The sequence below is a fragment of the Periplaneta americana genome, chromosome 1 (genome assembly GCF_040183065.1).
Source record: "Periplaneta americana isolate PAMFEO1 chromosome 1, P.americana_PAMFEO1_priV1, whole genome shotgun sequence".
NCBI lineage: Eukaryota > Metazoa > Arthropoda > Insecta > Blattodea > Blattidae > Periplaneta > Periplaneta americana.
In genome coordinates, this window is record NC_091117.1 from 210,115,650 (window position 1) to 210,217,762 (window position 102,113).

At 35.4% G+C, this 102,113-nt stretch overlaps 2 protein-coding genes and 1 long non-coding RNA gene across 8 annotated transcripts; 1 reads left to right on the top strand and 2 right to left on the bottom strand.

The window, feature by feature from the left end:
• Window positions 1–6,873: 6,873 nt before the first annotated feature.
• On the bottom strand, window positions 6,874–18,807 carry Polr1H (RNA polymerase I subunit RpI12). The gene is made up of 3 exons (XM_069836683.1): window positions 18,592–18,807; window positions 11,752–11,962; window positions 6,874–7,029 (listed from the first exon to the last, which is right to left on the bottom strand). Exons 1-3 carry the CDS (start codon window positions 18,707–18,709, stop codon window positions 7,005–7,007), a joined length of 354 nt encoding a protein of 117 aa, XP_069692784.1. The 5' UTR covers window positions 18,710–18,807; the 3' UTR covers window positions 6,874–7,004.
• Window positions 18,808–26,914: 8,107 nt separating this feature from the next.
• LOC138707420 (uncharacterized) lies at window positions 26,915–35,134 on the top strand. Its single transcript, XR_011334231.1, has 2 exons — window positions 26,915–27,148; window positions 27,298–35,134. It is a non-coding gene; the product is annotated as an uncharacterized lncRNA (long non-coding RNA).
• Window positions 34,993–92,430, bottom strand: LOC138707389 (cathepsin B-like). Of its 6 annotated transcripts, none has more exons than XM_069836750.1 (9): window positions 89,267–89,930; window positions 85,719–85,868; window positions 82,479–82,688; window positions 76,257–76,457; window positions 50,352–50,561; window positions 44,246–44,449; window positions 38,871–39,012; window positions 36,862–36,978; window positions 34,993–35,427 (listed from the first exon to the last, which is right to left on the bottom strand). In XM_069836750.1, exons 2-9 carry the CDS (start codon window positions 85,854–85,856, stop codon window positions 35,222–35,224), a joined length of 1,428 nt encoding a protein of 475 aa, XP_069692851.1. In that variant the 5' UTR covers window positions 85,857–85,868; window positions 89,267–89,930; the 3' UTR covers window positions 34,993–35,221. The 6 variants fall into 6 exon arrangements, with proteins under 6 accessions (XP_069692851.1, XP_069692860.1, XP_069692870.1 ...); XM_069836759.1 differs by lacking the exon at window positions 89,267–89,930 and adding an exon at window positions 86,167–89,220; XM_069836769.1 differs by lacking the exons at window positions 85,719–85,868; window positions 89,267–89,930 and having other exon boundaries at window positions 76,257–76,408; window positions 82,479–84,426.
• Window positions 92,431–102,113: the final 9,683 nt, after the last annotated feature.

Genomic DNA, 102,113 nt, shown 5'->3' on the forward strand with positions numbered 1-102,113 from the left:
AACAAAAACACAAACAGTACCATAACATGAATGCGAACACAAAACGTTGTCACATTAAGAGGTACACAAATGCATTACGAACAAGGTGATTAGTAAAAAAAAAAAAAAATCATAAAAATGAACAATTCTTAGACCATGGACAGTGTTTAAAAAGAAGCAAAATAATAAAACAAATACCAATACACATTAATTATCTGGCGATTTCTAAACAATAAAATTCTATAAAATATACGGATATTAGAAGCTCCGACATGTCACGTTTCAGTAAAACAAATATTAAAAAAAATCCAAATCCATGGTACTACAGCCCATGAAGGGCCAAGACCGACCAGCCGGCTGCTGGCCTCACGTCCACATGCCGAAGCAGAGGTGGACGATCATCCATCCAGAATGGAGGTATCGTGTTGTTAGCACGATGATCCCCCCCAGCCGTTATAGCTGGTTTGCGAAACCGGATTTTTGCTACCTATTTTAGCTACCCAAGTGCATTACGATGCTGGGTGGGCACCAGTCCTATACACTGGCCAAAATTTCATGAGAAAATTTCTTTCCCCATGGGGATTCGAACCAGCACGCACTCCGTAACGCGAGTCCTAGGCAGAGTGCCTTAGACCACGACGCCATGGCATGGGACAGTAAAATAAATATAAAATAACAAAAGTAACCTCCGGATGTAAAGGGTCTGGAACATAAGCAACAACGAGTCAATAAAATCTAAATCCCCTTGTCAAGTCCTGTACTAGATAAAAATTTCAGAACTGCATTTGAGCAAATAAATTCATTTCCAAGATCGTCACAAAGTGTCGGCCAAATTGAATATTGACGACGAACAAGGTCATATTTTCTACAATGCAGTAGAATATGTTCAATCATACCCTGTGCATGGTTCTAGCATGCCAACAATTTTTTCCCCAATGCTGCCTGAAATGACTCTCCTCCAGTTTTATACATTTCTACATGAAATGTAATATGCAAACTATGTCAATATCACTACAACAGAAAGACATTATGTATGTTCAGTAATTTGAAAATGCGATTCTTTCATTTTGATAAATTATTAATTCTTGCTGAAGGGTAAGAAAATAAAGATGTTTGTTCTCATTTTCAGCCTATAATTTATAACTTCTTTTCCAGGCACCTTGAAAGTGATCAAGAACAGACATCAAGGAATCTATTACTTCTCTGATTTATTAATTTTTAGTATAATAACAGATAAATATGACTATAATAACCAGCATTATGTCAACAAAAGGCATGTGTAAGCTTATTTTCTTTCTTTTATGCCAGGGCTGGGCATCGGGAGCGCATCCAGACTCCAAACGGGGACGCTTAATATTCATCCGTCACTGAATCAACGCTGCTGTTCGGCAGGGAAGAAAGGGGATGAAGAGAAATCATATGGCTCTCCGTGAGAGAGTAGAATCCGCTCTTGCTGCCCAGCCCTGTTTTATGCCTAGCTACAGACATTACCTAGGAAAGTAAATGTTAAATATGTTAAGGATAGGCCTACATGCTACTGAATTTTGACGAAACATGTCAATTTTAAACAGGAGTGACATCTTCACAGAAGCTGCCTTGAGTTGTTCCTCTTAAGAGCAAGATACAAGTTGGAGTGATCAGCAGTGCTGAGAAAGGACAACTCACTACTGTTATCGGATGCTGTAGTGCTACCGGTCACCCTCTGCCTCCAGGTTTAATATTTTCACACCTCATGAGAAACAGTTTTTAGTGGATGAAATTATTCATGTCCATATCCCATTACGTCTCCCATCTTATCATCCAGACCTTTCACCTACTGAAATGGTTTGGGGGGACATTAAGGGCCAAGTTGCAGAGCAGTCAATCGGCGGTTCTTTAAAAGAAACAGAGGAGTTGTCTCGGAAACTTTTCCAGGAATACACTGTCAAAAAGCGGAGAAAATGTTATCAGCATGTGTATGAAAATGAGCAGAAAAACTTGCATCATGACAATAGTATTGACAGAATTATTATAGTTTGAGTTCGAGTGACAATGATGACACTTCAGAAGACAAAGATGACAGCAGCAATGAGTAGCGGTGGGAGAATGGAGGGGGAACAAGCTGACAGCCAATTCAGGCAACTTCCAATATTTTTTTTCTAAGTGGTAGACCTATAGTTTCAAAAATTAACTAAAAATACACTTTTCCAATTCAGATTCCCTTCAATTATAAGCCCTTTTCTCTGCAACAGTTTTGTAAATTATATATAATCTCCTTCTCCATTTTTGTTCACAAACACTGAGCTCTCTTGATCATCAGATGAATTTATTATCATAGCCTTTTTATTGTGGTTTTTATTTAAACTTCTTTTTTATTATTATATTCCGTTTGTTGTATTCTTCCTTACGTTTTCCCTGTTAATTATTTGTACTAATTGAGTTGCTTATTGTATATGCCAGTCTTTGGGTGAGTGAAAACTCGTATTGTAGTCCTGAACCACCAGACTTGTATTATGGATTTTACTATTGTTCAGTATTTGATGACAGGTATATAGTTTGTAACTGGTAAGTAATTTTGTTTTTATTTCTTTACTATCACAAATCATGCATCGAAAATTGTAACTAAGTTATTTCTTCTGCTATCTTTATTTCTTTTTTGCTGCTGTCTATTGCCTCACTGTTTGTAATTAAGGTATTCATATATAAACATAGCAACTGAGTATCATTTCTGTATTCTTTCCTATTGTTTATTGTTACTACCTATATATTAGGTGTTTAATTTGTAACTAAGCCAATTTTGTGCATTATCTCTTTACTATTGCTTAAAATTATGTATAAAATCGCAAATTTATGTCATATTCTTGCAATCTCTCTACACCTTCGATTATAATTTCTAATTTTATTTAATTTTCTTTTAACTGAATGTAATTATTGCATAATGTATTTAGTATTGTTTACTGTCTATTAATTAATGTATTTATATTGTAACTATGACTCATGCCTACTACTACTTCTTTAAAATTGTGTATTATCTTTACATAATGTATTTCACATGTAACAAACTACAAACCTAATATACCAAAGGGTAAAATAGGGTTCAATATTTGGATAACAATAATAATAATAATAATAATAATAATAATAATAATAATAATATATGCCAGTCTTTAAATCTGTATTTTACTTTTTTTTTTCTTCCCATTAGCCTATAGTATTATTTTCATTTTGTACAATGTCAACTCTTATATTATTTTCTGTAATATGTTAGTATTTTGTTCTTTCATTTTTTGTTAAATTTCACTGCTCGTGTACTTTGTAACCTGGTAGAGTGTAAGAAGACCCTATGGCCTTAACTCTGCCAGTATAAATAAATAAAATAAAATAAATAGAAAAGATATGTTTGACAAGAATTATGTAACATGTTTATGATGGTATCAATGTAATGTTGACCTGTCTGAAATTTCTAAAACCAATGCTTGCTGATTTTGAAAGGATAAATCCAATATTCCAGACAAAAGAAGCAGATCATGCCAGAATTTTAATAGAGCTGCAAGACTTTGCTCTGTTACAGCTCAGGCATACACTGCACACAGAACATGTCAGGCTTTATGTAAACTTAGATTGTTCCAACATACCTATCAACTGAGAAAATGGATTTTGGGATATGAATATTTACATTCTTGCTCCAAGCAAAACTTAAATGCAAACAGGTTTCTGAAAAAAAAATTCCATTGGTATTTATCAGTGGTGTCAAAACTTTCTCCAAAAGGTAACTCAAGATCTCCTGAAATGTGTTCCTGGAAATATAAAAATTTTTCTGAATGTTGTACTGAGGGGGAATCTGATTTGAACAATTTCATAAAGAAAGTCGAGAAACATCAATCATCGAAACAACATTTACTACAGTCTACACAGCGAGTCGTTTCATCTCCTAGGATCAATTTGCATAGAGCATGCTTTTTCAGAATCTGCCTGCCTTCAAACAATGAAACACAATGAAGAAGTTTCGTCCAATAGACGTATTTTAGCACGACTTATTCAGACAATAATATTTCTGTCAAAACAAGAACTGCACTCTGGGGTCATAGAGAAAATGAAAGTAGTGGCAACAAAGGGAATTATTGCTCAAAATGAGTTATTAATTCGAGACCATCTGCAATCAAATTCTCTTTTCAAAGGAACATCTCCAGATATACAGAATGATTTGACTTAAGTGATAACTTCGTATTAAATGAGAAAATTAAAATTGAAGAAAGTTCTTTCATTTCTGTTCAAGCAGATGAAACCTTAGATGTATCGTGTAAAAACCAAAGAGCATCATATTTCGCTATTGTATTGAAGACCACATGGAAAAGCAATTCATTGGCTTCTTTGATGTATCCGGAGACAAGATGGTTTCGGGATTGTCCGAAATTTTACACAAGCTTTTATCAGAGTGACAGATTGTAGGAAATAAAGTTTTAAATCAGACATATGATGGCACAATGGTGATGTCTGGTAGAGAAGGAGGAATGCAGAAACTAGTGGGACAATTTTGTCTATACGCTATTTTTATCCACTGTTATGCACACCAGCTAAATTTAGTGCTTTTGCATGGTGCAAACTATGAAACATCTTCGTTTATTTATATCAGCTCTAACTGCATTTCACAGCTTTTCAGTAAATCTTCCAAGCAACAGTTCTATTAACTGAAAAGAGGTTCAAATTGCCACAAGCATGTCACAACTCAGTGGAACTTTCATTCGAGGGCAATTTCAACAATTCTAAAACATTTCACTGACTTGTACCTTGTATTTGACGCTTGTATGATATAAAGAGTCTGTTATGTATCCTACAAAAAGTAACAAGCATCAGAGAAATGAAAAGAATAGTTATTAAAAATGACACAAGAGGCCATAGAGTGGTCAAGGTAAAGATGGAGCCTTATTACAGATGATGATAGTGAAATTTGAAGGGCATGTCAGCATCAATGGCTATTTGGCTTATTACAGAAAAAAAAAAAAAAAAAAGGAAGTTGTTGATCAGAGTAAGAGCAAAGGTAGAAGGAAGAGGTTCAACATTGTGGCAAGAAAGCATTTCTGCAGAGGAATTACAGCAAATGTCTTCACTTTCCTCTTCAAAGAATAAAACTGTTCCTTCAACTTTCAAGGGCAGAAAGAACAGACCAAGAAAGAAGAAGCTGGAATCTGACAGTGAAAGTGAAGCTGGGGAGTCTGAAATTTCTTATGCCTCTCAGTCCTGTCTGAATATTTCTGAGGAACTAATTGATGATGTTCCATTGAATGGCCATGACTACATCCCAAAACCAGGTGACTTCGTAGCAGTTGAATATGAAGGCGTGTCTTGGCCGAGAAGAGTCAAGTTCACCAAGAACGATGGAGCATATGTCAACTGTATGGCACGCTGTGGACTGTCTTGGAAGTGGTCAGAGAAAGAAGATTGTATCTTCTACCCAAACAAGGACATTAAATTCTCAATAAGTCCTCCATCAAAAATGAGTACAAAGAGGGCTTTTTATTGTGTGCCAGAATTAGAAGATAGTTGGCATAAACCATTGCAGTAAAAATATCAGTAGAAACTTTCATTTAATTGTTTCACAATATTTATGATTTATCTGTTTTTTTTTTAAGCTTGACCAGTGTTTTTTTCTTTTAATGTTTGTCTGTTTGATAAGTTCCTAAATTGTATTCTTTTTAAAGAAAACTTACAATTTGTTTGCATTAAACTGTGTTTTTTTTACCAAGACTTGTGAGGCTGTCATGTACTTATGTTATTATTAAATAAATAAATAAATAGTCAACTATAGTCCAGTATTGGTTTAGTATGGACCAAATTTGTGAACATCATATACCACAATGGTCCAATGTTTAATAAAAAATATATTCTTATCTTACACTTTTCATGATTAATATGCTTTAAAAAGAACCTGCACTACCTAGATACACAAACAAAAGGCTGCTGAAAAATATCCTACTTCAAATAGATAAGTTGTAAGTTAAAGTCATAAATGTGGGCCATAGTTGCATAGTTTTACGGTAGTTAGTCATTGTGGTATACCTGAAAATGAGAGTTAATAACTTTGCAAAACAGGCAACATATTTGCAATCAAGACCTCTTCAAGATATCTCTATCCAGCGCCTTTGCTTCAGTAAACTCTCATTTTACAAACCTATGGATCAACAATTGGCTCGCTTCTGACAAAGGAAAATTTTTACAATCCATACAAAAGAAACCAAATGACCTGAAAATGTACAAAAAAAAATTACCCAGACATGTTCATACATTTTTAACAAGAACCAGAACAGGTTGACATTGTCACACGATTGTATCTACACCGATTTCACCTTTCACTCCTACTTGTCTGTGGTGTAATAATCATGAGGAGTGAGTGAGTGGGGTTTAAAAAGGATGCATTAGCTACTATGGCTATTTGCGCCCATATCTAAAATTCTGCACAAAACAGAAACACGATACAATAATCAGAATGTTAAAACGAACTAAAAAGAGTTGTCACAGTTAAACTGAGGTACGCAAATGCAGTATCCACCAGGTGATTTGTACAGAATCATAAAAGTGAGCAGTTCTCAGACCCCACGTAATATTCGAAACAAACCAATAAAATAATAAAACTAATCCTGTTAACTTTTCAGTGTCAGCCAACATTTATAGTTACAATCTTGATGTTGGGCTACATAAATGTCTGTCTATAAAGTGAGGCATAGATTTTGCTGCCTCTTCATTAGAGACAACTACACTTCTCTTCCCAAGAAAACTACGTTAATGGCATTTATTTTATCTAAAAAAATCCACTGTCTATTGTTTGAAACTTACAGACTTCAGGGATCATGGTAACTGTTATAAATAAAAGACATTGAACAACTTCAGAAGCATAATACTACAATAGTAAAGAAGCTATTTATACCAGACAGTATGCTTTATTTAACTTATTTTGTACAAAAAAATCACAATAATCAACACATTATTTTATTGCCATGTAGATATTTTGAAGCAGAAATTCGGAATTCTTGCAGATCATGCATGAGACATCATGAATTTTCTGTTTCTTTAAACCTGTAACACAAAAATATTTTTATTAAAGACCTAGTAAAATATGAATATAAGACTACAACATTCACTCATAATGGTACTCATAATGCATAGAAATGTTAAATGTTATGTTTTATTTAACGACGCTCGCAACTGCAGAGGTTATATCAGCGTCGCCGGATGTGCCGGAATTTTGTCCCGCAGGAGTTCTTTTACATGCCAGTAAATCTACTGACATGAGCCTGTCGCATTTAAGCACACTTAAATGCCATCAACCTGGCTCGGGATCGAACCCACAATCTTGGGCATAGAAGGCCAGTGCTATACCAACTCGCCAACCAGGTCGACCATAATGCATAGATGTCACACACTGTACAACATACCAACGAGTGACATAAGGTATTACTTTACGTTTAGAGCTGTAGAATCAAGATGACTCCAGCCACTTCAGGACCCTTGTCCTCTAATTAAAAAAAATACAGACATCTTTACATCATTGACGTTTATTTTTCTGGATTTCAAGAAATCCTTTTGGTCATCTGATTAACTTTCTTTTATATCAGCCCAAGTGGGAATCAAACCCAAGCCCGAGAGGAACTTTAGATTAGCAGGCAGGCACACTACCACCCGAGCTACCCTGTGGCTTGGTTCTAAGGAGTGAGTCGATACTGCTATTGGACTAGCAGTGAGTGAATTTAATTCTGGCACTACAGGAAGTGTAAATGAAACTCAGTTGCTGACTACCTGGTTGGGTTTTTTCTGAGGTTTTTCCCAACTGTAAACAGTATCGACATGTTGTGAAGTTAGCCAGACTTAGAGCAGAGAAGGCAGCCAAGCTCCAGGAAGGACCTATATATGAAGCTGGGTGTTTCTGATACTATATGTATGAAGTAATTATTCAGTGTATATGTATCCAGCTGCTTTTTCTTTAATTGCAGTCACAATTTCCCAAAATTCTTTGAGACGACACTGTACTCTGAAATACATCTACCAAATATCTTCTGCAACAACAAATTGAAACTCTAGTGGCCAGTTTGTCCAAGTAATGTTTAATTTTGCTTAACAAATGTTAAATTAATAGTCTGTTTATTTTTAACGCTTTGTTAATGTATTTTCCATTTGTTCAACATAATTTTGTTTAAGATAACCAACATTTAACTATAACGTCTGTTAGCACTATTTTAACTACTCAACAGCAGTTTGTAATAATTCTACACATGTAAGACAATTTTTGATTGGCTAAAATTAATCTTTAAATTCTATATTATAGAGTGAGTCATGAAACTTGTTATAGTAGGCCACACTCCATAAACAAACAGTTGACAAATGAAAGTTGTAGGTGACGTGCTGAATAATAATTACAAAGTAAGGTTATATTTCCTCATTGCTATTATGGATACGAAATACGAAAGAAATAAAATAACACTGATGTATTTAAACAGTCCAAAGTATTTTTTAAATGTTATATTACCAGTCATACGCTAAACATTCCTTACAGAGAGACACAAAATATTAATTTCTCAACTTCTGTTCGAACAGCTGTGGAGACATCGGCCATATTTAACTAACTGTTAAACGAGTTAACTGCCCGAAATCCTACATTTAATTAACAAACTGTTAACAACCTGTTAAATCAAACTGGTGTTGAAAACATACAATTTTATTAATTAACAAACTGTTTAGAGTTTAACAGTTGTTAAATTTTCTAACAATACTTGGAAAAACCGGCCATTGGTATCCTATTTGTCACAAAAATGTCTCATCTTTTCATGCCTACTCGTGGCTCCAGCTCTGGTTTCTATTTGGTAACACATTATTTTTTTAAATCCATGCAATCCCTTAAGACCCATTCACAATGAAAATTAAACATAAACATATGGAACAAACATAAGAAGTCAGACATCATTCACAATGCAGTTTTAACATTAACATAAAGATACAAACATGTGTGGGAATAAGGATACTGGATGAACAAAACATAAATAAAAAAAAAAAAAACATTAAACAGAGACTTGCACAATGATGACCAATGATGTAGCTGTTCAATTTAAGGCTTCATTATATGACTTTCGATACTCAAAATCAGAGAAACATAGATGTAAACGATGGTGAATTCATATATTGAATCAGAGGAAAATTCAACAGGAGACTTTTATAACCTCTTACAGGAAATGTAAGTTGAAGATTTTTATGATGTACAAAGATTTTTAGGAAGGTGGGTTGTGATGCTGGATTAACTTTGCCCATAATAAGGTTCGATGAAGGAATTATGTTAGGTTGGTAATGAACCTGTAAGTTTCTTTAAAATCCATTAGTTAGTTTAACTATGCAACAATAGCAAACATTTCTTCTTCCCATCAAAAGATGTAGGACTTTATTTATTTTATTTAATACTGAAACAATACAAACTGCAGCCACATAGCCTACTAGCATATGAAATACCAATATTTTAGGCTATAAATGTTAGCAATAAAGTTATTTAAATGATATCTACTTTCAGAATTTATTTCATGTTATCTTTATATAGTTCATGTTTCTTGTAATGCAGCCACGAGTTTTCTTGACACAAAATAAGCCATTTCTCGTCAAAGAATTCCATATTGCATGTGCATACTCCGTGTCAGACCAGCAAGTTACTGCAGGCTTTATGGGAATAACAAACCCTCACACCACAGCCACAGCCAAACAATCAGTAATAGTAATTGTCCAGGAGTGTGGGGGAAGGGAAGTACGGCAGAGCGTACTGGCTCCTTGTGTATACTATCCATTATAAAAATATGTTTTCTTTTACATTACGCACACAATTTAACTAATGTGAATTAAATAATAAAATTAGTGTAACACCACAAATCAGGAAGAGGAGTGACTTCTAAATTGGCAGTGTGTTTTTCCTGTAAAATGAATGCATAAGACGCCTTATTGCAGTCTGAGTTATTGAGTCATATTTCTGCATTCTCGTCTTTTGAATGCCTGGGCTTTTTCACGGGTGTTGAAAGTTTCCCCTTCAATTTAAACTCCTTTCTTATTGTTAGCACTAGTTTGTAAGAAAATGTTTGCGATTAACGCCGCATGTTTAGGAGCTTCAGTTACAGTGAATAAAAAGGCAGTACGAAAGTACAAATTACACGTTTAAAACCATAGTTCTTTCATCGGAACTCAATATTCTTTTCCGGGTTCGCAATTTTTTAAGCATTCTGGCGACTTCTCCATTGTTTCAGTACGACAAGAAAGAATAAACTGATTGAAGGTACTACACTGACTTATTCTTACACAGCTATTTGAAGATGAACTAAACTAAACTAAACTTAAAACTATTTGTATACAAAAAAAACACGCAATATTTAAACAAACTACAACAGCGGATAGATTGGCAATTGACACTTTCAAACAGGATAGTAATAAGTTTGCACGAGCCCAGCGACAAGAGGTAACTGTCAATCAAGACGCGGTGGTGGTTTTAGCTTACAATTCTATACCTGCTGAGTTGCAAAATACAAAGGTCCTTTAAATATTTCTTCCAAGAGCTATTGTTAAATGAGTGAAATAGTTCCCTATTCCAAATGCACAGTAACTTGTTGGTCTGACATGGAGTGTAGTTATCGTCATAGCCAGCAGATCGAAATATAGTTTGTAGGCAAAGTATATTGAACAATCAAAATACGCTCTCTGATTGTGTTGTTTCTAAATCACATAAGCATAATGTCTGATGGTAATGTTAATGTCAGTGTTTATGTGAATCATTGTGAATGATCCCATTTGGTAACCTGAGTGCAAACTTCTGTGTTATTGTAGGTTTTCTTTGTGAATGGACCTTTACAGTTTCGTAAGTCAGAGTCCCTACGTCTTTTACGAATCTTTCTTCTCCATTGAAGAAACAAACATAATTTATATATGATTCTCTTGTGTTCAGCCACCTACTCAGGTAGCCGCTGCTCTGTTTTATTAATGCTAACACAGAAATCGTACCTCAACATGGGGATAGTTGAGATGCTGATAAACTGCAAGGTTGGATCATGCTCGAGATGAACGACTTTATTAATAAGAAAAGCAAATGTGGCTCAGAAATAGTTAGTTTTAAGATGCTGTTCGCTATTAATACCACCCATGGTTTGGGAAGTGATGTCTGTCTTCGGACTTAATTTACTTTGTAGAAGGGAACAATAAGACAGGATCAGTACACAAAAGTTCTGCAAGAACAGTCCATACAGAAATCTAGTTTTGTGATGGAAAATTCATCCTTATGCATGATGGACATCTTGCCACAAGTTTAAAACTGTATCAAAATTCCTAAAGAACAAGAATTTTATTATTCTTTCATGAACTTAATTGAAAATCTGTGGAGTTTTAGAGTTTTATTAATAAAATGCTGAATGAAAGACCAAACAATTGACTGTGGAAATGAATCATTTATAGTACAGTACTTATTATATTTACTTCAGACAAATGTCAATACTGTGAAAATCATGCCAGCAATACTGAAAAAAAAAAAAAAAAAAAAAAAAAAAAAAAAAAGTGACTCCGTCTTATACAATATTAAATTTAGATGTGACAACGATTTTTCATGTAATATTGTGGTAAAAATAGAATTCACAAGAAAAAATGTTGAGTCTAAAATAAATTTGAATACATCTGCATTTTTATTAAATAATTTACTAGAGATCATCTTACAGTTTAGCATTAGCATAAAACAATGGGTATAATATAATATAATGTACACAACATAAAACACTAATACACTGGACTTACTTGCATTTGGTGCATGTGTAAAATATTGTTTGGCCTTCATCTGCAGATCTCAGTTGCAAAGTCGTATAAGACATCTTATCATTGTTACATTTTGGACACCTCCTTTCTAAGACAGGCCCCTCAAGACTACTTTCATTCTTCTTCAGTGAGCCATCATACATATCAGGGTAATTAAACTGTATGACATAGTGAAACTCCAAGCCAGAAAATACTGCAATAAAAAGTGTTCATGCTGTAGGTTCATAGATAATATATATATTATACATTAACTGAAAAATTCATATTACAAGTCAATATTACTCAAATTTTACTACGACTATATTTCACATTATAGTTGGTTTTTAAATTCATGTATGTATGTATGTATGTATGTATTTATTCACACTGCAGATCGGTATATACCTGGTGGCAATGGTAACTAATGTGCCATTTGTTTTCCAGCACCCTGTACTTCCTGTATTCTATTTTTTATTTTCCATTATTTTCTTGACTAGTTTCTTTTATTTTTTATTTTCTTTCATAGTTGGCATTCCTTTATACGCCATTTTCTGTCTAACTTTGTCTAATTTCTTTCTCCATATCTAGAGCGAGTTTATTAGTTGAGCGATTCGGCTTTCGATTGGTGGCCCTTGTTTTCTTGCTTGTGATTGGTGGATTTGATTACAAAATTTTTCTGTTACATTGGGCCTTCCGGATGTTCGGGATGAGGAGCGACTTGGCAGCCAGTCATGGGCGCTTGAGACAGGAAGTTGGCATTGAGCCTGCTCGGAGTCGATTTGCAGCTGCGAGTTTGTGCGCTGCTGGGTACAACGACCTGGAGTTGTAACTTCGATATGGGCAGACGGGGTCTGGTCCAGGGAATTGGAGTTGATTCAACTACTGCCTGACAGCAAGGGTTTTTTCACCTCGCCGAGTCGAACAGACGATACGACAGAAGGAACTTGTATCATGGCGGGGCCGGAAACTCCTCAGCGAAAAGATTATAGTGATAGGCAATATTACTACAAAGAAGTAGAAGTTCCGAAAAGTACCACCAGAGGTCAAGTATTTTCATAAACTACAGTACATATGAAGCTACATGAAGCATCTCTTTGTTTGAGGCAGGAGTAGGGAAATTTGTTAAGTTGTGTACAGAAAGAATCTGTTTCATATACAAAACATTCTTTACTAATAATTTTATTGTGTTTTCAATTTTATTTAAATTAAGGCTTGAAATACAGTGTTAAAGTTACATTTATTATCACACGTGTTTTAGAACTATGTTCCTTACTGGTTTAAAATTTTTTATGTTTTCCAATAATGGACATTCCATGTCCATCATTCGATTTTATTAAATCTTTGTCACATGGCTAGATATTGGAACTCCACATTATACTTATGATGTCAACAGAATTATACAGAAAAATAAGCATAACATTCAGTAGTGGGCAGGAGGTCTCCATTATAGGCATTATGAATGTCCCTTATTCGATAAAAATACATGTTATAGGTATTGCAATTAGAAATTTTATACAGTATTTTAGATTTATTTTAGACCAGCCTCATGGTCTAGTGGTCAGAGCTTCTGGCTACAGTTCATGAGGTCCCGGGTTCGATTCAAGGTTAGAGCACAGGAATTTTTTCTTAAAGGGGATTATTCCTGTGTTTGTCCATGGTCTGGAATTTAGCTTAAGTTTAGATTTAAGACCTCTCCTGGCACCTCCTCTCCTATCACATCGTTGGGGTAATGTAACTCCGCCTTCCAGGCGCCCCAACCTCAGAAGTGGGTTACAACTAAGCCACGGCCAGGAGAGAAGACCAGAAATGTCGAAAAGACAACCTGGTGGCATTGGATAAAAAAAAAAAATTAAATATAAAGAAGAGGACACAGAGGAGGCAACTGAGGTTGTGAACAAGAAGGAAATGTCTTTTGTTGGTGCCAGTAAAGCTTTCAGTGTGCCTTGTGTGAAACTCACGCGAAAGGTGAAAGAAGGTAAAAGCACCAAGAGAAAAATGGATTCATCAACTGTACTATCTGAAAGGGAAGGAAGTCGACTGGTACAGTGGATAGGTGAGATGGAAAGCTTGGCTTCCTTCTTATTAAAGAAGATCATCTGTATTTTTTTTTTAAATTTATTTATTTAACCTGGTAGAGATAAGGCCGTCAGGCCTTCTCTGCCCCTCTACCAGGAGATTCCAACTACAATATCAACAATAAAATTACAATTAGTATTAAATTTACAATTACAATAAAATCAAAGTACGAAAAGATTACCTGAATAATTAAAGCTAGATAATTTATCATAGAGAAACAAAGAATATTTTATATTTACTGAATAACAAATTAAATCTAGAATAACAAAATTGTATAGTGATGAAATTACTGGATATTGAAATATTTTGTGATAGATTAAAGAAACTATTTACAAGTAATCAATTACTGACCAAGTGCCTAGTAAGTTTTCGTTTGAATTCAATTTTATTTCGACAGTCCCTGATGCTAGCAGGTAGCGAATTCCAGAGTCTTGGCAGGGCTATTGTGAAAGAAGATGAGTATGAGGAGGTGCGATGGGATGGTATTGTTAGTATTGTTTCATGACGAGAGCGTGTGTTCAGATTATGGTGGGAAGAAAGGTAAGTGAAGCGAGACGACAGGTACGAAGGAATAGAAGAGTTCAGATTTCGAAGAGAAAGAGAAGTGAATGTAAATTTCTTTTCTTATCTAGTTTAAGCCAACCTATTGCTTCCAGGGATGGGGTAATATGATCATATTTACGAACATTGCTTACAAAACGTACACACAAATTATGAGCACGTTGAAGTGTACAATGAAAAGAATAATGGATAATACGCAAAGAGTTAATCCCTTTAAGGATGGAAAACCAGGCAAGAAATGATTTGATGCATTTCTTAATCATCATACAGAACTCAAAGAATGAGTTGCAGAGCAACTTACAGCTAGCATGACCTGTGTAACAAAAAAACAGATCAGACACTGGTTTGCAGAGGCGAAATCTTTTTTCCTAGAAAACAATTATGATCTCCTTTTGGATCCAACACGTATATTTAATTATGATAAATCCACGTCTAATCTATGTACAAAGTCGGGATATTGTTAAGCATAAAAGGTGAGAAAAATATTTATGAAGTGATTAATTACTCTGGAAAAGACTCATTAACAATATATATATATATATATATATATATATATATATATATATATATATATATATTTAATCCAATGCCACCAGGTTGTCTTTCGACATTTCTCGTCTTCTCTCCTGGCCGTGGCTTAGTTGTAACCCACTTCTGAGGTTGGGGCGCCTGGAAGGCGAAGTTACATTACACCAATGATGTGATAGGATGATTATGATAATGTGGTGCCAGGAGAGGTCTTAAATCTAAACTTAACCTAAATTCCAGACCATGGACGAAAACAGGAATAATCCCCTTTAAGGAAAAATTCCTGTGCTCTAACTGGGAATCGAACCCGGGACCTCATGAACTATAGCCAGAAGCTCTGACCACTAGACCATGAGGCTGGTCTCATTAACAATATTAATTACAGTTCCAGCAGATGGTTTAATGGTGCATCCGTTCATTCTTTATCCATATAGCTATATCCCAGCTGATGTAATTAATAGTGTTCCTGACAACTGGACTATTGGGAAAAATGAGTCAGCATAGATAACAAGTGAGACTTTCTAATAATATATTATTTGTAATGTGAATGTTCGTGAGGGAGAAGGTGAAACAACTTGTTGTTCTGTTTATGGAAGGACATAAATCCCATCTTAGTGTGCACATAAATTATATTCGCCCTCAAAAACAAATCATCTTCATTGCTTTGTATCCAAATACAATTCACATTCTACAACCATGTGATGTTAGTACTTTTAGACCAATGAAGTTTCATGGAAAAATGTCGTCCATAAATGGCAGTCACAAAACAAAACTTTGCACAGATATTCAGCAGTGTAATGTCATCAGTGTGGCATTTACTTTTCCCACCACGTTTATTTCTCTAGGTTTTCCTCTTTCTTTCACTCCTTTTCCTTTTCGTTTTTATTTAATTTGTTAATGGTTACTGCTTTTTCTTTCACTAGAGCACGGTATTTCCGCTATCTGTACTTGTTCGATACTAACTGCAAGGAGTTTTCTCATCATCATCATCACCAACATATTTTTAGCCTTTAGCAGAGTATGAAATAACATAGTAGAAGGTGTAGGCTGCATACACAGATGAAACTTGTTCGAAATCTTTAGCCTGCTTCTACATTGAATTACCTAAATATATTTCAAACCTTTCTAATAGAATCTAATTCCTTTTTCAAGAAATGGGACCCAAGAAAACATACAGATGGCAAAATATCCAGGTAAATGGGAAGAACATTTGCACAAGGAGAGGAATCGTGACAAACTCAGACACCAAAAAATTAAAGAAAGAATGAAGGGAAATGTGTGGATGACTGAAGAATATAGAAGGAAGATCAGGGAAAGAGTTCGAGAACAGAGAAATAAAATTAATGTTTCAAAAACAAATATCCTCAAACAACATGAATCTCCAACAGGATTATTAAAGTGTCGTCAATCTTTAGAATATGTTCTGAATAGGGTAAAAAGACTCTCCTAAAAGTGTCCATGTAAAACAGCTATGCTAAAAATGTTTTTGACAAGTAACTGGACTGCATAGCCTAATAATATCAGTGACAGTAGCTGAAAAATATTTTTAAAATCTTTATCAAATGAAGATATTATGTCAATTGAAAGTTTCTATTGTCGTGATGACATAAGCTGAAGCCGACAAAAGCCCGGTTCAGACGGTGCGTGTTTCTGTGATGGATTCCAAGGTGGCTGCACGGATGGGTTGCCTGCATTGCATGGTCACTCGCTGGAAGTAATGTGTTCTGGTGGCTCCGTGGATGGCTAGCTTGCTGGATTTCGAGGGTAGGTTCCTTGCTATTTTTCGTGATGGTTTACAGGCTGGAAACCAAAGATGATTATATAATATCACCTGTGAAACCATGTCACCATGTTCGTTGTTTTCCAACTAAACTTGTTTTTTCTATATTCTTTAGTTTCTAAGAAACAACAACTATATTGGACTTTAGCACTTATGGTTTAATTACTTTATTACGACATTTACTACTGTTAATGTAGGACTTTAGTTGTTTTTCATTCACGATTTAGTTTCTTTTTGACAACAACTATATCGGACTTTAGCTGTTTTGCACTTATGACTTAATTACTTTATTACGACATTTACTACTGTTAATGTAGGACTTCAGTTGTTTTTCACTCATGGTTTAGTTTCTTTTTGACCATGAGTGTTCGCAACAGATAAAACAGCAAATGATTTTCCAATTTGAACTGTGAAAAGAGCCAGCTCCGTGTGAACAACTACCATCACTGTAGCCAACACGGGAGCCAGCAAGTGACCACGTAGGGCAGTCATCAGCGTAGCCACCTTGGAATCCATCACAGAAACTTGTACCATCTGAACCAGGCTAAAGGCCAGGAAAGCAGGATGTCAAATATGTGAGAAGTCCACATACCAATAAAAGAGAACCGATTAAAAAATGACACATGGTCTTAACAATAAGGGAAGCATACCAAGAATTAAAAGAATGCTACCCTAATATTGAAGTAGGTAAATCTAAATTGTACTCTTTGTGTCCACAGTATGTTCTACGAAGGAGGTAGAGAGAGGGAAAAAAAAAAAAACAAATTTCTCCTCCTAACGACACCACACTCCAATGTCATGTCCTTATGTTGGCGACATTGTGTATGTGGTTAAATTTGGTCGTAACTGTTACGGCACATTCAAAGCTACCATAGCAAATTCTCCAGTTCAGCGCAGAAATGATTTCAATTTACATTTTACGAACGATAGGCATATAGGTTATTAGTGTTTTATTACTTCAAAATATCACATTGACAATTCAACAGTACGAATGAAGACAGAGAATTTGGCTATAACCTATATGGTAAGTACTAAAATAACATATTATGTAGATATTTTGTGTGTTAATGCTTCCTCTACATACAAAGACTATATCCATTGCGCTTATAATACAGGTGGGGGTTTATAGCGGGAAGCAAGCTCCCCTCTAACCCCCAATATACATAAATCTTCGCCATAACCCTTCTATATTATGCCTATATCGTCAAAAACCAACAACGCATACGAGTATCAGGGGGGACCTAATGCCTACAAGGTGTAAGAGTAGTTCGAAAGTGGCGACTTCTACGCAATTTATCATACGGCCGCTCTAGTATTGTGCACTTAAGCCAACTTTAATATATTTTCACACTACAAACAGATTTATTTTAAAAGACTTAAAAAAAAAAAAAAAAAGCATAGGCCTATTTATCTGTGTTTGTCGGATACACATAATTACACTAGAAAAGGCATAGGCACTTTCTAGTGCCAACGATTTATTTTATGTGCACAAGGTAAGGATTTTGAGGGTACAGGAGGAGAAGAAAGGACATCATTAACTGAAGTTTAGCCATGAAATCCGTCGTATTTGCGCGTCTGTACTGAACAGACATTGATAGTAATACCGATTGCTTTGAGTTGCTAAAATATTTATGCATAAAGTCAGTATTATGAACTTATTATTGCTGATCAGTATATTTACTGGGATAAATTCCAGAACATGGATTGCATAAGAGAAAAAATGCTCAGTTCCTGTACACAGAAACAAACCTAACCTATCCGGTTAGCGTGAGTGAGTTTTCTACACTCCGTACTCAAGAATGGGCCGTAAAAAGGAACAAAATAACTTACGAACTTGAAATGATAAAAATGTGAAAACTACTGTATTAGCAAGAATAGTATTTCCCAAATTATACTACCTTCTGCCCCAAAATTCTGCTTGCAGTTGTAACAATTAACACTACTTCTGGCACCCAACACGGGCAAAATTGTTCCACACTTCGGACAAAAGCCTGGTTCATTCACTATACTCTCCATTACCAATTTTCCTCCCTTAAATTACTTATATACTCCCAGTCGGCAAGGCAACCACAGTTCACTTTTATTATATTGCGGTTCTTCACGGCCAACATGATACTCGCTTCCTAGTCAGTGTTGCCAACTCGATTCTTAAAAATTCGCTGTGAAGCCGTGCAGAAACCGCTAAATTACTATATTGTCAATGTAAAATTATATTATTTTGCCGCTGTGAGTGCTAAAAAATACCCGCTAAATCCCTGTATCAGCAATACAAATTTAATAAATTTTACCCGCTAAACTAACGCCGAAAAACGCTAGATATAGCGGGAAAACCGCTGAATTGGCAACACTATTCCCAGTTCCATTCTTTATACGCCCTTTATACTAGCGCCAGTGACTAGCAGTATTGCCAACACATAAATTGTATCCCCGTCAGTCTAATACAAGGGGCCCGTTTCACAATCCTTACAATTTACAAATAAACAATTTACAAATAACAAGTGAAAGATTACAAATGCTTGTAAATTGTGTTTCACAATGCTAACAACCATATTACTTTTATTTGAGATTCATTGATGACTTATTAAATATTAGTATGCAGATTTTCAGCATCATTTAATGGAATTTACAATTTTGTTTCCCGAAAGTCTGAATTTGTGCAATTAAAAATCTTGCTTCCAAATTACATTGTTCATCTGGTTCATTTACTTTACAGTTCCGTGTTTTTCCTTCAATTTCGTTCCCTCTAATTTGTTATAATTGCTGAAAGTGAACTACCGGTGTCTTCTACTTTCAGACATTATTGTTATTGTTATTATTATTATTATTATTATTATTATTATTATTATTATTATTATTATTATTATTATTAAACTAGTATAGTTCTTAGTTTGTCTTGACTTAAGACAATCAGTAGCGATATTCGAGGAAAAGAATATGATTTACCATCATCATTTATAGTGGCGAAATATTCCACGACAATGGTTAATTATTACTGCCGAATATTGACACATATACGATTTGCATTATTTAGGATACAACATACAGCGCGATTTTAATGTTGAGCATGCCAAGCATAGGCGGTGAGAGAACTGTTTCCTTGTGGGGGGTGGGGGGCAAAGCGAAACTATAGAATCCCAATATAACGAGGTTACGGGGGATATCATTTACTTACTCCCCTGTTATAGCTTGACCGTGACCGTGGTACAGTATATCGGAATATGATTATTTAATAAGAGTATTTTTGGGGTGCATGTTTCTTATAGTGTTACATTCATATCCACGATGTTTCGGACCGAGTTGTATAGGACTTCAACTGTAAGTCTACTACAAATTATAATAGGGCATAACCATAGACAGAGTTATGAGAGGGTATGTGGGAGCACTGCCCTCCCCCCAAATTTGTCTCAACTCTTTTTTTTCTTCTATTAACATTACAAAATATTGAATTCAAAAGACTTTTCTTGCTTTTGTTTATGAATGGGATATTATTTGTAAATGCTACCATCGTACCATCTTCCTGGAAAATGGCTGTTTTCACAAAAAAATCTTTGGGCTATGGTTGTTTTATGAAAACTACTGAACATTTTCACTCCTTTAATATGGCATTATGGTGTTTTTTTCACTAACACCTAATTCAGTAGTTGGCCACTGCAGACTTCTAACACAGGAGTATAGGCTGTTCCAAAAGAAACATTACAGTGCTTCCATTCCTCAAACGAGGTGTAGAAATTCTTATAAATTCAGAAATTTAAAATAAATATTATAATTTAGACACATGATCGTCAATTTAAGCACAGAAACTTAATCATAAACAAAAGCAAGAAAAGTCTTTTGCAGTCAATATTTTCTAATGTTAATAGAAAAAAAAAAAAAGGAGTTCAGACAAGTTGGAGGGGCAGTGCCCCCCAGGTCTCCCCCCCCCCATAACTCTGCCTTTGATGCCGAGTTTAGTGTAACGTACTCCCCTCATCCTCCAAGCCAAATCAAATATTATTACATTACGATAAATAAATAATTACTACAATTATTCCTTGTGCATTGTGTACCGAAGATTTTACTTCATGACGACAGAAAACAGCTCAGGGGAACGAGATGCAGACATTACTAGAAATGAAATAGGGATCGGTGAGAGCAGATGCGCATGTGCCTATGGGCGGCAAAATTCTAAAAAAAAATCTTCCCTGAGATATTTATGTTTTGGAAAATGGTCAAATTCGAAAACCATTTCTAATCACATATATATATTGCAGACTAACTTCCTAATTAATTTAATTCTAACTCCTAATTTAAAAACTGCTTACACACACTAAAATATCATAGCATTTGCTATTACTATCCACTACAGGTTAATCAGCAGGCCTATTAGATATTTATTTCACCACTGTAAGGTGTGCAAGAAAAATCGCACAATTGTACTAATCATGTATTGTGACTGCTGTTCGTATTAGTAAAAATCATAACACTTCAACGTCAATATATTTTGAAAGAAGAAAGGGATAAGTTAGGCCCACTTACAAATGATTAAATTATGAAGTCGGGGAAATGGAAGGTAATACAGTACCTTAATTCATTGGAATAATAATAATAATAATAATAATAATAATAATAATAATAATAATAAATATGTGAAAAGGGTAGACTATAGCGTTCATGTAAAATATATTAAGTTTCTTTCATTATTTCCGAAAAGGTCCGGTGTATGAATTAAACAACAGGAAGGTAGTACCTTAGTTTATAATACGTAATATCTTTTAATATCAAGACTGACAGCCATTCATTTTAATATAATTGAGACGTAGAAGTTTTGAAATTACGTCTAATGACCATAAATTATTGTACGAAGCATTTAATAAGCAACGGGGAGTCCTTTAAAATGCCCCAAATGTCAGTGTCATTTAAGTGTTCTGCTATGAATACCTAGGACCGAACAACGCTCCCAGCGGCGAAATTGGCATTACGAGGGAATCTCTTTAGACCTGTATTACAAGCCCTATGCGCCAGCTTGTGTAATCTCGTAGGGCCCTATTCATAGACATTCTTAGAGCGGGCTTTCGGTGGATGATCAGCGAACTAACGTTTTTCGTATTCATAAACCAGTGTTAGCGATATGATATGAAACCTGTTTAGCACGCTCGTAGCGCGGGTTAACGAAATGTCTATGAATAGCACCCGTAACGATTACTTAAATGACCAAAGTTAGCGCCAAATTAAGTCAAATCAAAAACCTGCCTCAAATTTAACTCTATTAACAACATCAACTTTAGAGGAGCCTGTACAACCAACCTCAGCATATTATTTATGGGATATTCCATAATTTAACAGTGGTCTGTATAGCAAGTTTGCTGGTCGACCGAAAATAAATTTAAAAAAAAACATCAACTACTCTGTGGGCACTTTTGCACACTGATATCTTAGTAATTCCGTGCTTATCTGCTAACGCACGGAACTGACAGCTATATGCAATCAATGCAAAACAATATAGTTCTCGCTTTGAAGTTAGAGCACCACTTTTCCCTTTTGGATGTTGGATTAATGATATCTTGTAGGAGAGATTCCAGCGAAACGGGAATCAAAACGACTTCAGAATACCGCGTAAGTAGTGTCGTTATTGCATTATTGAATTATTTATTTTTGGTGCAGGGAACTTCGGTAATTATGCAGAACTACAGAAGCGATTTTGTTATTTTTGGTGGTTTGGTAGTGTTTAGTATTGAATTTCGTTTATTAGTACGTGTATATTATGCACAGGTCAGTTACGGTGAGGTAGAGTAGATTTTTTTAAATAGGAAGAAGAATTGAACTTGGTTTTTTTCTCGTGTTTAGAAGACTATGTTATTGAGTGCATAATTTTTAATGTATTGTGATTTGATTGGCTGAAGTGTTGTGTGTTCTTATTGGGGGATGTGTCTTCCGGTATGATTGGATGGTTGTGGTTGTCATAAAGTGTTGTGTGTTGTTATTGGCTGATGATTTTTCCGGTATGATTGGATGGTTGTGTTTAAGTGATAGCTGTATGTTACGAGCTAGAGTTTCTCTAAGTCGTTGGCTGTGTGATTGTAGTTTGTTGTTGATGCGTGTATTATTCTCCTCTTGTAGGTGGTCTATCGCTGTGAGTTGTAATGGATGTAGAATTTCGTTTTTTATCTGTATAGAGTTGAGAGAGGAGGATATTGTAGACCATTTCGTGAATCACGGTAAACTTAAGGATTTCACAATTTGCGAAGTGCGTTGCCATGAGTTGAGACTAAATAAGACGGATTTGAACTTCAATTGTGGGACATTATACCGGAAGTATGCGAAACGGAAGAAAGTTGGTCGTTGTGGAACCTTTCTGGCACGTAGTAAACTTAGTGTTGTGGACGTTTTTCGTTTGGTTGCGTCATTGGATATTTGGGAGAATATATGTTAAAGTGTAAATATCTAATGGAAGAGAGAATGTGTGCATTCTTTAGAGCAGCTGCAGCCCTGTATCCTCCGAATTATTAAGGTAAGGTTCATCATGTTTGACATTGTTTGAAGAATTTGTGAAATTGATTCAATCTTTGTGTGGCTATTTTGGTTACGTTATTGCTACTGATATTATTTGTCCTCTTGAAAAAGGAGTGAAAATTAAGGTTTTTGATAAAAAAAAATATTACATTAAGTTTTTGCGGTTTACGTTATGTTCCTACTTTTGTTTGTAAGTTTTTTTTAAAGGGGGTTAAAAATGTAGGGTTTTGGGAAAGAATAAAATTTAAAATCGCTTCTGTAGCTGTTATGCATAATTACCGGAACGTCTTTATTAAGTGCGAGTATTTATTAAATACAGTCCTTCGTATATAAATACTTATGCGGTATTCTGAAGTATAGCGCGGGACTCGGGAGATAATGGGGTAGGGTCGCCAGTTCCTTTCTCCCTCCATTGCATACATCGCCAAATATAGCTACATATAGCCTACAATAGTCAGACTTCAGATGCATACAAACAATTGTTCTTCCTCTGACACATATCGTCAGTGAGATCTAACTGCCTGCTAATAGATGTACATATCAGCCAGAACCTCAATCAGAGGATATACATTATCGGTATATAAGCAAATTTTAACACAACTTACCAATCTTGATTAAAATATTAATTAGTCAACCTCTGACTTGATTAAAAGGAAATCTGAAACAGGGGTTCTTTAACATGGAATAGCACAGGCAGGGCTGTTCAAAGAAAAAGTAAAAATGCCATTGACCTGGGCCAGGATCGAACCCGCAACCTCGAGAATATAAGGCCAGCGTTATACCAACTACGCTATCAAGGCCGACCCTCACATGTTAATTCGTGGTTGGATTAAGTTACTGTATTTATTAGCCATTAGTATTATAAATCATTTTATCAATTTTATTTCGTCTGTCATATATAACAACACTGAAGGTTAAATATGCCGTTCATATAAAATAACTCTGCAAATAGCTGTAATCACGCAAATTAAATTTGCAACCGCCATTTTGCAATGAAGCAAAGCACTCTTTTTATCTCGTCAATTGGCACAGCGAAAGTGCTTTACTACAACGCTTTTCAAACATACTTGGTTTCACTTTCGAAGTACCTTCTAAAATCGACTCAATCTATCCAAGTTTTAAATCTACCGCCACAAATCTGTACTCGGATTAATCGAGTAATGACGTCACAGCACCTGCTTTGAACCAAACTGCTCCACCCCCAATCCTACTTCAGAGGGTAACCGTACCAAAGACTTCTAACAGGACGCACATCTTTGCGAAATATTGAGCGACATGAACAACAATGCCTCTAGTGGCTTGACCTTGTGGAGAGTCAACTGTGTGCTCTGTCTGAGCCATTGTGTCATTAAGATTCAGCTACTGCGTAATTAATTTCAATTTATTCATAGTGTTTATGGTAATGTATACAAAGAAAATCCGAAGTATGTCTATAAAGTATTACGCAGTATACAGTTGCAATAATCAGGAAATACAGAATGATACCCGATCTTTCTTTCGATTTCTGAAGAACAAGCCACAGTATAAGTATCTTGCTGCTTTTGTAACGATTTTAAATAATATAATAATTATTACAATGAAAATAAATATAACATTTATATTTAGTCCTACAGTTTCCCTGTAACTCTGTAATTTCCCCATTTAGTTAACTTTTTCTGCTAATTTAGATCTTCCCTGTAGTAAAAAATAAATAAAGTTTACTTATATGCATTATAGGTACCACCAGCCTATTTGATAATATCGATTCATATTCTTATCTGGAAATACATTTTATTTTTTTTTATGTTCGTGAAACACAATCATATTATTACTAATCTCGTAAAAGACGAGTATTCCCCCAGACCAAAAATAGGATACAAATAGAGTACTGCAACTTCCATTCACCTATTTTTAGGAGATATATAATTGGCAGTACCTACAATACATCTGTTCCAAAAAGTTAATGTTTTGTTATTTTCCCACCTATGCTATAATGCGTTGGCAAACAGAGTGAAATGCAGCAAGTCACAACACTCATATTTTCTATAAGGAGTACTGTACTGGAAATATGTACTTCCCAAACACCAATGCTGTTACACTGTACAGTGTAATTTCAGGAGTGTATAATTCACAGTTTCTTGAGTTTTTAGAGAGCAACAGGAATAATGTAAAAGCCAAATTGAAACAATGCTTCCAAATTCCTACATGTGTAAATGTACCAAATCAAAAGTCACTGAAAAAGGAAATGGAAGAAAGAACACAAAAAAAGTGCATCAAAGCTAAAAAAGTAATGCATGATTAATGTTATGCATTAGAATCAATAAAGTGAAGAACAATTGCGTAACTTTTGTTTTTTTAATAATAATTTTTTCCTTCAAAATTATTTTCCTCTTACATTTAACCTAAATACTGAACAAAATATGGATCTTAAGCACTCTAATTTCCTCCCTATTATATTGTGCATAATACTGCAAGATGTCCGTCTTGTTAGTATAAAGTCTTTGATAGTACAAAGAAGCAGAAGTAAAACATGCCTACCAACACAAGTCAGGCTAAATGTCCAAAGTGTGTAAAGGAAATATATAACAATGACCAACCAATAGGCTGCGAAGGGAACTGCAAAGATTGGTTCCATAAAGACTGCATTGGTCTTACTGAAGCGGAGGCAAAAGCATTGAGAGGCAAAAAAAGAAACTTGTTATGGATGTGTTCCAAATGCCGCACACTGCTGGAAGCGTTCAGAGTCAACACTCAACCTCCGGAAATCAGATGCACAACAGCTGAAAATGGAGAAACTTGCAACCAGATCAAACAAGAGCTGGAAGACATTACTCCACTAAAGTCACTCTTGCAGCAGATTGACCATCTTCGAAAAGGACATGCCCACGAGGAAGCCAGAATAAATACAACAGACAAACCACCCATCCTCAATCATGAAGCAGACCAAAACGCCAAAAACAAAACTGAAAGAGTTACAAACGATGAAAGTAAAATAAGACTTGCTTGCCAACAAGTTGTAGATGAAGGTAGATCAATTAGAGACGTAGCTAAAGAGATGGATATTTCAAAATCTACTCGTTAGGCATGTCAGTGCATTGAAATTCTTACCAGCAGGGACAGAATATTCATACTGTACGGCAAGTGTTAACTAAGGAGCAGGAAGCTCAGTTAACACAATATGGTTTGACAACAATACAAACCAGAAAAGTGGCATATCAATATGATGTTGCACTGAACAATAAATTTCCAGATAAGTGGGAGTGGTAGGGAGGAAGTGGCTATTCGGATTTTTAAGGTGAAATAATGATTCCGACTCTCATAACTAGGAGCACTTATTTGCAGCATAATCATAATCATTTATTACATCATATACATGATATGGGACATGTCATATTTACAAACTAATAATTAATTACATAATATACATAAAAGCAATAACTATAATTAAATGCAACACAAACACAAATATAAAAAACTTGGAACTTGATTGAAGAAAACCACAGGTCGTCGATTTCGGCTATGAGTCCCGTTTGCAGTGTTGTCATTACTTATTGAATGCTCTAGTATTTCATAATGTACATGTAATATAAGTATTAGATTTTCGCCTGACCCTTCGCATCTCTTTCAAGCATTAGTATGTTCTTTGAAGTCAAAATGAGCAAACACGTGAAAACAACTTTACTTCATATGCACAGACAATAATTATACTAAATGTGATATTTGCAGTAAGCAATGTTCATATACAAAGGTGTGAAAATTATTAGACTCAAAAGCAATTCTTTTGTTAATTTCTAGTTTTCGTTACTATAGAATCCTTTCTCCATTAGATATTGGAGTCTGTACTTGATTAGATGTTGTTCAGCGCTTTTAAGAATTTCAGCACCATAGAGAATTTGGCAATCCTGTTATAAAAATAGTTGGTAGCACTGCTTACGCAGTCAGCTGTTTATCTAGTATTCTTATGAACTTTTCTGTTGTGGTTTTACAGTGAGTTTAATTAATCTAAAAGATTATTTAAGCAAGTTGTAACTATCATTTATTATTAAACTGTGTCTTAGAAGTATTCATGTTTGCATTTTAATGTTGAAATAATGTTATTTGAATTATATATTATGAATAATTTTGTAACCTTACAGATTTTTGAGGTTATGGGCAAGAAAACTGATCTTTCATCAAGAAAAGTTGCTTCACGAAGGTGTTGCTAGAATAAAAATAGTATTAACAGCAAGAAATAGCAAAAAGGCTTTGAATTTCACAAAAATATGTCAGCCAAGTAAGCCAGGTTTTAAAAAATGAGCAAAATTATACTCCTGCTCATCATGGGAAGTATGGACACAACAGCAAACTGAGCAAAAACCGAACTGAAACTTGTTCAGATAGCATAAAACAACAGGAGGGCTACCGCTCAAGATTTAAAGGTACTTATATTGTAGAACACACAATGAACCAACATCAATACAGGAACATGTTGGAAACAAGGCTTCTGCTCCAGTTTAAGGATTGGTTTCCTGATGGAAATTTCATATCCATGCACGATGGTGCATCTTGTCATAAAGCCAAGTCCATTATAAATTTCTTGACTGAAAGGAATGTAAAAACAACTGCCATGGACTGGAAATAGTCCAAACATGAACCCCATAGAAAATCTCTAGGCAATTGTCAAATAGAAATTAAGGAAAATCAACATCACTACAAAGGTCCAAATAATTGAGCAGCTAATCAAAATATGCTATCATGATGAACATATAAAAAAATTCATGGTCAAAACTTGTAGAAAGTATGCCTAGGCATATTGAATAGCTTGTAAAGAAGAAAGGGATACACACAAAATACTAATGTGCTGTTCACTTTGCGAATAGCCTAAATAGTTTTCGAACACAAAATGCATACTCATTACAAAGAAGTCTAATAATTTTCACATCTTCGTAAATATACATCCAACCTCTTCATGATAGGGATGCTGGACCACCTGCAACATCTTCGAGTTCTGCTGATATCTTGGCAACTGCTGGAAAAGCAGGGCCTGCAACATCAGCTTCTACTTCAACCATACGAACTGAAACAGCAGCTTCTACCTCAACTGTGGACCCAGAGCAGTAAAACAAGCCTGCATAAGCAAATATCAATTACTGCCTACATCGACAAAAGAATTAATATTGTTCAGAAAAAAATAATTGATAATTATCTTCTGGGGCTGTTTACTTTTTAATTAAAGATTTGTACGTTTTGTTCACATTTTAAATCCGACTTATGAACTCCCTAACAGGAAAGTTATTCCTAACACTATGTTGCCAGCTACATATGAACAGTGCTTGAATGAAAGTAACTTGGGTGCAGAGAGTTTGCTGAACAAAATACTGTTGGACTTCCTGCAACAATGAAAGTTACATGGCAGTAACTGCTCATAATTTGATGCAGCATTTTAATTTAGGGTAATTTCATAGAAGACGGGCACTTGGTTGAATATAGTAAGTATTACCAACTTTTTTTATTTCAGAGTTAAATGTTAGTGATCTTTTAGTGACTTTTACATGTTCTAGGATTTTATACTAGGTGTCGCCGTGATTTTCTTTTAATTTTATTGGTTATAGTTGTCATTTGTTCTAGAATTTTCGTTAATTTTGAATGGATAATGACGTTATCAGTTGTTCTTAGTTGTTTGACGTGAGTGGTGTTATGTTGTGTCTAATGGCTAAAGCTATTGAAAGTTTGTCATTTTATGATTTTTGTGGTTTTCTTTCGATTTGATTGGTTATAGTTGTAATTTATTCTAGAATTTTCATTAATTTTGAATGGATAATGACGTTGTCAGTTGTTCTTGGTTGTTTGATGTGAGTGGTGTTACATTGTAGATTTGTCTGCATTTGTCGAATGCGCATCGTCATGCTTACGAAAAGGCACTTCTCAGTGTCAATAATTTATTTTGTGTGCACGAGGTTGGAATTTTGAAGTAAGAGGGAAAGGAAGGAATCTGTATTCTGAAATTATTTATTAAATCTTGTGTCGATTTTGGTTTAGTTCTTTCGCTGGTGAATAACGATTGTGTTGAATGTTGAGGAGAACACTGTTTTCCTGTGGTTTAAAGGAATTATTTACTGAATTTTCTGTAGATGTTAAGGTGTAATAAGTGTTCGAAGAGAATTTCATTTAGTGTAAAGACGTGGTTTATTTATGCAAAGTTGACTGTATGACAAAGTGTTGGTTTAGTTCTTTGTTAGCTGAATGGTTTAAGGTTAGATTGCCTTAAAGCCTGTGTCATTTATACTGTGAAGACGTCAATGAGAATTGAATTTTATTTGATAAGTTGATAAATTATTATGTTTTGTGTTTTGGTGATTTTTGGGGGTAAAGTGCGGACGAAAACTGCCAGAAAAGTACTACCAACTATGAAGTTCGAATGCCACTAAACGCCAAACAAATCAAAGGCGAAAAATTAAATATATTTTAATTTTTTTGAAGGGCTTGTTCTTCTTTAAAAATATGAACGTATATTTGATTTTTCATCTTTGATTTTGCGATGTTTGGTGACATTTGGACTTCATAGTTGGCAGAACGTTTTTGGTAGTTTTCGTCAGCCATGTTTGATTTTGCCCGTCTTCTAGGAAATTACCTAATTTAGAATCTGTCCTGTTGGAGTGTGTGTCTATGGAATTTGCCCACACAAGCAAAAATCTCGTAACAGAACTAAGATGTGTGACTAACAAATTTAATTTATCACAGAAAGTGTTAGTTCTTGTGTCTGTGAATGCTGCAAATGTGAAAGGTGCTGTGACGTCAGAGCTTAAGTGGAAATATTTAGGTTCTCCTATGCACATGCTAAATTTAATTGTGCAGAATGCCTTGAAAACAGTGAAATCCGACCAGGACCTTTCAGGAAACTAGCACATGATCCAACATGAAGCATATTAAGCCTGTTACCGGCATTCCCATCTGCATATACTCCTTTAACCTCTTCATTGTGCCAACTTTTTTTTTTCATTTAGTCCTCCCTTCCTAAAATTCCTCTTGTCAATTCTAAAATAAATCCTATTTCTCTCTCCTTTAATCGTAACTTCTCCCTCTCCATTTCTTCCCCCCCCCTTTCTCCCTTTCTTCATATAACTGAAGTTTTTTTTAATGGAAGTAGTTGCTCATTTCCTCATACGCTTGGGTCCTGATGATAATGGTATCTTCATCTTCCATCATACTGATGTGACAACAACACTGAAACGTTCTCTCACAAAAAATTAAGTGAGGTCATCTCAGCTGGAAGTTGAAAGTATTATTTACTTATTATTTGTACCAACTATTCATATTAAACAGAGGCCCACTGTTGCAAAAGTACCTAAAACAGAGATAGCAAAAAAGTAGGCCGAAAAGTTAGTGCAGTAGAGATCAGTAGAGGCTCAGTGATAACATTTTCTAGTATAAATATTTGTACTTTTAATATTTATCAACAAAAGAACTGTTATGCATGTAAAATCAATGTATTACTATAAGGAAAGTTTGATGTTAATATAATGTAGAGATTACTAATGGTTCAGGATTAATATTTTCAAATGAAAGAAATTGTAATATGACAGAGTAGATTGCTGCTTCATTGAATCCTATTTCCGGGGGCGGCTCGTCCATAAGAGCTGCGGAGCTGCAGCACTCCCTGCTTTGACAGGAAAATAAAAATAATATTTATTTTAATTTTTAGAAGAATTGTTACAGCTTTTATTGGTAAATTGCTTTATATTTCATCTGGCCGGGAATATGTACTATTATCTTATGCATTATCTTTTTGCGCGTCGACTGTATTGGAATTGACACTGCATTCAAAGTCGTCCTGGGATCTGCAGGGTGGGCAGCTCATAGAGAGTGTGTCTTGCATGGTCAGGGGGTTGAGAGGTGAAGGGAAGCAGAGAGGAACTGCCATTGTTTAAAACCCGTATCTCGCTGCAGTGGCTTGCAGAGCCAGGCCACAAGGGATCTTTCCTCTCTTCCCACACCGCTATTATAATGCTGCATCAAATGGATTCTCTATTCCCTTGAAACTTAATGACAAAATTTTTATTTTCTTTTCACATACTTATTGTTGTAGAATCTTATCTAGTTAATATAACGAAATTAATATTCTCTTTTGCCTTATTATTACGTATATATCCAGCCTCCAGCAGAACCTAATATTTGCCTAACTCAAAATGATTGCACGAGTAGAATCCTTTTGATATAGCACGTAAAATACGAAAGAGACTTCTTTTCCAGTTTTAGAAAATTGTTGACCATCAGTATATCTGAGTGTTGCTTTGGTGTGACGTCTTAATACCGTAACTTAACCAGTGCAAATTTGCAAGCATGAGTGTGAGTGAATTACAGAATATTAATTTTATTTTTCTCAACTTTCCCTTGCAGAGAATATTGATGTAATGAAGTGAAATTAAAGGGTCGTCCATTACCCGACTTCAATCTTACTTAAGCTTCATCCAGCCGAAATAGTGCATATATGTGAGGAAGTATAACAATGAAATTTACGTTAAGCATTTGTGGTTACACGGATGTGAACAAAAAAAAAAAATCTGTATTTTGTTTTCCTTGCGTCCTCTTTGGTGGTGATGCTGCATGGACTAGGAGTGGTGTGACAGATTTAGGACATTTGCCCCTAAAAAGCAAAATGCACGAATCTTCGCAGTCTCACCTGAAAAATTTTGTTTCATTGGCTATGTTACGCTGTACAATTAAGTGAAACGAACAGAACAAACGTTCTCAAACATAATCAAGAAGTGAGAAAAAATCGTGAAATTATTTAAAAAAAAATATTGTATCAAATTTTGTGGCCAATATGAACTTCCCCTTAGGGGACATGATGAAAAAACGATTCGAAGAACCCTGTTGTGTTTTGTGGGTTGCTACAGTTTGTGAGTAATCTAAACAAGCCTCTCAAACATCATTTGGAACATGCCACTGTTTAAGGTTATTCTAAGACAATTCAGGATGAACTGGTAGATTGTAAGTTGAGTGTCTGCCGATCTGAAATTCAGACTGAAATCGATGGTATTAGTTTTTCTTAGGGATTAGCAAATGGTCCCACAGACATCTCCCAACTAAGCCAGGAAGTTTTGTTTTTCGATATGTAGTGCATTTATTTTTGTCCTATACTTATTAGTAATGGTATCAAGAAGTGAAATTTGTATGTACCGAAATCTACTGCAGCTCTCCCAATCCACAAGTTCACGAGCCGCCACTGCCCATTTCACCATCATGATAAGTAAATACGACCCTCTCTATCTATTTGTGATCCTATGTCCATTTACCATATATGCTAAGTTTTCTCTTCTCCATTTCAAACTACTCTTTCCTGACTAGTGCTGCTAGTTACTTTTAATATGAAGCACTCCCACATTGTTGTTTCAATTCATGAATTTTGTTATGCAAATAAAGATCAATAGTACAAATAAATGTAATAAAGGTCCAATTTAAAGATATTTTTGGTCCAATTTTTATAAAACGGCAAATTTCATTTCTTTGGAGACAAAATAAAACTTAAAAAAGAAATGGATTTCTGTAACTCTGTGAAAGGGTATTTTGCATTATAAATATTCATAAAAGAACTGCTTATTTGGCAGCCTTTATTTAAATATCTTACAACAGTGGTAACAATAATAACATAACAATTTTTTAAACACAACTTAAACTATGTACCAAATTTACATGACTGCCAACTGCATAATACAATACTAGATGATCGAAATTCGTAGTTCAGAAATTGGATACTAGAAAATGACAGGTACTTAGGTAACTTGAAAATGAGATCGGTCGAATTTGCATGACAGTCATATTTCATGTATGATTTGAGGCTTTCTTGGCGTTGGTTCGCTAATATGTTTTCGCGGGATATCAGCCGAGTTAAGATTTTGGAATGCTCCAATGCTTCACATACTGCTCTCCCCTAAAGTTCATATCAGAAACTGCCCGGCTTCCTCAAGGGCCACAGTGCATGTTGTACCAAGAGCCGACTACATGGTTCGTCAATAGAAGATTTTGTGTCATTATCTAGCAAAAAATTGAATGGCTATGGCTGCTATAACATATCTGGGACAGTACGAATGACACAAGTGTTCTTAGAACTAATTGTAGTCTCTAACAATTTTCACTTAGAGAATGGATAAGTATTTAAGTACAAAATTTCTGACTTCTTAACACTGACAGCAATACAGCAAGGATTAGGAAATACCACAGTCTACTATATACAGTCACGAAGCTTGGGGTGATTTTTTGCAAATCTCGCGATAGTTGCTAGCCGCTTGGAGCGCTGTGCGTACTAGGAACAATGGACTGTGCCACAGCCATCGTGATCTAATACAGGCCATAAGGCAGACCATTAACTCGCTTAACCTGATCATGAAGGGCGGCGTTTCAACCATATAAACAGTTAACATATGTTTCTCTAAAATGTAGTGTACTTCCATTAATAAAATTTAAAACAATGATTATGAGACACTTCAGACATAATTCACATGCGAGTTAAGATGTAACATTATTTATGGTGTGAAAATTACGTTGTTCGTATGTGTAATACCTGCCTTTATTTCGATTAAATATTGCGAAATTCTTGTACATTCATTTACGCACGATTCAATAATTTTCAATTGCACCGCACGGATATTTAGATATGTTGAAATTATAGGTTATGTTTACTGTACCAGTTGCCCCTTTCTGTCTAAATTTAGTGATCTCCAATGCCTTGCCATTCATATGAAAATTATAGGTTATGTTTACTATATTTAACTTATATTCCTAAATTCGCAATCATACATTATAATTAAGCATAATGTCATGTATGACACCCCGGACATTCAATTTGTATGTATTTTAATACTGCAATTGCGTACTGAATTATTGTATTTATCTACTACTTAAGAGACGAAGTAACACAATTGTATGTACACTAATTTCATAGGAGTGGTATGGTAAATGTTTTGTCTAAAATTAAGGAATGTAGATGTGCTAAACTGAAATCACAATATAAATTCTTTTTTTATTAAACCTCAAAATAGCTTCCATTCTAAACTTGAAATGTTGACGCGAACAGATTATGTTAACATGTAAAATTCTCTTCACATTAAAATAACACAGTTTTGTAATTATTTCTGCAACATATTGTGCAACAAGAAGTAAATGGAATTTATGGACACATTACACTAAATAAAGCTTAGCAATGATAAGCAATAAAGTTATAATATAATATTTCACTGAGCTCCATACACTGAAATAGAAAACCCGAACAAACATTATGGCCTGGTCTAGATCGAAAAAGCATTGACTGTGCCTTATTTCGCATTTTTGTGAAAAGCTATGTAAACTGTGAAATGTTCGTTATCAGTTGTAATAAATGTAAATGGCTAAAATACAATAATTTGAATAATAATATGGGACAAGGAGACGTTTGTAGTACTATAAATTGTAAGAAAAATAGGTTAGAATTATCCTTCTTCCGAAAGATCCAGGAAGGTGAGTTTATAGAATATGATATATGTTTTATGAAAATAATATATAAACCTTATGATTTTTCATATTTCAATAGTGGAAGGTGTTAATTTTTTAAAAAGAACACTATAACGAAAGTACAATACATTTTATGGTCTGTTAGGGAAAGAGTTTGTAATGAGGCGATAGTAGCGATCCTGGTGGTGAGCAACTATCTATGGATGCATATTTCAACCGTTTATGTTTGCATATTTAGTAAGTATTAAGCTTCGTGACTGTATATACTAGAGTGTGGGAATACTGTAATGGTACAAATGACCTAAATGAGGAAAGAAAGAAACTGTGTGGGGGAAATTGCAATAAATAAATAAATAAGGATGATATTAGGAGAGAAAGAAATACATTCATTTTATTCATTCCTCCATTGAAAACAATACCAGATAAAACATATATCAGTTACCTGTACATAATTCATATCTTAAATTGTTACACAAAGTAGTCCATTGATAAATTTGAGAGGCAATATATTTCTGATATTTCAAGGACCCGTCATGTGCATACCTTGAACTTCCCAAAATGTCATACGCAAAACAGACTCTTATATGCCTGATGTCAGAGTTTTGGAATGCCAGCAGTTACATCATCTTCAATTCCACATTCGCTTCTTCCTCGGAAGACTTTAAAATATCCTTTATCACCCCAATCATCATTCCAGGAGTTTGCAAGCAACCAGTATGGTGTACCATTTTCCACTCCCCATCCTAGTAGTTTTATCGCATGATAACCATAAAATCCTCCTTCGAGATGTTGGTAAACTCCTTCAAAAAAGAAATATAAAATTATTTTTATATAAATCCTATTCTAATCCAAACTTGCAATACTGTAATAGATTTGCAATATGATGTAGATTTAATTAAAATACTAGCCGTACCCGTGCGCTCCGCTGCACCCGTTAGAAATAAATATAAAATAATTACATAATTAAAATAGGACATTTGATCCAGGGAACATTCGTGTTTGATATAAGGATAAATCGTTTATTATGTTACTTAATTTAAATTGTATTTGCATAATTAAAATGCGATCATTTAGATCCAGAGACCACTCATTTGGTCATAAAAATTATTTTAAGAAATACAGGAAACGAATGTACAGAATAGTCTATCAAGTTTTCTGTGCATAAGAATCTATTTTAATCTTACCTGTCCTCAATTCACTCACAAGTTATTGTAATAACATTATAGCATTATGTCCATCTAGAGAAACTACACTTTCCAATGGTGAAATAATAATTAATTATACAAATCGGTTAATTTAGCTTCTGATATTACTTCATACAAACACAGAAACATTATCTGTAGGCTATCTTAGAAACATTATCTGTAGGCTATCTTTCATAGCTTTCGATTGTTGCTGTCCAATGCCCCTTATAGACGAAGTCATTTGTTTTTTAATTCATTACACGGCCTTAGATGGCAGTTATTTTAATTTTAAAACTCATTTATCTCATTAAATATCAGTCCTATCAAAATTTTTCAAGGAATAAAACTTATCGGAAATTATTTTTAAAGAAACTTTTGTTATGTAACATTTTTCACAAAAATCAATAATAAGCGAGATATTTCGATTTATTTAATTCAGGCCCCCTTATAACCCCCCTTTTAAATAATGTATTTTGAATGCCATATAGCCTAAAATCTAAGTTACAACGAACTTAATTTATATTACAATTTTCATCGAAATCCGTTCAGCCATTATCGCGTGAAAAGGTAACAAACATACAGATAAGATTAGATTAGATAGTGAAATTTGAAGGGCGCGTCAGCATCAATGGCTATTTGCACCCATGCCTATTGTTTTTTTTTTTTTTTTTGTGAACAACAAACATACAGACAGACAAAAATTTCAAAAAAGCGATTTTCGGTTTCAGGGTGGTTAATTGTATATGTTAGGACCAATTATTTTTGGAAAATCGAAAATTACCAGAAAAATTTCGGCTACAGATTTATTATTAGTATAGATTACAATCAAATTTAGTTGGGAGACCAAGGGAAAAAGACCTTTGGAGAGGCTGAGACATAGATGGAAGGAAAATATTAAACTTAATTCGAGGCAGGTGGGATATGATGCTAGGGACAGGATTAATCTTGCTCAAGATAGGGACAGAAGACAGGCTTATGTGAGGGCAGCAGTGAACCTCCGGGTTCTCTAAAAGCCATTTTGGGTGTGTGTATTACAATTAAATAAGTTACCTGATCGATAAACCAGAAAATCTGTATGTAAGGCCATTATTGCTTCAACAGGACCATTCAGCATTAGCTCTTTCTGAATCTCTTGAACATCGTGTGCCACGCGATAGGCTTTTTCTCCTGTAAAATATAAAGATAACAGAGTTATTTACATTCACTGTTTGGTTTGTTATTGGAACTCATTCCGAGACTCGCTTGAAAAACTGCAAAAAATATTAATTTGTTGTACATAACAGATAAATAGTATAGAAATACAGTAAAATCCCTCGTAACAGGCAATACCAAACCAACGGCACTTTTGACTGGGCCAAAAAAAGGGTTACGAGTTAGAAGAGAGATCTTTCTTCTAACTCGTTGGTTAGCATTATATTTATGTTGTCAGTATGAAACAGTCTTCTGTATTGAAATAGTGTTTACGTTCAAAGTATCTATTAGCCAAGAGGAAAGGTACAGAAGATCTAAGTGAGAGACACTTGAAAATAAGGTCTTGTTTAGATGAAAATAACATCGAGTATTCATTTCAATGATGCAACCAATATTAGATGGAGCATTTATGATGCATGGAAAAAAGAACTACCCACATTACCAAAGGATATTAACAAAGTGCACTCAGGTATAGATCACATAACACAACTTACGAAAGCAGGTGAAAGTTTTGTATTTTTAATGACTCCAATGAAAATATGGTAATTTTTGGTACTCCAAAAAACTTTAATTTTTAGCAATGAGCAATACTTTATACACAGACGGAACATTCGATTATTGACAGAAATATTTCCTAGAGTTATTCATGCTGCATGGGTTATTCAGCAGACATTATATAGCTTTGATTCACTGATTATTGAAAGACAAACAACAAGTAATATTCATATGACATTTCCGTGCAGTAATTCTGCATTACCATATGATGAAGGATGGGTGGAGTGGAGAAAAATTCTTATATGTACTTCGGTACAGCACAATAATATGTGCGTAAATAATCACTTAGTGATTTAAGACTGCATTCATTCAGTCGGATCCTGGCTACTTAGTCACTCGTAATGAGTGCACCTCTGCACATAGTGTGTTGGACATTGTGCCACTGTCACACATCTGTGACAGTGCATGAGGGTTGGCCACTAAATGAAAACTAAGAGGTGGAACTAAACTCAGAGGATTCAATCCGACATCGGAACTGGAATCCAGTGTGGCTTAGTGGATAAAGCGTTAGCACGTAAAGCTGAAAACCCGGGTTCGAGTCCCAGTACCAGAGAGAATTTTTCTCCCCGCCTCTCAGTCTTCATCATATGATAATGCAGAATTTCTGCACAGAAATATCACATGTACTTCAGTACATTACAATAATATGATATGCATAAATAATCACTTAGTGATTTAAGACGGCGCTCATTCTGTCAGATCCCAGCCACTTAGTCACTCGTAATGAGTGCACAAAGTCTTGGACATTGTGCCCCTGTCACACATCTGTGACTCGGTGCATGAGGGTTGGCGACTAAAGGACAACTAAGAAGTAGAACTTAAACTGAGAGGATTCAATCTGCCATTGGAACTCGAATTCAGTATGGCTTAGTGGATAAAGCATCAGCATGGAGAGCTGAAAACCCGGGTTCGAGTCCCGGTGCTGGAGAGAATTTTTCTCCACTCTACTCATCCTTCATCATAATTATACTAACTTCAACATATTTCACGACATGAAAAACGCTTTCTTTTGTAGGTTAGTGTTCTTCTTGCATGTCGTTATGGTAAGTTCCCACCTCTGAACCATATATCGATATCTTTATTTTACCAACTTCATTTGCGATGTATAATCTAGCCATTTAGCTTTTTATAATATAACCTACTTAATTACAAATTTGCAGCTTTAATCTTAATAACAAACATCCTAAAAATATTTAATTTCAACTATTAGAAATGACTGTTCATTAATTAAAAACACAATTTCAGTCCTCTTGTCTGAATTATGTCTTACAGCTAAAACTTTCCACATACAGAGGGACTGCCTTGAAACTTACCATAACTGCGGTCATTTTCATAAGAAACGTTATAACCACTTTCACACTTATGTAGGCATTTTGGAGTGGGATCATCTGAGCAGGGCTTTCTTGAGCCATTCACATGATGTTCACAGGGTTCAATCAGATACGGCTGACACCCCTAAAACAAAACAGAAAAGTGAGTATCGCGATGATGGTACAAATGTGCACTACCTTCACATATTTTGTACAATACAATAACATTTATTCATATTCCTGACGTAACAAATGATATTACGTTTACATTTTATTTCCTTGAACATATATTGAAAAGATATTAATAACTCTTATTTATTATATCAGTGAGAGTAAGTAAAAGTAGATTCAATAATTACGAGAGTTTTTCTTATTGTATTAAATCCATTTGCGCGAGAGTATAAAAAAAATATCCAAAACCTCTTAATAAATCGTTATAAACGATATAATAATTTTATATTTCTGGTCACTTGCTATCGAATTTGTGTTAACTATCCAGTACTTTTCTTAATAAATTGTTATAAAAAATAAATAACATAATAATTTTATATTACTTCTTTTTAACTTTCTATCAACGATTAAGTCATTTAGGACCGGTGGCAGCGAGATGTATTTCACAAGATGAGGCAGAATATTTTCCGTGGTATTACCTGATACTTGCTTTGCAGTTGGGTAAAAACTCGGATAAAAACCAAACGAGTTATTTAGTACAAGAGAAATTCGGAAGTACTGCAGAACACAGATGTGGGTCAGCAGGCTAACACATCCACCATCTGAGCAAAGCTGGCATTTAATTTTATTGAATGTTAAATTTATAAATATCATATAACAAAGCTCAGTATAATAAGCTGGTTGCTATGGTTTCATATGTGACTATCAATCAATATCCCGAATTTGAAAGAAAACTTACAAATTAAACCAAACCCTTTAACTCTATTAAATATAGAATATAATCTAAATTTAACAGAAGAAATACTGAAATCAGAAGTAAACACTGAAATACTGAAACAATTGTCTTTAGAGACAATTAATATTAGGTACCCTCCACAAAACTGGCTTCATTTATACACCGACGGATCCTTGATCTCCAGAGAACAAGGTGCCGGTGCAGGTGTTATGTGCTGTCTCTTCTCACTTTATAGATCTCTTGGATATGGAACAACAAGTTTTGATGGTGAAATCATTGCAATAAGTGAAAGTCTCAGGAATCTTTTATGCCACATCAATAAATTTAGGAATGCAGCTATATTGTCAGACTCCAAAGCAGCTATTCTATCAATTGTCTCTAAACACACACCTTCATCTCAAACAGCAGAAATAACTAAAATGCTCTCTCAATTAATATCACTCAATAAAAGAATTGTTTTCCAATGGATACCATCCCATTGTGGAATCCTGGGAAACGAGAATGTGGATGCTTTAGCAAAGAAGGGCAGCACTGCTACTTACAGACCTGTTACTAAATCTATGTATTACTCTGTGAAGAGATTTATTAAATCTACATACTTAGACTTCAACAAACAAAATTTGATAGCACAATCCCAAGGGAAAAAATGGAACTCTCTGCATCAAAATCCACAGTTAATTCCCGATTTACCACGAAAATCGTCTGTAGCTGCATTTAGATTGGCAACAGGCCATGATTGTTTGGCCAAACACCTGCATAGAATTGGAATATATCAGTCCCCTAACTGCCCATTGTGCAACTGAAACCAAGAAATGGATTTGGAACACCTCAAAATTTGTGCTTCAGTGGCTGGTCATGATAATATCTTTGAAAAATATTGGAGTGCAAGAGGTCAAATGACTTTATTGTCAAACGCCTGGCATTAGAAAACAACAACATATGTGACTATCATTCACAAATTGTGTGTACATTTTTCCATTCTTGTTTTTGTAATCTTTTATTCACTCGTTGCAAGTAAAAGTAACATGAATGTGAAGGATAAAATAGCAACGGGATATTTTATTAGGAAATATTGCATAAATCAAACTATTTAGTACACGCAAATTAAGAAGATAAACTTAACATTCATTTCGGTGCTCATGAAACACTCTCTTTATAGTTTCTGAATGTTAACTTTTCTGAAATGCATTTGTAATGTGGTTTAATTTAATTCAGCATTTACAGAGTGAAAGTGAAATAGCCTTGCAGATTTCCAGAGCAAATAGCTCATGTTACATGTACGGTAACAAAAATAGCTGGAATTGATATTTGTTTACTTAATTTGCAAAAGCAAATATATTGAAACAATTGAAATAAAAGGCAGCATGGAATAAATACATGTGAATCAATAAAGTGATTGTACAAGCAAATATATTAACAAACACGTGCATTTAGTATCCACTAAGAGCAGGGCTGGACATCGAGAGCAAATCCAAACTCTAAACGGGGACGCTTAATATTCATCCGTCACTGAATCAACGCTGCGCGGTGTTAGGCGAGGAAGAAGGGGGATGAAGAGAAATCATATGGCTCCCCGTGAGAGAGTAGAATCCGCTCTTGCTGCCCAGCCTTGACTAAGAGACTACCTCACTGCTCTGTACATCCTGATAGGCAGGGCACTTCCCCATTGAAGGCCAAGCTGGAGTTCCGTTTACTTCACCCAGGGTAATTGTGAAACTATATTCTTTGTTTATAGTGAGATTCTAAGCATATTTGTTTCTAGAGGGAGAGTGAGTAGTAGGGTTTAAGAAGGGCGCGTCAGCTACTATGGTTATTTGCGCCCTTATCTAAAATTCTTAATATAGCAAAGACATAAATAATATAATAATCAGAGTGCTAAAAAACTAAAAAGCGTTGTCACGGTAAAACGAGGCACACAAATGCAGTATACATAAGGTGATTTCTACAGAATCATAAAAGTGAGCAATTCTACCACACTAGGTGGTATTCAAAACGAACAAATAAAACAATAAAACTTAGGCCACCAGAGATAACTTGTGAATCATATTTTAAAACCATAAAATTTTATAAAATATTCGGATGTATAAAGTCCGAAATGTCAACAATGTAAAATCAAATATAAAACAACAAATGTAACCTCCGGATGTAAAGGGTCCGGAGGATAAGTAAAACGGATCAATAAAAAACTAAATCATCTTATCCAAACCTGTATTTGATAAAAATCTCAGAACTGCATTTGTACAATTAAAAGCATTTCCAAGAGCGTCACGTAATGTCGGCGGAATTCCATATTGCCTCCGTGCATGGTCATATTTCCTGCAACGCAATAAAAAGTGTTCCACCGTAAGTGGAACATGGCACATATCGCACTCCGGCTGAGGTTTGCCACGTAGGAGATGGCCGTGTGTCAGATGACAATGGCCAATCCTCAACCGGGTGAGTAAAACCTCCTCGTGTCGCGACGCTCTTGTAGACGAATCTCAAACTCGAACAGTATTCTTTATATTTCGTAATTTATTTCCCTCTTGTGCAGACCATTCTACTTCCCATTGCCACCATATTTTATATTTCAAGTAGTTTCGAATGTCCTGCCACCTCTCGCGCCAATATACCAGAGAGCCATTCAGTGTGCCAGCCCTATTTGTTTCTATATTGAGCAATATTACTGTCCTGCATATTCATCTTCCTATCACTAACTGAGTCTTTGTAGATTCATCAACACATAAGAAGAACTTTACAACTACCGATCACTAATTTTTAAGATATGAGAAACCTTTCCTACCTGTATATTCCTATGCTCGAAAACGGAATTTCGCTACATGGAGTAGAAATAAATCTCAACGTAACAATGAAATTAATAACTACTGAAGCTTTCCTGGCGACGTGGTAACTCAAAATTTTCTCGGGCTTCCAGCCAGGCCATAAATTGGTGATCCACCGACGTTTCGAGGATGTTCATCTTCCTCATCTTCAGGGTTAAATTATATCTAAGGGTACCCAGCTCCTTAATTTATAGTGCCAGAGGGAGGAGTCAGCCGAGGATCTGTGCGCTGACTGGGGGCAGAATGCGGTAACCTGAATCGGGACTCCAACTAAGTGTGGCGTGGGCACTGGCTATTAAATTTCTCAATGCCCAGATAACGGGCCGTCATCAGCAGAGGACACATGAACTAGTCTGCCGAGCCCACCGTGAGACCCGCGGTCAATCAGCCGAAGAGCACAAAGCAAGACGACACATCAGCTGCGTTCACGCTGCAGTCCGCACTAATAAGAGCCAATCAGCGCACAGCTCCTCGGCTGACTCCTCCCTCTGGCACTATAAATTAAGAAGCTGGGTACCCTTAGATATCATTTAACCCTGAAGATGAGGAAGATGAACATCCTCGAAACGTCGGTGGATCACCAACTTATGACCTGGCTGGAAGCCTGAGAAAATTTTGAATGAAATTAATATCACTTACGTAATTAATTTTTATTCCATGTTGAAGTAACGTTTCATTTGTCATTTAATTGTATATAATAAATCACCGAATGGAAAAAAAAAACTACATATATTTTATTCGGACTAAATCACTATTGTGTGTTTTAATCATTAAAAATGTCACACTAAATTTTATTTCAAAACAATGATAGTAAAGTTCAAGAAAGCATGTACCAATAAATTGACTTAAGGAATACTTAACCAACAAAATTCGGTTAAGAGTTAATAAAAACAGCTGTAGTACACAAATATACTATCAGCAAGCCTGAAACCACTTTCTCACTATAGGGATCGTGAGAACTTGTGTTTTGTAGATCTCCAAATATATCTTTTTTTCAAAATCGCAAGTTTCTCATTAACATACGCTTCGCATAATATTCGCTCTACCAAATTACAGTCAGAGTATCAAATTTTACTAAAAAACAGATTTGTTCATGACTACACATAGAAATGAGGAAACTAACAACATCCATGTCAACAGTAAAAGAAATAACCGACATTCAAAACCAGATCATTGTAGTAACCTTCAACAAGATCATCATCATCAACATCACGGGTTGAGCCGGTAGGCCCGTTCCGTCCCCATTAGATTTGTTCTCTCCAACGAAACCTAGGGCGACCAACATTTCTCCTTCCTCTTGGAGCATACTGGAAAGCTTTCTTGGGAATTCGGTGATCCTCCATCCTTTCTAGATGTTCCATCCACCTATTTCGGTGATTTGTTAACTTTTGTGTTATTCCCTCTATCCCTCATTCTTTTCTGATATCTTCATTCCTCTTGTGTTGTAATAAAGAATATCCCGCCACTGATCTTAGGAATTTCATTTCTGAGGCTTCAACAAGATACTTCTACCAATAACCCCATATAAATAAAGAAGACAGTTTAAGAGAGCGAAATAAAGGGAATGTTGGGGAATGCTGAGTGGGAATATTGGAGAATGCTGAAAGTTTCAGTGAAGAGCAGAAAAACATGAATGAATGAATCAATACCTGGTGAGAGCCATACGGGCCCCCACTCACAATTCCAGTTGACACCCAGTAATCCCAGGCTGCAGCAGGATCCCCTCCATTACAGCCATTTCCACAAAATTCGCCGCAACACGTCACCAGGTCCTCAGCTGAAACGCGGAAGTGTATTCGCCCGCCTGAACGGATGCATATTCTGTCAGACATGGCTTCCACGGCTCCAAAGGCCTGGAAATGTTCATACAAAGTTGTCTGCTGTAACGATTTCACCAGTTCCTGACTTATTATGTTTTTACAAAAGATTATTAACGTATAAGCAACAGAATCTTACATACAGAGTGAACAATATGTATGGAATATTGCTTAATAACTTCTTAAAATCTTAATTTTACCAAAAAAAAAAAAAAAAAAAAAAAAAAAAAAAAAAAAAAAAAGAGGAGGTTAATTATCCATGCATACAAGGTGTGACAATAAACTTTATTTTTTTAAATGGCACCCTGTATTAAAATTTACATATTCTGAATCTCCATTAAATTTTACGTATGAACGCATAGACATTTTACCCATTCACCTGTTTAATGTCTTTTAACTACTGGTATTTATTAAAGTTGTTTGAATAACTTCAAACTTCAAACTTGTAAATCAAGCTTTCAGGTATAACTTCCTGTAAAGTTGATTTGAATAATTTCGAGGGAAAAATTGTTCCGGGGCCGGGCATCGAACCCGGGACCTTTGGTTTAACGTACCAACGCTCTACCAACTGAGCTACCCGGGAACTCTACCAGACACCGATCAACTTTACAGGAAGTTATACCTGAAAGCTTGATTTGCATAATATACATCACTGTTCGTTAACAGAAAACCACAATTTAAGTCACACAGAGTTAGTGTGCACTCAATGTTGGTAGCTTGACTGTTGTCAGCCCACTTTGAGGTTGTGGATATAGAGGGAAAAGTTGAATCGGTGTCTGGTAGAGTTCCCGGGTAGCTCAGTTGGTAGAGCGTTGGTACGTTAAACCAAAGGTTCGATGCCCGGCCCCGGAACAATTTTTCCCTCGAAATTATTCAAATCAACTTTACAGGAAGTTATACCTGAAAGCTTGATTTGCATAATATACGTCACTGTTCGTTAACAGAAAACCACAATTTAAGTCACACAGAGTTAGTGTGCACTCAATGTTGGTAGCTTGACTGTTGTCAGCCCACTTTGAGGTTGTGGATATAGAGGGAAAAGTTGGATCGGTGTCTGGTAGAGTTCCCGGGTAGCTCAGTTGGTAGAGCGTTGGTACATTAAACCAAAGGTTCTATGCCCGGCCCCGGAACAATTTTTCCCTCGAAATTATTCAAATCAACTTTACAGGAAGTTATACCTGAAAGCTTGATTTGCATAATATACGTCACTGTTCGTTAACAGAAAACCACAATTTAAGTCACACAGAGTTAGTGTGCACTCAATGTTGGTAGCTTGACTGTTGTCAGCCCACTTTGAGGTCTGTGGATATAGAGGGAAAAATTGGATCGGTGTCTGGTAGAGTTCCCGGGTAGCTCAGTTGGTAGAGCGTTGGTACGTTAAACCAAAGGTTCGATGCCCGGCCCCGGAACAATTTTTCCCTCGAAATTATTCAAATCAACTTTACAGGAAGTTATACCTGAAAGCTTGATTTGCATAATATACGTCGCTGTTCGTTAACAGAAAACCACAATTTAAGTCACACAGAGTTAGTGTGCACTCAATGTTGGTTGCTTGACGGTTGTCAGCCCACTTTGAGGTCTGTGGATATAGAGGGAAAAGTTGGATCGGTGTCTGGTAGGGTTCCCGGGTAGCTCAGTTGGTACGTTAAACCAAAGGTCCCGGGTTCGATGTCCGGCCCCGGAACAATTTTTCCCTCGAAATTATTCAACTTCAAACTTTAAACAAATAAGTAAAAATAATGTTGAGTAGACTATAAATCTAAACAAAACACTTTCACTAACCAAACTTGACAAAAGATACTCAAAATGAGAATCATTCACAGCCAATGTCCCAGTCTATCATGGAAATAGTCCATTGTCTTTCTCACAGTTATATTACTGATCAGTTACATCTCATATCTACAATGGATTATTTTCATACATAGAGTAAATGCAAGAAGAGCTTGCCACGGAAAGCTGTGCGAACTTTCGGAAACGTTCGGGTGCACTCGACCTCGCTTCGATTCGATTGGCAAACTGTCGTCAGTTCTCAGTCGTCTGCTGGCTTGATGTTTCGAGTGAGATTTATCACAGCACATGTAACGTAACCTAAACCTAGTTGCAGAGTAACTAATAACATAACATTGTTGAAAATACAGAAGCACGATTTCTTTTACATATAAAATCACTGAATTAAATTACAAAGATGTTACAAGAAATATGTGATCGTGTAATAATTTATATTTGACATTGTAATAAAATATTAATAACTAATACTATGAGATTTTATTAAAGTGTTCCGATAACTAGCGCGGTACTATGGTCGATTTATTTTAATCTGTATATATTCCTTACGTTACGAGTGGAACCTGTTTCGTTTTTCATATATTTATAAACATTATAAATAATTCCCTAGTTTGACTGTGTAACGTTTCATTAGCACTTGTAATTGTAGAATGTTATACAGAACTCTGTTATTTTACAAACACACTTTGAACTCTATAAAAATCCTAATATGAGGGATAAAACGCAGAATATGTAACGCATACGCTGGCTTCAACCCGCTCTGCACAATACATTTCACGGTACGAACAGCTCAAGACCGCGCTGTCGGATGCGCCCTGTAATCAGCATTACGTGATTCATAGCAGCCCTGTAACGAGCATGATGGTACGAGGACCAAATATCGTTCTCTGCGCATCAGTCAAATGGGCAAGCCTTCTTTGTGCTTCCTCTACATAGGAACATTTTAAAATAATAAATGGGCAAGCTTTCTTTGCACTTCCTCTACATAGGAACAATTTTTAAATAATAAGTTCACAGAAGACATCATGTGGTTGAACTACAAATTTCTTTTGATTTTTATGACAGACTAGCCGTACCCGTGTGCTCCGCTGCACCTGTTAGAAGTAAATATAAAGTAATTACATAATTAAAATAGGACGTTTGATCCAGGGAACATTCGTGTTTGATAGAAGGATAAATCGTTTAATACGTTACTTAATTTAAATTGTATTTAAATTATTAAAATGGGATCATTTTCGTCCAGAGAGCACTCATTTGATGCAATGACAATTCCTTTATGTTTCTTATTTGTTATTACATGCAACCATAGTTTAATGAATGTACAAAATAGCCTATTACGTTTTCTGTGTATAAGAAGTTATTTTAATCTTACCTGTCCTCGATTCACTCAGAAGTTACTGTAATAACATTATAGCATTATGTCCATCTAGAGAAACTACAATTTCCAATGGTGAAATAACAATTAATTATACAAATCGGTTAATTTAACATCCTTTATTACTTCATACAAAGACAGAAACATTATCTGTAGGCTATCTTTCATAGCTTTCGATTGTTGCTGTCCAAGGCCACTTATAGACGAAGTCATTTGTTTTTTAATTCATTACACGGCCTTAGATGGCAGTTATTTTAATTTTAAAACTCATTTATCTCATTAAATATCAGTCCTATCAAAATTTTTCAAGGAATAAAACTTATCGGAAATTATTTTTAAAGAAACTTTTGTTATGTAACATTTTTCACAAAAATCAATAATAAGCGAGATATTTCGATTTATTTAATTCAGGCCCCCTTATAACCCCCCTTTTAAATAATGTATTTTGAATGTCATAATATAGCCTAAAATCTAAGTTACAACGAACTTAATTTATAATCCAATTTTCATCGATATCCGTTCAGCCATTATCGCGTGAAAAGGTAACAAACATACAGACAGACAGACAGACAGACATACAAATAAAAATTTCAAAAAAGCGATTTTCGGTTTCAGGGTTGTTAATTATATATATGTTAGGACCAATTATTTTTGGAAAATCGAAAATTACCAGAAAAATTTCGGCTACAGATTTATTATTAGTATAGATATTCATTAAATTTAGTCATTGCTAAAAGCATAAAATTCGGAATGGATCATATTTGTTGGATAATACAATCATTTTGTAGTCTGAAGGGCGCCATGTCCACAAAAACTAGGCATAGCGTATGATATAACGAAAAGTTTTTAAAACAAATTGTTTATTAATTTATTTCTCTTCTCCATGTCCTTGGCAATGTTCACATTACGTTTCGTGTTCGTGCGATCACTCATTTTTCACATAGAGACGATTAATTAGGAAAAGTTTAATTACAAGCACCCGGTATTATCATAAGAGTAATTACGGCCTCCAGATATGGAGGGTAGCTGCGAATATATTGAATAAGCAGTCGTGGACAGCCGATAAAGGATGGTCCTCCAGCTTGGGGGTTGGGCGAAGGGCTATAACAACCCATCACCGTAACAGCTTGTTACGAATCCTTCAAATAAGCCTCGGAATGGGACTGATTCTCTGGCACGACCACAGCAAAGATGGGAAGATAATATTAAAATGGATTTGAGGGAGGTGGGATATGATGGTAGAGACTGGATTAATCTTGCTCAGGATAGGGGTCAATGGCGGGCTTATGTGAGGGCGGCAATGAATCTTCGGGTTCCTTAAAAGCCAATAAGTAAGTAAATAATGACTTTATCCTTATGTGTACGGAATTAATTCATTTCTTTACTTAACAGCTGAAGGGCAGGACGTCTCATCAACGGTATTTGGAACCGCTGGAATTCATTCAAAATCAGCAATAAATCCAATATCAGTTTTGCTTCTGTTTCAGAAACAGATAAGAATTTGTGAGATCTGTCGTATTCAAGCAAGCTTTTCAACATCGAATAACTACAGTGAAACCTGTTCAAATCGGAACCTGAATAATCCGGAATCCTGTCTATTTCGGAACAGTTTATTGGTCCCAGCGAAATTTGTATGGGTATTATGTGTAATTTTTCCTGAATAAAACGGAAACTGTCCAACGCGGAAACAGAAACTGTCTGCTACTGTTCAAAACGGAAACAATATTTTGGACACACTATATTTTGTAACTGTATTTTGAAACAGCGTGTAATTTCAAGGAATATACTAAATATGTAGGTCACTAAGATAAAAACAAGTTTTATTTGCAATATTTTAGAGGGTACGAGGGTGTTTGGCCTGTCGGTCATAAATTTTATTACCCTGTTGACTAGGCAGACGAGTCCCTTCAAAGATTTTCAATGCTTCACACCCGTATACTGTCGTAGCTAGACAGAGCGCAAGTGTAGTGATTCCCTGGTAAAAGAAAGTTGCGTAAAATGTGGCATTAACATTAAGTGATGAAGTAAAAGTTATCGAGATAAAGGAAAATTAGAAACAAAGTCTATGTGAATTAATGTTGAAGTTCAGTGGAAAACTCAGGTGTGACACTTTGAAAATTAAAGATCATAATGAGTGAGTGGCTTGCGGCTGATATTGGTGACAAAAAAGAAACCAGAAAGCAACAGTTTATGTGAAAATAAATGAATTCTTGTGGGAGTGGGTTCTTCATGACCTTTCAAAGAACAAGCCAATTTCTGGATCTATTCTACAAAGCAAGCTATTGAACTGGGGAAGAAATTACATAAACCAGAACTCAAGGCTTCTAATAGATGGCTCTTAGTCCAATTAATTAATAATGTATAGTGATATGCAGTACAGTATTAGAGTATAGTGTTAGATATTAAATAGAATGAGATTAGCAAACTTTAGTAATGTTTAATGACTAATGAGTGAGTTACGATAATATTTATACAGAAAATGAGATTTTAATCAAGATGATTCACCAACGGAATAAGCGACAGAAAGCTGATTTAATGTGATTAGTGTTAAATGGAATATTTTGTATTTCTTGTAATTTGCGGCATGCCATTTTGTTTTGCATGTATATGAATGATAAAATATTCCATTTTAATGTCACACCTGAATAATACGGAAACCTGTCCACAACGGAAAAAAAAAATTAGGACCATGTCACTTCCGTCTTGAACAGGTTTCACTGTACTAGTACATTCTGCCAAAAACACCAGTCACTTGAATCATTTTAATTACACACTTACCCAACAAGATCCACACGACCCTTGGTCACGTATTTCGCGTATGGTGGGACAGTGTGGCCATTGTTCTCTGGGGTCGAATTCCTCTGGAATGTCAATATCAATGTGTTTCCAAGATATCATCGGCAAAGAAGAAGCCTTCGAATTTCTTCGCACTCCTGCAAGTTTCCTGAAGTAATCTAAAGGAAGGTCCTCCCTGAAGTTGTGGCCTGCCTGCAATCACACAAGACTTCATTATACAACTCAGACGCTGTCTGTCCACATTTAGTCGCCCGAACGACGTCTATAATAATAATAATAATAATAATAATAATAATAATAATAATAATAATAATAATAATAATAATAACAATAATAATAATAATAATTTATTTTAGCTGGCAGAGTTAAGGCCGTAAGGCCTTCTCTTCCACTTAACTAGCAAAAAGTGTATATACATATGCATGAACTTACAAAGAATTCAACAATTTGATTTAGATGAGAGTTACATGTATACAAGAACTATTTACGAATTAAACAACAAAATACTATGAACTATTAATTAAACACTGAAATAAACTGTGTAGCAGAATTAAACTAACATACATAGAATGTTAATATATTTCAAATAATATTAGATAATAGAAAGAGATTATTATAAGACAATTTTGAAAATACAGCACAATCAGGATGATGTCTAAAGAAAAAAGTAACAGTGTAGTCAGTGATAGTTTAAATCAGTATGATTGGAGTGAAATGCTAATAAGGTTATCTTTTAAGCTGTTCTTAAAGGTGTTTGTTGTCTTGCAGCCCCTAATACTTTGTGACAAGGAATTCCATTGACGCGAGGTGGATATTGTAAAAGATGAGGAATAACAAGATGTTCTATGAAGAGGTATATTTAGCGTGCCACAGATAAGTGATCTGGTATTTACGTCGTGGTTAGAGTATAGATAAGAGAAACGAGATGAAAGGTAATTTGGTGTTGAGGTGTGCAGAATTCGAAAGAGTGAAGACAAAGAGTGTAAAGTTCTGCGTTCTTTAAGTCGGAGCCATGAGAGACTTGCGAAGGACGTCTATTCAATTACAATCACATTTTGAATACGTTTGAGGAGAACTCTTTAACAGCTTGTCACAAAGACAAGGCAAGTTAGTTAGTGGGGTTTAAGAAGGGCGCGTCAGCTACTATGATGTTTGCGCCCTTATCTAAAATTATTCACAAAATATAAAACACAAACAATACAATAACCAAAATGATAAAAAGAACTAAAAACGTCACAGTAAAAACGAGGTACACAAAAATGCAGGTGATTCTTAAAATTCATAAAAGTGAACAGTTCTCAGACCCTAAGTAGTATTCGAAACGAACCAATAAAATAATAAAACTAAGGCCACCAGAGATAAATTGTATAGCACATTTCAAAATAAAAGAATTTATAAAATATTCGGATGTAAAAGGTCCGAAATGTCAAGATTGTTAAAAGCATATATTAAACAACAAATGTAACCTTCGGATGTAAAAGGTCCGGAGGATAAGTAAAATGGGTCAAGTTAGTTACTGGGGTTTAAAAAGAGCGCATCAGCGACTATGGCTATTTGTGCCCTTATCTAAAATCATTCACTAAACACGAACACAATACAATAACCAGAATGCTTAAAAGGCTAAAAAGCGTTGTCACAGTTAAAACGAGGCAAACAAATGCAGTTTCAACAGGGTGAAGCATAAAAACCATAAAAGTGAGAAGTTCTCAGACCCTAAGTAGTATTTAAAAAGTAACAACAAAACAATAAAACAAATGCCACCAGAAATAAATTGTCTGGAGCATTTATAAAATGCACGGATGTAAAAGGTCCGAATGTCAAATTTGTTAAAACCATATACTAAAAAAATGCAACCTCCTGATGTAAAGAGTCCGGAGGATAAGTAAAACGGGTCATTAAAAAACTAAGTCACCTTGTCAAGTCCTGTATTCGATAAAAATCTGACAACTGCATTTAAACGGGTAAAAAAAAAAAACTAAATCATCTTGGCAAGTCCCGTATTGGGTAAAAATCTCAGAACTTTACTGCATTTACACAATTAATATAATTTCCAAGAGCGTCACCACAGTCTACTATATACAGTCGCGAAGCTTGAGGCGATTTTTTGCAAATCTCGTGATAAAGCGCTCCAAGTGGTTAGCAACTAGAAACAATAGACTCCATGGTCGACTTTGGACTGTGTCGTATTTCCATCGAGTGCTAGCTCGTTGCGTATTTCACATTGATGCTTGTGAAATGTTCGCTATTGGTTGTAATTAAAATGTTAATGGCTAAAATACAATAATTGGAATAATATTTTACTACAGACTTAGAAAAATTAAGTTTGTTTTAATGAAATTTATTGATCACGTTTTATTTTCAATTCTGGTGGGATTATTATTGCTTAGGCCTACTTTTTTTTCAAAGGATATGTTTTTAATTATAGCTGTTAATTTTGTTGTTATTTTTATTTTTTGTTACTTTACTAGAGACGTAGAAAAAGTCTGTTACAATAAAATTTATTTATCACGTTTTATTTCCAATTCTGGTGTGATTATTATTGCTTGACCTCATCCCACTTTGTTAACTACGTAAGCATACACTTCAAGTACCGGTACACGTAAGTTAATCCATTAATTCATATGTCCACTATTATTGTTGTAAAGGGAAATGCAAATTAATATTTATTGGTTTCATAGTTAATTATGGCTATAATCTTGAATGAGTGAAGCGATTATAGTAAATTTCAGTTCGTTTTGCACAAACAAAAATAATATTAACCTATTTCTTGCAGGTATCTTCGAGTTTATGGTGATATTTAATATACTTCATTAAAATAATAAATTAACTTTATGCATTTAATATTTCAATAATGGAAGGAAGGTGTTAATTTTTCCAAAAGAACACAACGAAAAGTGTAACATATTTTGTCGTCTGCTAGGAGAGAGATCTGCGATGATGAGGCGATAGTAGCGATCCTAGTGGTGGGCAACTATCCATGTTTGCATTTTTACTACATATTGAGCTTCGCGACTGTATATAGTAGACTGTGGCGTCACGTAGAGTCGGCCGAATTGCATTTTGTCGATGGGCACGGTCATATTTTCTACAATGCAATAGAATGTGTTGGACCGTAATCGGAACACGGCATATATCACACTCCGGCTGAGGCTCGCCATGTAGGAGACAGCCATGGTCGGGACGTACCTACCAGGCAAATCCAAAACTCTTTTTACAAGTAACTGCTTCCGAATGCGGATTTTAGGCCTAATATCTGTTCAAAGACTACATTTTATAAGTTTTTTTTTTATAGTAAGACGTTTTAACATAAGGAATATAAAATGAATTCAGATAACTTAAATTCGTACCTTCCATGTTGAATTGAGGCAATTAATATGATGGATGAGCTCATCTGACAAAGTACCCAACATTGTTGCAGGTGCAGATGACACTATCAGCAAACACACGCAAAACGACAATGCCGACAAATAAATACTCAACGCCATTTCCGCCACGCTCTGAAAGGTTAAATAAATTACTATTAATAATAAATTGTCGTTTGTCTAAGAAGCAACAATCGACTCTTAAGTTTTGTTTCCTTAAAAAAATGTACGAAGAAACATTAAATGTTAGGCCTACATTTCAAAATTTCTTCCTAAGTATCAAAAGATATATTACATATAGAGTGCAATACAAAATTGTCTTAAAATTGAATCAAGTTACCAGCAAAACACAGTGAAACTTTTAAATTAAAGTTTACTCACTTACTAAAATTGTTTTCTCTCAGAACTATGGAGCAGCTTCATCAACTGCCCGCTTATGTTAATTATGAGCCATTTCTCATCTTTAAAAGGACTGGAGTAATGAGTGGTAACGTAGACGCGCATGCGCGAGTAACAGTATATCGAGTGTACACAATTATAAAGACAGCTTCACTGATTTTATGCAACACCGTTATAAGCCGCACATGCTTACATAATTAACACGAATAAGATCGTCATTTAATCAATGATTTATATTCAAGTGTTAAAAGTAGTGTACGAAAGATTTTTATTTTTTATTGGGTTATTTTACGACGCTGTATCAACATCTAGGTTATTTAGCGTCTGAATGAGATGAAGGTGCCAGTGAAATGAGTCTGGGTCCAACACCGAAAGTTACCCAGCATTTGCTCGTATTGAGTTGCGGGAAAACCCCGGAAAAACCCTCAACCAGGTAACTTGCCCCGACCGGGATTCGAACCCGGACCACCTGGTTTCGCAGCCAAACGCGCTGACCGTTACGCCACAGGTATGAACTGTACGAAAGATTCAACATGGATCATGTTTGAATTTTGAATTCATTTTGGTAAAGCTGTCAAATAAGTCGAATTATAATGAAGAAATAAGATAATTTTAGTTTTGTTTCCGTCTTGACTTATTTTAATGTTAACCCAGAAGTATATTTGTTAACACATTTACATACAAGTAAAATATTAAAATGTGTTAACAAATATACTTCTGGGTTAATCTATACTACTAATAAATCTGTAGCCGAAATTTTTCTGGTAATTTTCGATTTTCCAAAAATAATTGGTCCTAACATATATAATTAACCACCCTGAAACCGAAAATTGCTTTTTTGAAATTTTGTTTGTATGTCTGTCTGTATGTTTGTTACCTTTTCACGCGATAATGGCTGAACCGATTTATATGAAAATTGGAATATAAATTAAGTTCGTTGTAACTTAGATTTTAGGTTATATTGCATTCAAAAGACTTTATTTAAAAGGGCGGTTATAAGGGGGCCTGAATTAAATAAATCGAAATATCTCGCTTATTGATTTTTGTGAAAAATATTACATAACAAAAGTTTCTTTAAAAATGATTTTCGATAAGTTTTATTCTTTACATAATTTTGATAGGACTGATATTTAATGAGATAAATGAGTTTTAAAATTAAAATAACGCCATCTAAGATGGTGCAATGAATTAAGAACAAATGACTTCGTCTATAAGGGGCCTTGGACAACAACAATCGAAACAGGGGCCTTGCACATCAACAATCGAAAGCTATTAAACATAGCCTACAGAGAATGTTTCTGTGTTTGTATGAAGTAATTTCAGAAGCTAAATTAACAGATTTGTATAATCAATTATTATTTCACCAATGGAAAGTGTAATTTCTCTAGATGGACATAAAGCTATAATGTTATTACAGTAACGTCTGAGTAAATCGAGGACAGGTAAGATTAAAATAGCTTCTTATGCACAGAAAATTTGATAGGCTATTTTGTACATTCGTTTTCTGTATTTCTTAAAATAATATTTATGTACACACTCATTTTAATCTCAGAGAATTAACGAACAACGAGAGTGTATTGATTTAGTATGCAGTAATAGTACGTTAGCTTAGCAATCCATTATTTTATAATTCAAATTTTAACTATGCTCAATTGAATCGTGTTAAAATACATAAAATATATATGCAATAAATGCAATGCAAAAAAAATTAGGTAATGAGCGAAGCAGATTATCTTGCGCTGTTGTAAAAGTTGTTCCCTGGATCAAACGTCCTATTTTAATTATGTAATTACTTTATATTTATTTCTAACAGGTGCAGCGGAGCGCACGGGTACGGCTAGTATTAAAACAAGTCAAGACGGAAACAAAACTAAAATTATATTATTCCTTCATTATGGATCACGTTACTTCCCTCTCTCAGGTATTATATCAAGAATTATCATGTATCGGTATCACTAGATTTTTTTCCCCTTTATGATTGTGTATTGTGCGGAGCATATTTAGATAACGAAATGTATATTAAAGTCTTTACTTTGAAAACTAATGTATAGGCTCACTTGTTAGGGGTGCGCGGTAATCGATGGCCTATGACCGCGTGTTTTGCCGTATTTATGGCCTAGCTTAAACCATTGGCCTGCAATCACAATCTAAACACCAGGTCACAAGAGAGCCAAATCCTAGCAATTCCTCCCCATATAACATCCCACTATTCATCCTCTTTCACTGTCTCCGTCCCTCGTGAATGGAATTCTCTACCTCAGAAGATTAGGGGCTGCCAGACAAGACAAAGCTAAACAATTTCTTACTGACGCAGACAAATTGAAGTTGTAATTATAATCATAATCGAGTTTAATGATTTAATTATATTTAGGTATGATTATTAATGTTATTATTAGTATATAATTATTTCATTGGAGTGTTGGGAAGGTAAAAGAATTGTTATGTATTGTATTGTATTAATTATGTTTTGCTCCTTAGCAATATAGTAATTTTGTATTTTTGTATCGCACTGAGTTAAAATAAACCATTATTATTATTATTATTATTATTATTATTATTATTATTATTATTATGTGCGCATTGGCAATCTTTTACTGATATTGAAGTTTACTTTGCCTACAATAAAAAATAAAATTGTGATATTTAAATAGTTATCTTACTAGAATTTCAATATCGGTTCAGTTAAAAACAAAACTTATATTCTATCGATGACAATCACAGTCACTTTAATGAATTGGAGAGCCGCAATTTTGACAAAAAATTGAAGAGTCTATACCATTCAAAGCACACTCTTTGTTTAGAGTTCGTCATTCTTAATTTTCAACTCAAGTGGTCACTATTTTTCAACGCCAAGATTTATTTCGGTTATGAATCATTATTTGTATATTATTCTGTCACTGGAGATAAATTCCGCTTCACGGGACTCCAAACTCAGAAGTGCAATTTACAGTCTTCATGAATCCAAGAACATTTTAATCGCTGCTACTTGTGATTGAATATGTTAGAAACTTGCCACCCACATACGAAACAGGTAAACATGTCTAACTTAACTTACAAATACTACCTTATGTGTAAGGGTGGTGATTTTTAGCAATTTGAAATTAGAATTAAAATGTTGATTTTAACATTTAACATTTTGTAGCGTTCATATATCGTTATTCTCTAATTAGTGACATATTTCACCAATCAGGCCTCAGATGTATACAAAGAATTTGTTCTTCCTCTGGCACATATCGTCAAGTGAGAGCAGGCCTACTGCTTGATAATAATATGTGTATACAGGGTATTCGACTGAGTGTGTGACAAACTTTGAGATGTGATAGGTGGTGTCAAATGGAACGACTTTTGTTTATGAATCCATAGCCGGCGACGCTCCAGTACGAAGCTACATATAAGTAGTAGTAGTAGTAGTAGTAGTAGTAATAGTGGGGTTTAAAAAGGGCGCGTCAGCTACTATGGCTATTTGCGCCCTTATCTAAAATTCTTAATAAAACAAAAACATAAATAATTTAACAGAGTACTAAAGAAACTGAAAAGCATTGTCACGGTAAAACGAGGTACACAAATGCAGTATACACAAGGTGATTTGTACAGAATCATAAAAGTGAGCAATTCTAGGACCCTAGGTGGTATTCAAAACGAACAAATAAAATAATAAAACTAAGGCCACCAGAGATAAATTGTGTATCACATTTCAAAAACTGTAAAATTTTATAAAATATTCGGATGTATAAAGTCCGAAATGTCAACAATATAAAATCAAATATAAAACAAATGTAACATCCGGATGTAAAGGGTCCAGAGGACAAGTAAAACGGAGCAATAAAAAACTAAATCACCGTATTCAATCCTGTACCTATTCGATAAAAATCTCAGAACTGCATTGGTACAATTAAAATCATTGCCAAGAGCGTAACATAGTGTCGGCCGAATTCTATATTGCCGGCGGACACTGTCACATTTTCTGCAACGCAATAAAAAATGTTCCACCATAAGTGGAACACGGCACATATCACACCCTGGCTGAGGCTCGCCACGTAGGAGATGGCCATGTGTCAGATGACAGTGGCCAATCCTCAACCGGGTGAGTAAAACCTCCTCGTGTCGTGACGCTCTTGTGGACGAATCCCAAACTCGAACAGTATTCTTTATATTTCGTAATTTGTTTCCCTCTTGTGCAGACTATTCTCCTTCACATTGCCACCATATTCTATATTTCAAATGATTTTGTAAGTCTTGCCACCTCTCGCGCCAATATACCAGAGTGCTATTCGTAGCACCATCTTTGGCTGCAGCATCTGCGGCCTCATTCCCCAGAATTGCAACATGGTCTGGAATCCACGCTACCCCAATCTCGGGAGTGGAAATAAAAATGTTGGCAATTTTGGATACTTTTCCTCGAGAAAACGAAAGTACATACATTTTTTACTCTTCTTAAATTAAGAAAGTCAGTTTCTATTATAGAAATATAAGCTCAACTTTATAAAAGATAAACTGGATTTAAAAAAAAAATAGTCGGTTTCGCATTTATATCGCATTTTATCCCTTATTCGAAGTTCACTGAAAAGGCTACGGTCGTGATAAATGAAACTACAAAAACACTAGACTTTACAGTCATTTTGAATTTTATCGCTATGAGTTTTCATACTTTCACTCCAATTGTCTAGCCATGGCCTTTTGGGTATTCAACCATGCCGTCAAAGTATAAGTGGTATATCGCAATTACCGTTCTGGCCGTTCGGTTCGAGGTTGAAAAGCTGAAACTTTGCCGAGGGTGATACATTCTCAACATAGTTTCGTCCGAGGGAAAGTAGGCCTATAGTTGTTAGTACTACGCATCTCAAATGTTACTGATACGCTCCGATCGTCTTTTACTGTAGGAAAAGATCCGGTACTCCATTTAATATTATTTATTTATTTAACCTGGTAGAGATAAGGCCATGAGGTAGTCTTTTTCCCCTCTACAAGAGGATTAGTACTAAAATATTAAGATTACAATTAACATTACAATAAAAATCAAAGTACAAGGTTACCTGATTAATAAAGGCTAGATAATTTACTGTATACGTTAAGAACAAAGAAACAATTTCATTTACTGGAGTACAAATTAAATTTAGAAAAATTATATAGTAATGAAATTCCCAGAGATGGAAATATTTTGTGTTACAATAAGAAGCCATGTCTGAACGAGTCTCAATTACTAACCTAGTGCCTTGTAAGTTTGCGTTTGAATTTAATTTTATTTCGACAGTCCCTGATGCTAGCAGATAGCGAATTCCAGAGTCTTGGCAAGGCTATTGTGAAAGAGGATGAGTATGAGGAGGTGCGATGGGATGGTATTTTTAGTATTGTTTCATGGCGAGAGCGTGTGTTCAGATTATGGTGGGGGAAAAAAGGGTAAGTGAAGCGAGACGACATGTACGAAGGAATAGAAGAATTCAATATTTAGAAGAGAAAGAGAAGTGAATATAAATGTATTTTCTTATCTAGTTTAAGCCAACCTATTGTTTCCAGGGATGGGGTAATATGATCATATTTGCAAAGATTGCTTACAAAACGTACAGACAAAATTATGAGCACGCTGAAGTTTCGTTTTGTTGTCGCTGGATAGGTCAGTCAGTAAAATGTCGACATAGTCAGAATAGGGGAATACAAGCGTATGCACAAGGGACTTATTTTTTTTAACAAGAGGGAAGATATACATTCATTTTTTGTAGGACATGGATAATCAATTTCACAGGAATCGGAACGTATTATTCGTAAGCATACGCATAATCCGGTATTTCCTCAAATTTACGTTATCTGTACATTCGATAGATCTGTCCAATGGTCAAGGAACACTGTACATTAATATATACATGGGTCAGAGATAGGCTATGCCAGACCGTCCATGTTGACTTTGTAAACAGATACTGGGACCAAGTAAAACATATTAATACACTTTTACAAATAAATTTCCGGTCATGTTTGTCGTGAATACAACAGATTAAAATATTAAGATATAGGCTACTATGGTCACAGTGCACATTGTTAAATAATTATAGTATCGATAAACATAGGCACATTGGGCAGTAATCCGTCATAACCGCTCATTTATACTTCATACACACAGAATAAACTAATGCTGTTGCACGAACAAGTACAGAATCAATTCATAATGCAACATTTCACGCATCCAGGAAGGAAATGATAAAACACACATTTCTAAACAACCTATTGAAATAGGGAATTAATAGAATATTCGAAACAATAAATGAGGATATTGGCGTTAGAATCTGCTTTACAAATTCATTAAACTTAGACAACACGAATTTTTTTTCGCTGTTTAATTACGTTGCAAAGTTCTGGTCAAGAAGAAATAATTACTATTGCTGTAGATGTTTCATAATTCATATCATGAATTATTAGTTGTAATAAATTATTCCGCAGACTTAACATTTGTTAAAATTAATTCGTAGAGGGACATAATTTGAAGGCCCAGTTTTGCAATTGGGCCACTGTTTGACTGTACGTATCAAACAAATTTTTACGCAGATTTTTGTTTTTAAATTGTTTATCTACGAAGATATCAAATTATTCTAGACATCAGGAGGTACCGCATTAAAATCATTAATTATGAATAGCACTACTAATCCCCATTTCAGTTTGGTTGATAGGCTTTCCCCTCTACTCACACTCTTTACCATCCGTGAAGGGGAAGATGCTATCTATCTATCTATCTTACTAACGTTCGACTAATAGACTTTGAACTTAGTGAAAATTCTTATTATTGAAAATGTTTACCGGTAATCTATATTTCGAAAATCTATACTAAGCGTTTGTATTTCATTTTATTGTTATTTATATCAACTGGTACATTAAAAACCTACTGACAGCAGATGATAAATATTTTATTCACCGCTAGTTGCTACTCTACAGCATACACAACGGGACAATCTGCACTGTGTCACTCCCCCCTGACTTCATAATACAAACTAGCATTTCTTAATTTAATTAATTATTAATTGAAAATATTGTAAGAACGACACTAAAATATACTGAAACATGTAATTGTCAAACATCTGTGTCACTGTATTTTATATCCATTTATGTACTTTATTTAATATTTTATTTTCTTGTGTGTACAACTTGGGGGGGGGGGGGTGCAAGTATAAGATGTAACAGCTACCGGTCTGTTACAGACGGACTCAGGGACAGTAGAAGGGGAAAGATATACCTTAGCATCCTCTCAACTTGTATGAAATGTCGTTTAGTGATATTTTGAGTTGCAGTAGTAGTACGTAGTAGTATATGTGGTACTGGTTGTGGTAGAAACTAGTAACAGATGTTGTGTGAATGATAGTAATAGCAGAAGCAACAGAAGTGGTAAAGATGATAGTGATAGAAAACAGTGGTAGGAATAACATGAGTGATATTAATAGTAAAACCAACATCTACCGGCATATTATTGCTTGAAGTAGTGATGATTGGTATGTAGAATGTTTTATTTTCGTTGGCAGAGTTAAGGCCACAAGACATTCTCTCCCACTCAACCAGCCTTAATCAATACAATACTGACATACATATTTAAATTATGGATATTTACAATACACTAAAGAATCTATAGCAGAAACCTCGAGTTAAATTTTAACGACTAGTGTGTGTTTACTTAATTTGAGATAAAGCCTACACGTATATAGAATCATAAGTTGAGTTAAACCCGTTTCTTAAATGATGAGAATTAATTTAATAATAGTTTATTGGAACTACAAGGATCAAAATATAAATCTAAAATACATCGATATAATAAGAATAATATTAATGTAATGGAATTTACTCATAAGAGATTTTGTATTCCATTTAAAGAAATTGATGTTAATAACACGAATGGACAGATGTTAGTTGCATTATAATTAACACATATTAATCAGTAATTAATCTGTTAAGAAAGAATTTATGTAATTTTGACCTAAATGAAGGCACTGTCCAACGACCCCTTACATCATTCGAAAGCAAGTTCCAATTTCTCGCTATTCAAACTGCACAGGATGAAGAGTATAAAGATGTCTCGTGGCAGGGTATAATGAGCAAATTGTTGTGATGAGATCTGGTATTTAGCTGATGATATACGGAAATTTTGAAAACGAGAAGCCAAGTAAAGTGGGTCAGCGGTGCAGAGAATTTGAAATAATAGAAGAAATGCAGGTCACGTCGATTGCTTAGCCTTAACCAAAACAGTTTGGAAAGAGGGGAAAATATGATTATATTACGAATATTCCAAATATAACGGACACACGCATTATGCACAAGTTGTAGCCTGTTGCTTAAAGTTGCATCTGCAACATCACTGGGTTTCATTCCTTCTGCAGTAGATCTACATCTCATTCAGAAGTACTCTGGCAGCATGGGTGTCCGCTACGTTCTATAGTAGCCGAGCTCATCAGAATCAGTTGCAGCAACTTTACCGTCCGCTCATATAGTGTTTGGAGATCGATACCTACAATGAAACCCAATAATTCAATGCAAGGTTCAGCTTTGCTTTCTGAGCTGTAGATATTAACCAGTTCATTGCGTAGTGTTATAATTATAAAGTTAAACACCTTAGTATGTTTTTTTATGTTTTTGAAACTGTCAGGAAAGGATTTTTTGAACGGGCAAATTGTGTATGGTTTAAAAATTCAATAAAAGCAACTTCGTCAAAGCTCGATAATCGTTCAACTAATTGAACAATGATAGAGTCAAAGATTGAAAAAAAAAAAAAAAAAAAAAAAAAAAAAAAAAAAAAAAACGTGTTTTATGAGTTTCAATTAAAATGCTCGGGTTGGAAGTCTGCCTGATGTTTTTGTTCAACTCCATACTCTCTTGCAGATGAAAAACTTAACTTCTTTTATTGTTTTGTCATTGTGTAATAGTATCAAATTCAGCTGGTGCGCATAGCAGTGCAGAAAAATCACTTTAGGGTATTTTCGACGTATTATGACTTGCACCCCATTACGACAGCCCGCCACACCGATGCTCCATCATATTATGGCTGGCAAGTAAGATATTGTACGTCTCTATGACGACAATAACTATTAGACAGCCCCTCAGCACTTTTATCGCTGAGACATCATAACATCTCATAATTCGTTTTTCGATGTTTTTGTCATGATTATACCTAACACCAATGTTGAGGTATGCTTTTACAGAAACATCAATAGTTTCGTCCACCTGAATCGTTAAAAAGGGCGCGTCAGCTACTATGGCTATTTGCGCCCTTATCTAAAATTCTTAATAAAACAAAAACATAAATAATATAATAATCAGAGTGCTAAAAGAACTAAAAAGCGTTTTCACGGTAAAACGAGGTACACAAATGCAGTATACACAAGGTGACTTGTACAGAATTATAAAAGTGAGCAATTCTACGACCCTAGGTGGTATTCAGAACGAACAGATAAAATAATAAAACTAAGGCCACCAGAGATAAATTGTGTATCACATTTCAAAAACAATAACATTTTATAAAATATTCGGATGTATAAAGTCCGAAATATCAACAATGCAAAAACAAATATAAAACAACAAATGTAATGTCCGGATGTAAAGGGTCCGGAGGATAAGTAAAAAGGGTCTAATTCTTATATTTGTTACTTTTGCTTATAAAAACGTGTTTTTGTTCTAAAAAAATATTACCTTCACTGCAGGTAATATCTCCAGTATTCATCATACTTTTATTTACTTTTACTGTATTGTTGTAAAACCTTGTCACAATTACAACTTTTGAAAAGTGCATTCCACAGGTAAGGCTACAAATGATCAATATCTAAAAGAGCAATATTATTGTCCGCAATTCTGGTCAGTTGTAACCCATTTCTTGAATTGATGGCGTTACCCTATAAAACACAATAACTTGCACTACACTACTCACAAATGAGCAGTGTTCTCAAACAATGAGAAAATACACAACTAACTGAACTACTGTCCGTTACTCAGGACAAGACGAGAGGAAAGAATGTGACCTTCTTGACTATCGCTGCTGATTATTATAAACATCGCTCAGATAAGCATCCCAGTAGCCGGATTATTACTCGTGCAGGAAACATGAGTAACAATGCGTATGGAAATTAAAGCTAAGTTGAACAGAAGGAGACCTAATGTTTCCGCTTACTGCAATACAAATATTTCACGTGTTGTCGTACGTTATCTGTTCACATCCCTTCCTCCTCAGTCCGCTCTCGTCTTCTCCTGAGTCACCGACAGTACATTACGCACGAGTGAGTAACCCCTTCAGTAGCTCACAAAAGACAAAGACGAACTACACGCTTGCAACTTCTGAGAAACGCCCTTGAACTTCCACACGTGGTACATGCGGACTGTGTGTTTTTGTACTTTCTGTGGAGTCACTTGGCACTACAAATCTAGGTTTGTGCGAAGAACATACGAGTATATATATATATATATATATATATATATATATATATATATATATATAGTCCACACCTGTGGAGTAACGGTTAGAGCGTCTAGCCGTGAAACCAGGTGGCCCGGATTCGATTCCCGGTCGGGGCAAGTTGCCTGGTTGAGGTTTTTTCCGGGGCTTTCCCTCAACCCAATATGAGCAAATGCTGGGTAACTTTCGGTGTTGGACCCCAGACTCATTTCACCGGCATTAGCACCTTCATCTCATTCAGACGCTAAATAACCTAAGCTGTTGATAAAGCGTCGTAAAATAACCTAATAAAAATATATATATATATATATATATATTTTTTTTTTTTTTCCAGAAAATATTTTAAATTCAATTCCAAACGGTTTTTAATGAGGGTGTAGATAAGTTTTTAGGGACAAAATAGCTGACATAGTAAAACTGACAATACAGTAAGGATTATGAAAATATGGGTCAAATGACGAAGGAAGAGGAAACAAAGGATCTCAGTGTGGGAAGCTTGCATATCGATGTCAGGAAGAATAACAGGAGTGAAAAAATTGAGGTAATGCTTTGTCTAATATTCTTTTCATTACAGTTTGAAAAGTGATGTTCAATATAATATAAACTTTATTTATTCATTCACCGAAAGCACTCTGAGATAAAAATTACCTCATTATAGCTTATCACCAACATAAAAAAAAACCTCAATTGTTATACAAAGTAACAGGTGCAGCTCGATTCAACGATCTTGGCCCCTGTCCTTGGTTGTTTGGCTAGTGAGCGAGCTGTGTTTTGCGTCATAAGAAAGAAATTTAGTCACAAATGTACATAGGAGGGGAAGAGGGAAGAGGAAGAATGAAAATATCTATGCTCGTAGTTGAGGGACACTCCATGCCAAGAAAATATAAGTCATAGCATTGTTTAGTCAACAGACGTGTGGAAGAATACTGTGTTTTGAGACGGAGTGTACCGCCATATGATAAGAAGAAAGTGTTATGACTGTATGGCCTGTCCTGTGCGACCCAGCCCGCCAGTAGTGATGAATAACTCGCTTTTAGTCTATCTACTTACTTTTTGCATGGGCCAAAATCCCTGAATCAAGCTGTACATTGTGAATTCACTGCCTCTCTAATTTATCAAAGTCCAAATTTGTTCCATTGCTGTTTACTGTTTTGCATGACGTGCTAAATACTGTCCGTTCGAGTGGTTATGTCGCATCCCTCAATGGTTTCTGCGGCCAGTCTGTAAAGGCTGGGATGTTAGGCTCTTTCCTGAAAATATTTTCTCTAATACGGAATTGAAATTCTACGTAATATTATACAACTATTTAAAATAACTTAAACAAAAGGTCCCCGTTAAGTAGCTGTCACGTGATTTCTCCCGTTTCGACGACCCTGCGACATAATGAATCGGACGGATAGTACCCTGATCTTGTGCGTCATACACACTAACTCTTATGATACATTTTAGAGTTCCAGAAGGCCAGCATATATTTCGTTTTCAATGTCACATTCGTTTCTTCCTCGTATGATTCTAAAATACCCTTTATCACCCCAGTTATTATTCCAGGAGTTTGCAGCTATCCAGTACGGTGTGCCATTCTCCACTCCCCATCCTAGTAGCTTTACCGAATGGTGACCAAGAAGTTCTCCTTGGAGATGTTGGTAAACTCCTTCGAAAAATAAATACAAAATTATGTAATTAATATTTACTGCAGATTACTTTTGAAAAACATTACTTACAGCATTAGATTTTGTAACATAACATAATATATTTAGCTATAAATAACATTATATTTATTACCTGACCGATAATACAGAAAATCTGTGTATATCGCCATCACTGTTCCAGCAGGACCGTTCATCATTATCTCTTTTTGAATGTCTTCGGCGTATCCTACCACAATGTAAGCAAGTTTTCCTGTAAAAGTGAATAAATTTTATCCTGCACAACTCCAAATTGATTGGCCATTATAGATATTAAATTATACTCTACTTTTTTATTTCGTAAAAACCGGCTTTATCAGGGAAAACGTCTAGATCATTATGTAACAGATAGATCGGCCTTATAGGCTTTGACGTTAACAACTTTTGTCAAGTTTACTACGCTGCCATCTAGTTGTTACATAAGGAGTCAATTCATTATTCCCATTTGAATTGCATTAGCGACTGTACTGCCATCTCGTGTTCGTTTACGACGGACAGGTGGTGATCCTGGCGGTTGTTCTCTTCAAAGTGCTGCCGATTTTAACATAGCGATGGGTTATCTGGTATATTATAGGATCTAGGCTCACGGTAACGAAGCATATTTTCGTTCCCTAATAATGTTTCTAATAATATCAATGTTAGAGGTTATCATTAGTTATGATTGATGATTATGATAATTAATATCAAGTTTCCACTCTAAAGTGAATCTTATTACTGCAACATTCCACATATTCCTACAATACGTACTCGTATTCACTTAAACTTACCTTGACGCAGGTCTTCTTTATAAGATATTTTATATCCATTTTCACACTTATGTACGCATTTTGGAGTCGATTGAGGAATTGAGCACGGCTTTCTTGAGCCATTGATATGATGGTCACAGGGTTCAATAAGGTATGGCTGACATCCCTGTAAACAAAGCACAAATGTCAGTGTCGTGATGATTGCACTACATTCTCTTCGTATATTTTGTATGTTATAATAATAATTATTTAATTTCTCTTATGGTGTAACAGATTATATTACTGTTTTGAGTTTACTTATTTCAATTTGTATTGAAAATATATTAATAAGAATTATTTATTATGTCAGTGAGCAAAAGTATTGTATCCATGAGTGGAATTATTGTCCTTACGTGTATGAGTGGATAAAATCCATTTGTCCACGAATTTAATACAAAATGTTATCCAAAACGTCTTAATGATTTATTTGGAAGAATAAAGATAATATAATTAATACTTCCAGTCAATTATTTACCAAACCAACACTGTATCAACTATTAGGTTATTTAGGGTCGATAATTTTGGTGATACCAAGATGGCGGAATGAGATCTTCCTTACAGACTTTTTATGAAATATTAAGAAGTTTACTGCTTTCCTTCTATAGTTGCTGCAAGTTGATTTCTATTCTATAATCCTTTCGCTGTAAGAAAAATCCTAATGTAAACAATAGCACTTGACTGAAGTGAGGCTTCATTGGCCACTGTTTGGCGCCATAGATTCTCAGTACGTGTTCCCGCCTACTGTTGTACATTCTGTTTCCCGTTACTCGTCAAGTAGGTATAACCTCACTACTATGCATTCGTTTGCTTAGGAAACATTTATTTTATAATTACTGTAATTAAATTATTTTTAAGTCTTATGTCTTCACAATGAACAGTTGAGGATGCAAAAGCCATAGTACAGTACCACGTGCTTACGTGAACAACTACGAGCTCAAGTGACACCAGCTTGTTACAATAACAGACTACCTCGGTATTACTGTTGTATTTTATTGTATTGTATTGTATTTATAAACATTCCATGGTATTCATACATTGCTTACAGTTAGAATATGGAACAAGTCAAAAAACTTAATAATATTATAAAATCTTAATTTATAGTCACAGTCTAGTTGGAATATATACAGAAGAGATTTACAATATAGTCTACTAGTACAACACAAAGTTTTAGTATCAATTTCATGAAGCGTTATTGAGTGTCATGGTTTCACATACAGAATAGAAGGCGAGAGAAATTAGGTACTTCTTTAATTTGGCCCTAAATAATTTTATGTTTTGAGTTTCATTTTTTATATCGATAGGGAGGCTATTAAAAAATTTTACTGCCATATAACTCACTCCTTTTTGATAGCATGATAGACTTGGTATTCATCCGCGTTCATAGTACATAACAAAATATAAAAGTAGCTTTTCTTTTACATAGCGTTTTACATATGAGTAAAGTTAAATGTTTCATCATATTTAACAACTAGAATTCAATATTTTATTTTCAAATAATACAAGATTGTGGTTTCCAAATACGAACTATATTTTCCTGCGTCATGTGATTATTTCGACTGGGAGCCAATGACGGGTATGACAGCAACATGCTTATGTTTACATCAGGATTTTTCTTATAGCGAAAACAGTATAGAAGAATATAGTTTATCCATGACCATAACGAAAAACATGCCTTTACTAAATACTTTTGCGTTTGTAAAGTAGGCTTTTATTCAACATTACTTTATTTCACTAGTGAGATAAAGACTTTACCTCACAGTTTGAACTTTATCTCACAGTTCATTAGTATTTTTCCAGTACCCGGCTACACACGTATACATTTCCATTGAACTGTTACTCAAGAATTTAACCCTCTATGGCCCAACGTGACTTCAAAGTAACAATCCCTTTTTATTCAATTTTTATACGTTTTTGATGAAGTACCACTGTATCCCAGTGTGTCTTTGAAGCTACAGTATAGCAGCTAAGAATCCATGCCTTGTTTGTATAAGTAGTTTAATTTGTTCTCACCAGATAGCATATGAAAGCTAGCGTTTGCTCACAGAGGGAAGGTTGTGAAATCGACGAACTTTATGTTTATTTTTTGTGATAATTCTTTGTGAATTTAAGTGGTAAAAAATATTCACAGTATTTGTAAGTATTAAATTTAACACTTATACAATGTAAAATTCAGTTAATCGATTTTATCTTGCATTATTTCATAAATATACGTTTGTGTCTTTCATGCAACATTGGGCTACTACATTTGAGGATATGCATGTGCAGCATGGTAGTGCAGATATAGAAATCCTCTTTTTATTTCTATTTATACTGTATTCAGAGCCTTCATATTATAATATGTCATATATTTGATTTTTATAATTAAAAAAAAATTATATTATATTGTCTTTTATGACCATTTCGTGATTACTGAAATAAAATTAATAACGGTACCGGTAATATTTTACAATATTGGTATTTTATAGTTGTAACATATTTACTTTCAGCCTTATTTTGTGTAATTTTCTTATCACTGTAGGGTATCTATATAATACAGCACCGTCAATATTTCTCTTACACAGTCTATTCGGGAATGAACCCAAAGAGGTTTTATGAACATAACAAGAGGAGCGAAACTAAAGTGAAAACTGTAGGAGGTTACGCATCTGATGACCCTGATTTAGCATCTGATAGTGAAGATGTGGAAGTGCATCAGAACCTTAGGACCCAAGAAAATATAATTATTCCAGAAAGCAATACAGATGAGAATGAGGAAGTTGCCGGTAACCACCACCAAGTTTTGGATGATGCTGGTGATGATGTAAAGGATAATGCCCAAGCAGGAAATTATTCAGAAAGATGTGGTGGTACAGTTGACATTACTTGGAAAGTGAAACAAAGTAGGCAATCACAACCAGTTCAACCATGGAAAGGGAGACTTCCTGATGGAACCAACTGCCCTGATGAGCCTTTACATTATTTCAGAAAGCTATTGGATGAGAATATATTGAACAATGTGGTGAATGAAAGTAACCTTTATGCAGCAAGTCCTGATCTTACGAACCAAATACAACTTTCTCTAGAAGAGATTGAGCAGTTCATTGGTTGCTGCTTTTATATGTCAATATATGCAATATATGGCTTGCCGGGTTCCAGAATGTATTGGAAAGAAGGTACTGAAGTTCCAGCAGTCGCTGATACAATGCCGCGCAATAGGTGGGAGGAAATAAAGTCTAATCTTCACTTCAATAATAATGAAAACGTAGAAAGGAGTAATGACAAATTATACAAAATAAGACTATTTCTAGATTCCTTAGTGAAGAATCTCAACCCCATTCCTATGAATGAAAATCTTTGTGTTGATGAGCGAATGATAGCGTTCAAGTGAAGACATAGGCTGAAACAATACAGTACATGAAGAACAAACCAAAAAAGTGAGACTACAAAGCTTTTGTATTGTGTGATTCCTTCGGTATAGTGCATAATTTCTAACTTTATAGTGGTGCAGTGGAGCATGATCCTAATTTACCAGATTTGGTATCAGAGGAATGTTTTACTTGATCTCACTCAGTACCACGAAATCATTTTTATAAAGTTTACTTTGACAATTGGTTTACCAGTATTCAGTTGCAAGTGGAACTAGCGAAGATTGGTATTCTGTCCCTTGGTACTGTAAGACCAAATAGATTTCGTGGCTGCAAGTTTTCCTCTGATAAGGATAGGAAGTAGCAGGGAAGAGGAACTGTAGAAGAAGTCATAACGAAGATTGATGGTATCAGTCTCATGACAACAAAGTGGTAAGACAACAAAGCAGTTCATTTGCTGAGCACTTTTGTTGGGGTGTATCCTACTACTACTGTCCAGAGATGGGACAGGAAAGAAAAAACAATCATCGATGTTCAGTGCCCCTCTGTTGTAATATATTACAACAAATTATGGGTGGTGTCGACCTTATGGATTCACTTATAGTCCTGTATCGGACAGCCAAGAAATGGTACCATCGCATTGTCTTTCACTTGTTGGATCTGACAGTGGTAAATGCATGGTTACTTTACAGAAGAGACTGTAGGTCCTGCAGTGTAAACACGAAGGACCAGATCAGTCTACGTGACTTCAAAATTTCAGTTGCAGCTTGCCTATGTCAGGAGAAGAAAGGAAAGACTAAGAAACGAGGAAGATCAAATTTCTCCTCATTGCAGGCTGAAATTGATGTAAAGAAAAGAAGAGGACCCAGTGCAACTTTGCCGGATAAAGTAGTGAGAACGGATGAAGTAGCACATTGGCCACATTTCTCTGAAAAGAGGGGACGCTGCAAAAAGTCGAAGTGTGGTGGAACACCGAAAGTTGTGTGTTCCAAGTGCGAAGTCCACCTGTGCTTCACACCAACCAGCAAATGTTTCTTGGAATTCCACACCACATAGACGCACTTGTCAGAATGCTGAAAAAAACTTTTACGTGTTTGCAAATCAATCCAGATTTTCTTTCAAATCTATATCACTTTTCTTCTAACCTGTACTGTAATATTTACCACATTATTATTGTCAATTCACTTGTATACAAATAAAAGGAATAAACATTTTTTGGGAATACGAGTGCGAAATGATAACCTTATAGCCCACTGTGTCCTCAAAGTCACAAACCGATTTTGAAAAATACAAAATTGAAAATTTCCAAAAAATCTCATTATATTCTTAACTAAGCCCATATAAGTTGCTATAGCACGAGAAAAAATTTTTTTCTCAAAGAATAATAATTCGGGCCATAGAGGGTTAATATATTAGTTACTAGATGTCACTACCTCTACTTCTTTATTACCATTTCTTAAATATACATACACTCAATCTCCTTCTCTTTTCTCTATCTGCTACGTCGTAATTTTTACATTACATCCATATCTAATATGCATCTTTTTAAAATTTTGTAATAATTTACCTTTTGGGATGCGAAGAGACTTGAACCTACGAAGTTGGGTTTATAGGATTTTAAAACAACACGCGTTAGCCAACTGAGCTAAACAGACAAAATGACTAATTAAGTTTTAATATTCCTCTTAAGTTTACAGAAGTAAAATGTCAAATTTTTTTAATAACATTAGTTCCGTGAACACTTCTAAATAATCCCTGAAACTTCAAAACGACGAAAATACATGTTTAAAGTGAAAAAATATATATTAAAATTATATAATTAATTATAATTTGTTATTTATCCAACGCCTTAGATACCATTCTTTACTAATCATGGCCTCCTACATCATGACCTACTAGTAACGTATTGATTCTAAAATCCATGCCATGGTATGTGATTACACGAGGACTTATTTTCAACATATTTTCTTTTATAAAACATAATTTTTCGTTATGGTCATGGATAAAATTATGTATGGTACTTGTGAGCGTGACCTTTATTGCACTCGTGTAATTTAAGCACTCGGCTGACGCCTCGTGCTTAAATCTTTCCACTCGTGCAATAAAGATGCACTTACCTACAAGTACCATAAATAACTATTAAACTAGTCTATGTCATAAGTGATTAGACGCAGCAGATGCACTAGTCAAGTGGGTGGATATGAACGACCTACAGGTGAACGAACAGAAGACAGAACTTGTGGTCTTCAGAAAAGGAGAAAGATTAGCCCAGGATGATGCCATTTACTGCAAAGGAGCTCAACTAAGAAAGAATGTGTACGAATACCTAGGAGTAATAGTCCAGTCAACAGGAACGACGTTCAGTATCCATGTGCAGGAGAGGCTAAACGCAGCAGTTAGTAGCATCAGTGACATTGACAATCTACAACGGATCTCACTAAAGACCGCCATGAGACTATTTGATGCTAAGGCGGTGGCACGAGAAACTTTTCTCCTAGAGGATATCCGGCTGAGGTACATGCTACCCCAAACAACGGCGGCAAGCGAAGTAATACAAGACAGAGGACGTATGGAATGACTTCTACACCACAGATGCAAGACTGGATGCAAACAAACTACGACCTCAGGCATACAGTGACAAGATTTGTGATGCACGGGTTCCACCATACATTATGTGTGAACAAACTTCCAAACGAAGTACTACAAAAAATGTCAGCAATTAAAGATCCAGCACTGCAAGCCACCAACACCAAATGGAAGTGGGGAGGCCATGTTGCACGACTTAGAGACGGAAGATGGACGCAGTCACACTATGGGATCCCCGCATTGGCAAGAGATCACGCGGAAGATCAAGAAGAAGATGGGCCGACCTCTTCAGTGAATGTGTAGGAAGCCATTGGTCAAGCAGAGCAAGACATAGGGAAGACTGGAAAAACCTAAGAAGACAAGTGAACAGCGACTAAAACCAGTGCGACAGAAACAAGCGAACAATATCCAACAGTGCAAAATGTGAACCAAGTGAACAATTCCAAGGTTGTAAACATCTCTTATGCGGAGCAGCTCACCGCGTGAGACAAATAGAGCTCTCCCTCTATAGGAAGAAGCCTTTGCCCTTAACGGGACACTTTTAGGCTCATCATTTCATTTCAAACGATTTAATGAACTGAACCCTACGTGTGAGTGCGAATTGTGCGGGAATAAATGTGACGGATACCATGCTTTAACATGTGAACAAAGACATGAATCGCTCACAAAATTCTGTGAAACAGACTAACAGTGTTAAATTTTGCACATTATTATTATTATTATTATTATTATTATTATTATTATTATTATTATTATTATTATTATTATCATAAGTGATTAAATGTCCTGTGCTGTATACAGTTTTGATGAGGAAACTCTATTATATGAGGTAAGTTAAAAACACACAAATATTTTTGTAAATTACAGAGTGAGAGCTTATTTTCTTAAGAAGTTTAATGGCGTCATATTTTCAAGGGAACTGTGAGAGTTGAAAATATTGGCTTATGCTGTCAACTTTCAGGTTTTAATGGAACTTATTTCACAATGCCTCTGTGAGCAATATATTTAAAGAACATTTAACAGCTTTGGTGCTTTGCGTGTTGCAGTATTCCATAAATACTCTCGAGACGACCTAAAGTCTGCTGTTGACAAATGTATAAAGGAGGGATGGTCCATTTACAAGGCATCCAAGTTCCATGAAGTGCCTTTCAACAGCCTGAAAAGGTATCTTACACTTTCTCCAGGATCTGATGATGTCCCTGAGATGAAGAATGGTAGGCCTATTGTATTAAGAGGTGCTGAAGAACAGAGATTGGTTTTCTATATCCTGGAAATGCAGGAAATAGACTGAAACTGACGTCAGTAAGCGGACATTCAATCTGGTTGCAGAAATCAGACGTAAGAATTCCTTTAATTCTGTGGAAGGCATAGCTGGATGGGATTGGAGGTATTCCTTCAGGGACAGATACGGCTTAGCAATGACGCTGCCTGAAAACCTGTCAGTGAATACAGCTGCAGCAACAAACAGGGACTCGATTCAAGAGTTCTATTCCAAACTGGAAACGACATTAGTTACCCACAACCTGATGGATAAACCTAGTCATGTGAGGAATTTAGACGAAACTGGGTTCAGTTATGTGCAAAATAGTGTCTCCTAAGGGACTGAAACGCGTCTATCAGCAGACGCCAGCAGAAAGAGGAGAAAACAACAGTGCTCCCAACTGTGGATGGTGCCAGGCAGACTTGGTCATTTCTGATCATTTTTAAAGGCCAAAGGTTGAGTGTACAACTAAAAACAAATCCTCCGAATTCGATAGTATGCGTCTCTCACAATGGATGGATAAATTCTACAATATTTATACAATTCTTAAAATATTTAGTAGAGAACATTCCACCAGCCAGACCTGTAATTATTCTACTAGACTCACATGCCAGCCACTTCTCCATGGAAGTAATGAAGTTTCGAGAGGAAAATGGTTTGATTTTCGTTACCTTCCCTGCGCACACCACTCACTTACTTCAACCTTTGGACGTAAGTGTATTCGGGCCTATGAAGACAGCTTGGAAGAAAAAAGTCAAATCATTCATGGCAGACCAATGTAGTAGGCCTATAAGCTTGCAACTGTAATGACAAGCCAAATGGTGGACCATGGATGATGGAAAATTTGAAAGTGTAAATCAATATGGAAAGCTCCTTGTATATCACATTGCATTGCTATTTCTCAGTATTAAATTGCCATCAAACCAGATGCGTAAACTGGCTCTTGCATTGTAGAGGCAAATTCAAAAACTGAATGAGTTAACAAAACATGTACAGTGAAATGAGGCATGTTTGTGACATATTTTTGGACTATCGTATTTGAAAGTAGAGGAAGTTGGAAAATGCTATGCTGTGGACTTTGCAAATGACGAACCTGGAAATAGGTATCTAAATCACAGTGTTTGCAGATTATTTAACTGATTGAGCCCTACGATACGCTGACCGAATATCAGCGTTTCCTCCAATCAAGTGCGTCAAACGTAATTCCACTATAAAACCACAATGCAAGATATTCATTCACGTTCTAACAGCAGTTTTTTAACATACAGATTAGAGTACATCTTTCATAGACCTTTTTGATTGTGATTCTATTTCAAACTGACAGCTATACTGTATAAACACGTCCAGTAGAAATGAGATCGAGAAACGCCACTCAAGCGCAGCAATAAGCAGCAGTATTTTATAGACCGTATGAAAGGCGGTAAGTCGAAGGCGGTGTTCACAGAATGGAACTAGAATTTATGCTCCTATACCAATTATTTTACTTGACACAAAACAGAAATTCCTTTCACTTCAATCTCGTAAATGCGCAATTCAACCACATGTAAATAGCCTACTTAATTAATACAAGAGTTGGATAAAAGGTAGGCTAATGGAAACATTGGAGTGAGCAAGTTCCGTTAAATTGACTTGGAGGAATGCATTAGGAACAAAATCCAACCAATATTTTAACAGAAATCGTTGTACATAGGCAAACACACTGAGAGCATGCCTCAAAATATATCTGCAGTATAAGAAATCCTGAGAACATCTATATTCGTGTTAATCTGCAATTTGGATTTTTTCTAAATGATAATTTCAATTAGCACAATGTTCCCTATAATTTAATAATAAGATCAAGAAAGAACAATTTTCTTGTGAGGTTTTGGAGTTTACCTTGAAAACTAGGTACGCCTATCCTTACATATACCACAGAATACCAGTATTGAAAACCACGAAAAATGACATGCATAACTCTCACTTCGATAATAAGAGGAACACCTCAAATTCTGTAATACAGATCATTATTGCAACACTAAATGGATCAATTCCAGTCATCAGAAGCATGGCTATACCTGGTGTGAGCCGTAAGGGCCCCCACTCACGACGCCCGTTGTCAACCAGTAGATCCAAGCCAGATTAGCCTTCCCTCCATTACAGCCATTTCCACAATAGTCGCAACACGTCATCAGGTCCTCCGCTGAGAAGCGGAAGTGTATTCGACCACCTGAATGGATGCACATTCTGTCAGACATGGTTTCCACGACTCCGAAGGCCTGGAAATGTTCACACAATATGTTTGTTCCAGCATGGTTCGGAATCGCAGTAGCTCAATGTGCGTTCCAACAAGACTAGAACTGATTCCGAACCGATACTGAACTCCCAGTTCCCTGTTCCAACGTCCTTTAGAACTCGTTCGGAACGAGTGAAACTGGTTCTCGATTAAGAACAGAACTGGGAATTCTGAACGGTTGACGCATGCGCAGATGGTTTAATCTGAAGTTATGGTTAAAATGCTTCGAGACTAGGCAGGTTAAAATAAAAAAAATAGTCGATCATGAGCGATAGTGATAATTATGGCGAATTAAGTCCGGAAAATGAATAAAATTTTAATATGAGAAGAAACTCCGAAGGCCGTGAAAGAACAGTTCAAGAATCGTTCGAACAACGTAAAAGTTAGTTAGTTAGTGGGGTTTAAAAAGGGCGCGTCAGTATCTATGGCTATTTGCGCCCTTATCTAAAATTATTTACAGAACAGAGACTATACAATAATCAGAATGCTTAAAGAACTAAAAAACGTCACGATTAAAACGAGGTATACAAATGCAGTTTCAACAGGAACAACGTAAAATCCTGAACTAGTTCTGACACCGTACACAACTGGCACATGCGTCGAAAGAAGTTCGGTATTAGTTCGGAACGCGTTCTGAATTGCTTGCTGGAACAAACCTAATTAGTTATTTTCTACTGAGAGGTTTGCATCACTTTCTCGCTTGTTATATTTTCATAAAATATTAATGAAGACAAATTACAAGATTAGAAGATGAATTTTAACTTTTGAGATCAGAGAGTAAAAAAAAAACAGCTGTCAACATTGAACATGCATATAAAGCACAATAATACAGTTAAGACTAATCCTTATGTTGTGATATAGTACAAAAACAAACTTCGTAATCAAAATTTAGAATGTTGTGAAGCTACATTTAAGTTATATGAAAATGCTCGTTGTTTGAGAGATTACTATTATAGATCATATACAGTATATACCAATCAACTTCAAAGTTATTCTTATTCATTCCGTACTTTCTTCATAGCTAAATGGTAGCGTGTTGGCATGTCAAGAAAATATTCTGTGCACGCTCACCCTGACTGTTGCATTATTATTATTATTATTATTATTATTATTATTATTATTATTATTATTATTACATCTTTGAAAATGGAACCTGTGTTACTCAGAATTATTGTATGTTTCTTTAATACAGTTTCGGAAAATTATAAATTTTGGTAGCTTAAGTCTTTTTATGAAACTTAAAATCTCGTCAAATGTAAAAAAAAAAAAAAAAAAAGCTTTGAATATAGTCCTTTTACTACTGTAAATTAATGAATGTATTATTTGAGTAAATATGTACACGGACTCTTGCTAATTCATGTAATGCGTCTGATAATTTTTAATAAATGAAAATTCTATACAAGGATTTTATAAATTTTTACACTTTTTTAATGACTGAAGTCACTGCATCTCATTGTACCTAAAGTGATTTTTAAACAAGTACTAAATATCATACATGGCGAAAAGTTGAAGCTGGTAGTACAACAAACAAAAATTTAGTTCATTAGTTTGTCCCACATTCTAGCAATTGAGCGGTTGAACCTTGTCATCACGTCCGAGGATCACAAGATCAACGATGCCCTAGGACAACGGTATCGTGAGCAAGACTTCCTCAGTGAAATGAAGTGAAGTTGGAAATCTTATGTCGCACAATGACGACACGTAAAATAACTATGTCCTTGAATGAGAATTCTTAAAACAAATATTACCAATAATTTCCTGTCCAAGTGAACTTTTATAATCTATTTATCATACTATCATAAGTGTAATGAATTATTCCTTAAGCAGACCATTAAATAAGGAACTAATTTTTCCCTTACCACACCTGTACCTAAGTGCTGAACTTTCTCAAAAAATTTCAACGTTTACATAATGTCTGCGTCCGATTTATTTTCAATATCCGTCAACATGATCATATATCGGAATATTTTCTACGACTCTCCTGGCTCCGCTTGCAAGATCGACGATTAGTAGGGGAATGGAGGGTTGTACCACTCAGAGGGCAATCGGGCTCATGCTAATATATCTGCATGGTTTAAATTTTGAAGAGTTCAGGAGGTGATGCTATTTTGCGGACACTGTACTAAGTGCATAGTAGTTGAATGGTTACCGTGGGAAGGCACATTTAATTGTTGTGAGCGAGAATATTTTTGTTAGTATTTTGTTATAAGAACACACATATTTCAAACTAAATGTATGTGAACAAATATCCTTTTACATTATTAACAATTAATATGTTTATTTAGGGGATAAAGTCAGCTTCACATTGATATATTTATAAACATCTGTAATAAGCTTCTTTCGTCGGTACATGTTAAGAATTTCAATATTGCTATGGAGGGTTGTGGCGCTCAACTGAGCGGCATTACCCTCCAGCTGAGGTTATTTCCTTGCAGAAAACAATCCATTTAATCCTATATTCTTATATTACTGCAATAAAATGTCATTTAAAGCATACAATATGTTAAATATTATTATGCTTTCTATTTTAACGATGTGTGATGTCTCTATTTATTATATTATTAATTAACTGCGTAATTCGACTATTAAGAGATGCCGAAACAAAGAGAAAGGTGTACAAATAAGGCAGCATGGACAATGGAGACCATGAAAACAGCTTTTAGAGCAGTTTCTTCAGAAACATCAATTTGAGAAGCACCTCGGCAATTCAATATCCCTTTCAGCACACTTAAGGACAGAGTAAAAGCGGGAAAGCCTTATGCCCCCTCTAGGTGCAAAATGTGTTTTCAGTGAGGAACAAAAAAGTGAAACTGAAGAGTATGTTTTGACGATTTGTAGATTATACTTTGGTGTTACAGCTTCCGAACTCAAAAAGATAGTTTTTGAATATGCAGAAAAGACATGAAATTAAAACAACTTTTCCAGAGACAAAAGGGAAGCTGAAAAAGATTAGTTTTACGGTTTCCTAAGATGGCATCCAAAATTGAGCTTAAGGAAACCTGAAGCAAAAAGCATTAATCGTATTCTGCCATTTAATAAGGATGAAATTCAACGAGTCTATAGCAATCTTGAGTCACTGTTTTCAAAATTCAACTTTCCAGCCACGAGGATCTACAATGTAGACGAGACCGAGGTCTCAACTGTCCATACTCCTTCGCGCATTATTGCATCTAAAGCAGAGCTGGGCAGCAAGAGCGGATTCTACTCCCTCACGGGGAGCCATATGATTTCTCTTCATCCCCTTTCTTCCCCGCCGAACACCGCGCAGCTTTGATTCAGTCACGGATGAATATTAAGCGTCCCCGTTTAGAGTCTAGTTCTGCTCCCGATGCCCAGTCCTGATCTAAAGGGACGAACAGCTGGGAGAGGGGCAAGAATATTATGGTCTGTTGTGCAGTTAATGCTGCGGGACACTACATTACCCCGATGTTTATCTTCCCGCGCCAACGAATGTCACCTCAGCTACAGTGTGATGGAGCTGAGGGAGCACTGTACAAGTGCTCTAAAATGGGTGGATGACGTCTGAACTTTTCACAGTCTGGATACAACACTTTGCAAAGGAAACCAGTGCTTCCATCGATAACCCTGTCCTCCTTATAATGGACAACCACAGCAGTCACACATCACTTTCTTCATATTCCTTTTGGAAACAGAAAGGCATCCACATCATTTCAATACCTCCCACAGATTGCAGCCCCTTGATCTCACCTTCTTTGGACCGTTAAAATCTACGTTCAACAATGAATGCGAAACTTTCTTGAAGACTGATGCAGCTCAAAAAATCACTCCATACGACATTGCAAAGATTTTCAATCAAGCATATGGTAGAGTTTCTTCTGTGGAAAAAGCGACCAATGGATTCAAAAGAAGTGGCATTTGGCCCTTGAACCCAAATGTTTACTCAGATGAAGATTTTATGGCTGCAATGAATTTGAGCCCACCAGGTGAAGGTTCAGTTCTTTCATTGATTGACGACGAAAATCAGATTGAAGGAACAAGTCAGCAACTACTATCAACCAGTGTGAAGCCAATATGTCACAAGAATTTACCCACAATATCTTGTATACAGCCGACGACCTCTCAAGAAATTCCATCGCATCCTTCTACATTAGAAACAAAACAAAATAGAAAATCAATATTAATCACCCAAATGTCACTTATTCCTAGCCCCTCAAAAACCACCAGTAAAAGAAGATCCGGCAATACCAAACAGCATTCTGAGATACTTACAGCATCACCGATGAAGGAAAAACTAGAAGTCTTAGAGAAGCGCAGAGCTGACAAACATAAGACTAAGAAGTCTGAAAAACCAAAATCAACCATTGCTCCTTTATCAAAGATCAGGGCAAAGAAAATTAAAAAACCAAAAAGAAAGTTATTCGAAAGTACATCAGAAGATGAACTGGATGAAGATGATTTGTGTGACGATGATGAATTAGACGACATTAATCCAAACACACTTCTTCAGGAAGTAGAAGAGATTTGCGCTGTGTGTGGAGAATTCGGTGAAGATGGTGAAGTGTGGTTTCGGTGTACTGTATGTGCAAACTGGACACATAAGGAATGCAGTGGGATTGATCGATCACATAATTATAAATGCGATCACTGCACCTAAATACGCGTGAATGTTTTTTATTATGTTGAGCGCCATTGCCCTACAGTGTCGGGTAATACCGCTCATTACTCATTTTCATTGTTTTCCTAATAGTTCCCTAAATATAATACTATCTTAAGTAATACTATTTCAGATGTAAAGAAAACTAGTTCATGTCTGCATTTTGTGAATGAAGTATTAAGATTGACCATTGTTTTGAAAACAAATAATGGTTTTCCTTAGGTGAGCGCCAATACCCTTCCTTCCCCTACATTCTCTTTGCCTGCTATATCGAATTATACATGATTCCACACCCAACTACCTTGCCTCTCTGTTTACTCTCCTAGCTTCACATCATAATCCTAATACACGTTCACAGCACAATCTGTTGCTATCAATACCACGTCATCAGACATCTCTGTACTCAAGTTCTTTCTCAATAGCCATGGCCCGCTCATGGAATTCGCTGCCGCTGGAAGTCAGGGGTAGTCTTAGTCCCCAGTTGTTTAAAATTAGGTTGTTTAGAAATATTTTAAAGGCACAGAACTAGTTTTTAGGTATAATTTTTATTTATTATTATTACTATCATTATTATTATTATTATTAGTATTATTATTTTACAGTCATTACTTTATTTTTCCATTAACACTAATATCTAGGTAATTGTCATTGTCTCAATGTAACACGTGCTGTGCTGATCATACTAATTGTACTATTCCTTTAGTTGTGAGATTATATTCATATGTATTAATGTTTAGGTGAGGGGTTTGGACTTTTTCCATTGCTGGTTGTCACAATCAAAAATTAAGACACTACATTTCGAAGGGAGAACCACCCTTCGAAACGTTGTGTCTTAATTTTTGATTGTGACAACCAGCAATGGAAAAAGTCCAAACCCCTCACCTAACATTAACAATCCACCATTGCTTTCCAACCCCTCATTTAGTTCATATGTATTAATTCTTTTTTTTTCTCTCTCTTAACTTAATACTTGTATACTAGAATGTATTTTTCTACTTAATTATGTTTATTATTATTTTTAAGTTCCTATTTGTATACCGGTATGTATTTTTTCTGTATGTGATTTGATCCTGGTTGAGTGGAAGAAAAGGCCTGATGGCCTTAACTCTGCCAGGGAAAATAAAACTATTACTATTATTATTATTATTATTATTATTATTATTATTATTATTACACTGCAGGGAGCTTTCATAACCCGTATGTGGAGGCATTGGAATTCATTCACAATCAGCAATAAATGAAATTATAGTCTCTTTCTTGCTTCAGACAATTGTGAAATAATTTATACAGAAACAAACATTTTAACATTGACAATAAACAATGCGTACATTCTTCCAAAATACTAATAAATCTAATTATCTATTACCGATATCGTGTTGACACTCTTACCCAAGAAGATGCACACGACCCTTGGTCGCGTATTTCTTTTATAGTGGGACAATGTGGCCATTGTTCTCTTGCGTCGAATTCCTCAGGAATGTCAATATCAATATGTTTCCAAGATATCTTTGGCAAAGGAGAAGGCTTCGAATCTCTTTGCACTCCCATAAGTCTTCTGAAGTAATCTAGAGGAAGGTCCTCCCTGAAGTTGTGGCCTGCCTGCAATCACACAACTATGCTTAAGGTACGGTCACACGTCGCTACTTTTGTAGCGCTGCAGTACCAAAAAAAAAAAAAAACTGCGCAACTCTCGTACTGCGACGTGTGAACAACGATGCAACCCGAAAAGTAGCGGCTGCCGAACCTGCTGCCCGCTACTTTTCCATGCTGCGCGCAACTTAAAAGCAGCGACGTGTGAACAGGGTTCTCAGGGTTGCAACCGCAGCATTTTTGATATCGGTTTTGTTGAAACTTTTGCTGCGGTTGCGACCAGTGTTACCACCCAAATGTGTCAATGATACTTTTATTGTTTGGATATATTTTAATGTTAAATATGATGAAAATAAATTATTTGTAACAGTTATTAAATACACAACACAGTCTGAGCATAACTGGTGACGATATAATTCAGTTTTTAAATTTTCCGTAGCGCAGTTCCAAACAGGAGGGTTGCTAACATTGATTACGTGAATATGCTGTTGGTTATCATTTAAGTATATAGGCGTTTTTAAAAGCTTTATAGTAAAAATAATGCCAATTTCTGAATACTAGATGCGACAGAAAAGAAATAATAGATAAGGAAGCTTTCGCATGACTTTCTTAATAATGCGAACATAACCACAAAATGTATATTGAGAAGTGAACACGGAGATGGGAACCTGCAGCATGACTGCGGCTGCAAAAGTAGTGCCTTGCGTGTGAACAGACTCGCAACCTCCAGTTGCAACTTTTGCAGTACTCGGGTTGCGCAGCACGAAAAGTAGCGTGCAACGCGCTACTTTTGGCTTACGTGTGAACACGACACGCAACTTTTGCAGCTGCAGTATGAAAGTAGCGCTGCAAAAGTAGCGACGTGTGACCGTGCTTTTAGACTCCAGACATCGTCTGAGCTGCGTCTATGTTTCTACAGTCTCATTAGTAAATTATGATTACAGTTGACCAGAACCGTTTCAAGACTCCAACAGTAGCTAGATACTGGATTTCAATGGTTCTTTCCTTAATAAGCGTTGAAATTTCAATATGCTGTGCCATAATTGTTTTGAGATTATTCCCGAGAATTAAAAAGAAACGTGTTATTTAAAATATTGTGCATCAAACTTAATTGGATGTCCGCAAAAACAACAGTAGTTAACGTAGCTAAATTTTCCATAAATTCTTTAATAAACTGGAATCAATCAAATCTCCTTTTGTCAAGTAATGTCGACCAGAAATCAAGTAATGTCTCAATTTTTGTTATGTTGGCGATGTCTCGTGTCTCTTCTTTGATTGATTGATGGTGTTTAAAGGGCGCGTCAGCATCTATGGCTATTTGCGCCCTTGAGCAAGACTCAGTACAACTCATTTAAAAACTGGTAGATGTAAAAGCGACAACAATTAAAATCTCGGTGTTAAAACCGGAAGGTACAAAGGAAGTCGGTTACTAAAACCGTCACCAGATGTAAAATGTCTGGTGACCAGAAGATAGATAGATAGATAGTGAAATTTGAAGGGCGCGTCAGCATCAATGGCTATTTGCACCCATGCCTATTGTTTTTCTTTTTGTGTGGTGAAATTACATTATTGTATAACTAAAATTCACACTGACTAAAAACTTTGACACATTAAAACACACTAATATTGGACGGACAAGGTGACTCCTGATATAAAATAACATTAAAACGAACACGTAGTAGTCCCAAGATAATGTGAGACAATCATAAAATATAAAACAAACACTGCTACAAGAAATATGTGGCAATGTTTTATAACAACAATCATTAAAAATCGGATGTATAAGGTCCGAGTAATAAGGTGTATTAAAAGAAATGTAACTAAAATAATCTCCAGATGTAAAGGGTCTGGAGAAGAGATAACAATGGGCTAAAAGGACATTAAAACTTAGATCACCTTGTCGAGTTCCGTGTTACGTAAATACCTCAACACTGCGTTGACACAATTAAAATCATTGCCAAGAGCGTCACGTAACGTTGGATGTATTGCATACTGGCGTCGAGGCAAATCATATTTGCGACAGTGGAGTAAAAAATGTTCCACCGTAAGAACTGGTGACCAGAAATATTTATACATAAAATGTAATCGAATATAAAGGTCCTAGTACAGAGCAGATAAAATGTAAAATAGTGTGTCCCCTAGATGTAAAGAGTCTAGGGGTCGATGAAAATTAAATGACGGTGTCAAGACCTGTACTGGATAAAAACTTTAAAACTGCGTTCACACGATTAAAATCGTTTCCAAGAGCGTCACGCCTATCGCATGTTGACGTCGAGAGCGGTCGTATTTCCTACAGTGCAATAACACATATTCCACGGAAACTGGAACATGGCACGCGTCACACACCGGAGGAGGTTCACCATTTAAAAGACGGCCATGTGTAAAACGGCAGTGGCCAATCCTCAACCGCGTAACTAAAACTTCTTCGCGTCGTGACGCTCTTTTAGACGAATCCCATTCCCGAACACTTTCCTTTATCATTCGTAATTTATTCCCTTGTTATGCAGACCATTCCTCCTCCCACTGGGGTCTCTTCTTTCGCTGTCACTAACCTAAAACGCGCGTCATTTTTATAAACAACAAATCAATATAATTTCAGAGGTAATATTCCACGACTGTAGACTGTATAATTACACCACAGTCATAGGCTTTTCCTGTTACGTAGACCTATATTTACTAATACATCGCCTATGATAGATTAGCTTTGAATAGAACACACGCCAATATTTAAGAACATTACTAACGTATAGAAAATTCTCATTCAGTTTTTACAAACATCATATTAGCTGAAATATTCTTTTGGCTCAATTACCTGTGTGAAATTTCTCATTCTGTGCAAAGCAGATAGATAAACAGAAATCCTTCTGTGTGAAACACATCTAGACGTACCAAGTGAAACCAAAACTGTCCCACAAGCAAATGTTTCCGAATATAGACGTTTATACGTGTTCAAATACTTCAGTGTAGAAATGTTATTCTAATGGGTAGTTTTGTATTAAGAAATAGTACAAGAGGAATTCGGATAACTTAAATTCTTACCTTCCATGTTGAATTGAGGCAATTAATATGATGGATGAGCTCATCTGAGAAAGTACCCAACATTGTTGGAGGTGCAGATGACACTATCAGCAAACAAACGCATAACGACAACAGACGCAAATAAGTACTCGACGCCATTTCCACCACGCTCTGAAATGTTAAGTAATCTACTTTTAATATTATTAAAAGTAAATTACTAATTATATTATAATTAATTGTTGTTTCAATAATTTCGATTAATCAAGACTTTAGTCTTATATTTCTATATATGCAGGAGGAAACATTTACATTAAATGTATGGAACAAGTTTTGAATAATCTAAATATCTAAAAAAAAAAAAAATAAATAAAATATTTGAGTACGAATAATAAATCTTCAAAATTGGATCAAATTATTACCAACACACAGTGAAACTTTTAAATGACAACAAAAATTGAAGTTTACCTACCTACTTATCAAGTCTCACTTTCAGAACTGTGGAACAACTTGATCCACCGAAAGTTCACGCTAATCATGAGTCATTTCTCATCTTTAAAAAGTCTACAGGACTGACTGATAATCCGGATGCGCATGCGTCAATTGTGGAATATCGGGTGTGCACATAAAGATATCTACGTCAATTTAATGCAAGATTGTTATAAGCAGAATATAATTTGTAACTTCGCTCTTTCCGGTATTATGCCAAGAATTATGGCGTACCGGTATAATTTGTTTATTTATTGCGTACTGTGCGGGATGCATTTAGGTTGTATAGCAATGAACAAAGTTTGTAATAGTTAATATTATTTATGATCGACCATGCCTAAATGTAGTAATTATGCACCTGGTAGCAGTCCTTTAATGCATGTCATTAAGTACACCTACTCATTAAAGTACAGGTCTTCAGCCAATGATAACTCAGCTTACATGTGTTCAGCCAATGAGAAGTCAGCTTTGTAGCGTTATAAAACCGCAAGTATCGATTATTCTCGGATATGCAATCGAAAGAGAATTAGCGAAAAGTCACGGAGGCTGAAATCCAATACTGTCGCAGAAGGTTATGTTCTGTTACTATAATAATTAGCGTTAATTGTAAATAATATTCAAATAAATTCAATTTGTCATCTCGTTTTTCAATGTCGAATTCAATAATCAAGGTTATAATATTATAATATTATCAAGTTTAACGGGATTATACATCAAGGTCAATGACATTATTGTTCCTCGGAAAAAATCAATACTTCCGCGTCTGCGCAAATCTCACAATTCACGACCTAGAACAAGGTCACTTCCGATCTTGTCAGATACAAATAAAATGTATACATCTGAATACCGGTTATTTCAAGTTAGAAATATGGTCGAGCATAAAAAGTCGTATGAAACTCGCCTATAATGGTAATTAAGAAGCTCGTATGAAAATTATGAAACTCGCTTGCGCTCGTTTCATAAACATCCATACTCGCTTTCTTAATTACTATCATTATAGGCTCGTTGCATAATGTACTATTAATTGATTACATTCACAGACAATATTAGAGAACCTTTCTTAAAGATTGGCTCACCATGGGAGATCAACGGAGTCACCCTACATTGAGGAGGCAAATTGCCTAATAGGGATCTTCTCCATTTTGAATCTTGTGTACACCACTTTTAACACTTGAATATAATTAATTGATGAACTAGTGGACTTATTCGTGTTAAATATGTATTATTTGTCCGGCTTACAGCTGTTTCAGTGCTTCACGCACCATCATCAGAGCCTACTAGATCGCGGCGTCATCTCGAACTTCTCTGCCTGTTAGGAGGGTGTGTTTTTTTGTTGGAAGGTGTTGAAGTGTGGAGTCGAATAGTGTGTGTGTGTACTGAAATTGATCTGTGTGTTGAGGATTTGATCGGGGTGTGTTTTAGAGTATTTGTATATTTCGTATTGTTCTAGTGTGTTGAGTTTTTGTTCTTGGGTTGTATGTGTAGGATTTCCATGTCCGCATTTATGTTATTGTATGTATGGTTAGTATTGGTTATGTGATCGGCGTATGTAGATGTATTGTGTCCTCTGGTTATAGCTTTAATGTGTTCTTTGTAGCGTGTTTGGAATGATCTGCCTGTCTGTCCTATGTAGAACTTGTCGCAACTATTACATGTGAGTTTGTATACACCTGTGTGGTCGTATTTATTTGTTTGTGTTTTTTGTGTGTTGAGATGTCTTTGTAGTGTGTTTTCTGTTCTGTATGTTATGTTGTATTTCTGTTTTCTGAATGAAGATGCGATCTTATGTGTGCTTTTGTTTTCATATGTTAGTGTGATGTATTTCTTGTGTTCTTGTGTTTGTGCTGTGTTTTGTGTATTTTTGTGTATCTTATATCGTATACAGAGTGTCTCAGGAGGAATATAAAATATTTCAGAATAATGTAGTTTGGGTTAACCTACATCGATTTAACCTAATATATCTATGTGCGAAATGTAACGGTTCAGAAGTTGATGGGCGAACTTTCAAATAGAGAGAGGCATCACAGACGTATTTGTGCGTTGTAGAACATTGTAACATGATACATTATTGAAAATGCTGCAGGCTATGTTGTTCCAATAAGTTTATTTCACAATTAAATACGAACTGAATAAGAAAATAAAATAATTACACAAGGCATATTACTAAGGTTGCCCTTCTTATGGATCCCATGAATTCTAAATTCTTATCAGGAGCCGGTACCGGCAATCTTTCCGACCTTAAAGAAACACTTTGTACCTTTCCAGTTTTAGATAACATCCGGTAAACACGGGAAAACATACAGCTAGTTGAACCCTTTGATTGAGAAAACGTCATCTGTAATCCGTAATAGAAGCCAATGCATTGTTATCATAAAAGTCATAAACAAAAAGCATGTCTGCATATTCACTATGCGAATATATGAATTAAATGTCAAGTGAAAGTGTATTCAGTTGTGTGTTGTCCTGGTGTTGCGGTGCTCAGATGCTGCAATGTGCAAAAGACACGTGAAGCATAGCATACGGAACCGCAAGACGGTCCAGTATTTCTCCACTTAATTTCTCGCCATCCATTAGATTTCGGACATAGTTATATCAGGTTTAATCGATGTAGGTTAACCAAAATTATATTATCCTGCAGTATTTCATATTCCTCTTGAGACACCCTGTATTAAGAATGAACCGTCACGTTTGACTTAGAATTGATATATACTTTTCAATTACGGATCAGCTGTATGTATGGAATATCATCGTGTGTGTTTTTTAGTAGGTTATTTTACGACGCTTTATCAACATCTAGGTTATTTAGCGTCTGAACGAGATGAAGGTGAAATGAGTCCGGAGTCCAACACCGAAAGTTACCCAGCATTCATCGTGTGTTCTGCAGCACATAGGCCTTTCTAAACTTTAAACGCGTACGTAAGCATTGACCTATCTTGTATTCGTACTGAAGTGTACACTGTCTATACTAAAACTTGTAATATTTAAACATCTATCTTACTAAAAAAATATTGATTTAAATATCTGACCATATCTTATATCGACAAGTCACAAGGATTTTAATAATTTGTACAGACACCACTTACTGACAAATTGAAGATTCTATACCACTATACGTATGCTAAACATACTCGATGTACAGTATGGGTTTAGATTTCATCATTTGTCCTGAAGTCAAGTGGTCACTATTTTTGCCATTATATCCGAGGTAGGTCCGCCAAACTTTTCCGTGTCAAGATTCATCTCTCTTAGCTACCATTAAATAACTATTACTCTATCATCAGGGATAATGAATTCCGCCTTTATGTAGTTCCAACTTAGAAGTGCAATTTATCACCTGCAAGAGTTCAAGAACATTTTAAATCATAATATTGAGATATGTTGGCAACTGATAGTCGTTCAATAACTAATTATACATACGGCCATTCTTTACAATTCCGTAAAACAACAATGTTTATCGAAAGACTCCCGTCCACGACAAAAAATAATTCGGCTAGTCATTATCTTCATCAATCTTCATATAAAGAGGGACAATGAATGTAGATCCCTAGGTTGATAGAGACGCAAAGATCAGAGTTCCTACGCTTGAAAGCATTACAAAAAATATCACAGTGTAATCTGTGATTTTGAATTTCGCATGCAGTGATTTCTTTAGATATGGAATTCTTCACTTATTCAGGCTGACAAAGTCAATAGCTAATTAATGAAGAATTCTGTGAAATCATGAAATACCATGCTGTCATTATTATTATTATTATTATTATTATTATTATTATTATTATTATTATTATTATTATTATTATTGTCTCCAAAATTACTACAATATCTTTTCGAAGACAACTACTCTCTCAACAGAAAACAGACGCAGGAAAACTAGAATAACATCATTGTATAGAGCACATCTAGGTCAGAAAGCATGGGTAGACATAACGGCTCGGTTAGAAAAGCCAACGTACTATGGTAGGAACGATCATGATTTTAAAATCAAATGTAGGAAACAGAAAACGGATGTAGGTAAATTCTCATTTTTAAATAGAACTATAAATGATTGGAATGACCTACCTGCAGCGGTCTTTGAGGGCTGTCCTTCCTTAAGGAGATTCAAGAATAATTTAAAAAGTTGTATATAAAGTGAAAATTAAAATTAAGGTGACATTCAACATTTAATTTTTTAAGGTGACGTGTATTTATCTAGGCTGACGAGTTTACTTCCTAGGTTTGAATTGTAAATTATTTAAAACTAGCGTGTAAGAGGGCCTTAGACTAGAAATGTTTAGTTTAAATGTAGTTCTGTTTATAAGTATGCATAAGGATGTAATTATTTGACTTATTTGAACTGTTGTATCAGTGAAGCGAGGTGAGTCAGTGAAGTTACGGTTTTACAGTGCAGTGAACAGTTCCGATCAGTGATAATTTATAGCGTCAATGAAATGTGTTCTATAGTGTCAGTAAAATGTGTTACAGAGTGTCAGTGAAATGTGTGCTAAAGTGTCAGTGAAATGCGTCATAGTGCCACTACAGGGAATGAGATAAGAGTAAAGTGAAAGACTATTGAAACTTATGTAGGACCTATAGATAATTATGTAGGTTGTATTGTAAAATTAGGTATTTTATTTTATGTTTTATTATTATTTTGTTAAATTGTATTGTGTATTATTATTGTATTGTGTGTAAAATTGTATATGTGTTGTAAAATTGTATTGTGTATTGGTTATAATTGTATTGTGTATTGTTAATATTGTATATACCACTGCCACCGGGTGCTTGCCTACTTGCAGTGTAAATAAATACATACATACAAATTTAACTATTACTAGAATACTGCAGTAATCAAATTAACAGACACGTTTTATAATTCGTATAAATTACAGCATATAGACTTGAACAGAAGAGCTATCATGCTTCCAATGCATTATGGTCTGAGATTTTTAAAACGGAACTAGTACCGGGACAACATAGCATGTTGGTGAACATAACAGTTGTTTCAGACGTCTGCCGTTATTATTTTTAATGGGTTATTTTACGATCAACAGCTATGGTTATCTAGCGTCGGAATGAGGTGAAGGTGATAATGCCAGCGCAATATATCCAGGGTCCATTGCCGAAAGTTAACCCAGTATGTGGTCTTAATGCGTTGAGGAAAAATCTCGGAAAAAAACCTCCACCAGGTAACTTGTCCTAGCCAAGATTTGAACCCGGACCCTCTGGTTTCACGGTCAGGCATGCCAACCGTTAATCCACAACGGTGGATGCTGTGATTTCGGAATTCTTCTCTGGAACTAGTACTTTTATGATATTAAGTATTTTTTGAAGTGACATGCAAGTGTGAGAAGAGTCAAACAGCATATTAGAGAAGAGCACCACTATAAAACAGTGGAGTTAAGCTTGTTGTTAACGCCTTGACAGAAATTTTCAGTTTGATTTTGGTAGTTCACCTGTATTGTTAAGAATTATGTTTGACAGTATAGAGATAGACAAAACTTAAAAAACTTTAGGCTCTACTTTTTTACCCATATATGCAACCATTCCAGTTTAGATAAAAATAAAGATATGTACATTTACTAAAAATACATTAAACAATATTATAATAAATTAATAAAACTCATTACACATTTGAACTTCTTCCTACGACGGCTTTTGTGAACATTATAATATTAGTCGATGCAACATAAAAGAAACCGACATTCTGAAAATTCAGAACTTGATAGAAAAAAATGCAGCACCACATAACAATTTTAGGTGTCATGGCAACCTGACGCCAGGGATGTCTACACCTGGATATGTTCTTTCTAGTAAAATATAATGTGTAGCTTCTTTCTTAATTTGGTTTTCTTATTTGGAAATCTACAATGACTTGAAAATTTGTTCCCCACATTTTTTTTTTTTTGCTAAGTGTATTGATTTAAGCCTATTTACATTATTTATGTTATGTTAAAAGGTCGGATGTTCTGGATAGTTTTTTTTCTCCTATAAAATTTGTATTTTTGGACTTCCGTCCTTTTAACAAATAGCGATTCAATTGTCAGCGAGGTATCCATATACTGAAATTTTTACTTTTAGATCATTTTAAATATAATTTAATCTTTATTTTGTAAGTAATCTTATGTTCATTTTTTTAGGTCTATACACCAAGTTTGTGGTACATTCAGTTGATGATGTTTTTGGAGGAACATGTAGTTCTAAGGAAAAGTACAACATATACTTACAAATAAACTAATTCTTTTGCTATGAAATATTATTATCTTGTCTAGAATAAGTGACTGAATAAACATGTGCAGAGAGTCGAAGTTCTACCTTATTACATTATTTTGCGTTGAATCTATCGCCTCGATAACATTTTGTGGAGATATTCATTATGGTTTTCTGAGCAAGATGTCGTATTTTTTTTTCTGCAAACATAAGCATACAGAAAAACTATTAATTCTTTTCAGACACCATGCGCTCCGTAACCCGAAGGAACTGTTTTCGAGGTGTGGAGCAAGAGCGAGAGAAAAGTGAAATTCTCAAATAAATAATTGAATATTTTGGTCTCAAAGATTAATCTGAAGACATTTTACAGTCAATAAAGAAATTAATTAAATTTCTATGCTCGAAAATTCGATTACGGTGGGAAAAATACAGCAGAAATGAGAAAAATTTCTTAAAATAGAATGCGCCATGTTTGAACCAAGATGCAAAGTCTGAGAATGAAATATATAATACATTGCCATCTAGTTAGTTAGTGGGGTTTAAAAAGGGCGCGTCAGCATCTATGGGTATTTGCGCCCTTATCTAAAATTCTTTACAGAACAGAGACATAATACAATAATCAGAATGCTTAAAAGAACTAAAAAAAAAAAAAAACGTTGTCACGATTAAAACGAGGTACACAAATGCAGTTTCAACAGGGTGATGCATAAAACATTATAAAAATCTCAGATCTTAACTAGTATTTAAGAAGAGACAATAAAATAACAATACAAATGCTACCATAAATAAATTATCTGGCGTATTTCTAAAATACTCGGATGTAAAAGGTCCGAATGTCAAGTTTGTTAAAAAACTTAGATACTAAATAACAAATGCAACCTCTGGATGTAAAGGGTCCGGAGGATAATTAAAACGGGTCAATAAAAAAAATAAATCACCCTGTCAAGTCCAGTACTCGATAAAAATCTCAGGACTGCAAGCATTCGAGGACGTTCACGTAAACTTTCTGGAGAACTGAGCGAAAGATCAAAACGGAGAAAAAATAATCCACTTTTTAATTAAAGATCGTAAGAAGAAAAGCTTTCTGCTGCCCATATAAGCTTCTAGGAAAAGAGATGCGGCCAATATTATAGGAGAGCTTTCACTTGCATCACTTCAATGTGCGACAAAACGGAGGGAAAAACGTGAAAATTGGTCTTACAGGAACGACCAACAATTATCCATATGCCAAAAGTGCAATCTTAAAAAATGTCGTGTATGGTTCCAGTAAATGCTGTCATCACAAATATTTGAAACGTTTGAATCTGAAACGTCAGACGATTCTGGCATTGGCTGTTTTTCTTCTTCCCTTTAATGGTCTTCGTTTCGAAAGATTTCGCAAAACATCCCAGAAGATTGTTTCCTTTTATCTTTCTGGCCTTTGCTTCTTTCTCCCTTGTTCTGCTCTTTCCCTGGGCCTCCTCCAATCTTCTCTTCACTGGTGTGTTTTTCAGTATTTCAGAAAGTTGTTTCTGACCAGTCTTTCTACCTTTGTTAGAAATTATCTTAATAGTGTGGGATGATTCGAAGAAAATGTATACAGATTATGTTAACTGCGTAGATAATGCTTCTGTAGAACTAGAGGAATTAGTTAAGGAGGCATTGGTGTTTCAAATAGTTTCCTACATTACAAAGTGTAAATGTCCAATGGCATACTTCCTTGTCAAAAAGGTGTCTGCCGATGTACTTTCAGAAATGATAGGAAATTGTTTAGTTAAGGGTAGATGTAGGCCTATGTGGTTTTGTGTCAAAAAACCAATTTATCAAAAATAGGTCCATAATTTAGTTTGTTATGTAGAGAACAAAGTCTCAAAATTTCAGGTCAGGATTCTATCTACAAATGTATCTAAATATACTGTATATTTATGTAAAAACCTGCCACGCCCCCTTGTTGGCATCCAGTTTTAGAGATCCTCAAATATTTCTTCATTCAAAACTGTTTCAGATAATAAACCATATGGTCCAGACTGCAAAATTGAAAAGATAAACTGTGTTGGCCACATACAGAAAAGGATGGGTGGCAGATTGATGAAATAGAAACGTGAATTGAAAGGAAAGAGGCTTGAAGATGGTATATTACTAGATGGGGAACACAGACTTAATTACTGACATTGCAAATTTATTATGCAAATGCAGTAAGAGATAATGTAGGTCTAGATGTCAAAGCCATGCAGAAAGCAGACTGGGTCATTTTATTTCCACAAGCTCTCGACCAATGACAGGCCATCACATGAACTTTGCAACATAAAGTGGTGCAAATTCAAGCAAAGGAAGAAGGCAAGTCATATGCACACAAACACAGTTTTCCTGAAGCAGTAACGAAGACCATCAAGCCTACATTCCAGTTTCTTGCAAATCCTGACCTCCTGATCAAGTGCACCCATGGCAAAACTCAAAATCCTAACGACAGTCAAAACCAATTAATTTGGAAAATATGCCCAACATTTTGTTCCTCTATTGTAGTAAAGATTGGTGCATTTGATGTTTGTGTTATATTTAATGATGGAAATGTTGGACAAATAAAGACCCTTCAGAGACTTTGTTTTGAAGCTGGTGAAAATTCTGAAAATGATCGATGACCGCCGCATTGTTTCATCAGAATTATCAGCACAGTTCTTCAGTAGAAAATCCAGACAAGAGAATCAGCTAAAAAGGAAGATCACTGAAGAGTCACAAGGGCAACGTGAGAATGGTTATACCCGCATTAACAGTTTTATCGGGTATATTATAATTTAAATTTTTTTTTCAGTTTCCCGTAACTTAAATTTTTTTAACATATAAGGCACATTTTCGTATAGAAGTGTTTTTATGAAATTTGGCACAGTCATTTTAGGCATATAGCTAAACAATTCTGTGGAATACATTTTTTTTCTAAATTTGTCCTGAGTGAAAATATTCACTAATGAGCGCAAACAATTTTATTTTTTTAATTATCCATAGAGATTATTTTATTTTTTTTAAACTACGATGTTTAAAACAATTCTGTTCAACAAATTTTTTTCATTATTAGCCTTTATATATGTTCTGTAAAACTGAAGTTCATAATACCAACAGTTTTTGAGAAACGATGTTGGGTTCACAGTAAGTTCACGTTCTATAACTTGTGATGGGCCTAGTGTAAATATTCAAGTTCTTAGGAAATTAAGTTGCCAGTTGAATGCAGAAAATATTTCACATTTTCAGCATCCATCTTCGGAGTGTGAAGTTCAGATAATGCTTGACCCATGTCTTATGTTAAAGCTTGCAAGGAACTCTTTAGCTGAGAAAATGGTTATAAAGTCTCAAGATGGGAATATTAAATGGGAATACATTCAAGCACTGCATTCACTACAACTAAAAGAAGATTAGAAGTTTGCAAACTCAATTTCTGCACGCCATGTGAACTTTTTTTTTAAAGAAAAAATGAATGTTTCATTAGCAGCACAGACACTAAGCTCCAGCGTTGCAGATGGGATCGCATTTCTCGATCCCATCAATGACACTGATTTTAAAGGTTCTGCTGCTACTGTTTCATTTATTAGGAACGGAACATTGATAAATTATTTGATAATATGAATTCCCTTAATGTGTTTGGCACAAGTTATAAACTATGAACTTTTGTCAAACATTTTTTTTGAATAAATGGACTCCTTTTTAATATCTCTCTCCATTGATGACAGTCCAGTTTAAGGCCAGCGCACACAGATGCTATACTATATAGCGCTATGACTAGTAAGAAGATGATGGTCAAGTCACAGGCTCCATGGGCGTGGCCACAGGAGGGATGAGGGGAAGGGGGCATGGCCAAATAAGGGTTGAGGGGAAGAGGGCGTGGCCAAAGGTGGGATAAGGGGAAGTAGGCGGGAGCTGGTCTGTGATTGGTGAATAAATGGAGAAGGGGAATTTGCAAGCGAGCGGTGTGGGAAAGCGATTGACGAATGAGCATGGAGAGAATGTTGAAATGGAGTGAGGCTTGCAAAATTAGTGAGAGGGAGGAGTTTTGGTTTCCCCTAGTAACACATGTGAAAGTGGAAGCTTGTTACATAAGTGTCAATGTAAACCTCTCGATACGCGCTGAGGTCCATTGTTAGTAATTCACCTTCAAACAAATGTGAAATTGGAAGCGCGACGTGTTGACCTCGGCAGGGCAAGTGAGAAGGTAAACAACACCTCGTCGTGTTGTGTGCGACCTTGTCCATTGTATTGTGAGTACGTTTCCCCGGCCAGTTGCAGAGAAAGTTCTATTACACAATATGTATGAGTTTATTGTCCCTCATCATTGGTATAAAGAACGTTTCCCCGACCAGTTGAAAATAAAGTTCTGTATGAGTTTTTAATATGCGATCGATGTAACCATCTGCGTGAGAAGTGGGTCACGCATGTCAGAAGTCAAAGCTATGACACCTGTCGACCTTACTTGAAAGAGAACATCGCTGACACGTGTCGGTATTCACCTGTTGACCTTCCGCAGCCCAGCCGGTTGAAGAGAAAGTTGTTGCGAAAGATGTATGAGCTTTTTGCTCCATGTCACTGGTATAAAAGCGGAAGTATTATGCGTGATGAGGAGTCATGGACAGTAACGCTTTGAAGAACGTAGAGGTGTTAAACCTTAACATTCCACTACTAACGAAAGAAGAACATTGCAAATTGCCATTTGAGGTGACTTATTCATATCCAACTGGTATGAGAGATGAATGGTTGGATGAACCGTACCAAATCGTTCGTAAGTACAACATAAACAACTCTGATAAAATACATACTGAGGTGAAAAGAATAATACTTGGACAAAATCAATTACACACCGATTACTCGTTAGTGTTACCATGTGGTAATACGGAAATTCTTTTTTTAAATCCAATTTCAACACATGAGGATACCTACCACAGCAATACCTGACTAGGTAATAGCGAGCACCTGATTGAATGCAGCGAACCTTACGAGTCACATTTACACATCTGGCGGGAACTGTGCGATCCTAGCTGCCTCACTTACAAAGAGGTGAGTACAGTGTGGTTATTTCTTTAACTAATTCTAATATGATATACATAATGGTGATATTTGTTATTTTTTGTGCAGAAATCAGAAAGTGTGGACGTGGTTGTGAAAGCGTAAAAAAAAAAAAAAATTACCGGGACAGATGTGATGACACATGTCCCAATTATAAACCGGTAAGTGTATTTCCTTTTCATATGAAGTATAACTGTATTTGTGATGCGCAATGATTATATTTGTTATTGTTTTGTTTAACAGAAACCTGAAATTGTGATAATAGTCGTTGATGAGGAGAAAAAAGCCAACAGGAAAAATAGGTTTTGGCGGGAGAATTGCATTGAAACATGCCCCAATCACAAGGCACGGCATGGCTTTATCGCTTGGCCTGAAGGGTTGTGGGTTCGAGTCCCGCCTCGGGCATGGGTGTTGTGTACGTACTAGTTTAAGAAACCAGAAAAACAAAAATAAGATAAACAAAAAGAAAACTTTAGGGAAATGGCCTCCGGCCGGTAAAATTAAAAAAATAATAATAATAATAAAAAAAGAGTAGTGATTAAAAAAAAATCACAAAGCGGTGGGTGTATTTTTGTTTGTTCTTTCAACAAATTATGTAGTGTGTACTGTATGCATGGCTAACATACATTATTTTCAGCAGAGAACTAAAAGAGGAGAAAAGAGGAAACGTGAAGCTTTGAAGGAGGAGACAACGGATGTGGAAGACATTATTCAACAATTAACCACATAAAGAACAAAAATGGAGAACAAATGTGATATATTTTGAAGAAACCTATTCAACCAAAAATATATTGGTACGACACAAAAAAGAAACGCACACTTGAATCAGGTTCATACGTAAACTGTGTGGAACAATTGGCAACGTCGAAAGATAAATGATTCAACACGTGAAAAATCATAATATGGTGAGTATGTAAATATAAATACATACTGAGTTTGTGTAATACTTATGAAAATATTAATGAGTAATTGTGTATTAGGTTACAGGTTAGGTTGAACAACGCATTGGTAAATGCTATGCCACCAGCTACCTCTGCTTCCGAGATGGTTACGTCACCTTTCTCGGGGGTGGTTGCTATCCCAACATCAACATCTGGGATGGTTGCACAACCGACCTCTGGAGCGGATGCTGTCCCAATGGTGGCACCAACATCCAGTCAAGAATGTTCCGGATCTGTGTTTGCGTTATCGGATAGAGCTTTCAAAAATCGTTTGAAGACTTATATTGTTCTAAATCTAACAAACCATGAGAGTGAATCGAAAGATATTTTAGAATGCGTCACTGATGAAATGCAAGACATTTTAAAGAGACATTTAAGTGCGTACTCGGCTTTAAAGTTTAACATATTTGTTGAACGTATGTTTGCCAGTGTTCAGAACGAAACAATATTTCATAATTTTAAAAGTAAACATGATATGCTATATCAGTATTCAGATATCAGGGAATTTATCAACAAACAAAAGCAAAAGATTGTGAAAGAGTTTGAAGAATGTATTATGAAGAGTTCAGGTTTATTTTATGTCAAATTACATAAATTAGAATTGCGAGTAAATAAATATACACCATTGATGGGCGGAAGTGCATACATAGAACTTCCTCGCAGGTACAAAAATTCAAAATCTCTAGTAAACATTGCCAACAGTGATATCTATTGTTTTAAGTATTGCATACTATCGAAATATGTTGATAGAGACAAGAACTTCATGTTTAGCTATTAGAACAGACCAAATTTGGAATGTAAATATGAGTGGTGTATCGACTTCCCCGTTGGAATTAATGACATTTCAAAATTTGAAAAACGCAATGATATTTCAATAAATGTGTTTTCACTTGATGAGAATGATGATGTATTTCCTCTTAGAATGTGTGAAAAGGAATTACCAGATCATAGGAGTTTGTTATACATTAGTAATGAAAACATCTCACAATACTGTTGCATAACAAATTTCAACACACTCGTAAGACCTCAACTGACAGGTGCTGTCAGAAGTGAAATTGTAGTTTGTAAACGGTGTTTTGCATATTTTCGACATAATGATGTTAGATCATGTGCAGAACGATTGAAGGATCACGAGAGCGTATGTTCACAATTTAGTGCTGTTAGATCAGTATTTCCGTATAAAGATTATCTATCTTTTGATCGCCCCGAGTTTTCACAAAAAGTCAGATTTGTGATTTAGGCGGATTTTGAGTGTCTGCTAGAGCCCACTGAGATTTGTTATGGGAATCCAGACTCTAGTTATACGGTGCAATATCATAAACATACACCGTTTAGTTACTGCTATGTCCTTAAGGATAGTCAGGATACTTACACAGACATGAAATTATACAGGGGGTGTGATGCAGCAAAGCATTTCGTACAAGACATGGTAATGGAAACGAAAAAAATTGAACAAATACTATTTCAGGATATTAAAGAAATGATTCCACTAACCAGTGAAGAAAATGACGCATACTTGAAAGCAAATATATGTCACATTTGTAAAAAGGGCGATAATTATTAAGTTCGTGATCGTGATCATGATCATTCGATGATGATAGTGAAATTTGAAGGGCGCGTCAGCATCAATGGCTATTTGCACGCTTCTTTCTCGTCTGGGTTCTGGAGAGTACGTGAAAAAAATCCATAATACTGGGGAGCTAAAACTGAAAACTGAGTATCCAGTAAAATCGCTGGAGAGGAAAACAACGAAGTACGGGTTAGTAATCGTAGCGCATTTAAATGAAATGTCCAAGTTTCTACCGCAAATAATTGCGGAAATGAGTGAAGAAACATTAGACGACGTCAATAATGGACCAAGATTTGTTTTGAAGCTAGGTAGATAGTGAAATTTGAAGGGCGCGTCAGCATCAATGGCTATTTGCACCCATGCCTATTGTTTTTCTTTTTGTGTGGTGAAATTACATTATTGTATAACTAAAATTCACACTGACTAAAAACTTTGACACATTAAAACACACTAATATTGGACGGACAAGGTGACTCCTGATATAAAATAACATTAAAACGAACACGCAGTAGTCCCAAGATAATGTGAGACAATCATAAAATATAAAACAAACACTGCTACAAGAAATATGTGGCAATGTTTTATAACAACAATCATTAAAAATCGGATGTATAAGGTCCGAGTAATAAGGTGTATTAAAAGAAATGTAACTAAAATAACCTCCAGATGTAAAGGGTCTGGAGAAGAAATAACAATGGGCTAAAAGGACATTAAAACTTAGATCACCTTGTCGAGTTCCGTGTTACGTAAATACCTCAACACTGCGTTGACACAATTAAAATCATTGCCAAGAGCGTCACGTAACGTTGGACGTATTGCACACTGGCGTCGAGGCAAATCATATTTGCGACAGTGGAGTAAAAAATGTTCCACCGTAAGAAGGGCATGACAAGTGTCACATTCCGGTGGAGGTTCGCCAGACAATAGGTGACCATGTGTCAAACGACAGTGACCAATCCTCAAGCGAGTAAGTATAACTTCATCTCGCCGTGACGCTCTTGATGACGAATCCCATTCTCGAACTGTATTTTTAATTGGTCGTAGTTTGTTACCCGCTTGTGCAGACCATTTTTCTTCCCAATCTCTCCGAATACAGTTCCTTATGTAAGTCACTACATCTTGCCACCTCTCTCGCCAGTATACCAGTGTGCCATTAAGAGCAGCGTCTCTGGCTCCAGCGTCTGCTGTCTCATTACCAGGAATTCCAACATGGCCTGGGACCCTTGTTTTGAAGTAGTAGGGGCAGGTGCCAATAGGAGGAAAGAAGATGCACAAGATTGAATTCTTGAAAAAGGAAGGTGAGTACCGATTATTCAATTATATTAGTGTAATTTTGCATGATAGGTGATGGAGAAGTTGTCTTCCACAAGAGATGTTGGAGAAGTTGTCTTCCACAAGGTCATAGCAAACTTCAAATTGAGATCTGATATGCGTTAGTGACATGTGCAAGTCTACCCCATAGAGAGGAAAATAGTGGGGGAATATAATATAAGCAATTTCGTACTGAATGCAGTCATAATTGTAAAGATGAATTTCAAACAACATTGTATCAGTCATCACCAACATCATTGCGATGGTCACATACACATAATAACATGTGCTCAGCTGCATGTAGTGGAGCCGACTCTTTCAATGTACCTCTGTGCAGAAACGTGCTTAGCACAACATCGTGAAAACGTAAGTATATTTAATATTCTAATTTATACTTGCATTGTTATTAATATTTATATTTACATCAAGTTTATTCATTTACCAGTATCTTTAACATTTCAATATATATTTGCATTGTTATTAATATTTTATAAGATCATTAACATGAAGTTTATTCATTTATCAGTATCTTTAATATTATAATTTATATTTTCATTGTTATAAATATTTTATAAGCCTAGTATTTATATTTATATCGAGTTTATTCATTTATCAGTGTTCAATGCTGCTCACCCAGAGCGATGGTTTAGATTCATGCTGTCCAATTTCTTATTAATAATGTATATTTGAATTTGGATTTATTCATTTATAAATCCAACTTCATGTAATATGCTCAGGTTCAGCGTTAATAATGTCTCAATATTTTATTTTTGTGTTTAATTTAGATAATGGTGCAGGCAGCCCCGAACAATCTGCTCGTACATCTCCAGGGGGCAGCCCCGAACAATCCGCTGGTACATCTCCAGGAGGCAGCCCCGAAGAATCCGCTGGTACATC

Coding starts and splice junctions, on each gene's coding strand:
- Polr1H (XM_069836683.1), bottom strand. CDS start 18,709: ATGGAGAGTATAGTGAATGAACCAGGCTTTTGTCCGAAGTGTGGAACA. Junction 11,963..18,591: donor GCAGAATTTTGGGGCAGAAG/GTAGTATAATTT, acceptor TTTTTATTGCAG/TATTTTCTGGCTTGGAGTTT. Junction 7,030..11,751: donor TACACATGCACCAAATGCAA/GTAAGTCCAGTG, acceptor TTTGTGTTACAG/GTTTAAAGAAACAGAAAATT.
- LOC138707389 (XM_069836750.1), bottom strand. CDS start 85,856: ATGGCGTCGAGTACTTATTTGCGTCTGTTGTCGTTATGCGTTTGTTTG. Junction 76,458..82,478: donor GGTCGTGTGCATCTTCTTGG/GTAAGAGTGTCA, acceptor GAACATTTCCAG/GCCTTCGGAGTCGTGGAAAC. Junction 36,979..38,870: donor TGAAAATGACCGCAGTTATG/GTAAGTTTCAAG, acceptor TATATTTTACAG/GAGAAAAAGCCTATCGCGTG.